General features: G+C 41.9%; 1 protein-coding gene across 2 annotated transcripts; it reads left to right on the top strand.

The window, feature by feature from the left end:
• Positions 1-35,605: 35,605 nt before the first annotated feature.
• On the top strand, positions 35,606-106,545 carry LOC134601517 (uncharacterized). Of its 2 annotated transcripts, XM_063446024.1 has the most exons (9): positions 35,606-35,700; positions 41,537-41,917; positions 60,438-60,773; positions 62,650-63,012; positions 78,186-78,278; positions 87,251-87,278; positions 90,698-90,738; positions 102,975-103,021; positions 106,197-106,544. In XM_063446024.1, exons 1-9 carry the CDS (start codon positions 35,664-35,666, stop codon positions 106,305-106,307), a joined length of 1,437 nt encoding a protein of 478 aa, XP_063302094.1. In that variant the 5' UTR covers positions 35,606-35,663; the 3' UTR covers positions 106,308-106,544. The 2 variants fall into 2 exon arrangements, with proteins under 2 accessions (XP_063302094.1, XP_063302095.1); XM_063446025.1 differs by lacking the exon at positions 78,186-78,278 and having other exon boundaries at positions 106,197-106,545.
• The last annotated feature ends 30,899 nt before the right edge of the window (positions 106,546-137,444 follow it).

The raw sequence follows: 137,444 nt of genomic DNA, 5'->3' as shown, positions 1-137,444 counted from the left end.
ACCCTTCTTAAAAGAGCTGAACAAGCATGTCAATATTTTTACGTCCCTGAATAAGGCTCAGACATCCATGAAGCGAGTCTTCAGAGGTTACCCCAGTCGGGGTGTTTTTGGACGGGCTGGCCGCTACAGGGGCTGCGCAGCCAGCCGATTCTGGCCTTCTGGCCCCCGGTCATACAGACCACAGCCCTTCTACCCAGAAGTGGGCTCCAGACCTCCATTCTCCTATACCCGAGGAGCAGACCGAGGCAGAGGACCTCGTAGCCGTGGCAGAGCACGCTTCCCCACAGGTAAGCAACATCATGCCTCTTGTGTCACTTTCCCCTTATACTGCAGGCCGTATTGCTCTGTCTTTTCAGGAATGGATAACCATCTCCACAGACGCATGGATCCTCCAGACAGTTCGGGGCTACGTCATCGACTTCGTAGAACCCCCCTACCAACTCACTCCTCCGCACCCCATTCAATGCTCCCAGGAGGACCGCCGTCTGATCAACGACGAACTACGAGAGCTCCAAACGAAAGGGGCGATAGAACCGGCTCACGACGGACAGGGTTTCTTCAGCAACATTTTCCTAGTAAAGAAGAAATCTGGGGAGTTCCGTCCGGTTATAAATTTGAAGGGACTCAACGCTTTCGTGATGTACAGGCACTTCAAGATGGAGGGCATCCATCTTCTGAGAGATCTTCTACAAGACAGGGACTGGTTTACGAGGCTAGACCTCAAGGACGCTTACCTGTCGGTTCCCGTCCACACATCTTGCCGTCAATTCCTCAGATTCCTATGGCAAAACCAACCCTGGCAGTTCACATGCCTCCCTTTCGGCCTCAGCTCAGCACCGTGGTGCTTCACAAAGCTTCTCAAACCAGTTGTATCACGACTACGAACGCAAGGAATTCGGTGCATTATATACCTGGACGACCTGCTACTGTTCTCCTCAGACAGGTACAGTCTAAGGCAACACACACGATATACCATTCAACTCCTGACGTCCCTAGGCTTCGTGGTAAATTACCAAAAATCGGAACTATCCCCAACTCAGACGATTCAATTCCTGGGCTTCGAGATAGACTCCAGGACCAGCACCTTACGACTCCCAGGCTCGAAGATCACAGCCATCAAGAAGGAACTACGCAGGGTCATCCGCTGCCACACCATTCCCCTCCGCACCCTAGCTCGGATAGTGGGCCTACTGTCCGCTTCGATTCAGGCGATCTTCCCAGGCCCACTACACTACAGGGCGATGCAACATCTCAAGGCCTCCTTTCTTCGCCAGAACCCTTCCTACGACCAGAACATTCCGGTAACGGAAGAAATCAAGGAAGAACTCGGATGGTGGTTGGACAGCATGGAGGCTTGGAACGGCCGAGCCATCTTCGGGAATTCTCCCGACATCATTCTGGAATCAGACGCCAGCCTTTGGGGCTGGGGCGCCACAGGCGAGGGCGGATCGACAGGAGGCACTTGGACTTCACGAGAAACCAACCTCCACATAAACTGCTTAGAACTCCTGGCTGGGTCGTTTGCGATCCGCAGCTTGGCAAAAGACCGCACGGACTGCTGCATCCTCCTCCGGATGGACAACGTCTCAGCGGTCCGCTACATCAATCGCCTGGGAGGAGCACGATCCAGGCTCCTATCAAAAATCACGAAGGACATCTTCGAATTTTGCCTACCCCGGAGAATCTCCCTGGTGGCAGAATACCTCCCGGGAGACACGTACCTGACAGCGGACTGGTTCTCACGCCACTGGCGGGACAACAGCGACTGGAGACTGGACCCAGCGATCTTCCAACGTCTTTCGGCCAGGAGGGGTCCCCTCCACCTAGACCTCTTTGCTTCACGCAACAACAGGCAGACAGACGAGTACTTCAGCTGGCTCCCAGATCCAGGGAGCAAGGCAGTAGATGCGTTTCTACAACCCTGGCCACCCACGGGGGCGTATGCCTTTCCCCCATTCGCCATGGTGGCGAGGACGATGCAATACCTGAAGACCCAACGCGGGTCCCTGATCCTCATCTCACCACTATGGCCGGGCCAACCATGGTTTCCGGATCTTCTGGCAGCAGCCTACAAGGATCCTCTCCTCATACCGTCCTACCCGACACTCCTTACGGATCCCAAAGGGAACCAACACCCGCTCATCCTGGAAGGCCGTCTCACGCTGATGGCTTGGACACTTTCAGGGGAGCCTGGCAAGCCGAAGACTTATCGCAAACGTCTCGAGACCTCCTCTGGGACTCATGGGCACCAGGAACCAGACGATGTTACCTATCAGCATGGAACTCCTGGTCTACTTGGTGCAGTGAACGGAATTTCGATCCCTTTACGGCACCTATAACAGCCATTTTGAATTTCCTCTCGCACCTCTTCTCCACGGGCCGATCTTATCGATCCCTCAACGTCATACGATCCGCTATTTCGGCAGCCCACGTTCCGACCCAGGGGATCCCCGTTGGAAAAGACCCACTGGTATGCCGTCTTCTCAGAGGCATCAGACTACAGAGGCCTCCAAAACCTAAATACTCCCGACTATGGGATGTCGAGATCGTTCTACAATTCATTAGGGACTGGCCGGACAACAACAGACTTTCGCTCCGACAGCTATCAGCTAAACTGACACTTCTACTTTGTTTGGTCTCATTCCGCAGAGTCTCGGACGTACGAGCATTCGACATCGATGCCTTTTCGGTCTCCCCAGAGGGAGTTACCTTCCAAATTTCACGCCGTACGAAATCCGATTCCACATCGGTCTTCTACCCTTTTTTCCCTACAGAGCCGCTTCCCTGCGTGGTGTCCACCCTGCATCGATACGTGGAAGTCACATCCCGATTGCGGGTCTCACCTTCGGGCCAACTCTTGGTATCCTACGTTAGACCTCACGTACCAGTCTCTACCACCACCTTGGCCAGGTGGGTAAGATGGATTCTATCTCTGGCGGGCATAGAGGAGACCTTCGGAGCCCACTCCGTCCGGGGTGCGGCGGCCTCATCAGCCTTCACCGCAGGCGCGTCCCTGGCAGACATCCTACGAGCCGCAGATTGGTCACGAGAATCAACTTTTCGGACCTTCTATTTCCGCCCGAACCCGGGGGCAACCACGTCTCTCCTGTTTCAGCGTTAAAAATGCAAAATATGAAGCCTCCTGTCATGTGGTAAAATTGAAGATTATGCTAGCGCTAGTGTACCTATAATCTTAATTTTAATAATGACAGGAGGCGAGTATTTTCCCACCCTCCACACCCTCGAGGAAGGAGATCCTATGTAAGTATACCTATACTCTGAAGGATGTGATCTCATGTAAGTATACCTATACTCTGTATATTCCTTCCTTTTGCTCTGTCTCCTTACTCAGCTATCTTAATCAGATTTGTACCTTGTTTAGATACAGCTTTGTTTTCTAATCACCGTCATACTTAGACTAGTTTTAAAAAATTGTTAGTGGAATCTGTGTTGGGTTTATTACATCACTGCAACCAGTTACCAGACCGGTTCCTAACCTTCTTCACGCTCTTTTCCAGCATAACTTCAAGACGTTACAGCTTACGTTCAGGATGGACATGTTTGGACCTTCCTTCAACTGCCAGGAATTCGTATTTGGGAATGTCACCCGTTGTTACACGTTTGGACCATCCTCTAACTTCTAGGACTTCGCACTTTGGAAAGTCACCCGTTGGTGCATGTTTCAAGACTTTTCTCAGTTTCTTTGAATATTTTATGTGTCTTTGATGTCGCTTGGAAAGAGGGGGAGGAGCCTCATCACTGTGAATACTATACCTCCTACTATTTTTTGATTGGTTAATGTTTTCACTCCTTTTCTTTACTGCTATTTGGAATTAGTAAAGAGAGTTAATGCAAAATACTCGCCTCCTGTCATTATTAAAATTAAGATTATAGGTACACTAGCGCTAGCATAATCTTCAATTAGAAGCTTTTCTGGTATAAAGGGAAGTGTTACTATAGTTTAGATCATGTCTAAAAATAACAATAAACAGTAAACACCAGGAAGAAACTATAGATGGCCTGATATACTTTGGTCAAAAATATCAATAATATAGAAACATAGAAACATAGAATGTGACGGCAGATAAGAACCATTCGGCCCATCTAGTCTGCCCAGTTTTCTAAATACTTTCATTAGTCCCTGGCCTTATCTTATAGTTAGGATAGCCTTATGCCTATCCCACGCATGCTTAAACTCCTTCACTGTGTTAACCTCTACCACTTCAGCTGGAAGGCTATTCCATGCATCCACTACCCTCTCAGTAAAGTAATACTTCCTGATATTATTTTTAAACCTTTGTCCCTCTAATTGTAGACTATGTCCTCTTGTTGTGGTAGTTTTTCTTCTTTTAAATATAGTCTCCTCCTTTACTGTGTTGATTCCCTTTATGTATTTACATGTTTCTATCATATCCCCCCTGTCTCGTCTTTCCACCAAGCTATACATGTTAAGATCCTTTAACCTTTCCTGGTAAGTTTTATCCTGCAATCCATGAACCAGTTTAGTAGCCCTTCTTTGAACTCTCTCTAAGGTATCAATATCCTTCTGAAGATATGGTCTCCAGTACTGTGTACAGTACTCCAAGTGAGGTCTCACCAGTGTTCTGTACAATGGCATGAGCACTTCCCTCTTTCTACTGCTAATACCTCTCCCTATACAACCAAGCATTCTGCTAGCATTTCCTGCTGCTCTATTACATTGTCTGCCTACCTTTAAGTCCTCAGAAATAATCACCCCTAAATCCCTTTCCTCAGATGTTGAGGTTAGGACTCTATCAAATATTCTGTACTCTGCCCTTGGGTTTTTACGTCCAAGATGCATTATCTTGCACTTATCCACATTAAATGTCAGTTGCCACAACTCTGACCATTTTTCTAGTTTACCTAAATCATTTGCCATTTGGCTTATCCCTCCTGGAACATCAACCCTGTCACATATCTTAGTATCATCCGCAAAAAGACACACCTTACCATCAAGACCTTCTGCAATATCACTAATAAAAATATTAAAGAGAATGGGTCCAAGTACAGATCCCTGAGGTACCCCACTGGTGACAAGCCCAAGCTTCGAATATACTCCATTGACTACAACCCTCTGTTGCCTGTCACTCAGCCACTGCCTTACCCATTCAACAATATTGGAATCCAAACTCAAAGATTGCAGTTTATTGATAAGCCTTCTATGTGCAACAGTGTCAAAAGCCTTACTGAAATCTAGGTAAGCAATGTCTACTGCACCACCCTGATCTATAATTTTAGTTACCCAATCAAAAAAATCAATAAGATTAGTTTGGCATGATCTCCCTGAAGTAAACCCATGTTGTCTCTGATCTTGAAATCCATGTGTTTTTAGATGTTCAACAATCCTATCCTTTAACATGGTTTCCATCACTTTCCCCACTACTGAAGTAAGGCTTACTGGCCTATAGTTGCCCGACTCCTCCCTATTACCTTTCTTGTGAATGGGCACAACATTCACTAACTTCCAATCACACGAGAATAGGATATTATATGCCTAGGAGGAGGATCTAGCCAGCATTGACAGGGTTACTCAGTTAACTGTTAGCCAAGGTTTTATGGCTTCTCGCTGGAAGTTACTCTGTGAAGTACCCTCATAAATCTTGTCTTGATAGTTGATGCTGTAGCTTTGTACTGTGTATTGCCATTGTATTGCATACTTATGTTATACTAAATATTCACTGGTTATTATCATGCATGCTGCCTAATATATTATTTTATTTGTCACAATAAATAATATCTATTTTTATAACAAATTGTGATTTTATTTGTATGGAATACATTTCACTTACATGATAACGATCTCTAAGATTTAAGAGAATTGAAATAGTGGGCAATTCTTGACTGTTTAATATTATCATCCCATAAATATCCCCACAGTCTTAACCCCCTTAAGCCACCTGAGCACCACCACCCAGGAAAAAAAATAGGGCCTTAATGATACCCTCCTGATACCCAAGATTAAGGAGATCATACCCAACATCTGAGAGATGTACCCCATCTGCCCGATAATACCCAGGAAGAACTCCTTCCAGTTCCCGATGCCTAACCACTACCCTGCCCATCAGCTGTATGAAAACTGTTAACTTCCCCCTACACTGAGCAACCACGGAAAGTTCCTCAGCATGCCTCCAATGCTGCCGATAAATCATCTCTGACCACACCACGACCACTTCAGGAACTAGTTTCCAGATCTGATCCATGTCCCTCTTCATCAACCTCACTAACTCCCCAGCCACCGAATCAATTTTCAGGCCTAAGAAACTGAGACAAGTCACTGGGCCCACAGTCTTTTCAGCTGCCAAAAGAACCCCAAACTGCACTCCTCAGAACAGAAAGTCCTGACCAGTGATGTACTGAACTGTTCGCTGGTGAATAGTTCCTGGCGAACATAGCGTGTTCGCGTTGGCCACCGCGGGCGAACACATGCGCGGTTCGATCCGCCCCTATTCGGCATAATTGAGCAAACTTTGACCTTGTGCCTCACAGCAGACACATTCCAGCAAATTAGCAGCAGACCCTTCTTTCCAGACCCTCCCACCCCCCTCCCAGCATCCATTTTAGATTCATTCTGAAGCTGCATTCTTAGTGAGAGGAGGGAAAGTGTAGCTGCTGCTCATTAGATAGGGAAATTGATAGCTAGGCTAGGGTATTCAGTGTCCACTACAGTCCAGAAGGACTCATCTGATCTCTGCTGTAAGAACAGCACCCCAAAAAGCCCTTTTTAGGGCTAGAACATCAGTCTGCTTTTTTTGTGCAATGTAATTGCAGTTGCCTGCCTGCCAGCTTCTGTGTCAGGCTCACAGTGGATACTGTGCCCATTTGCCCCGTGCTACCACTCATATCTGGTGTCACAATAGCTTAAGCTTGACATTTAAAAAGAAAACATTTTTTTCACTGTAATAGATTGAAGAGCAGTTAGTTGCCTGCCAGCTTCTGTGTCAGGCTCACAGTGGATACTGTGCCCATTTGCCCAGTGCCACCACTCATATCTGGTGTCACAATAGCTTAAGCTTGACATTTAAAAAGAAAACGTTTTTTTCACTGTAATAGATTGAAGAGCAGTTAGTTGCCTTCCAGCTTCTGTGTCAGGCTCACAGTGGATACTGTGCCCATTTGCCCAGTGCCACCACTCATATGTGGTGTCACAATAGCTTAAGCTTGACATTTAAAAAGAAAACATTTTTTTTCACTATAATAGATTGAAGAGCAGTTAGTTGTCTGCAAGCGTCTGGGTGTCAGGCCTTCAGAGTCTACTCTGCCAATCTCTGCCAGTGTACTTTGCCACTCATATCTGGTGTCTCTATAGCGTGCCTTTACAAAGAAAAAAAGTTTTTCACTGTAAGCTAATAGCAGTTAGTTGTCTGCAAGCATCTGGGTGTCAGGCCTTCAGCGTGTACTCTGCCAACCTCAGCAAGTGCACTTTGCCACTCATATCTGGTGTGACTATAGTGTGCCTTTAAAAAGAAAAAAAGTTTTTCACTGTAAGCTAATAGCAGTCAGTGTCCTTAAAGCGGGTGTCAGGCCTTCAGCGTGTGCTCTGCCAACCTCAGCAAGTGCACTTTGCCACTCATATCTGGTGTGACTATAGCGTGCCCTTAAAAACAAAAAAAAGTTTTTCACTGTAAGCTAATAGCAGTTTGTTGTCTGCCAGCTTCTGTGTCAGGCTCAGTGGATACTGTGCCCATTTGCCCAGTGCCACCACTCATATCTGGTGTCACAATAGCTTAAGCTTGACATTTACAAAGAAAATATTTTTTTTCACTGTAATAGATTTAATAGCAGTTAGTTGTCTGCAAGCGTGTGGGTGTCAGGCCTTCAGCATGTACTCTGCCAATCTCTGCCAGTGTACTTTACCACTCATATCTGGTGTCTCTATAGCGTGCCTTTACAAAGAAAAAAAGTTTTTCACTGTATGCTAATAGCAGATAGTTTTCTGCAAGCGTCTGGGTGTCAGGCCTTCAGCATGTACTCTGCCAACCTCAGCAAGTGCACTTTGCCACTCATATCTGGTGTGACTATAGCGTGCCTTTAAAAAGAAAAAAAGTTTTTCACTGTAAGCTAATAGCAGTCAGTGTCCTTAAAGCGGGTGTCAGGCCTTCAGCTTGTGCTCTGCCAACCTCTGCCACTGTACTTTGCCACTCATATCTGGTGTCTCTATAGCGTGTCTTTACAAAGAAAAAAAGTTTTTCACTGTAAGCTAATAGCAGTTAGTTGTCTGCAAGCGTCTGGGTGTCAGGCCTTCAGCGTGTACTCTGCCAACCTCAGCAAGTGCACTTTGCCACTCATATCTGGTGTGACCATAGCGTGCCTTTAAAAAGAAAAACGGTTTTCACTGTAAGCTAATAGCAGTCAGTGTCCTTAAAGCGGGCGTCAGGCCTTCAGCGTGTGCTCTGCCAACCTCTGCCAGTGTACTTTGCCACTCATATCTGGTGTCTCTATAGCGTGCCTTTACAAAGAAATAAAGTTTTCACTGTAAGCTATTAGCAGTTAGTTGTCTGCAAGCGTCTGGGTGTCAGGCCTTCAGCGTGTACTCTGCCAACCTCTGCAAGTGCACTTTGCCACTCATATCTGGTGTGACTATAGCGTGCCTTTAAAAACAAAAAACTTTTTTTCACTGTTATAGATTGAATAGCAGTTAGTTGTCTTCAAGCGGGTGTGTCAGGCCTACAGCGTGTACTCTGCCAACCTCTGCCACGGCACAGTGCCACTCATATCTGGTCTATGTCTCAGGCAGGCAGCATTACACACATGGACGTACGGTGTGATGATGATGATCTTGTACCCGCTGCTGCTTCCTTTGCTGAGTTGTCATATACAAGTGAAGCGGTTGATGATGACAATGCGTCCATGGATGTCACGTGGGTGCCCGCTTGGCAAGAAGAAGAACAGGGCGAAAGTTCAGATGGGGAGACAGAGAGGAGGAGGAGGAGACGAGTTGGAAGCAGGGGGAGGTCGTCACAAGGAGCTAGTGGCACAGTCAGACAGCATGCATCGGCACCCGGGGTCAGCCCGACAGCACGCCAATCAACGCATGCTGTGTCCACCACCAGAATGCCATCATTGCAGAGCTCAGCAGTGTGGATTTTTTTTGTGTGTCTGCCTCTGACAACAGCGATGCCATTTGCAACCTGTGCCAAAAGAAACTGAGTTGCGGGAAGTCGAACACCCACCTAGGTACAACTGCTTTGCGTAGGCACATGATCTCACATCACAAACGCCTATGGGATCAACACATGAGTACAAGCAGCACGCCTACTCTAAGCCGCCATCCTCCTCCTGGTCCAGCATCTTCAGCCACGTAAACCACTGCTGTCCTCCTTGCCCCCTCTCAACCATCCGCCACTCCGTCTCCCGCCTTGAGCAGTTCCAGCTCATCTGCCCACAGTCATGTGTCTGTCAAGGACATGTTTGAGCGTAAGAAGCCAATGTCAGAAAGTCACCCCCTTGCCCAGCGTCTGACAGCTGGCTTGTCCGAACTATTAGCCCGCCAGCTTTTACCATACAAGCTGGTGGAGTCTGAGGCGTTCAAAAAATGTGTAGCTATTGGGACACCGCAGTGGAAGGTACCCGGCAGAAATTTCTTTTCACAAAAGGCAATCCACAACCTGTACTTGATTGTGCAAAAGGAAGTAATGGCATGTCTGGCACACAGTGTTGGGGCAAGGGTCCATCTGACCACTGATACCTGGTCTGCAAAGCATGGTCAGGGCAGGTATATCACCTACACTGCACATTGGGTAAACCTGCTGACTGCTGCCAAGCATGGAATGCATGGCTCTGCTGAGGATTTGGTGACACCGCCACGACTTGCAGGCAGTCCTGCTGCCACCTCCTCTACTCCTCCTACTCCATCCTCTTCCATAACCTCCTCGGCTGAGTCCTCTTCTGCTGCTGCGTCTTGCTCCACATCAACGGCACCCCCCCAGCTCCCCAGGTACTATTCTACATCCCGGATATGGCAGTGTCATGCCGTCTTGGTTTTGACTTGCTTGAAAGCAGAGAGTCACACCGGACAAGCACTCCTGTCTGCCCTGAACGCACAGGTGAAAAAGTTGCTGACTTCCCAGCAACTGGATATCGGCAAAGTGGTTTGTGACAACGGAAAAAATTTGTTAGCGGCATTGAAGTTGGGCAAGTTGACACATGTGCCGTGCATGGCACATGTGTGTAATCTGATCGTACAACGCTTTGTGCATAAGTACACAGGCTTACAGGACGTCCTGAAGCAGGCCAGGAAGGTGTGTGGCCATTTCAGGTGTTCCTACACGGCCATGGCTCACTTTGCCGATATCCAGCGGCGAAACAACATGCCAGTGAGGCGCTTGATTTGCGACAGCCCGACACGTTGGAATTCAACACTCCTAATGTTCGACCGCCTGCTCCAACAAGAAAAAGCTGTTCATGAATATTTGTATGACCGGGGTGCTAGGACAGCCTCTGGGGAGCTGGGATTTTTTTTGCCACGTTACTGGACGCTCATGCGCAATGCCTGTAGGCTCATGCGTCCTTTTGAGGAGGTGACAAACCAAGTCAGTCGCACCGAAGGCACCATCAGCGACATCATACCATTTGTTTTCTTCCTGGAGCGCGCCCTGCGAAGAGTGCTGGATCAGGCCGTAGATGAGCATGAAGAGGAACAGGAAGAGTTGTGGTCACCATCACCACTAGAAACAGCCTTATCAGCATCGCTTGCTGGACCTGCGGCAACGCTGGAAGAGGATTGTGAGGAAGAGGAGTCAGAGGAGGATTGTAGCTTTGAGGAGGAGGAGGAGGAGCAAGACCAAACACAACAGGCATCCCAGGGTGCTCGTTGTCACCTATCTGGTACCCGTGGTGTTGTACGTGGCTGGGGGGAAGAACATACCTTCATTGAAATCAGTGAGGAGGAGGAACGGGAAATGAGTAGCTCGGCATCCAACCTTGTGCAAATGGGGTCTTTCATGCTGTCGTGCCTGTTGAGGGACCCTCGTATAAAAAGGCTGAAGGAGAATGACCTGTACTGGGTGTCCACGCTACTAGACCCCCGGTATAAGCAGAAAGTGGCGGAAATGTTACCGAATTACAGCAAGTCGGAAAGGATGCAGCATTTGCAAACTAAATTAAAAAGTATGCTTTACACAGCGCATAAGGGTGATGTCACAGCACAACGGGAATCTAACAGGGGGAGAGGTGGAAGTCATCCTCCTCCTCCCACGACCACGCCGGCAAGGACAGGATGCTTTAAAGACGTGTTGTTGATGGAGGACATGCAGACCTTTTTAAGTCCTACGCATCGCCACAGCCCTTCGGGATCCACCCTCAGAGAGCGACTGGACCGACAGGTAGCAGACTACCTCACCTTAACTGCAGATATCGACACTCTGAGGAGCGATGAACCCCTTGACTACTGGGTGTGCAGGCTTGACCTGTGGCCTGAGCTATCCCAATTTGCGATAGAACTTCTGGCCTGCCCCGCTTCAAGTGTCCTGTCAGAAAGGACCTTCAGTGCCGCAGGAGGTATTGTCACTGAGAAGAGAAGTCGCCTAGGTCAAAAAAGTCTAGATTACCTCACCTTTATTAAGATGAATGAGGGATGGATCCCAAAGGGACTGACACTGGGTGATACATTCGATTAAAAAAGGCCTGATGAGATGAGCTGCCTTGGGCTAAAAATGGTCCACACGCTGCTGTATTTTAGCTCTGAATGCCAGTTGACTTGCGTGACTTATCCACCACCAACTAGGGTTCAAGCCGCCATGTTTTAGGGCACTTTCTGCCTGTGAAACAAACAAACTTCAATTTTTCTGGCCTCTGCTACAGCAGCGGCTGCAACAATACCAAATTTTTCAGGCATGTGTACATGCCTAATTTTTAGGCCCTCTGGTGCTGCACTGTGGCTTCAAAAACCAAACCAAAAAAAAGGCACATAGTGACCCTATGTAGGGGGAACAGTCCCTATTCTGCTCTGTGTCAGTGTGTATCAGGGGCTCTGTGTCAATGTGTATCATGGTCTCTGAGGATGGGGAACAGTCTCTATTCTACTCTGTGTGAGGAGGAGGAACGGGAAATGAGTAGCTCGGCATCCAACCTTGTGCAAATGTGGTCTTTCATGCTGTCGTGCCTGTTGAGGGACCCTTGTATAAAAAGGCTGAAGGAGAACGACCTGTGCTGGGTGTCCACGCTACTAGACCCCTGGTCTCTATTCTGCTCTGTGTCAGTGTGTATCATGGTCTCTGAGGACGGGGAACAGTCTCTATTCTGCTCTGTGTCAGTGTGTATCGGGGGCTTTGAGGACAGGTGTCAATCCATACCTGCCAAGTGACCCTATGTAGGGGGAACAGTCTCTATTCTGCTCTGTGTCATTGTGTATCATGGTCTCTGAGGACGGGGAACAGTCTCTATTCTGCTCTGTGTCAGTGTGTATCAGGGCTTTGAGAACAGGTGTTAATCCATACCTGCCAAGTGACCCTATGTAAGGGGAACAGTCCCTATTCTGCTCTGTGTCCGTGTGCATCAGGGGCTCTGAGGACAATCCATATGTCAAGGTGTCAATATGTCATATGTCAGGTGTCAATCCATATTCATTGCGATTTAGGAATGTTAGGTGATTTCTGCCCTTTATGGATTAAAACCAGACTCTGCATCAACTGTGTAATTTTCCATGGGAGCTTTGCCATGGATCCCCCTCCGGCATGCCACAGTCAAGGTGTTAGTCCCCTTCAAACAACTTTTTCATCACTTTTGTGGCCAGAAACAGTCCCTTTGGGTTTTAAAATTCGCCTGTCCATTTAAGTCAATGGCGGTTCGCGCGGTTCGCCGGTTCGCGAACGTTTGCGGAAGTTCCCGTTCGCCGTTCGCGAACCGAAAATGTCGTGTTCGCGACATCCCTTATTAAGATACACCCATAACCAATCAAAATTAATTAATCAGAAGCCAGATCTTAATCTCAGGTATGGCCCATTTACAAACAAGGGGGAGGAACTGATAAGGGGAAAATAATGGTGTGACAAACTGCCTTTTGCCCCTGGCTTTTGGAGGAGCCTGATTGCCAGCCTCCTATGGCCCTGGGGTGTATGGCCCTTTAAAAACATTATTTGGGCATATTGGATTGTAACACACTTTTTCTGCCCCTTTAATTCCATGAGAAAATGTGCCTCTTCCCCTCCCCCATTTTCCTGTCTAGTGTCCCTCCTCAATCTCTCTTTAGTCCTTGCTAAACTTTAACCACATGACGATTTTATTCTGTTCGCGGGATCGGAGATGGTGGATTGGAGAACTACACTCTGGGGATTACTATAATCACTATACTCCCCAGGGTATAATCACTAAGCTCTGGTAAGAGCTTGTTCCTGTTCCTGCTCTCTGGAATTCTAAAAGAGGTCAACCTACTGGAAGCTGGACCCTAGTCTTGGGTCCAGAGTGGGTGGAGATGGCGAGACCCCAACCAAGCTGTGGCGGTTCGTGGGGGTCTAGGTGTTTATGGTGTCAGGTGGAGTGCTTGGAGCCCTCGGAAAGCACTAAGAGCATCCGTCAGTGGAAGGTACCAGGTCGGGGGGCCAGCGGTTCCGTTACAAATGGTTCGATAGGGAGAAATATAAGAAATAGGGAGGATCAGGAATCTTTAGATCCTCATCAAAGATCAGATAGATAAGAAGGCAAAGAAAATAAGGTCCTGTAAGGCAGTGCTCCTCAACCCTCTCCTCAACTCACACCTAACAGTCTAGGATTTAGGGATTACCCGGGTGTGCCCTAGGTGTTTAAAAAAACAAAAACAACACACACCTGTTTTTTTTTTTCTAAACATTCTCGGAGTCTAAGGTATTTTAAAAAAACACACCTGTTTTTTTTTCTTTTTCTAAACAACTAAGGCACACCTGGGTAATCCCTAAATCCTGGACTGTTAGGTGTGCGTTAAGGAGCAGTGCTGTAAGGGACTAATTGATGGTAATAGACTGAGTTACAGACCAGAGCACCCAGAGAGGAGAATCCCAAACTGATTGGTTTCACCGTAAGAATTCTGGTAATGTATGAAGATTTCCTTTCATTTTAAATATAAATTGCATTCACTAATATAGTCTTATATATGTTGGGAACTAAACGTATCCCATTGGGGAGGTTATAATAAAATAGTTATATCTTATTCTAACTGCAGTATGAGTGCGATATATTTGACTAAAACCGGAATAATATTAATTCCTATTCTATATTTCATCAGTACAGTTGTAGCTAAACTTATTGGTACATACTTGGCAGGTTTGATTGATATTCTATTTGATTGATCAGCCAACATGTGATTTAGTAAATTAGGTATTATATCATATTGGTAGTTCTGTATGCTGGGCTCCACTGGAAGTTGGTATCTCTGTTTACTGTCCACTGATAAGATTGTAAATGCAAGAAGAACACACAGGCAGATGGATGGAGTACAGTAGACAATATTTGTCACAAGGTGACATTAATAATTGAAAATACACAGCATGCACATGTTGCTAGCCATTTGATTAAACTTAATACAATGCAATGGAATCCATGGGAAGTCTAGACTAGCTGGTGGTGGATCTGTCATTGCCACTTGAGGAAAATGATCCATTATTCTGACAGTGGGCTGATCTGTGACTGGTACCAAGCATACCATCTCAGGAGAACATTCAGAGTGCAGCCATGCTGATTAGAAATGGTGGTAATTGTGGTGACATTTTGTCATCAAACTAATATGGTGACCAGGGCATGTGACCAAACTCATGTAGTTTTCTTACAGTGGGATAAGCTTTACCCTTTGATATGGTAATTGGGTAATTCAATACCTTTACACGTCAATAACGAGATAACCACTTCCCCCTATTCCCATTCCTCCCTGTTCCTTCTTGGCTGTGCTACTGAACAGACATGGGCTAATTTTTATAATTGTGAACTGTGAGTGGGATCTGGTGACTTTATAAGATTTAGTTGATATTGTTAGTTAGATTGTTGTTGTTGTTGGTATAGTTAGTTAGATTGTGTGTCATTATTTGTATGATGTTGTTGTTTTGTCTCTGAATAAATATTTGTTAAAGTAGACGGACCAGAGTTTATGTGTACATAATTTATAAAGTTTGGTAAAATACCACAGTAACAATAATACAATTAGTGACACATCCCATCTATTTTCTAATACATTCTAATTGCAACACAAAAAGCATTTTCCTGAGAATTGTCAGAAATTCTAAATAAATTCCAAGTGAATTTTAAATAATAATAAGAAATCTCTCATTCTGATGAAACCCCTTCATTTACTTTTAAATTCTGAAAACAAAACATATAACATTGATAAAATTACTCTTTTTCAATGGCAGAGATTGTGTTTAAACAGAAAGGGTTATGGTGCAGAATTCAGGGGTTCCCAACCCAATCCTAAAGTACCCCCTGCCAGTCCAGAATTTAGGGATTACCCTGTTGTTTCCAAAGTGTTTTATTATTAATATTATTTTCTTTTAAATGCCTTAGACATAACTGGTTAATCACTAAATCCTGGATTGTTCGGGGATACTTGAGGAATCACTGTGCTACGGAATCTGTTGGCGCTATATAAATGTCAATAATAATAATATTATTAATAATAATAATAAAATTAAAAGCTGTGATAACTTTTAACCAAAATAATTTGGTTGCCTGTGTCTGTGTTTTATGGGAAAAGCATTTATGGGGTAAATTTAGGAATATGCTTTTTGGGACGACTATGCGAATGTCAGGATTAGGATGATTGCGAGATATGCACTCAATCACCTTATTTTTAACTTATTTTTCTCTTTATATTTTTGAGAAGTTCCAATCCATTTAGTAATTTGTTATTATTATTCTTATAATTATAGTGATATACTTTGAGTTTTCTATATACATCCATTAGTATTGTTAATACTTATGTGACAGATCTAAAGTCAGCATCGCATATTATGCCAGATATAGCTCCTTACTGGTATCTGGTGGGCATTTGTTTCTTTTCTTTTTTTTAGATATGACCTCAACTGTAGACAAATTTCTTTTTTTACCAGCTAATTACCTTTAACCTTTCACACTGAATTCAGAGCAATGCCGGTTTTGTAGAAAAAAGCAAACCCTGAATACATCAGTTCATCTCACCAAATTGTCCAAGGTATGTCTGAGGCATTTTCTCAGGGTTAGACAAATCACTTCTTACACTCAGACATTTGATAAAAGACTGGGAGTGATAAATAATGATGAATAGAACAAAGTAATGAAATAAAACAGAAAATGTGTCCACATGTATGTGCTTTAATATTTAAAAATACTTACAGCCAACTTGAAGGATATGATATCAACTTAATTTATGGTACATGTAAAAATTAAGAAAGCAGAACAGTGTAGTATATCCTTAAATATAAATGACTTTCATCTCATCAAAGATGCATGACCACTCATGTTTTCAAGAGCAAATTACCATTACTTGATAGTAGCGTTTATTGTACCAGTATCCTTAATGAGATGGTATGATACAGCGGTATGGAATCTGATGGCGCTATATAAATAATAAAATAATAATAAAAATAATACATATTGTAGGTCAACATGGTTTCTTAGCTGAGGCAGGTCTGCTTCTGATGATATTGTTAACCCATATGACCAGTCTCAATTTGCATATAAAAAGCCACCCTAATTACAATATGCCTTTCCTGTGTCAAGACACACCTACTCAGAATTAACTGTGTAACTGTTTCCTCTGAGATCAGGAAGAGTTTGTGAGCTTGAGACAAAAAAAAAAAAATCGCAAATTAGAGCCAATGTACTTTTATTTTTACTGTATCCATTCTGACAAATACAAAAAAAAAAAAAAAAACATTAGACTTCTAGCAGGGGTCCTTTGTGGTTTCTTTTGGGGACTCTGACATGTGTAGGTCAACAAAGGTTTCCAGATGGAGATTATTGGAGTCCATTATTCCATCAAGCAAGAATCTAGACCCCTCCTCTATTCTCTCTATTATATATTCAAAGTAAATAACCTACATCATATTAATGTGACCTTTTGTACATCAGTTTAAAGGAACACTGTAATAACCATAACCACTAAGGCCCCATTTTTGCTTGAAACATATTCTTGGATGCTATCTTCCATGGGTATATATTAATAATGGATATTGGACTTGTTTTAATGCTTCTTGCAATCATTTACCAAATGGTAAGTTATCGTTAAAATATCAATCTGTTCCATACTGCAATCCTAAAGTCAATGTTCCTATCATAAGTTTAATCTTACAAAGACACAGGCCATGGTAGTGAGGATGGAGGATGCCTACCTGTCGGAACTAAAAGCCAAATATTCCTACGATTGGAGGAATGATTATTTCACTTTTTTAGGTGTCAAACTCCCTGTCCATGTTGAACACTTTTGGATGGAATCATGGTGTATCAAACATGATGTGGATACCCTCTCACACAAGGCCAGGTCTGTGCAGCTGCCACCCTGCCTCACTAGCCATACCAATATCTGCATTGTCTGTTATAATTCCTGACTTCAACTTTAGTGTATGGAATAGATGTGGTGTTAAATACATGTACGAATTGCAACTAAATGGGAAATTAAAACCATTTTAACAACTAAATGATAAATGCACATGTACAATTACAATCTTGGTGGCACACCCATTTGAAGATGCCTTCTCTGTCAACGTGCAAAATGCTGACAGACTTTGAAAAACTCTACATGGCCCTTCCACCAGTGAAAAAAACGATATCTATCATTTATGCCCTACTTAACTCAGGAACAGATAAAAAAAACTATGCACTGCATGCAGGCATGGGAAAAAGACCTAGGCCGCAAGCTGCCAGAAACCACATGGCTGAGAGCTGTAAACACCTATAAGGGACTAATTCTATGTGCATCCCACATGGAACTTTCAAGGAAAATATTCTACTGCTGGTACATGGTACCGACCCATATAGCAAACATAAACCCATCCAAAACAAACATGTGTTGGAGATGCCACAAATACTCAGGCACGTTCATCCACATTTGATGGAGTTTCTCCCAAATACAACCCTACTGGAAAGACCTCATGACGCTAATACATAAATGCACAAAAGTGACCATACCCAGGGCCGGCGCTTCCTATAAGGTGAACTAGGCAGCCGCCTAGGGCGCCATATAGGAGGGGGCACCATATATGAGGGGGCGCCCTGCGCCTCCATCGCCGGCCCTTTAAATGCTGCAGCCGCCTGAGTGCTCTATAAAGAGCGCTCAGTCGGCTGCCGCACTGCCTCACCTCCCCTCCCCTGTAGCGTGGCCGAGCTCCTCTCCGGTCCGTGGTCCCGGCAGGACTGACAGGAAGTGCACACTGAGTGTGCACTTCCTATCAGTCCGGCCGGGTACAGGAAACAGAAGCTCCTGTACCGCGGACCGGAGAGGAGCTCGGCCACGCTACAGGAAGAGGAGGTGAGGAGGAGAACTGGGGGAGGGGGGTAAATAGAACTAGAGGGGATAAGAAGAATGAGGGGAGGGGGATAAGAAGAACTGAGGGGGGAGACGAAGAGGGAAGGTGGCGGAGTAAGAAGAAGACAAGTGGAGGGGGGAGTAAGAAGAAGAGGGGAGGGGGGAGTAAGAAGAACTAGGGGGGTAAGAAGAACAAGGGGAGGGGGGATAAGAAGAACTGAGGGGGGAGAAGAACTGGGGGAGGAGAGGGATGAAGAGGGAAGGTGGGGAGTAAGAAAAAAACAGGGGGGGAGTAAGAAGAATAGTGGTGGGGGAGTAAGAAGAAGAGGGGAGGGGGGAGTAAGAAGAACTAAGGGGGATAAGAAGAACAATGGGAGGGGGGATAAGAAGAACTGAGGGGGGAGAAGAACTGGGGGAGGAGAGGGACGAAGAGGGAAGGTGGGGAGTAAGAAAAAAACAAGGGGAGGGGGGAGTAAGAAGAAGACAAGTGGAGGGGGAGGAGGAGTAAGAAGAATAGGGGTGGGGGGAGTAAGAAGAAGAGGGGAGGAGGAGTAAGAAGAAAGGGGGAGTAAGAAGAAAGGGGGAGGGGGAGTAAGAAGAAGGGGGAGGGGGCATAAGAAGAATAGGGAAGGTGGGGGAGTAAGAAGAAAACAATGGGAGGGGGGAGTAAGAAGAAGACAAGTGGAGGGGGGAGTAAGAAGGGGAGGGGGAGTAAGAAGAGGGGTGGGGGAGTAAGAAGAAGAGGGGTGGGGGAGTAAGAAGAAAGGAGGGAGTAAGAAGAAAGGGGGGAGGGGGCGTAAGAAGAAGAGGGGGGGAGTAAGAAGAACACAGGGAGAGGGGATAGTGAGAAGAACACAGGGAGGGGGAGTGAGAAGAACACAGGGAGAGGGGAGTGAGAAGAACACAGGGAGAGGGGGTGAGGAGAAGGGGAGGTGAGGAGAACACGGGGGTGAGAAGACACGGGGGTGAGAAGACACGGGGGAGGTGAGAAGAACACAGGAGGGTGGGGGGAGGAGAAGGGGAGATGAGGAGAAGGGGAGGTGAGGAGAACACAGGGAGGGTGGGTGGGTGTGAGAAAAGACCCCTAGGGGAGGGTGGGGGGAGAGGAGAGACCACTAAGGGGCAGGGGAGAGCTCTAAGGGACAGAAGGGAGAGCTCTTTCACACTACGCGCACACACACAATGCATCCCTATACTTACACAGAAACACACAATGCATCCCTTACACACACACACTGCTTCTCTTACATACACACAGAAACACAATGCATTTCTTACACACACACAATGCACACACTTACAGACACACACCTTGCATCCTTTATGCATACAAACACAGATTCACACAATGGATCCCTTACACACAACGAGAAACACACAATACATCCCTTATACACAAACACACACTGCTTCCACTACACACAAACACACTACATCACCTACACAAACTGGTATGCCTATACACTACATTCCATAAGCACACACATTAGATCCTCTACAATAACACATAACACATCCCCTACACACTACACTCCCTGTGAGTGAATTTAATGGGTGGAACATATAGGTGGACTTATGGGTGTGCCTTATGGGCATACTCACCGTCAGGCCCTGGGGCCCAGACCTTGAGCTGTGTAAGGGGCCTCAAAAAATGGAGCTGCTTCCTGATCTCCCAGAACATTGAATTTTGTGACCGCAGTTACAAACAGCCTCCAAAGATCCGGTTCTACACCAGACCAGTGGAGTCAAACTGCAGCCAGTGCCCATCACCATCTTCATCTGGTTGTAAGTAGGCAATCTAGTATATTATTAGTGACACTAATCTCTCATTAACCTCTCATTAAAGGGACACTATAGTCCCCAGAACCACTGCAGCTTAATGAAGTGGTTCTGGTGTCTATAGCCTGTCCTTGCAGGCTTTTTAATGTAAACACAGTGTGCAGCACTGGCGTTAGTTCATATGGCAGATCATATGGGTGGGGCATTGTGATGTCACATGGGGGGGCGACAAATTTTTCTTTTGCCTAGGGCGGCAAAAATCCTTGAACTGGCCCTGACCATACCCAATACCTCCTCCTAATTACTCCTTCATTGTTGAGGACATATACTCTAAACCGATCAGGTATTTGATTTTTCATATTCTCATAACAGCTCTGTCGTATATAGCCAAGAACTGGTTCTCCCCAAATAACACTTCTATGTGTGAAATCATAGAAGACATATATCTCTTGTAGGAAAATATGAGGTAAACATACCCCAAATTCCACCAACAAGAGGAAGTATGGGAAAATTGGCCATTCAAACAGCCTAGTTAACCAACCAAATCTACACACAACACTTGGCTTCCTCTATGTCGGGAACGGAAGAAAATACACTCTGACACATTACCAGTACACGTTAGCTTAGGTACTCCTGCCTTCCTATCATGTGAACACTGGCTGGCTCCTCCTCCTCCCTTTTTAATTCCTTCTTCCCTAACATCCATCCCCTCAAGTTCTCAGTTACACCCTATATATTGAAGACAAAGCACAGATAAGATCATAAAAAGGCAAGGTGGAACTATGGTATTAATGTGAGGAATAAAGCCCACAAAAGAGGACACACTGGTCCAACCTATAGTAGACAATAGAAACCTCATGCGCTCACACCTAAAACCTAAGTTGACTACAACACCGAAGGTAATAAGGTTACTAGTAGACATGGGTTTGCAAGTGTATTAGATGCACACTCCCAACCAGTATTATACTACCTCTGTAATAGAAGAACCTAATCAGCAGAACAATATGAACACGATGTTTCAATATGTAGCCAGGAAAAATTCTGTAGACCCATGTTCGTTGCATGTATCACATTCTGATTTATCAGTTGTACACATCCTCTATCAATGATGTAATGTGACCAAACTGTGACATTGTACTACTTATATCTCATCCACTTTATTGATTCCCTCCCTTTTCTTTCTTCTATACCCCATAAAGTTTGAAAACAATAAAAAATTGTCAAATTGGAAAAAAAAAATATTCTATCAATCTGTTGTGGCAGGGACTCATCAAGATAATTTTTCTTATTTCACTCTTGCTGCTCATAGACAGAAAACATGTTATACATACACATTAGAACTCAGAAGCACAAATACAATGAATGACGCCTGTTCTTTATATTGAGATTTGCATTTGCCATATAGGAAGCAGAGGGAGGAAGCAATAGCATGTTTTTCAACTTGTGTTAATGAACATCTTAGCTTAGTCCATCAATACGGTCCAACAGGGGATAGGCAGCTAATAAAACCCCTAATATTTAACAGCAGAATATATAACGTCTGTTTCATGGCTTGGATGGTGGCATGATCGTCCAGGATCTACTTTGATCAAGTTCAGGTGTGCATAGAAAATATCCGCTTCAATCTTAAGAAAAGGAAAAAAAGAGCGTTATAGTCATGGTCAATAATACCTATTTATTACTGCAGTAATAATCAACATGTACCTCTGGAATCACATATTGTGCTCTGAACACCATGAAGATGTACTTAAAATGGGGCCTTCCTATTGTAAAAGAAAGACAACATTCCTCCAGTGAGGAGGCGAACAAGGGATACTCAGTGAATTACACTAAATAATGCTACCATCAGCCTTTTTATTTATTGACCTAGATTTTAAATTCTGTGCATTGCTTTGTTCACAAATCCATAGACAGACATACAAACAGAAAGATAGAAAGATAGACAAACAGACATTCAAGCACAGATTATTCTTTTTCTCATAATGACTACGCCTTATGGCTATTTTTAGTAGTTACTGCCCCTTACACAGGAAAACCAGTGCTATTATTAATGTGCTATGCTCAAATAGCAACCGCTGCCCACAGTTACTATTTTACAGGTACACTGACATAAACTAGTCTTCGACAAAGAGAGTAGTTTTACATATCAGAAATTAAAGGGACACTCTAAGCATTGCATGGGACAACATAGTGACTGGGTCCTCTGGAGTGATGGACCCAGTCAAATCTGTGATGTGGTGTGGCAGGCATGCTCTAGGATTCTCTGACACTAATGGGACCCATAATAAGCCATTTCTACAGGCACACATTTTCCTTAATACAGACAAGAGCACACTTATAGGACAATAAACTACAAGGATATTTTACTTCACCTGTTCATTTTGCATTCCATGTCTTGTTCCTTCATTGAGTAAATCACCTTAGAGTCAATATCAACATTAAAAGTGAGTGAGATCATACGATTTTAATAGTAAGCATGCAAGCATAGCATTGAATGTCTAGAGCAGGTGCATTCATATATACATTAGCAAAGAAGGGATTTAATGACTGATATTTCTAATACATGTACACTCAGAAGAAATAGACTAAAGGAAGTAGTAGTTTAGAGACTTGTGCATTGGGTGATTGGTTAATCTGGCTGAACAATGTTTTTTGAAATTTTGTTCAGGATATCCAGCGCTCAGAACTTTTATAACGATCCATTGTTTTTCCTTTATAAATCTTGTACTAATAAATAGGAGCATCTGCAGCAGGAGCCATTTGAAGTTGAAAAGTGAATATTAAAAAAAATGAAAAGTAAAGTTCAGTGGGCAGTATTTTTTTAAGTGCTCTACTTGGACAGGAGTTATTTAACAAGATCCTCCCGTGTAGATCTGGGCTGATTCCTCACCGTTCTCATGTTCATTGAAACTCCACAAGGTGAGATCTTGCATGTAGCACCAGTCCAAGGGAGACTGACCGTTATTTTGTGTTTCTTCCATTAATAATAATCGCACCAACTGTTGTCACCTTCTCACCAAGCTGCTTGGCAATAGTCTTGCCCATTCTAGCCTTGTGTAGGTCTACAATCTTGTCCCTGACATCCTTGGACAGCTCTTTGGTCTTGGCCATGGTGGCGAGTTTGGAATCTGATTGATTGATTGTTTCTGTGGACAGGGGAAATGGGACCATGGAGGAGTTACATAAAGGTCGATGCTGCAAGGACTGAGAGCGGCGCCTCTCCTATCTGGTGATTCACCAGGCTTCACAGGCACTCCAAAGAAATCTGATGACAGGCACTGCAAAGTACCAATCCAATGCACCCCACCTGGTACAGTCACTAAGTAGGATTATTTCAGTGCTGACTGAGAGTAGTAGGAGTTAGATAAATCGTAGATTATTAGCTCAGTAGTAGGAGCTCCAGCAAGATGTTTCCTGCGATGATGAGGCTCAAGCCCCCCCTCCGAGTCCCTCTATTTTGTGTGTTTATGTTAGGTAAGTTTGGACTTATACAACTTATGTTACAGTAAAATGTTCACATTTATCACATTGTATTTAAAATTAGTGTGCAACACTATTTTATGTGATCTTTTGTAGGCATTTGTATTTGACGAGAAGAAATTCATTTATATCTGAAAACTTACTACACAGTTGTTTTCTCTCTATTTATTTTTTACATGTACCATCAAAGAAGTCATCATATCCTTCAAGCTGTATATATGTATTCTTTCTATATACAAAGTCTTCTTTTATTCTAAAGCCACATCTTTTTGTTTATTTAATCAATTTGGAAGTTATGTCCTTCATTTTTTTTTTTATCTCTAACGGTCTATTATTAAACATCTGAGGACCAGAAAATGATCTGCTTAAACCTGAGAAAAAGCTCCTGGAAAGTACCTTCAATAGTATTGTGGGGTGAAATGATGAAAAGCAGAGATTTCAAGATTTCAAGGTTTTTTGTTTTTGTTTTTCCTGCATTCAGTGCGAAGGAGTAATACTAATTAGCAGCTTTACTGGTAAAAAGGGAAGTTTTACTATTGTTGAGATCATATCTAAAAAAAAATACCATAAATACTAGGAAGGATCTATAGGTGGCCTTAAATAATAATATGGTCAAAGACCTCAGTATTGATGGTAACTGTCTAGGTGTGACAAAAACATAAATTATATAATTGCATATATTTTAAAACATACTCTTCATAAAATTGTGGACATAAATACATTGCCAACAATAACACAAGCTTTCTAAAGAACCATTTAGCGGACATTCAATATAATGATTGCTAAATTCCCCTTTAATAATGTGCTCAATATTAAATAAACAATTTTCTAATTTGTGGTTATTTTTATATTAGATCAGGTGTTCCCTGCAGTAAACATGCCAAAACCAATTTTATTATTCTCTACTGTGTTTTTTTTTTCTTCTTCTCCTTTTTTCATGCCATCTTGTATTTTTGTAGGAACCCGACCTTCATTTTCTTTTTTTTTTTTTGTTTTCTATTGAGATCATACAAGAGGATGCTGAGGCTAAAATATAATCACTGTGGTAAAAATACGCAGAAAGTCTTATCAGTGTTGTTAGTTTATGTCTTCTAAGCTATATATATATATATATAAGAATATGAGCTGTGGTGTGATCAATATAATCATTTTTTTAACAAATGTAATGGCCTTACAAAATTATTCAGCTGAATCATCTATATTGTCCACATTTGTATTATGTTTGCCTTATTTATTTATTTCCCTACCAGAAGACAAGTTGTGTGTCTGTGTCAGACTGTGATCATTGCATCAGCAATGCCTTGCAAGTGCTCTAACATATTAACTACTAATATAGATTAGTCTATTAATCTTAAATTAAACCTTAACGTTAAATTTATATTCATTTCTTTATAGTCTAAATGTTGGTTATGGTTTGTGTGGCGAAACCGACCTCGCCACTGGGCATTGGAGAAGACTGATTGCCAGCCTCCTGCCATGTGACTATGGCCCCTGGAATGTATTGCCCTTTAACAACATTATTTGGGCTTATTGGATTTTGAAACACTTTTTCTGCCCCTTTGAATACATGAGGAAGTGTTCCCCTCTCCTGTTTCATGTCTATTGTTCTCCAGCAGGGCGTTGTCCCAGGGACACTATCAGACCAGTTGGAACTTGTTGCTATGGTTTAACCCCATAGCGATTTGACTGTGTTTGTGGCATTTGAGCGCTGTTCGGAAATAGTGAGTGCTCAGATCCAAGCTTTCTGGGAATAGGTTTAATGTGGGGGTTCTGTATAGTATGACAGGAATTATGTATTTTTATGTGTTTTTACTGTTGTTGTGAAAAGAGCTATTTTCTGTATGCTGGAGGTAATTGGCTTACCACACCCAAGCCATGCTTGCAGGTGGTCACAAAGGGATTTCCAACTAACTTTTGACCCACTGGACCAATTTGTATGATTTTGACGTATGTTTGTATTTGGAGTATGCTGATTTTGAAAATGTTAATTATGTGAATGTGATGTATACTTTTAGAGTTATGAATATTGTGTAAAACTGTATATTTTCCTGTCTGTGATAATTACATTAGACCATTGTGTTCAGTAATTATATCACAGGCAGAGGGGAGGATTTTGTGTGGGAGTGTCTGTGTGTATTGTACGTATTGATTGGTTGTTCTGCAAAGCCCTGTGGGCAGTACTATGTGTGTAAAATGTGCATAAAAGCAGAGTGTTTGATTAAAAGCTTCAGATCTACTTCCCCCTCAATCTGAGACCTGTCTCTTATTTGGGGAATCTGCTACAAGGGATTGCTATGCTTATCATACTCCCTTGCTAAATCACTACTAAGCTCTTGTAAGAGCTTGTTCCTGCCTTGCTCTCTGGAGGAGTCTACGGTGGTTATGGTGTCGGCTGCAGTGCTTGGAGTCCTCAGGAAGCGCTAGGAGCATCCTTCAACGGAGGTACCCAGTCGGGGTGCCCGTCGATCCGTTACAGTTTGTTTATGCATAGGAAATGCACACTGTAGTGATTATAATTAACGTCTTCATGACGTTAGGACACTTCCTGCCATCCTAAAAATAGTGAGCTTTAATTAGGGATCTGCATGATCCAAAAATTCGGTTCGGTTCAGCACTTCCGAAATTTGGTACTTTGAATTCTGAACATCTGTAGGGCTCCCTACCCCTAACCCTACCCTACGCCACCCTAACCTAACGCTACCCCTAACTCAACCTCTAACCCAGCCCTACCCCTACCCGAACCCTAACCCAAGTGCACTTCGGTACTTCTGAAATTCGGTACTTCGGCAATTCAGCTCTTCGGACATACGGAAGCATCCGAATGTCCGAATTGCCCGAAATTTGTCCGAATTCACATTCGGACCTAAACAAATTGCACATATCTAGCTTTAATGTCATTAAGATAACATGGAACAGTCTTGGATTTTGGTTTGAGTGTAGCGCCCTCACTGCTTGATGAGGGAAAAAAAGGTGTTTTTATTAACAATGGACAAACAATTGCTGCTGCACTGCAACAAAAATATCAGCTATGTCTTTAACAGTTTTTTTTTTTTCTTTTATATATGTTAAGTAATTGTAACAGATCCTTCCAACTTAGTCTTTTCTTTTGTTCGGTTCATGCCTCTGTTCGCCTGATTTCGTGCGAAGTCCGTATGTGAAATATAGGTGGCCGCCATTTCAGGACTTTACACGTGTTCGCGGCCATCTTGTGTGCGAACAGCGGTGTTTGCCTGTAACCGCATGGAACTAAAAACGGATACGCAAACAGGCGAACACCGCTGAGTCCTCCAGACCTCCACAAGTTCGCACAGAAACTACCGAACACCCCACCATTCGGTAGTTACACTCAGTCACCTATGGGGATTTCAGCGAACCCCACGATTCGGATGGATGACAAGATTTTCATACCGTTTTACCGTGCGAACAGAGACCGACCGCAAGGCCAAAACTCATGGAACTATTTTCGGCTAGTTGGTCTGTGCGGTCGGTCAAAACTTTGAAACTCTGTAACTCCCGAACCGTTCATCCAATCGGGCTGATTTTTGGACAGAGTGTTCCCCTAACGAAGATCTCTCAAGCGGTGCCGGATTTAAAGGTGTACCCCCTGTTTTTGGGGTACATCCAGAACTGGGGCAAAATATTGTATGTTCTAATTGTATTATGTGGTTATCTGAGGGGAGGAGACGTGGGGGTGTTACCCTGTGCATAATTGGTTGTTTTCATCCTCCCCCTGGGAGTGTCCTGTGTGTACCCTTTTCTAATAAAAAGCAGGCTGGGTGTCCCAGTCCTCAGTTCATCTTGACCCTTCATAACGTAGCCTCGTCTCGTTCTTGAAAGGGGATTGTTTGGGAAGGTTATTCTGTTCCTGTTGCAGCTGAACCTGATTTTCGCTCTGGATATCGTGGATGGGATTATATCAGCCTACTTCTCCACAGCAGCTTGCAGGGAAAAAGGACGTCTCCAACGGCAGAAACCCTCTCTCTATCTGGGTAGCCGTTACATTGGTGGCAAGCGGTGGGATGGTCCTTTTATCCAAGGAGCAAGTGCTGAATGGAGTCTCAGTATGCCAAACTGAAAAGACCCACACTAAAGGATTTATTGGAGAATCGTGGTAGGAGTGCCAGCAACAGACCACGGAAGGGAAAAAGAGAGGCTGTCCCCCTTCGCAGAAGCGCCAACTAGTGGTACCCAGAAAGTACCGGTTGGAGCTTCTCCGAATCGGCCACGACATTCCGTTGGCAGGGCATCTAGGGGGTAACCGTACCACCTTCCGGATCACCCAGACCTTCTTTTGGCCGGGGATCTCAAAGGATGTACGACGTTACTGCAGCACTTGTGACGTATGCCAACGGGTAGGGAAGAGAGGAGATCACCCTAAAGCTCGACTGTTACCTATGCCTGTGATCGAGGAACCATTTAGCAGGGTGGCAGTCGACCTAGTGGGACCCCTACCTAACCCCAGTCCCTCTGGTAAGAAATACATCCTTACCGTAGTGGACTATGCTACTCGCTACCCGGAAGCTGTCGCTCTGACGAATATCCAGGCTGACACTGTCGCCAGTGCTCTAGTCGGGATATTCACCCGAGTGGGATTTCCTCAGGAAATCTTGTCCGATAGAGGGACCCAGTTTACCGCAGACCTAACCCAGCAGCTATGGAAGGTTTGTAGTATTAAACCCCTACTTAGTTCCCCGTACCACCCTCAGACTAACGGTCTCTGTGAACGTTTTAACGGTACCCTAAAGCAATTGCTACGGACCTTTACAGCGGAATACAAAGATTGGGAACGATTCTTGCCGCACCTCCTGTTCGCTTATCGGGAGGTGCCACAGGAATCCACAGGGTTCTCTCCCTTTGAACTGCTCTATGGCCGGAGAGTACGAGGCCCTCTCGACCTCATCCGAGAGCACTGGGAGGGAGAGACAGAACATGAGGGTATCCCCATCGTGCCATATGTACTAGAAATGCGGGACCGCATGGAACAGTTAGCCCGGATGGCACGGGACCATCTCCATGCGGCCCAGGGCCGGCAGAAACGTTGGTACGATCAGGGCGCCCGCCAGCGAACGTTCCAAGTAGGCCAGAAGGTGCTGGTGCTTAGACCTGTCAAAGGGAATAAGCTCCAGACCTCCTGGCAGGGCCCTTACAAAGTGGTAGCACAGGTATGTGACACCACCTATGTAATTGCCAGCAGCAAAGATGAAAGGATCCAGAAGTCCTTTCACGTAAATTTATTAAAAGAATATCAAGAAAGGCCCGAGGATATAGCAGCCATATGTATACCAGCCACTGAAGACCCTGACAGCTTACCCATACCCGACCTTTTAGCTAACTCGGAACCTAAGACCCTGCTCAATACCATACAGCTAGGGGAGCGACTAACCCCCGCTGAAAAGGGACAGATCCGACAACTGCTGACTGAAAAGAGGTTGACATTTTCCCAAGAGCCCGGATACACCCCCTTAGCAACTCACTATGTAGAGACCCCAGGTCAACCCCCTCTCCAGCAAACTCCCTATAGGATCCCTGAGGCAGTAAAAGATGAGATGAGGAAGGAAATCCAGGAGATGCTAAGACTAGGAGTGATAGAGCCATCTGACAGCCCGTGGGCCTCACCGGTGGTCCTAGTCCCCAAAAAGGATGGGACTACCCGGTTCTGTGTCGATTATCGACGTCTCAATGACAAAACCCTGACAGACGCATATCCCATGCCCCGAGTAGACGAGCTATTAGATCGTATTGCCAGGGGACGTTATCTGACCACCATCGATTTGTGTAAAGGGTATTGGCAGATTCCCCTGGCCAAGGAGGCTATCCCTAAGTCGGCCTTTGTCACCCATTTGGCTTGTACCAATTTAAGGTCATGCCATTTGGGATGAAAAACGCCCCGGCTACATTTCAGCGCTTAGTGGACCGCCTCCTTGATGGCTTCCAGGATTTCGCCTGCGCGTACCTGGATGACATTGCGATTTATAGCGAAACCTGGGGAGAGCACTTAAGGCATGTAGAGGCCGTACTGGATCAGATTCGGGCCGCAGGGTTGACTCTGAAACCAGAAAAGTGTAACTTCGGCATGGCAGAAGTCCAGTACCTGGGACATCGAGTGGGATGTGGGAAGCAGCGCCCAGAACCCGCTAAAATTGAAGCTGTAGCTAACTGGCCCACACCCCACACCAAAACTCAAGTATTAGCATTTTTGGGGACCGCAGGATATTATAGGAGGTTTGTCCCTGACTATAGTACCATCGCAAAACCATTAACAGACCTAACCAAAAAGAACTTGCCTAGGATAGTCCTGTGGTCTCCCGCCTGTGAAACAGCCTTTCAGGCCCTAAAGAATGCTCTGATTCATGCACCTGTCCTGTCTGCCCCCGTCCCTAACAAAAGATTTGTCGTTCATACAGATGCATCCATGTATGGACTGGGGGCAGTTCTAAGCCAGGTCGGAGAAGATGGAGGCGAGCACCCTGTCGCGTATCTCAGTAGGAAACTGTTACCTAGAGAAGTGAGCTACGCGGCAGTGGAAAAGGAATGCTTAGCCCTGGTCTGGGCATTAAAGAAACTCACCCCATATTTGTACGGACAGGAATTTACACTAATCACCGACCATAACCCCCTGGTGTGGTTAAACAGAGTAGCTGGAGATAATGGACGCTTGTTGAGATGGAGCCTAGCACTGCAACCCTACAACTTTTCCATTCAATACCGCCCGGGCAGGTTTAACGGGAATGCCGATGGTCTGTCCAGACAAACAGAACTATTACCCTAACAAGGGACCGGACAGCCCCAAGTTGACCCGAAAAGGATCAATCCGGGTCTGCCGGAGTGTTCCACAAGAGGGGAGCAGTGTAACAGATCCTTCCAACTTAGTCTTTTCTTTTGTTCGGTTCATGCCTCTGTTCGCCTGATTTCGTGCGAAGTCCGTATGTGAAATATAGGTGGCCGCCATTTCAGGACTTTACACGTGTTCGCGGCCATCTTGTGTGCGAACAGCGGTGTTTGCCTGTAACCGCATGGAACTAAAAACGGATACGCAAACAGGCGAACACCGCTGAGTCCTCCAGACCTCCACAAGTTCGCACAGAAACTACCGAACACCCCACCATTCGGTAGTTACACTCAGTCACCTATGGGGATTTCAGCGAACCCCACGATTCGGATGGATGACAAGATTTTCATACCGTTTTACCGTGCGAACAGAGACCGACCGCAAGGCCAAAACTCATGGAACTATTTTCGGCTAGTTGGTCTGTGCGGTCGGTCAAAACTTTGAAACTCTGTAACTCCCGAACCGTTCATCCAATCGGGCTGATTTTTGGACAGAGTGTTCCCCTAACGAAGATCTCTCAAGCGGTGCCGGATTTAAAGGTGTACCCCCTGTTTTTGGGGTACATCCAGAACTGGGGCAAAATATTGTATGTTCTAATTGTATTATGTGGTTATCTGAGGGGAGGAGACGTGGGGGTGTTACCCTGTGCATAATTGGTTGTTTTCATCCTCCCCCTGGGAGTGTCCTGTGTGTACCCTTTTCTAATAAAAAGCAGGCTGGGTGTCCCAGTCCTCAGTTCATCTTGACCCTTCATAACGTAGCCTCGTCTCGTTCTTGAAAGGGGATTGTTTGGGAAGGTTATTCTGTTCCTGTTGCAGCTGAACCTGATTTTCGCTCTGGATATCGTGGATGGGATTATATCAGCCTACTTCTCCACAGCAGCTTGCAGGGAAAAAGGACGTCTCCAACGGCAGAAACCCTCTCTCTATCTGGGTAGCCGTTACAGTAATGAATTTAAGTGGTGAAACATTTTAAACAAAATCTACATTTTGTGGGATTACATTACATCCACCATTTTGTATATCTCTTAGAATGTTCTTAACTGATGGGAGAATAAAGGTTTTTATTAACAAAGGGAAAAACAAATTGTTCCTGAAACAATTCCAACAGACAGTAACAATCAACGGACAATAATCACAGTCAAATTACTGTATACCAATTTTTATTTTAGGACCACCACATGAGCAGGGTTAAATTCCTGCTCACACTAGGTTGTTCCTGCTTATCAATCAATACTGGCTGCCCTCTGTCAGCTTAGCAGATGGCAGATAAGCAGCATGCAACACTCAAGTGTTCTAATTCTATAGCCCATTAAATTCCTTTATATCACTGTGGCTGAGCTATCTTGCTCAGCCATAGTTAGTAACAGCCTGCCTCTAGACAGTTTAGGTTAGTGTTAGCAAAGGGTTAGGGTTAAGGATAGAGTATGGTTAAGGTTAGGGGAGGTGTACAGTAAGAGTTAAAATATGGTTAGGGTTACAGATAAGGTAGGATTGGTATAGGATTAGTGTTTACCATTAACAATTTGTATCCTAGACATATGTGGCATTGAACAATCATTACTGTCAACAAATATATGTTGAGTTTTTTTTTGTTTACTTGCACTTGAAGTGTAAAACCTATTATACACACACACAACTGTTATATATTTTTTTTATTTGCATCATTTTCGATCTACCACAGCTTGAGGCTGTGCTCCAAGTCCAGATCACAGAGGTAGAAAAGTGGATCGCAAAAACCAAACTCTTCCTAAACACTGACACAACTGTCACAATGATCTTTGGAACAGTACCTAAATTAAACAAATTACAAAATCCCCATCTATGCATCAAAACAAAATCAAATAGCACACTGACCGCAGTCCCCTCTTTCAAATACATGGGTATGTTGTTAGACCCCAATCTATATTTTGGCCTCCACATAGAAAAACTTGCATCTAAACTTTATCCAAAACTGCGTGCCCTGTACAGAAACAAATCCTGCCTAAACCCTACAGTAAAGGAAAAGATGGTACAGCAAATGCTAATGCCAATCATGGATTATGGGGATGTAGTGTATGCACCTGCACCTCAAACCCACCTTAATAAACTTAGTACATTGTATAGAAAAGGAATCGAAGTTGGATCAGCGCTAAAGTGCCACAAATATGAGGATATATAAAATATAAATAGGCAGCACACCTATAAAAAGGGAGTACCCACCAAACCCTTATAAATAGTTAGAATAAAAGAAAAATAAAATAGAGGGTGCGCCTTAATACAGAAGTATTTATGTAAATAGTAAGCATAAAATAATTACAAATAAAAGTCCAGAGTAATAGTCCACAATAAGAGAAGTTCCTGTAGGATAACGGTGTATCGTCTCGGATGTGGGTAGTATTTTTTCAGTGCGCCATATGGAAAAAATAACAAGAAGAGAGGAGATCCAATGGTACAGTACATAGATGTTAATGTAAGTATATTAAAGTATATAAATATTACTCACAATTTCCAGAGCTAAAATCCAGCTCTGGTATGGAATGCGTGAAGTGGAATGATCCCCACTCAAGGATATATGGAGTAACAGCTTGAAATTCAATGGTCCAACGTTGGTTTCAGCTGGAAATAAAATGATAAAATATATAGTGCTCTCTGCTTAACTTGAGTATGAATTAAAAGAAGATATAAAATATACTCACATTATATTGAGCAGGCTTATACTGCTCGGTGTATTGCGTTTGGGTGGTATAATCCCCACCTAAGGATTCTTTTGGCGTGGTCTTTAAAATGGTAAAATCGAAGAGGTCAGGTTAGGGTAAAAATAGATAACTAAAATAATGAAAATGGCAACTAAAATTTTTAGGCCAAAATTCCTTTATTTTAACAATAGTAAAATGTATAAAACAAACTCTAAACGCGTTTCACCAGCAAAGGCTTCTTCAAGTAGAGTATAAATGAAAGGACATAAACCTGACTTAACATGCTTTATATAGGGTACCATAATAGTATTGAAATGTAAAAATTCCCGCCAAAATTACATCATCTTAATCATAATTATAAACTGCATAACAAATTAGAATAGTATTAATACAGATGGTTTATACATATACCCATTCTCCAAAATAAGACCGGGTCTTATATTAATTTTAATCACAAAAAACACACTAGGGCTTATTTTCAGGGTAGGGCTTAGAGCCAGTCTGTCAGCCGGTGTCCGCGCTGTGTAACCCCCCCAGAGACCCTCACCTCCCCCTCCCTGTAATATTCTCCCCTCCCTCCCTCCCTGTAATATTCTCCCCCCTCCCTCCCTGTAATATTCTCCCCCCTCCCTCCCTGTAATATCCCCCCCTCCCTCCTTCCCTGTAATATTCCCCCCTCCCTCCTTCCCTGTAATATTATCCCCTCTCCCTCCCTCCCTGAAATATTACCCCCCCTCCCTCCCTCCCTGTAATACTCCCCCCCTCCCTCCCTCCCTGTAATACTCTCCCCCCTCCCTCCCTGTAATATTCTCCCCCTCCCTCCCTCCCTGTAATACTCCCCCCTCCTTGTAATACTCCCCCCTCCCTCCTTGTAATACTCCCCCCTCCCTCCTTGTAATACTCCCCCCTCCCTCCTTGTAATACTCCCCCCTCCCTCCTTGTAATACTCCCCCCTCCCTCCCTGTAATACTCCCCCCTCCCTCCCTGTAATACTACCCCCTCCCTCCTTGTAATACTCCCCCCTCCCTCCCTGTAATACTCCCCTCTCCCCTCCAATCTTCTCCTCACCTCCCCTGTAGCGTGGCCAAGCTCCTTTCCAGTCTGCGACCCGGCCGGACTGACAGGAAGTGCACACTCAGTGTGCACTTCCTGTCAGTCCGGGCGGGTCGCAGACCGGAGAGGAGCTCGGCCACGCTACAGGGAAGGGGAGGTGAGGCAGTGCGGCAGCCGTCTGAGCGCTCTCTATAGTGCGCTCAGGCGGCTGAGGCATTTAAAGGGCCGGCAGGCGCCGGCCCTGCTTAGGTCTTTTTTTCGGGGTAGGGTTTATATTGCAGCCACCCCGAAAATTCAGCTAAGGCTTATTTTTGGGGTAGGGCATATTTTCGGGGAAACAGGGTATGTACACACTAAATATATATATAAATATTAAAAACGAGGTGTTGGAATGATAAAAATCTATATTTAAAAAAGGTCACGTGACGTGCGGCTAAAATTACTTCCGCGTCACGTGACTTATGGAACGCATGCATCACCCTATGGTGAAACGCATGCGAGGCCGGCCGGGCAGGTCGCGTCACTGAAGGGGAGGAGAGAGAGCTCCTTTAATTACAGTGCTACAATAAACACAAGCACAAATTCTATTTTTCTTTTTTGGCCAGTAGATGTCCTTTAGAGGGTAATAATGCATTTTACTAAACCTTTCATGGTTCGCAATGTATTGAGAAGGTTTATCCTAATCAGTAGACTTGTACATTCAGTTTCAAGGATCAATAATGATCTTTTATCAATCCCACCAAACACATGAACAGAATTGATCCCCACTAGGGTGCAACAGGATGGGAATCCCCAATCCCCAAAGTACAATAGTAAAAGAGAAAATAGTAAACTGTTTACGTATGCATTCTCCTGTATGTGTGCACATTGACTTTTTCTCTTTTCGTAATGATCATTTATGTCCTAACTTTATTGATCTGCTGCTTCTCAGTGTGGACACTACTTGTCCATATCCAATATACACATCTCCTAGGGGGACATTGCAAAAACAAAAGAGACCCTTCAAGTGTCAAGTCATTCTACATTCACTCTGAGAACCTTACCCATTCAGTGACACTAGTGCTTGATACACCTGCTGACGATAACTGAGTCAGATGAGCCAGTCCAGTTAGTATAGTTTTGTCATTAGATGTTATTATGACATCAAGTAATGTCAGTGGTACTGCATTTCTATAGAACGTGTTATCCCCCTCCCCCCCCCACATTTCTTTTTAATTTATTTTTAACTTCTCTTTTCCTTCTTAAATTTTTGCTCAACAGCCTACAGTCAGCATTCAACCTACTTTCAAAATCTTTTGCCACTTCCTCTTTCTAAATGTAGTCAGTGTACAGCTATAATAAAACAATAAGCCTGACAAAGTTTTTCACACACATAAACAGATGGTACCTAGTTAACGGTGGGGTACGGTGACATACAGGACACCATGGAACTCACCTTGCTTCTCCTACTCTTCTTGCAAGGTAAGTCTCACTTTCTGTTGCTAAAACATGATGTAGAAACATGCTGGAAATGTATTTGTGAGAATGTCATTGACCACTCTGTGCTCATACGATATTGCCTATGGGCAATAAGTTAAATATAAATTGCTTGAGTTAAAAAAATATTATTCTTTTGATGAGCAAAAGGTGATTGAGTTGTAGAAACTATGAAAGTCATAAATTATAACATTGCTTTCATCATTTTATTATAAATACAAAAGTCTGTATTTGTGAACTGGGTCAGATGGTAGAAATACCTGCATATATTGGACAGAGATAAGGCTACCCAGGTGCCGACACGCAATTTTAAGCAATGCACAAATCTAATTCTGTGCAATGCACAAATCAAATCTAGTTTTTAAAAGAAGAAAAACTACCACAACAAGAGGACATAGTCTTAAATTAGAGGGACAAAGGTTTAAAAATAATATCAGGAAGTATTACTTTACTGAGAGGGTAGTGGATGCATGGAATAGCCTTCCAGCTGAAGTGGTAGAGGTTAACACAGTAAAGGAGTTTAAGCATGCGTGGGATAGGCATAAGGCTATCCTAACTATAAGATAAGCCATGGGACTAATGAAAGTATTTAGAAAACTGGGCAGACTAGATGGGCCGAATGGTTCTTATCTGCCGTCACATTCTATGTTTCTATGTTTCTATGTTTCCGGCAACACCATAAATAGCCAAAAGCAATGTGAATCACTCCCCAGCCCACCCCCAGTGTAGTGTTGAGATAGGGGCTTGCTTCCAGTATTGACCACCATATTGCAATCCTCTGACCTGAGAACACTGGTCACGTGGTGAGTCATCGTGCTTCATGGCGCCGGTTGCTAGAAGACTGGAAAATACAAGCTTAGTATTTTCCTTCTTAAATAAATAAGAAAGCCTTAACTGTCCCAAATAAAATTTAGACAAAGCCCTAAAAAGGAGCAAGTAAATAATAATATATATATATATAAATAATAAGAAACAGACAGAAAACACAATTCAGTTCTAATAAAGTTAAGTAGAGATAGCTTCTATTTCTTAATAAATGAAAAAGGCACATATAGGGCAGCTTCAAACCAGATAATGATAGCTTAGTGACAAACATTAGGTATAGAGAAATAAAGAGAAAAAAAGTAAACAAAAAAAAAAGGGGGAAGTTATACATCAAAAAATAAAGAAAAATAAGGAATACAAATAACATCAAGATGATTAGTCCAAAGAAACAATGTGCAACAGATAGAAGTTCAGTGTAGCTGTGAGATACAGCTAAATGTGTATTGAGCCAATCGCCACAACCACCATAACTACTGTACGTGAATAAATACAAAACTATATTGAGATATATACAGAAAACCAGCATCAAAAGGTTAGCCAATCACAGGCTGAAAAAAACGATTTCAACAGGAACTATATACTATAGAGCACTGACATGATAATAGAATGTAACCAAGGACGTTTTCTTAAAAGGTAATGCAAAATGGGACATAATCATCACTCTTAAAAATAGAGGCCCAGTGCAGGGACACATGTAGAAAAATAAATACATCAATGACCTGGCCAACCAGTGGGTCCAGGGTGGAGCATCTATAGAAAGCACTGCCACTCAAGCTTCTCATTGAGACCATGAGGTGACATGGTGTCTAAATGGTGTAGTAATGGTGGAGTAATACCTTTTCGCTATTGCCACCGTGGGTAAGGTGGGGCACATGTTCCAATATTTGATACCTTAGCTGCGAGATATTATGTCTCATAGCCCTGAAGTGTCTAGGTTGTCAGACTTAGTGTTAAGGATAGCGATTGTATGTTGCAAAATTATTTTCTTAAATTCATTAATAGTTTTTACGACATCCCAGGCCGCATGGGCACTTCAGGAAATATTCTTCAAAGTCTGTTTGCCATTTGGAGAATTCATTGAATTTAATGCTCTCGCCTCCCCCAGGGTATGCACATGTAGCTCCCTTTATTATACCACTACAATGGTTACAGGACAAGCATGTGTATGTGCCCTGTACCGGATTGATAAGGAACCTTTATTTATTGCATTTGTACCAAGTGAGTCCACCTTCACCACCATGTCTCTAATGGGTCTACCTCATTTGTGGGCAAACAAAGAGGGCTCCTTGAAAATGTGTTCCTTTTGTCCAGCTGTAACATATACCAAATGTTCCTGCTAACTTTTTTGGGGGGGGAAATGGAGTAATGCGCAACTGGTATTTAAAGTGCACACCCGGGTGCTACCATATTTATTGGAAGGACAAAATATAAGTTGCAAACATTTCGGGCGATTGCCCTTTATCAATGCTAATGTCCTTAGCATTGATAAAGGGCAATAGCCCGAAATGGTTGCAACTTATATTTTTGTATTTCCAGTAAATATCTATTTGTTATCATCCTGATTTCTTATTTTCCACTTAGTGTCATTTTATGGAGCCTTGGATTATTTTGCATCACTCGATTCTCCACTTCCCTAGCATTGTTTTCATTATTTTCTAAGGTCTCCCATTTCCTTGGCACTATATAGTTTTTATTTACAGAGACTCGCTGCTTTTCTATTTTATGGCCCCACCACGGCTCCTAGCAAGTCATGTGACTCAGAACTCAACGTCAGCACCATTTTTTTTAAATACCCTGTTCTTTTAACGTTCTAGTTTTTGCACAGCCCTTGTTTTTGTGTTATTTTTAATTCCTGCATCTCCCCAGCACTAATTATTTTAACTAATAGCTATGAGCTTTTACTGTAAACATTACTCACATTTCAGTCCTGCTGGTCACATGGCTTGAATCCCAGGGCCATTATGTGTTTTTAGTCATGTTTTTCTTTTACTTTTCTTTATTAATAAACTTTGTTATTATATTTCTACCTTGTTGAGCCCAACACCCCCTTATTTTTTTTAGCTCTTTAAATTAGGACAATGTATAATTGTATAACTAAGTTATTTAACATTAGGTCATGTGACTATGATGTCATATGACCGGGAAAATGTAAAATTGTGCTCCCCATTTAAACAGTGTGTATCCAGGTACCTCTGACACGTTCAAAAAACCTTGCCACAGGTGAAATGTGTTAGTGTAATTAATTTACTTGTTTTATTCACTTTTAATCTCATATCTTTTAATTTTGTATAAATGTCTATCAATAAATTAGTGAATTGTACAACATTCCTGGACCATTCTAACTTGCTTTTGGAGTTTGAATATCAACTTTCTTGGTGGGGAACATGCCGCCCAAGGCCTGAGGATTCAGCAAAACTGTAATTTGGCTCTACACCAGTGAATACCTATCCAATAATTTAATAATTCTTTGTATATGACAGTAGGCATTATACCCCAGCACTGTGTGCCTTCTCAATTCCCCCCCCCCCCCCCAGACCCAAACACACTGTGTGTCAGCGCTAATTAACACACAAAATATCAAAAGGCAGCAACCTTAAAAAGGAGATCCCTCAAGACCCTTAAAGGAAATATAAAACAAGACAAAACAAGGAAAAGGCTGCGCCAAAGATACAATATACACAGATAATATCAATAGTGGAGATAGTCCTAGTAAGAGATCCTCTTGTATAGGTGACTTAAAGTCATAGATGAGAGTAAATATAAAGTACTTGATAGAAAATGAAAGATCCTCAGTTAAAACGATGAGTCTATTAATACGAGCTCAAAGTGGAGGACAGCGGATAGTGCAATAAATGTTGTCAAAGATATAATATAGGTAGCAGCACACTCACATTTAAGCGAGCTATAGCCAGCTGGAGCGAAATAGGCGTACAGCGGTATAATCTCCACGTATAGGATATGCAGCATTTGTCCATCTCAGGAGTAGTATCCGAAACTCAGGAATGGGATAGAAAGACAGCTAATAGTGCTCTCAATATAAAAATGGCAGTAGATAGTAAAATGCCAGGCCGTAAAATTAGTGTAAGAGAAAAGAGATAATTGGCACAGGGTAGTGACCAAAAAACCTTTAATACACAATATTAAATTTTAATATTGCGTATTAATTAAAGGTTTTTAGTCACTACCCTGTGCCAATTATCTCTTTTCTTTTACTTTTTTTACGGCGTGGCATTTTACTTTTCCTGTACTCCAAGCAATCCTAGGTCGAGATCATATCACCAATGCTGATACCATAGAGCAGCTAGCCTGCTCTATTCTTGTAAGTAAATTTTTATTCATTTTATCTATTATTTTTATATTGAGATTAACTTTAGCTGTCTTTCTATCCATTTGCTGAGTTTCAGATACTACTCCTGAGGTGGACATTTGCTGCATATCCTATAAATAAAAAATAACATCAACGTTTTGGTTCACATCTGGAGATGTGAGTCGAAACGTTGATGTTATTTTTTATTTTTTGATGAATTAAAAGTTACATTTTATACTATACAAAGACCCTGGAGTGCTCTCCATTCATTTGGATTTCTACTAATTTTGCTGGATTAGCACCGGGCAATGTTTACAGTTTACCAGGAGTGCAAGCATATTGGACTTTTTCTGCATATCCTATAAGTTGGGTTTATTATATTCCGCTGCAGACCTTCTTTCAGGCCAGTATCCACCTAGTTGATTGCAAGCATTAACAAGACAGGAGAGCACACAAAACATGTAACCATACCCAACCACACCCTGCACCCACAATGGGCACGGGACGACCTTGATGAGGGAGGGACTTGATGCATTGACAAAGGGCTTACCCTGAAACGTTTGTGGTTTGTCCTTCTAATAAATACAAGTAGCACCACCTTGTTTTGTGCACACAGCAACTATTTGAGCAGCCATAATTTTTTCTACTTTGTTCTGTTGAATATAAAACTAGGAGTAGGGTGAGAATGGAGTTTATTGGGTTTAAGAAAATGCAGGTGTGTGCTGTTTATTGTTTGCAACTGTCATTTCTGCAGAGCTAAAGATGTGGTAAACTATCTATAAATGGGGAGATGAGCTGGGGTGGGAGGGCATCTGTTCCGATCTGAGTCAGGAGACATTTAACTCAGGATATGGGAAAGAGATATTATGGTTATATATGCCTGTAATAAAGCTACGGAATACGGAGATGCATCTATGAACAGATGAGAGAGGAATAAAACTGAATGAACAGTGTAATCGTATCCCTCCTTTTCCAGCAGGATATCTTAAGTAATTATAGAAGCTCACCCAAACATTAGCCTAGGCTTGATGAAGGTTGAAAACAAACAAATGTTTTTGGGTTCAAATGTACGTATTTATCCACAGACCCCTGGCAGTCTTTGTATCTCTGTTCTGGGCAAAAGAGCTTGGGTTTCCCGGTCACCCTATGCCCCAAAAAAGCGCAGTGCGGCTTAGACATAAGACGGGTCTGTGAAGCTTAGAAAGATAGTCTCCCATGAATCTGCCATGGCCCCCTCCCAAACTCAAACCTTCCCACATATGTCCCCATTCTCAGTGGGCCGTCATGACATACACAGATTAAAAACATTAAATCAGGAAGTTCGTGTTTCCAGCCCAGGGCAATTGCTGTCACAAATAGAATACATGATTGGACAATCAGAATATCAATGTATAATTTTGTTATATTACCTACCCAATAAACCCTCAGCTTTGGAAACTTAAAGTTCACAAAGAGATATGTTTGTTGTTTAAATATATAAAGAAAAATACAACTGGAAATAAACGTTTAACTTTTTCGCTCAAACTATTCCAGTTTCTCACTGGTGACTTTGTTCCACTTTATAGTAAGAGCTTAGACTAAAATTATTCTGCAAAAATGATTAATGATGAAGTTGATTAATTCACAAATCACTGGTACACATTCTCTCTTTATTTTACTCTGTGTGATTCAGTTTGTGTTTTTTTACAGACATTGTACAAAGCTCTGCACAGTATTACTGCGCTCTGCAGGAGAGAACGATCAGAGTGACAGAGGGAGGATCTGTTACCATCCCATGTACATTATCATACCGTGAACATGTGGGAGGGACAGCAGTGCAAATTTACTGTTATGATGACGAAGATGGGTATTGTCATAAAGTAAAGAATAATTATGTTTCCTGCACACCTGATAAATATAGAGGGAATATCTCCAGTGTGAGTAATACAGCTGGACACAGCACAGAGTCAATCAAAATCTATAACCTAAATAGCATGGATGGTACAGTGATTTGCTGCTGTGGGACTTTTAATTACCAACCTCAACCATATCATTCCCATGCGTCATATGGGACACATCTTCTATTCAATGGTATGAATTATATTCATCTCAAAAGAGAAACATCTACTGAGCAAGATTACTAGAGTATATATAACTAGATGATGCACTTTGCATAGTGTATATTATAACTCTCTGCACAGCACAGTTTTCAAACAGTATCACAGCCCATGGGTGCTGCATCTGAACCCAGATGGGAACATATGCACCCGCTCTTTATGTCTGCTGGGCAGATCCATTCCTTTATTCCCTTGTCTGTCTGCTCTATTAGAAACTAAAGGACCAATTCTATTAGGAATGACTAAATGGTCAATGCATGCAAAAATGTTTAGTATTTCACCAACTTTTTAAAAAAATGTTTGCATGGAAAACTTTATGGCATTTGAGTCTGTCACGCATGGTATCTACAGGTTTCATTCACTCTACAGCTTTCATCAGACTCTGTCAACCTTAATACTGGTAAAGCTTCATGGATATTGAGTACTAAATCAGTTAGAAGTCTGCTTACCAGTTCCAAGCCTGTCACTGCCATTTAAAGTACATTAGCAATACAGTCAAGGTTTTAACACAGATCTGCAGGGTCAGCTACTAGCACCATAGAAACTATTATGTGCTGAAGTGATTATAGTGCACCTTTAATTCTTGGAATCCTTAGGCTTTTGCTCTTGGAGCACACCCAGCGTGCAAATAGAAAAAGGAAAGTGATAATTTGCAAATGTGCATCCTGATAGATGCATTCAGTTTATCTTCAGCTATCAGTTACCATGCAGACATTGAAACATCTCCAATTCATGTGATTTATATTAGTCTGGATGTGGATTGGATATTAGAGACTTCCGAATGTTTCCAAACTAATGTTACAGAATTGGTCCGTCCTGACCGCATTTGGATTTAGTAAATCTGTAAATTGCCAATGCAGTCGGAATTTAGTCATTTACACTGGAGTTTGTCCATTTGAACTAAATCCTGTTTAGTGTATAACTGTAACGAAAATATACCCCAACACGCAGGATTCAACTAAACAGAGGACAACACAGAGGGGAGATATGTCTACCGGACCTTAGAGTGGCCGGATTCAACGTATATAGGAGAAGTACAGATTTAGGAGCGATCCGAGGTCAAGGGCACAAAGAGACAGCGTAAACTAGGACTAGCTGGGGTCTGGTACACAGTAAACAGCAAGCCGGCAAACAGAACAGATAAGGATAAAGAGATAACGTAGACAGAAAACAAAACCAAGGTCAAGTACGAAGGAACACAACTGAATACAACAAGCACTAAAGGGAACTGAAACAGAAACCACGATAGGGCAAGGAACTAAGGGAAAGAGGTGAGTATATATATCTTAACATCTATTTTGATTGGTCCCTGTCACATCCACGCCCCCAAAAGGTAAGTGTATGGGGAGTGTGGCATGACAGGGACCAATGGGAGGCCTTTGCCAATTTAGGCTCCCACTGTCCCTTTAAGAGTGCGCCCGAGACCCGCGGCGCGCTCGTAGAGTCAGGCGGGACACGTGACCGCTTCTCGCAGTCACTGCCCGCCTTCCTGTTGTAGCCGTCGGATAAGCCGCGCGCGGCTCGTGCAGCAGCAGGGCCGCGCGCGGCTTGAACAGAGGACCCCGGCCGGCCCCTGGAAAGGATAAGTACCGCTACAATAACCCTGCCAGTGAGCATGGCCTAATGGAGAAGAGGTAGTGAGGTCACATGCACCACGCATCATATAGACATTTTTGTTTTCTTTTATATTCTGTGATGCTTTGGCATTTTATAAAGCTATGCAGATTTAGCCTGGACTTATTATCCCATGCCTGGTTTTCATTTTATCCTTAATGTGCCCAATGTAGAGAGTATATAAGAGGTGATTGTATACTTGGACCTCTCTCTATGGGACAAAATGCGTGGACACAGGGCCCTCTCCATTTGGACACAGATCGAGGGCACTGTTCCTTTAAGCCAGTCATAGCTTTTTTTAAAGTTACCAGCCGCGGCTTATAATGCAATACTAGATTGTGGTCCTTCCCTGACCCAGCGCCTTGTTGCTTGGTGGTTCACATTTGAATATGTATCCATTGTGGAAGTAGGTATTTTGATGATCCGATTTCAGGGGTCGAGCTCTCTGGTCGCCTTGGACCACTTTTGGCTGCTTCCGACACACATGAAGTCTTCATAAACCGCTGGAAGCATGGAGGGGGCACCCCATGGATAGGTATCGTAACAAGACTGTTTATTTGTCATTGTTTTGAATGCAGGTCTGCAGTTCGACATTTATTGTGTAGGGTGGTTTTATATGTTTATTGCAGCAATTGTGGTGCATATGTAAACAGTTTTTTTTTTTTCTCTAAACATATCACATTTTATTTTTCACCATTTAGTTCATTAGCCTCTCTCAAGTGAGTGATACTATTGAGGGCTTTTGTTTAGAATTTGGTTATTTTGTAACTTCTGTGTGTGGCTGATACACGCTTTGGATATTTTCCAAGGCACTATATATAACAATAAGTATCTTTTATTGAGATGTGTCTGTACCCTTACTGTTTTATTGAGATTTAATGACATTTGTTTCTCCATCTGTGTATTTTATTTAGTAAAGTTTACATCTATGACATTAGTATTTTAATAATGGGAGCGCTCACACTCTATCTATAATTTTTCTGATATGTTCATATTCAAGCCCCTCTCTCTAGTGTGTAGCAGCCCTTAATAGTAGACATATATCTATTACCTACAGAATGCTATTTTAGACATTCCCCACCCACTACAAAGTCATCTCTCTAGGAGAAAACTGCAGAGATGGCATCACCAATCTGGCACATTGCCTGTCACTGCCTTGCCCTATACAACCAATGGTAGGGGGGATCTAAGGGCTTGGCCATGAGGTAGCATCTAACTTCGATACAGGACAAAACTCTTCTTTTGATCTCCCTGCCAGCTTAGTGAGAGCCTCTTCAAAGACATATGGTATCTCAAATTTTTGTATAGTATCTCACATTTATTAAATATTTTATTATTGTAACAAATTCATCCACTTATAGTATTGTGTTTGAAGGTATTTACTGTCCTGACAGGAATAGTTGTGCCCATCTACAGCCGTGCGCCTGGATACCTGTTAAACCCAGCATGTCTAGGGACGCCGGCCGCTGCGGATCTATGCCACTTTATAGACCCATGACCGCCCACGTTGAGGATGACGTCGGCGTGCACGTGACGTCACGCGCACGCACGTTTTGGGGTCAAAGGCCGATTACATCTAATCGTTATAACAGGAGGGTTATTTAAACTTATTTTGACATTCTCTCATTGCCCTGTCGTGGTTTCTGCCCTATGGTAATCCGAGAGTGCGTTGACTTTTGGCTTTTTCTTATCGTTGTGTCTGATTCTGTATCCCTGACATCGGCTAGTATTCTGACTATTCCTGTATACATTAAGTCTGGGCATTCTAAGGTCCGGTTAGACGTTATCCTTAGTCCTAGGTGTGACACAATTCTGCGTGCTGGATCAATTAGTAATTCTGACAATTATATCTTTTCATGTGACAACACTGAAGAAAAGACACTCTGCTACAATGTAAAGTAGTAAGTGTACAGCCTGTATAACAGTGTAAATTTGCTGTCCCCTCAAAATAACTCAACACACATAAGCATAAGCCAATAATGTCTAAACCTTTTTTTCAGTTTGACAATTTTTATAGTTTTTTTACACAGTGATCCATAAACATTCCAGAACCATTTAAATACATCAAATGTAGCAGACAATTTAACATTGTCCACTTTACCAGTCTCAGTTGAGTATTTGAGGTTATTCAAGTTTAAAAGCTTACTATGGTAAACCTGTCATCAGTGTGGTGATATGTTGGGCTTGTAGGCGGGGTCATCGATGGCTGGGTGTCATGGCTCAATGTGGAGGGATTCATTAGGAGGGGGGGAGGTGAGAGTTGGCTCGGCGGTTTTCTGGTGGCAATGACTATTGTACTTATAACAGAGCTCCCTATACCCATGGCTGGGTAACTCTGCCAAGGACCGCTTCCTTGCTGGAACAGGGGACAAACTGCAGCACTTCTGCTCACAGTCACAGTGGCTTGACTGGAGTCCTTGAACCACTCTCCTGGAGCCAAATGAGGAACTCGCTCTAGCCACCCCCAGGCACTGGATGACACTCAGTCCCGGGAGCTCTAGGCCTTACAAGGACTTTCCCCGTTGAATCCTACACTGGAACGGTGATTTGTGATTAGCACTTTTCCCTTCCAGTAACTAGACAACACATTCTGGGAGTACAAGCTGAAATATCTTTAATCTGGCCAGATGGCCTGCTTTTATACAATTTGGAGCCACAGTAAACATGCCCATGACATCCCCACACAAATAGGATAATCCCTCCGCTATGCCTGGAAGCCAATTGTGTCAGGAACTGTACAAAACTCAATTATCTCCATGCACAAAAAACACACATTTCACAGACACCCCAAAAAGTACCTTTAAGACATATAAAACCACCCTAAAACTTACATCTCCTGACAGCCATGATCTGGGTGACCAAGATATCAAAAAATCACCCAGATTGGTTCAGAGGTTCAGCATTTTCCTGGAAGTCATAATTTGACCGACCGCACGCATGTTCCTATGCCAAAAATAGTTCCATAAGATCAGGGCTAGCAGTCGGTCTAGTTCAGTAGTTTAAAACTGAACAAACTACCAAACAGAATTAATTGACATACCATGGAGCTTGTTCCCTTCATCCAGACAAACGATCCCACCAAACAGTGTTCTTCTAAGTTATATTAAAACCGAACCCAGGCTATCATGGAAGTCCAGCGGTGTTTGGGAGTTTCAGTGTCCGATTTTAATTCCATGACGACCAGACACCGCTGCCTGCGTTCATGCGAACAAGATGGCCACCTAATGGTCGTCCATAGGAAATGCGGCCACCCAGACGAACACTTAGAACACTCTGGATAGGATCATTACAATGTATCCATTAGGCTTAACAAGCTCCCGGGTGATCCATAGTTCATGCGGCTGTTCGGTTCCGGAGAGTCAAATAGTCTTTTACAAGTTTTCCTGCAGGACCATAGTCTGTGGGCAGGAGGCTGGCAAGCAGGCTTCTCCAGGAGCTTGTGGCAGTTTGTGGAGTTTGTTACAGTGGTCTTATCTTTGCGCCTGTCGGTTGCATGTCTTTCAATGTGTATTAATTGGGTTGATATGGCTGTTCCTGCCATTTTGCCTGGTTCTTGGTGGTGGTTCTTCATTATGAGGGAATACTTGCTTGTCCTTTGTTTATGGGGGGGGGGGGGGGGAAGGTATGTCTCTGGGGGGCGTCAGGCCCAATTTTGGGGCATGTTTGTTTATATTTCTTAGGGGATGTTTAGTGTGGTTCTGTGATTTTGCCATGTCGTCCAAGCTTCAGACCATCATTTGGTGTGTGATTAGGTGCATCTCGCCATCTTTTCGTATTGACTGTTGGTTTCCACCACCTGTATGCATTGATCAATTGTGGGGGAAGTTGTTGCTTTCCACTGCCTACTGATAACCATGATAGCTGCTATGATGATGTGATAGAGGAGACAGCGTTAATACTTTGTTTTTCGGTAGGAGAATAATGTCTCGGGTCTGTAAGGAAGTCATATTCCAGTAAACCTTTCTGCTAAATCAGCCACTTCTTGCCAGTATGTAGTGAGTAGAGGGCAGTGCCACCAGGTGTGGATCATCGATCCTTTGTCTGTTTGGCATCGCCAACATGTATCTGATGTATTGGGGAAGCTTTGTTTGAGGCGCGTGGGGACTAGGTACCATCGGTATAGGATTTTGCGTGATAGTTCAACATGGGACATGCATAGCATCATTGGCCTATGGGCTGAAAATATATCTTTCCATTGGGAGTCGGTTAAGTTGTGTGTTACATAGTTACATAGTTACATAGTTGTGTTGTGTGTTCTGTCCTTTTTCCATGCCTTTTTGAAATGGAAGGAATTTAGCATTGTGTTGAGTGTTCAGAGGCATATACTATTGAGATTAGGTTTTTTTAGGTGGCTTGAGCTGTAAACATATTTTATCCACTTCTGTTAATTGCGGTCTTGGTGGTTTTACAATCGTGGATGTTGGTTGCGTTTTCATCCAAGACTGAAGTTGCATGTAGGAGATGTAGGCTATATTAGGTAGTTTGAATTTTACCACATGACAGGAGGCTTCATATTTGCATATCTTTCTTTACTGAAAACTCCAGCAGCATAGAAACAGTAACAACCAATCAGAGAAAAGATATGGTGCCCATAAAAGGCCCTGTCTATGACATCACTTCCTCTTTCTTTGCTGCTCCAGCCATCAACAGGTCAGAGTAATCATTACCTCTCTATCTATATACCTGTCTTATCAATTATTCCATAATACTATTGTACTTTATTCTCACCCTGACTACCTATAACCTGTCCCTTTCCTATATCCAGTCCCCTGTTTTTCATCGAATTTGTCAGATTTATTGTTTTAGTGTATTTATATTTTGTCTCCGTTCGGCGGTCCGCGGGCGTCACGGCTGTCCGTGCCGCACTCGCCGCGCGGACCTGCTCTCTCTACATACAGGGGGCCGGGTGGGGACGGGTGGGGGGTAGCCGGGGTTAATTTTGCTGTTTGCCGCGTTTTTTCTTCCAGCCCGCTCGCGGCCGCGAGCGGGCAGTTCTTACACATGCGGCCGGCGGCCATCTTGGAACTCGCGGCTCGCGAGATCCGCGACGGCCGCCCTACCTCACACACGGCAGTTCGGAAATCACCCGACCGCCGCAAGGCACATAAAGGATTGCTCTTAAGGCATTTTTTTCTGCCCTAATTTCTCACTCACTTGCAGTTGTATACCAATATCCAATATATAAATATATACCAATATATAAATATCCTTCCACAAGCCATCTAAGGACCCTTTTTTCTATACGGAATCTATGTGAAGGATGTAAAGCATGCACTATTTATGATTTATGAAGGCTGTGAAGTGTATTGTTGTACACATACTATTTAAAGGATCCCTGCAGGGACATATAACACATTACACCTCCCCTCAGGGGATCTGGTATTACTATACCCTTCTGCACTGCGATTTTTTCCTCAATGAGTTCAACTCCCCTGTACAGCAAGAGTTCAATCTGCTGTGTAATTACACACTGGCTAGAGGATCCTGTGCTGATATTCCTTAACGTTTCCCTGTTGCGATTTTTTTGCCACAGTGCCTGCCAACAGTGTCTGCCAAACAAATATTTACATGCAGGCATTAAAGGAGACACAATGTTTTTCCTATACCCCAGGATCTTTATGCCTTTGTACCTTACTCAGGGTCATTCTATATTACTACACCCTGCACAGGGTTATACTATATTACTATACCCTACAGGAATCACCCGATCACCGCGCCCTGCATCTGGATTAACCCCTTCAGGGTTTCCCCTCTCTGGGCACTTTCATTTATGGATACAGTTATAATTATTTATTCTCATGGATATAGCTCTCATGGTGCCTTACAATGGATGATTATATGTTGAGCACACAATCTATGTATTATTGTGAAGCCATACAATATCACAGTTGTTATACAAAACATATACTGTACCTATAACAAGATCAACTATATCACTGTACCCCACAAAGGGCATTTTGTATTACTGTACCCTACAAAGGGCATATTATATTATATTATTGTACCCTACAAAGGGTCATATTATATTACTGTACCTGACGGTGCAAATCTATGTGGGTGTCCTCTGGGTATTTTTTCATGGCACACCACCTGGGGTGACCCCCCAGATATGCATGCAAGGTCATTCATAGACCATTACGTTGATGTGGGTGTCCTCTGGATTACCACGGCACGCCACCCGGGGTGAACCCCGATAGAGTGCACGAAGTCCTACGCCTCAACTTTATCACTGATTACTGCATACATATATGGATGCTCAAACACTGCCTGGCAGTTTTACATTAAAGCAACGGTACCACCTTGCTGGATACGATTTGCAGGCAGGATCATGAGTGTACTGAGTGTATTGCGGAGTACCCTTCACAGGGATACATATCTGTACATTTACTGTACCTGGCGTACATATTGAACGTGGGTGTCCTCTAAGCAAATTTTCATGGCACACCACCTGGGGTGACCCCCAGACATGCATGCAATACTTGTAAGGTGCCAACAACAACTATAATGTGGGTGTCCTCTGGGTTACCATGGCACACCACCTGGGATGACCCCAGTCGTATACACGTGGGCCCTGCGACTGCAGACCTTATGGAGAGAGGTCCCACGCGCTTCTATAATAAGCCTGTATAGTTACATGCGTGCTTACAGCTCTGGCGTGCATTTATGGTGCACCCGGCTAACCGGAACAGCACTACCGGTCAATCACGCCTACGCCACAGCTCCCAATAGCCGGATTAAACTAATGGAGGTGACCCCTCTACACTTGACACGAGTATTTCATACGTTCAGACAATCTGATGCAGGCAATTCAAGCCGCTTTACCTGGGTGACCCCAGTGCTACCAGGAGTCTAGCACCCCTACGGGCTGACCCTCAAACACTACTCCCACTGACTACTATCTCCCAACAGGATGAGAACGGGTCATGGAGAACACTCTCAACCCCCTAGGACTTCTAGGCATTGATAAACGACGCAGTAGCGGCCTCAATGGAGTAGGTTTTCTTGTTAGGAGCTCTGCCCCAAACTGCTTGCTGGAGACCTCAGCAGCAATGTAGCGTGGCCTGGCGGTCTAAGGCGCTGGATTTAGACTCCAGTCTCTCTGGAGGCGTGGGTTCGAATCCCAGACCCACGAGCCTTCATGTCCAAGTAGATGGAACACCGGGAATCCGCGACCCTGTCCACCACAATCTTCTGACAAAGAAGACTACTATCCACCACGCACGTTGGACATAATAGATCACTCACACGAAGACAACTCGCCATCTGAGGAAGTGGAACGTAAGATCTACTAGTATTTGGCCCAGAAGCACAAGACCTACTATTTGACGGTGGGAACTCACCCACCACACTAACTTTAGCCCACACCTCCCTGACGCAAATCCTCCACACCCCTTCGGGGAAAGGTGTCTTTTTTGGGAGGACTGGTCGGTAACGGAACCGAACCACCAACCGCTTCATCTACTAGTGAGTCAACCTATCATCAAGGGAACTCCTACGTGGTATGCAAACGCTTCAGGATAGAGAAAATCAACCTTCTACTAGACCTCCTGAACGATAGCGACTGGTTTACACATCGGGACCCCGAGGACACATACTTGTCAATATCCGCTACCCTAAACTATCTAGTTTTCCTCCGATCCCAGTGATGAGGACTAACACAGCAGTTTACGACGCTGTGGTACCCACAAAGCTACTGAAGCCGGTGAGGGCTCACATCCGCGAATTTGGACGTGCGATGTCTCGTGTACCTGGAAGACTTGCTGACCCCTTGCGAATCCAGACTATGTTTGCAGTCAAATTTGACGTTCACGTTCTGGACTCCACGGGTTTGGTAGTACGCAGACAAATCACTCCCCCATCTGTGTCGGGTCAGTTCCTCGGTTTCGACATCGGCTTGGAGAACTACGTTCCCCGTCGGTCCCCGACAAGATCACCCCTATACGGTTGAATGTCGGACACGCTCTAAGGTTGGATACTATTCCTCTCAGAATATTCACCGGATTGTGGGATTCCTCTCCTCCTCCATACAATCGATATCCCCTGGCCCACTACACTACAGGGCCATGCAACGACTGCTGGCTAGATACGTACACGCCGGTCACTCATGCGACCACTGGATCCCACTGTCGGCAGAAGTGAGGACGGAATTTCGATGGTGACTACTTCACTTGCAAACTTGGATCGGCAAATTGATCATTTACTCTTCCTCCGGATGCGTAGTGGTGGATGAACCCATTCAAACGGACCCAACCGCTCTCCACAATGGCAAGGGTTCTTTCGATACACACGCACACACAGGATATCGCTCCTGACACTCCTCGGACAATGCCAACCGTGGTTCCCGGATCACCTGGGGATGTCTCGCGAGGACCCTCTACCACTCCCTACCTTCCCTCTATTTTTGACAGGACCTCAAGGGGAAGCCAACTTCCTTGTCATGGAAGGACGACTGGCACTAGTGGACTGAACGTTTCAGGGCCTCCTGAAATGTCCACAACAACTAAAGACCTCTGATGGGACTCAGGCCCCCGGCACCAGGAATTGCTATATTTCTGTCTGTCCGGCCTGGAGTGTTTGTTGGGTGGAAAGGGATTCCTTAACTATCTGTCACACCTGGTCTCGTTGGGGTGGTCATATCGATCCCTCAACGTGATCGGATCCGCCATATCGGTGGCGCACGTACAGGGCGGACCAGTAGGTCAAGATCCACTGGTTTGTCGACTGATACGGGGTGCCGAATTATCGAGTCCCGGCACCCAAGTATTCACACCTCTGGCAGGTGGATGTGGTGCTGTTATTCCTTGGGGCAATAGCAGGACAATCCTGGTTTGTCACAAAAACAACTTTCAGCCAAACTAGCCCGCTTGTTATGCTTCGTCTTATTGACGGGTGACGGACGTTAGGGCTTTCGATATGGATGGTTTCCTCTATCACACCAGACGGGATTACCTTTACCATAGCGAGACGAACTAAGTCCAGTTCATCTTCGGTGTCATACCCATACTTTGTGTCAGACACCAAACTAGGTGTGGTCGGAACGCTAATGGGGTATACCGAAATCATTCCCCTTCGTATTCATGCGACGGGTCTACTCCTGACTTCTTACGTGGAACCTCATGGAGAGGTGCCTACCGCTGCACTGGCCAGATAGAGCCGCAGGCTATTGCATCTAGCGAGCGTCGAACCTTGTTTCAGGGGCCCACTCGGTCAAGGGAGCGGTGGCTCCACAAGTCCTTTTCGGCCGACGCTTCCCTAACCAACATTATACGATGCGCAGTTTGAGCGCGAGAGGGTACGTTTAGAACGCTCTATTTCGGCAAACATCTCATACTTCCTTCACACTGGTCAATTCTAAACTTTAAAAATGCAAATATGAAGCCTCCTGTCATGTGGTAAAATTGAAGATTATACTAGCTTTAGTGTACTAATAATCTTAATTTTAGTAATGACAGGAGGCGAATATTTCCCACCCTATAGGATCCCTCCCATGTTTTCTCGTGTTGAACTGAATTTACCCTTTATGTTCAGGAAGGTAAGTATGTTATGGTTGTATGTTTGCTACTTAGATATGTGGCTTGAGAGACTTGTATAGGTTGAATAATTAGACATGTACTTTGAATTATGTTGTGTTTATAGATTCTTAAATGTCATTGCTTTAGAATTAATATATATTGATATGTTACTCTTTCTAGTATCCATTGGTATATCAGATTCTTCATGTTTATTGTATGCGGACAAGTTACCACGCCAGAGTCCTTTCACCTTTTTCTTTTTCTTACAGCGTGAACGTCTTCTCATCAAGACAAAGACTCACCTTCCATAACTCTGCATCACGGAACTACTGGAGTTGATTATTCTAATATGTTGTGGAACTGTTGACGTAATATGATTATGTTTATTGTTGCTATTTATTGTTTCGCTTCAAAGAAAGAGGAAGTGATGTCATAGACAGGGCCTTTTATGGGCACCATATCTTTTCTCTGATTGGTTTTTACTGTTTCTATGCTGCTGGAGTTTTCAGTAAAGAAAGATATGCAAATATTCGCCTCCTGTCATTACTAAAATTAAGATTATTAGTACACTAAAGCTAGTATAATCTTCAATTCCGTTTGGAGTTCGTGAATGTTTTGAGGTTTGAATCTTGGAGGAGTTGGGACATAGTATGTACCTTGTGTCTGCTCCAGATCAAATAGTTAAAGTCCGGAATGAGGAGTGACAAGGCAGCTATTGGTAGGGCTGGAGAGATGTGCTGCGCTCTGCCCAGGTTATTTTGGTAATTGTCCCATAGGGTTATGGTAAGTTTTGCTGTGGGTAGCATGTTTCAGCTCATGGGTCGCCTATCTTTGGGTAGCCATATCAGCTGCGTTAGAACAAAGATTCACTGAAGGGATCCCCCTATCTCCATCCATGCTGGCAGGTATGTGTGGTGGAACGAGGATAGCAAGAGAGCGATGTGAGCAGCTCTGTAGTAGCCCGACAGGTCCGGCATTCCCACTCCACCATGGTTAAATATTTTGTGCATTGTTGATTTTGCAACTTGAGGTTTGATGTTCCCCCATACAAATGAGTTTAGGATCTTCTGCATGTCCTGGAGATACTTTGCTGGGAGTTGCAATGGAAGTGATCTAAATAGGTATTGAATTTTCAGTAAAATAACCATTTTGGCTGCCGCTATCCTGCCAGTAAACAAGTGATATTTTCCTCGCCACCCCTGGATGATATCTTTGAGTTCACTGAAGAGTTTTGAGTAGTTGGCTTTGTGTAGAGTGTCAATTGTGGGTGCAATGTGTACTTCCAAAAATTTTATGTGGTCACGTCTCCAATAGTATATGAAGTTTTGTTTGAAAGAATGCATGTCATGTTTAGGGATGTTTATGCCTAGAGCCTGTGTTTTGGTAACATTTAGTTTGTAATAGAAACATTTGCTGTATTGGGCTAGGATGTCGTGAAAATTGGGAAGAGATATTTGCGGTTGTTCTAGGGTAAGAAGAATGTCGTGCGCAAATAGAGATAGTTTGTGTTCGCGGCCTTGAAGTTTGATTCCATGAATATTCGGGTTATCTCTTATCATTTGGGTTAGAGGCTCCAATGCTAGGATATAAAGTAGGGGAGAGAGGGAGCATCCCTGTCTGTAACTTTTTCAAATAGAAAAGTGGCGACATATAAAGCCCCCACTGGCCACTCGAGCGGTTATTAGAGTTGTGAATTAGGGTGTGTAACGGATCGCCTGGCACCCCGACTGGGTACTTCCATTAATGGATGCTCCTAGCGTTTCCTGAGGACTCCAAGCACTGCAGCAGACACCACAACCACCGAATCAGAGAAGCGTATAAATCCTCTCAAGCATATGAATTCTGTAGACAGTTGAATAGGAAACCATACGAATAGGTTTACACTCCTAGCAGTCAAACTGGAACAGCATACAATAAATCCTCTCCCAATAATGAGACGACACTTCACTTTGAGGGTTAAGCAGGAGCTGAGGCTGGCACTCCCAGCCTGGTTTTTATTACAGTTGTTGAGAATACAGGTCCGCCCACAGGGAGGGAAAAAACAACCAATCAATCGGTACATTACACACAGATACTCGCACACAAAATCCTCCCCTCTGCCTGTAATAGGATTACTGAACACAATGGGTAATCTCATTATCACAGGCAGAGGAATACAGTTTTATAAAAAATATCACAGGGACCCCAAAACATGCAATAACCCCATATAAAGTGGGTGAACCACATATCCAAAATTCACCCAGATCCATTCAGTAGTTTGGAAGATACAGTTTAATACAGATTCCGCAGAACATATAACAGATTATATAAAAAAATAATTACTGTATAAAGTGTCCCCTGTTGTATAGTTTAAAACTACTGCACGATGTCTTTGTGTGCCAAATACCGGTGAGATGGCACCGTGTAGAGAAATCACAACAATGTCTGTGAGTTAAAATGGACGCCATCCATTGTTCTCACCATGTGCTTCATCCATTGTTCTCACCATGTGCCTCTGATACATGAAATGGTGGTCACCCAGTAACTCCACAGTATGTCCCCAGATGGTTCTTAAAGGGCCAGTAAGGTCATACATAATCCATTATGCCCAAATATTGTACTTGAAGGGCCATATCTCCCAGGGACCATAATCACAGGGCAGGAGGCGAGCAAGCAGTCCCCTCCAAGAAACTGGGGCAGACTCTGGTGCAGGGTCCAGTCCGCTACAGGGTGAAAATCCAAATTTTTGGAGAACTGCAAGACGGAAGGGCCAGTGCGGCCTATCAAAGGCTTTTTCAGTGTCTAATGAGAGCATGACACTAGGGGCCCCCTTACCCACGTCCCGTATAAGATGTCAAGCAGTTTCCTTGTGCCATCCGCCCTCTGTCTTCCCCCCACAAAGCCCACTTGGTCCTTGTGGATGGATCTTCACATCTGTATTTAACAGAGAGATAGGCCCGAGGTTCTGGCTTCTAGTTGGAGGTTTGCCTGGCAGGGTGGTAACATGTGCCATTAGCATGTCAGGAGGCATGGTTCCCTTGCTAATTATATGGTTGAATGTTTTTTCTAGGTGGGGTGCAAATAGGGATGTGAATTGTTTGTAATACGAGTTTGATAGTACATCTGGAACTGGGAATTTCCCAGAAGGGAGAGATTGAATGGTTTCTATTATTTCTTGTGTGGTTATTACATTTTGTATTGATGTCCTTTGTGTGTCTGTTATGGTCGGCAGGGTTGTTCATTGTAATAATTTTGTTGGTCGGTTGGTGTAGGGCCTTATCTTCCTTAAGGATATAAAGCGTATGGTAATACGCTGCCATTTCGTCATTTATATCTTGGGGGCTATGTAATTTTTTTGCCGGTATTAGTGATAAGGTATGGGATTTTGGAGTTGGCTGGTTTTTGGCAGAGCATATTAGCCAAAGTTTTCCCGACCCTATTACCTTGGAAGAATGTGCTCAGTTTTAGTTTAGTTAGCATATGTGTGGTTTTGGTTAAGGGCAATTCATTGATGCGGTTGGTGGTTGCTGCTATGACATCCGAGGGATGTAGAAAGTGTGCATTAGTGGTGTCCCTCAGTGTTTGTAACTAGGTGAGGTGTTGTTGCTATGATCTTCATTTGAGATATGAAGCATGACTAATTAGTAGGCCTCTTATTACTGGTTTGTGAGCCTGCTAGGTGGAGAGGGTATCGAGCTCCAGGATGGTGTTATGTTCAAAATATGTTCGAATATGGTCTGCTAAGTGTTGTACAAAGTGATTATCATGTAGGAGAGTGACGTTGAGGCGCCAGGGTGGTCTGCTTCTGTGCTGGTAGTGGTTCATGAGGGTTAGTGTCATTGGAGCATGGTCTGACTATGGATGTTAGAATGAGATCAATTCTGGAGTATGTTTTATGCACTGCGGGATAGTAAGAATATTCCCTATCAGAGGGTTTTTGTGTTCTCCAGGTATCATATTGACCATGCTCCATGAGTAATTTTATGAGTGCTTTGCAATTGGCTTTGCGGGAGACATGTCTGTATGGCTAAGATCCCCGCAGATTATCAGGGGGCTATTAGTGGTCGCCGGCAATTTTGCCAGGACTTTGTGCAAGAAGATTCTCTGTTGTTCGTTTGGGCTGTATAGGCCCACAATGGTGTATTGTAGATTGTTGATGACACATTGGAGTATCAAGTACTTTCCCTGACTTACTTTTTTGATGTTGAGAAGTTACACCGTTAATCAGCTGTGTAGGAGAATTGAGACTCCTCTGTATTTTATAGAATGAGTTGCATGGTATTGTGTGGGGTTGTCTCTGAGGCCAAATTTTGGAACCCTGTTTGTAACAAAGTGTGTCTCCTGCACACACTATATCTGCTTTGTTACATTTTACATCCTCCAGTGGCATTCGCCATTTGTGAAGTGTGTTTAGACCTGGTGTCGTGGGAGTATATCTTCATGTTCTGAAGGTAAGGTGTTATGGGTTTTTACTTGCGACATGCTTTAAGTTACCAGCTGAGGTTTGGGTTCAGGCGTTGGGAAGGGGAAGGACCGAGGGAAGGGTTATTGGATTAGATCTGGAGAAATATGTACAATTTGACTCCTGTTGGTCGAAGTGCTAATTAAAATTAGGTATATACAATTGACCTCTGGTGGTCGGGGTACGAGGGTCGTACCGTGGGGGTTAGGAGTAAAAACAGCGGGTGGCTTATGGGCTCCAGTGCGGGTTGAGAGGCTGGAGCAGAAACCTTGTTCATTACATTAAGTGTGAGTCCCAGTTTTGTAATGACATAATCTCTGCCAGCACGGTCAGTGATATCCACAAATTTGTCAGACCTGTGTTAGGTCGTATATGTGTTGTCTAATATGGCTGTCAGTTTGACATGTTGCCTTAATAATAAAACTTTAAAATGACCATTTGTCCATAAACCGAGCACTGTTAGCAACTATAGCTAGAGACATGGGGCTGAAAATAACACATGTAGATATGGAAAGGAATTAAGTTAGAAACAAGCTATCAATCCATGTTGAGCAGCCAATTATGCAGCTATACATATATGTCAGACAGTGTGAGTCCCAGAGTTATAATGGCAGGATCTCTGCCAACTAGTTCAGTGACTTTAACATTTTTATGAGACTAATACTAGGTCGTGATAAGTGTTATCTCCGAGGAGGAGGGGAGGATCCCGCGGGAGGGGAGGATCCCGCAGACGTAGGTTCGTCCTCTGTTGGCCATGCTGGTTTCCATAGTCTCCAGTTTATGTTCCAGGGCTTGTGTGAGGAGACCAGTTCTTTGCATTTTTTCTCCATGTGAGATTGTCTAGTGGTTAGGTCAAGGACCTCTTTCTTTTGTTGGTCTGCTATTGACTGCCATGAGTGTCTGAGCTTAGCAGACATAGCTTCCATGGCTCGCTCAATGAATTATTTTGTAAGGCTTTCGGTTGTTTTGAACTCGTCCGGAGCTGCCATGTGGTTGCTGGCATCTTAATCTTCAGCTCCATCTTGCAAGGTACCCTGGGTGGCCTCAGAGAGCGTTTTTTGGCCAAAAATTCAGCTTTTCAGCTTTAGAGGTAGATTTTTTGGTCTTGTGTTGAGACATGCTGAGATGGGGAGATTCTGAGGTTTCTGCGGTGTATATTAGCTTTAGATCTGGAGCCCATTGTCTTTGGGAAATAGACGCATAAGTGCTGCCAGCATTGCTGCAGAGGTTGAAGGGGTGGGAGGCCAGCCTGTCAGTACTCAGACCATATGCCGCACACTGCATCAAATTGGTCTGCATGGCTGTCGTCCCAGAAGCAAGCCTCTTCTAAAGATGATGCACAAGAGAGCCCATAAATAGTTTGCAGAAGACAATCAGACTAAGGACATGGATTACTGGAACCTTGTCCTGTGGTCTGATGAGACCAAGATAAACGTATTTGGTTCAGATGGTGTCAAGCGTGTGTGGCGGCAATCAGGCGAGGAGTACAGAGACAAGTGTGTCTTGCTTACAGTCAGGCATGGTGGTGGGAGTGTCATGGTCTGGGCCTGCATGAGTCCTGCCGGCACTGGAGAGTTACAGTTCATTGAGGGAACCATGAATGTCAACATGTACTGTGACATACTGAAGCAGAGCATGTTTCCCTCCCTTCAGAGACTGGGACACAGGGAAGTATTCCAACATGATAATGACCCCAAACACACCTCCAAAATGACCACTGCCTTGCTAAAGAAGCTGAAGGTAAAGATGATGGACTGGCCAAGCATGTCTCCAGACCTAATACCTATTGAGCATCTGTGTAGCATCCTCAAAAGGTAACATATACCAGTTCTGTGATGTCATCATGGAGGAGTAGAAGAAGACTCCAGTGGAACCTGTGAAGCTCTGTTGAACTCCATGCCCCTGGAAAATAATGGTGGCCACACCAAATATTGACACTTTGGGCCCAATTTGGACATTTCCACTAAGTGATGTATTCACTTTTGTTGCCAACAGTTTAGACATTAATGGCTGTGTGTTTAGTTATTTTGAGGGGACAGCAAATTTAAACTGTTATATGGGCTGTACACTTACTACTTTACATTGTTGCAGAGTGTCATTTCTTTAGTGTTGTCACATGAAAAGATATAATAAAATATTTACAAAAATGTGAGGGGTGTACTCACTTTTGTGAGATACTGTAGCTGGTACTCCAGGCTCAGATATGGGGCCATGCTGCCTTATGGGTAATCTGGCTCTGGAGATATGTGGTATGTTCCTTATATGTTGAACCAGAAAGAAAAGAGAGGATGGAGTGTTTTGCAATCAGGATTCCGGGGAGTTGAAGTATTTGTGAGATTGTTAAAACTTTTATTCAAAAAACCCTCCTAAAATATTAACAAACAGTGGTGAATATAAAGATAAAGAGAGAAGGGAGATAGGGCACAAGGACCTAAATATCAATAGAGAAGTGATAATGTATGGAGAAAAAGTGTAGATTCAAATGCAACCAATTAGAGAAAAAACAAAACAAAACAGGAAGTATATATCTAAAGCCAAATCCTCCAGACTAACTGCCTTAGAAAATTAAATACCCCAATACTTACTCTACACTGAAATCTCCCTTCCTCCTATTAATGAGACCAGTCCTGTATTTGACAGCACTATTAGACTTTAATAGATGGGACCATTTCTTTCAGTTTTTTGTTACTTAAGCTAGCATTTTAGACTAATTTGGTTCATTCTATTATCAGGGTTATTTCCTTAATAGGAGTGGTTTTTTTTTTTACTATATCTAGCTCACTTATTTTCTTTTTTGTTCATTATATGTTGTTTGACTTAGCACATTGGCAATTTTTGTCACATCACTGTTTCTATGTTACCTTCCATAGGAATGAACAAAGTCTATTTCTCTCCTGTCTGAATAAAGATGACTTTCTTCTCTCTAGATCAGTTCTGGGTGGATCAGTTGGAAGCTGTTACTGCTCTCAAAGGAGACAATATAACCATTCCCTGTCATATTAATTACCCAGCTGGAAGGAGCATTACTGTACAACAAGTCACGTGGAAAATGGGAGCAACTTGCAGCAGAGATAATTATATAATACCATTCCAATATGATGCCAGGATAAATACTGAGCATTTTTCTTTGTTGGATTTTCCTAATGAGGGTTCCCTGCATATTAATAATATACAGATGAATCATGGGCAGACTTACTGCTGTTCAGTGATAACCAGTGACGGAGAATTCAGTGCGAAACACGGCACAGAGCTGTTGATTAGAGGTAACTTTTATTTAATTATTTTCTTAGATATATAAATAATTAAATATTTTCATTCATTAAGGGTTTCTTAAAGGTACACACACAGTTATGTAATAAATACCCACCCTCTGTAGCATGTTCCTACAATTACAATTATTAATCACTGCCCTTCCAGCCTCATGTGACATTCTCCCACCCCATATGTAAGACCACCAGATGCTTCAGTCACCATTTGACCTGGCATTTAGTGATCATTTAGCGGCTCTAGAGCATAATCACATTTCCTGTTTTCAGGAATAATGTAAAAACATTTTGAAAACTAGCAAAAGCATGGTTAATAAGACACATGGCAAGGCTGGGGTGAGTGGCTGTGAGGATGAGATACATGAAGGGTCTGAGGGTAGGGAAAGAGACACATGGATGCACTTAGGGAATGAGACACAAGGAGGGTCTGGAAAGTAATTAGACACAAAGAGGTGCTGAGAGTAGGGTAATTAACACATGGAGGGGCAGGGGGGGAGACACAGAAAGGGGCTTGAGCGGAGAAAGAGAGGCTGGGGAGGAGAAAGAGACACAGAAGGCTGAAGAAAGCAAAAAAGGGGAACAAGAGACACACAAAAGGGCTGAAGAAAGAATAAAAGAGACACAGATGTGCTGTAATGGAAGAATAAGACACACAGAAGTGATGAGGAAGGACAAAAAGAGATAAAGAGGTTGGGGCTAAGAGACAAAGTGGCTTGGGAGAGACAGACACACAAAAGGGTCTCGGGAATAGAGATAAAGTCAACTGCTTTTAGAGACTCTTCTTTCATTTGGCCACTTCTAAAGAGTATAAACAAAGTAAGGCCATATTGTTACTAAATCCCCACATTTATTTGCTCTGATAGGTGATTTGAACCTGTATTTTGGTGTATACGCTGTTCCTGTAATATGCATTTTTAATACTATTTGGCTGCAGCAACACTATTATGAAAAGCATGCTCTGTTGCCCTTGTTTCCTCTATAAAACATCACCTCTGCTACACACAAGTGTAAAATGTATTAAGGTGCTCTCTCCTGTTACTTAGTAATTCAGTTACATCTTCACCGTGAGGGCATGGCTTAAAGGGGCACTAACCTGCCAAAAAACTAAATAAATACAAATCTCTCAATAGTAGATATACACCAAATGAAAACTTGCATTTATTTAATTATGCATTTTTTCATTGGGTCTATATACAAAGCAGCTTGCAATCCTTTGCAAGTCCTTTCCTTGCAACCCAGCCCATACTTACTGTGGCTGTCCAATCACAGACTTCCCAATGTAAATGAGAAGTTTTTGGAAGGCAGGAATACTGGACAATAACCTGTTGTATGCTTGAAAGTCAGGGGGTGTAACCAGCTTAATTTTTAAAAGTGTAAAATGTAAATAAGAGGACACACTCGTCATACATAAAGCTTTTCGGCAAGCAAAAAGGGGCTTTAGAAATCTGGCGTATCCCTTTAATCTTTCCGTAACAGGCATGTTCTGTTAGTTTATTCAAGGCTCTTCCTTTGAGATTTTCTGGAAATTTGATAATTGTGCATTTTCTTAGATCCATATTTTACACGGACCACCATTATTAAGTAAAACTTTAAAACAATATCAAAATAATCAAAATGTTTGGGAAGCTAGGGATGGATGAGGATGTTTTAGCAGTATGGTTCCAAAATTAGGCCAAATGTTTTTTATATGTTTCAAAACCTGGGACACATTTAAATTATACGACTCTCCATTTAATAACAGATGTCAGGTATTTCTCCTGACTTTACAAAAGGATTGTAAACTGTAATTGTTGTACTCATTTCCATATTATTCCAATGTGATTCTCTCTTACACACCACCCCATTGGGTCTTTGCAATATGTTCTGTTCACAGGTCAGCATGATTCAGAATTCACTATAAATCAGCCTGAGGAATCCTCCGCACCAATAGGAGGCTCAGCCAACATTGCCTGCTCATACAATACTCCCATAAATAAAACACCCTTGGATGCTGTGATTTACTGGAGAGCTGGCAGCCATGATGGACCTATAGCATATCACCCCTCCACATGGATGGTTCATTCCACTTACAGAGGAAGGACACATGTGACACGGCAAGCAGATCTACAGATAATGGGGGTACAAGACACAGACAGCTCTGTATATTACTGCTTTGTGACACTCAAATTCTGTGTTGGCAATGGTGTCATTAACAATCATATCAGCTATGGAAATGGAACCAGACTGAGCGTAACAGGTGAGCTCACACACAGAAAAAATGTGCAATATAATTATAATATATATAATTTGTAGTCAAGTCAAAAGTTTGTTTGTCTAGGATCTTTAAGTAGCCCCTGTCTTCTAGGGTAACCTGCAACACTGAACATACTCCAACTCTGGGTTTAAGTATTATTTTCTTTAACACTTCAGCAAAGGAACCTAAAACAAACAAAATGAATATAAGACTCTGAGTGAACTGACTCAGGCTGCTCTTACATACACTATTAAATAAGTAAGTAATTGGCAACTGCAGAGACTCCACTAATCAGTGCAATACCTTACCTGGATCCTTCCATGGGAATTTAACCCTTAGAAGGAAGAGGTAGAATTTCCCAAAGCATGTCTTATATCCCTTCCATCCAGAATTACAGCACATTTCCTTTCACATATCCTCTCCCCAGCTCATTACCTCTGGGATGAGAGACCATGGAAATCAAGCATTGACCCCTCGAAGTCCATTAGCATTTCCCTGTTTCAGACCTGCCCTATGTTCCACAGTACAATGAAAGCACCCGGCCACCCTAGAGATTTTTCTCTTTATTCTGACACATTCAAGAATGCAGAGCATGGTCTGTAATTGGCCTAAGCTTCCTTTCTAACAGGTATTACCAAAGAGTATCTAAAGCCCACTTAATTACCAGACACTCTTTCTCAACTATGGATTATTATCTTGTGGGCTTAACTTTCTGCTCAAAAAATAGATGTGATATTCTTGGGAAAGGGTAGACCCTAAGTCAACATGCAAAGCATCCATCTGTACAATAAATTCTCTAGAAAAATCTGGGATAGTTAGGATAGATTGGACACAGAGCTTCTTTCAATGTCATGAAAGCCTGTTCTGCTTCTGAAGACTATTTAACAGTAAGTGGGACTCTTGCTTTTGTGAGGTCTGTTAAAGCAATCATGGCAGCAATCATGGCAAAATTTGGGATGGACCATCTATAATAACCAGTTAGGAATAATAACTACAAAGGATAACTACAATTCAATGGAAACTTGGGCAACAACTTACATGTAATGAGCAACTAGATATCTGAAATACAAAAATTGGTATATGTATGTGCGCTCCACAAATAAAAGAATACAAAAAAATAGGTATAATAGTACACTCAATATAATAATGGTTGAATATTAGTAATCAACGCAGGACTAGAATTTTAACAATTAACAAAAGTGTATTGAAAGCTTTGTATCCCCTAACCCAAACTTAAATATATCAAGTAAAATATTACAATGTGTCAAAACCTCTCATAATTCTCTGATAAATGTCAGGCGCCAGGAATAAAAAAACTGCGCTTATCCTCTGGTACTCCTCCTGCAACCGCAATCAAACGGTAACGGCTGAAAGAGACACGCGTAGTAATGCAAGATACGTGCCGAGGCCGGAATCTTAAAAAAAAGCCATGGCTTTCTTAAAGATGTGGTTTTAGTGGCAGTCCGGGCACTGGGAGCCCGGACTGCCACCACAACCACTTACATCTATAGGGCTCCCAGTGGCAGGAATAAGCTTATTGGTCAACATTCCTGTTATCATTCATGTAATCTTAACTCTCTCTCTTGTTTTGCCACTTTTCAGAAATCCTAAGCACTTCAGCACTTCAGCAATTCAGACCAATGTCATTCGGTTCGGCACTTCCGAACTACCTAACTTTGGCATTTCAGACATTCATATGCATCCGAATTGCACAAAATTCGTCCGAATGTACATTTGGAACGAAACGAATTGCACATGTCTAGTAAAACCTGACGTTAATTTATAAACCAAAACAACCAAACCATATTAAAATATAGTGTACCTGAAAATATTGTAAAGAACAATACATTCATACATAATTATAGAACACACATATATTTATTAAGCACACAAATATGATAAAATAATTTCCCCTTAAAAAGGCCTTCTATATAGTCAACTTTTTCATGATTTTTTTTAAAGGAGTGGAGAATGGGAGAGCATCTAATGGAGGAGGGAAGTGAGTTACACAGGAATGGTGCAGCCCTCGTGAAGTCTTGAAGTCAAGCATCAGATGTGGGAATAGGGACAGAAGATAGACATAAGTCTTCAACAGAGCGTAAGGGCCTACACGGGACATACTTGTGTATTAGGGAGGATAGATAGGTGGGAGCAGTATTATGTAGAAGTAAGAACCAGAATTAAGTTAAGTCCTATATCTTACAGGAAGCAAATGTAGAGACTGACAGAAGGTGAGGTGTCGGAGGTGCTTGCGGACAGGAAGATGAGCCTCGCTCGCCGGGAAGTGGATAACATTAGTCAAGGTGAGAGAGGACAGTGGAATGGACCAGTACCTTAGTCGCATCTGGCGTTAAACAGGGTTGGATGCGCGCAATGTTTTTGAGATGGAAGATGGATAGACTGAAAATGAGGCATGAAGGAGAGGTCGGAGTCAAAAAGAACACCTTGGCCACGAGCCTGCGTGGTGGAGCTGATTATAGCACCGTTGGAGGTAGACAGACATAGGAGTAGCAACACTTGAGGGAGGAAAGACCAGAATTTCAGTTTTGGTCAAGTTGAGTTTAAGGAAGAGGGCAGCCATCCAGTTAGAAATAGCAGAGAAGCAGTAAGAGACACTAGTCAAGAGGGATGGGGAGAGATCAGGAGAGGACAGATAGATTTGCGTGTCATCCGCATAGAAATGATATTGGAAGCCAAATGAGCTAATTGTCAGGATTACAGTTGATCCAGCATGCAGAAATGTGTCACACCTAGGACTAAGGGTAATATCTAACTGGACCTTAGAATGCCTGGTCTCAACGTACCTAAGAATAGTCAATATACTAGCTGAGGTCAGGGACACAGAATGGGACAGAGCGATAAGGGAAAGCCAATAGTCAAGGATACCAGAAGTCAGGGAAGTCAAAACGAAGCAAAGGTCAATAACCAGAAACACACGATCAGGAACACACTCTTGGATAACCATCTAAGGTAAACCACAACCGGGCAATGAGAAAAAGTAAAAATGAGTTTAAATAAGCTTCCTGTAGATCCGACCGGCTGTAATCGGCCTTTGACCCCAAAACGTGCGTTTGCGTCTTTTGCGTGACGTCACGCGCACGTTGACATCATCATTACCGTGGACAGACGTGGCTATAATATGGCATAGATACACAGCAGCCGGCGTCCACCAACATGTTGCACGAGTTAGGTATACTGGCGCAGGGTTGCTGAGCAGCACTTCCATTATTGCCAGGAACAGAGACGTATTGGGCGGCATTTTGCAGGGGGTGGCAAAAAAGCCGCCCTCAAATGCCCAGGGCAAATGCCTTGTTAGCCTTGTGGCTAACTGACATGCTGGGCGGTCGGGCGGCGCTGGCAGGTGGGCTGCTGGCGGCTGGCGAGGGAGCACGTCCTCTGAGCTGTCTGCTCAGCTCCCTCACACGCCGCCCGCAGAGTGAGGCTGGGAGCCGGAATATGATGTCATATTCCGACTCCCAGCCTCACTCTGCGGCGTGCGAGGGAGCTGAGCAGACAGCTCAGAGGAAGTGCTCCCTCGCCAGCCACCCGCCCGACAGTCAGCCAGCCAGCCAGCGCACAGCAGCCTGCCCATCAGCACCCCCAGCACTCACACGGACATACTACATCCCCAGCACACTTCACCTCAGCACACACACACAGATACACACTTCACCACCGTCACCCATACACACATTTCACCCCCAGCACACACAAACACACTGGATCTCCAGCACACACAGACTCACAGTGTATCCTCAGCACACACAAACATACATATCACTCCCAGCACAGACACACACTTCATCCCCAGCACACATACAGACACACACTGCATCCCCAGCACACACACAAACGGCAAACTACATTCCTAGCATACGCACTGCATCCTAAAGCTCTCACATCAACACTGCATCACCAGGACATACACACAATACATTCCCTTCACACACACACTACATCCTGTTCACACACACACTACATCCCCTATCTCATTATACATCCCAAACACACACTACTTCATCAGCACACACACTCTATTCATTACATACACACTGCATCCCCAGCAAAAACACACTACCTCCCCTACACACACACACACACACAATACCTCCCATACAAATACAACATCCTCTATACACATAGTGATGGAATCTACACTGCACAAACATTTACACTACAGTAACACAAACCTATCATCAATAAACCTACAAACTCCAAATGGCAAAACATAAATGCTGGTCATCCAAAAACAGCATCCAGCGTTATTAAATCTCCATAGGAAAGCATTGAGACAATGCTTTCCTATGGGGAGGGTCTAATGCGCTTGCGGTGCTTGCTGGGCATGCGCATCATTTCTCCCCGATGACATCGTAAAGGCAGAGCACCGACTAGGGTGGGAGGGGGGGGCAGCATTTCATCCTTGTTCTATGCAGCACAATGTCTTTGGCAGGCCCTGAGTGGGGGCAGTGTGTATGGATGTGCAGTTGGGGCATTGTGTGTATGGGGGAGAAGTGTGTGTATGGGGGTGCAGTGGGGGCAGTGTGTGTGTAGATGGGGGCTGATTAAAACAAATTTTTAAATTAAAAAATATGCTTTAAATTCCCCCCCCTTCTTAACTTTGCCCAGGGAAGGGGGATATTGAGTTCGCTCACGCGAGAATGGAGCATTGCCATGGTAACCGAGGCAATGCTCCGTGCTCGCGAGACAAGACCCGGTGGAGCTGCAGGCTGAGTTCCCAGGTCCTCTCTCCCTCACCTGCCAGCTGTCAGCAATGTGCCTGTGGACTGGTGAGGTAGATCTCTGAACTCCCCTCCGGTTCGTGAAGGCACCCAGCAGGAGGGAGCATCGGCTCTTGGAGGGGGGGGGGGGAATTGCGGGGCCCCCCGGTAACCTATGGCTACGTGCCCACAGAGAGGTTCGCCATCGCTGTCAAAGAGTAAGTTTCACTAGAAGATTTTATTTCACACATTAATCACAAATTCATTATAAAAATATAATTTATTGTGATAATAATAATAATAATAATATGTAACATGCATGATCTATCAGTGAATATTAGGTATAACTTAAGTTTACAATATGGCAGTGGTTTCAACACAATATAGACAGCTAAATAAAACAGTTATCAACACATACGCGGTCTAAGATTTATGACAGGACACTACATTGAAATCAACTTAACACAGAACAGCATCTCACAGCACACAGTGTAAAGCAATAAAAACTTTGTCTGACAGTCAAATCGTACTGAATTAACTCTTTCACTGCTGGCTATAATTCTCAAAGGCCAGATATCCTATTATATTGCAATTTTACAACTACAATAATTCCCATACCAGATCATTGACCATTCCTCTGTCCATCCAATAAGAATAATTCTAACCAGATTTTACGTTTGCAGAATTTTAACTTTCCTAATTAATATTCACTATCCTTAATTTCAGAACAAGCCAATACCTCTGGATACAAATTTGGTATGCTAACATTTGGCAAATTTACCCTTAATATATCGTTATCTTTATTCCACCTGCAAGAATGGAATTGTTATAGCCATGTATTATAGAAACATAGAATGTGACGGCAGATAAGAACCATTCGGCCCATCTAGTCTGCCCAGTTTTCTAAATACTTTCATTAGTCCCTGGCCTTATCTTATAGTTAGGATAGCCTTATGCCTATCCCACGCATGCTTAAACTCCTTTACTGTGTTAACCTCTACCACTTCAGCTGGAAGGCTATTCCATGCATCCACTACCCTCTCAGTAAAGTAATACTTCCTGATATTATTTTTAAACCTTTGTCCCTCTAATTTAAGACTATGTCCTCTTGTTGTGGTAGTTTTTCTTCTTTTAAATATAGTCTCCTCCTTTACTGTGTTGATTCCCTTTATGTATTTAAATGTTTCTATCATATCCCCCCTGTCTCGTCTTTCCTCCAAGCTATACATGTTAAGATCCTTTAACCTTTCCTGGTAAGTTTTATCCTGCAATCCATGAACCAGTTTAGTAGCCCTTCTTTGAACTCTCTCTAAGGTATCAATATCCTTCTGAAGATAGGGTCTCCAGTACTGTGTACAGTACTCCAAGTGAGGTCTCACCAGTGTTCTGTACAATGGCATGAGCACTTCCCTCTTTCTACTGCTAATACCTCTCCCTATACAACCAAGCATTCTGCTAGCATTTCCTGCTGCTCTATTACATTGTCTGCCTACCTTTAAGTCATCAGAAATAATCACCCCTAAATCCCTTTCCTCAGATGTTGAGGTTAGGACTCTATCAAATATTTTGTACTCTACCCTTGGGTTTTTACGTCCAAGATGCATTATCTTGCACTTATCCACATTAAATGTCAGTTGCCACAACTCTGACCATTTTTCTAGTTTACCTAAATCATTTTCCATTTGGCTTATCCCTCCTGGAACATCAACCCTGTTACATATCTTAGTATCATCCGCAAAAAGACACACCTTACCATCAAGACCTTCTGCAATATCACTAATAAAAATATTAAAGAGAATGGGTCCAAGTACAGATCCCTGAGGTACCCCACTGGTGACAAGCCCAAGCTTCGAATATACTCCATTGACTACAACCCTCTGTTGCCTGTCACTCAGCCACTGCCTTACCCATTCAACAATATTCGAATCCAAACTCAAAGATTGTAGTTTATTGATAAGCCTTCTATGTGCAACAGTGTCAAAAGCCTTACTGAAATCTAGGTAAGCAATGTCTACTGCACCACCCTGATCTATAATTTTAGTTACCCAATCAAAAAAATCAATAAGATTAGTTTGGCATGATCTCCCTGAAGTAAACCCATGTTGTCTCTGGTCTTGAAATCCATGTGTTTTTAGATGTTCAACAATCCTATTCTTTAACATGGTTTCCATCACTTTCCCCACTACTGAAGTTAGGCTTACTGGCCTATAGTTGCCCGACTCCTCCCTATTACCTTTCTTGTGAATGGGCACAACATTCGCTAACTTCCAATCTTCTGGGACTACTCCTGTTATCAATGATTGGTTAAATAAATCTGTTAATGGTTTTGCTAGTACACCACTAAGCTCTTTTAATAGCTTTGGGTGTATTCCATCAGGTCCCATTGACTTATTTGTCTTTACTTTTGACAGTTGAAATAGAACCTCTTCCTCTGTAAACTCACGTGTAATAAATGACTCATTTATCCTTTTTCTTAACTGAGGTCCCTTTCCTTCATTTTCATCTGTAAATACCGAACAAAAATATTCATTGAGGCAGTCAGCTAGACCTTTATCCTCATCTACATACCTTCCTTCTTTTGTTTTTAATCTAACTAATCCTTGTTTTACTTTTCTTTTCTCATTTATGTATCTAAAAAAAGTTTTGTCCCCCTTTTTTACTGACTGTGCTATTTTCTCTTCTGTGTGGGATTTGGAAGCTCTTATAATTTGCTTAGCCTCTTTCTGCCTAATCTTATAGGTCATTCTGTCTTCCTCACTCTGGGTTTTTTTATAATTACTAAATGCTAACTTTTTGTTTTTTACTATTTTGGCCACATCTGCGGAGTACCACAGTGGTTTCTTGAATTTTTTGCTTTTACTGACAAGCCTAATGCAATTTTCTGTTGCCTTCAGTAGTGCAACTTTTAAATAATCCCATTTCTTTTGGACTCCATATAAATTGCTCCAGTCTGATAATGACTCCTTTACACATATTCTAATTTTAGAAAAGTCTGTTTTTCTAAAGTCTAAAACTTTTGTTTTTGTGTGGTGTGACTCAGTCACTGTTCTTATATTAAACCACACTGACTGATGATCACTGGATCCTAAACTTTCACCTACAGTAATATCTGATACCAAATCTCCATTTGTTAACACTAAATCTAGTATGGCCTCTTTACGAGTTGGCTCCTCAACGACTTGTTTTAGAGACAATCCCAGTAGGGAGTTTAGAATATGTGTGCTCCTGGCACAAGTAGCTATTTTTGTTTTCCAATTCACATCAGGAAGATTAAAGTCACCCATGATGATAACTTCCCCCTTCATTGTCATTTTAGCTATTTCTTCAACTAGTAGATTATCTAACTCTTCAATTTGTCCTGGGGGCCTATAAATCACACCTACACGAGTTACTGTGTGATTACCAAATTCTAACGTAACCCAAACGGACTCTATGTTCGCCTCACTAACCTTTATTAGGCTAGATTTTATGCTATCCTTTACATACAGGGCCACCCCTCACCCTTTCTTGCCTTCCCTGTCTTTTCTATATAAAGAGTACCCTGGTATTGCTATGTCCCAGTCATTTTTCTCATTATACCATGTCTCGGTAACAGCGACTAAATCTACACTATCAGTTGCCATTATTGCCACAAGTTCATGGATCTTATTCCCTAAACTGCGAGCATTTGTAGACATGACTCTAAGCTTATCATTTTTTAACACACTTGCTACAGGCACCTTCTGTCCTTGTTTTGGGGGACAATTGGATTGATGTTTTATCACCCTTTTGCCCCCCCCTCCTAGTTTAAAAACATCCTAGCAAAACCTCTGAACTGCTCACTGAGAACATTTGTTCCCTTTTGAGAAAGATGCAAACCATCTTTTTTGTACAGTTTATTTCCATTCCAAACAGAGCTACCATGAGCAATAAAGCCAAATCCTTGCTCCCGACACCATTCACCAAGCCACAAGTTAAAGTCCCTAATACGCATCCGCCTGTCGTTCTGAGTGTTATGCACAGGCAGAACTTCAGAGAATGACAGTGTGGAAGCAACCTGCCGTATATCATTGGCAAAAACACTAAAAACTTCCTTAACCTCTGAAACCTCATTGCAAGCCAAGTCATTTGTCCCTAAATGGACAAGTACATCCAATTCCCCTTCCTGCTTTGCTTGCTTAACAATATTACAGATACGTCTCCTGTCTCTGTGAGCAGTAGCTCCGGGAAGACACCTCACAAGACCACCATTGTCCATCTCCACACCTCTTATGATGGAATCCCCCAACAACAACTGCTTTCTATTAGGCCTCACCATAGTCTTCATGTATTCCTTAGCTAATTATGATTTCTAATAATTGAAATCTGACCAACATTTATCCAGATATATATTCCTGCTATTAGTAAAATTAATTAATTTAATTAATTAAATAAAACCAGCATAATTACCAGTTAGGTTGTAGATTTTCTATCAGATGTGTAGACATGTCCCAGGAATTTTGAATGCAAGTATGATGAGAGAATTGTATGAACATATATAAAGGTTTTTCAGTTCTGAAGTTGTGTTAGTTGGAAAAGATAATATAAAGAATTAGGAGTGTGCAGCTTTGTCTCCAGATGTCAGATCTGCGAACAACCAACAGCGAACTGTGGTTGTGTCTTCCGTACAGACCATCATCTAGATTTTGGTCATTAGATAGCGCTATTACATCACCGAGAATTATTGTCAGGAGGTCCATTTACCTTTTTGTATAGTGGGTCAACTGAATTTCGTGATGAGTTTGATGTCATCTGGTTATCTTTTTATGGCTTCTATTCGGCAAAGAAGCTGTCATCTTCAAAGGTTTTCTTTGGTTTCAGTCAGACTTGATGTCTACAATGGGATTTAGTTTTTTGATTTTTTAGAAAGTAAAATTAATTACGTAGTGTATTCTGTAATTTGGTGTCTGGTTTTCTTGTGTGAAACTGTAGTTAAGATTACACACATTCCACTAACCTTAGTAAATAATATGGCATTTCTTCATTGATATTATATTCATGAATATTATATATTATTAACATAGTACTGATTATAAATAATTAATATAATAATAGTAAGTTATATGTGGATTGTGTGTGTGTGTGTGTGTGTATATATATACAGTCTGCCACCTATAGGAAAAAGCAATACTTAATAAATTAGTGAAATGGATCCTTTAAATCTAACCTCATGCTCAAGATTTTAAGTTGAGACAACATAATTACTATGAATAATTTGTTGCATGAAACACCGTTTTTGAAAACATTGTCAGTATATTTATACTGGCAGACATTTTGTGTTAAGACAGAAATTAAAAGTGTATACTGTAAGTCACCATCAGAACAGAGGTGACTCCATTTTGTATTACAATGCTAAGGAAGACGCAAAATCTTTCTCTCTCTAACTCTCTATTCATTCAAATCTGAGCTAAGGAATGCGACTTATGTAAACATTTAGCAGAGATAAAACTTGAGATAATACATGATGTCTACAGTAGTGGGAGGGTTGAATACAACAACCCAAAGACAAGTGTGTGTATATAAGTGTATACTGTAAGTCATATATACACACATTTGTCTTTGAGTTGTTGTATTCAACCCTCCTCCTGCTGTAGACATCATGCCTTATCTCAGGTTTTATCTCTGCTAAATGTTTACATAAATCGCATTCCTTAGCTCAGATTTGAATGATTAGTTACAGAGTTACAGAGAGAGAAATGTTGTGTCTTCCTTCCTTCTAGATAACACCTGGCATGACAGTGAATACATTAGTGAGTGAGTGGATTCTCAGTTTGGGAATTTCTTTTACACTGTAGACTTAATGATTGTATCACGATATGTCTGCTAGACTTATGCACACAAAAAAATTTGTCTGAACCCTTTTTTCAGTTTGGCTCAGCAGAATTTTGGAACCAAGGTTTTTACTGCTCCTCCTTTATTTCCCTATGTTGGTCACATCTGTGGCAAAAGTAACTTCGCCACTGGTTCTTGGAGGGGCCTGTTTGCCAGTCTCCAGATAAACTCTGGCTAAAGACACTGTTCTTGCCTTTATGATTTATATGGTTCCGTATACGGAACTTACTGAATGGATTAGGAGTTTGGGTTTGAATGCCGAACAAACTGCCGAATGGCCGGACCACCCGTATAAGAAGTCTGCCACCTATTAACGTTATTCACTCAGTAACCCTTTGAACTCCTGAATGTTCGAAGCAATAACAATTCGAACTCCCGAATGTTCGAATCATTAGAAGATTTTCGAAGTGGTCGGCTGGCATTCGAAACACATGGCGGCAGCCATTTTAAGCCGCGAACACAATGAGCGGTGTTTGGTCATCGAGTGTATGGAACTCAAATTGGACACTCGACAGCATGAACACCGCTAAACACATACCTTGCACTGATGTTCGGCTATTCGAATGGGTTTGAATGCCGAACAAACTGCCGAATGGCCGGACCACCCGTATAAGTAGTCTGCCACCTATTAACGTTATTCACTCAGTAACCCTTTGAACTCCTGAATGTTCGCAGCAATAACAATTCGAACTCCCAAATGTTTGAATCATTAGAAGATTTTCGAAGTGGTCGGCTGGCATTCGAAACACATGGCGGCAGCCATTTTAAGCCGCGAACACAATGAGCGGTGTTTGGTCATCGAGTGTATGGAACTCAAACTGGACACTCGACAGCATGAACACCGCTAAACACATACCTTGCACTGATGTTCGGCTATTCGAATGGGAATCGAACGGCGTTCGGTGGGAATAAAGTCCAGAACGAGAGACATAAACTGAGCCTATTCCCAAACCTATACGTTGGATATTTTATATTCTACTTCAAATCCCCAAAGTAGACCGACCTTACATCCTGATTTCCTGGAACTCTTTTCTGACAGTGATTTTGTGTGCGGTTGGTTAAACTAATACCTCTATGAACCCCTAAACCGATCTGGGTGATTTTTGGATATGTTGTTCATCCAAATCGGAGATATAACTTTTTCCATTAATTTTAAGGGTACTTTTGGGGTTTTATAAAAATATGTGTTTTTTCTTCCTGGAGATAATTGAGTTAATACAGTATCTGACTTAATTATCTCCCAGGAAGAGGGGAGGGATTGTATATTTGTATATGGGAGTGGCATGCATTTAAACACTGTTGTCATTGGTCTGTGACTTTGTGCTGCAGTCTTCCTCAAGGTCCAGGTTGGAGTGCCCCTTGCATGGGGACTTGCAAAAAAGGCCAGCTGTGGCTCCCAATAAATTAGTTCCTGCTTAACCTCAACATAGAACCTTGTCTCGTGTGTGGGGGAAATGGCTGTATCTACCCTGTGGATTGCTATATCACTATACTCCCCTGGGATTATAATCACTAGCTCTTATAAGAGCTGTTCCTGCTATACTCTCTGGAGTAGGAGAGGTTCACCCACTGAAAACTGGATCCTGGTCTTGGGTCTAGGGTGGTTGGAGGACGGCTAGTTCCCAGCCAAGCTGTAACGCTGGACATGGGGACTGTGGTGCTGATAGTGTCTGGCGGAGTGCTTGAAGTCCGCAGTGAGCACTATGAGCATCAATTGGCGGAGGCACCTGGTTGGGCTGCCAGGCAGTCCATCACAACATCACACTTGATCGTTTAATAAAATCATCTAGAGGCTGTCCCCAAGCCATAAGTCATTTTTTCCCCATCGGTCATCAATTTCTTTTGACACCATTGGTAAATTTCAGAATCATGACAACAAACCAAACATGTTTGGCATTATGTATTTTGTTTAGTTTGTAATTTGGGTACATTTTGGCTTGGAATTCAGGAATTCGGCCAATCACCTGATCAGCTCAAATTTGGCTGAACTGAAGTTTGCCCCAAAATAAATCTACAAGTCTAATGTGCAGTTGTTGAACATATTATCAGTTGTCGGCTTAGCATCAGAAAGAATAATAAATGTGCGCTGAAATATCGGGCGTATTAAGTTTAGCCATGCCTGTGTATTTGCTAAAGGAAAACTATTTTATGTGCAGGGTACTTCATTTTTATTTTAGATTTAGGACCCCCTTAATGATATAAAAAAACAAAACAAGTAAACTTACCTGTAATCCATTGTTGTGACAGACTCTATACAGTCCAATGTGAAATCATCAATCATGCACATTTCTGTCCAATTAGATACATCTCATAGAGAAGCATTATGGACAATAAGAAATCATTTATCCACAAATCCAGTGCTTCTCTATTAGAAACAATTAATCCAAACATTCTCTAAAAATGAGAAGCATTAACCGTGTTTAGAGTCATTGTGCTGTGTGTGATGAACTTCAAAATATGAAGGAACTGGTTGACAACCTCTAGTTTTACACTGTCAAACAAAAGGAGCAGCATTTATACATCAAACCTTTTACATGAAGATGTAATAGTTTTTGTGCCCAGAGGGTCCCTTTATCTATATGTGAATAGATTAACCTCTTAAGGACCAAGGGTATTTTAAGTTGCAACGTGTTTGTGACCAAGGACTTTTTGGCACTTGTCACGAATCAATTACTACAATTTCACCCTTTCTGTTTAAGTATACCCATATATATTAAAACCCATTTTTTGCAGTTTTACATGCAATCATTTCTACACACCAAGTGGGATCTGATTGCATAGCTCACACTGTACAAAAGGCTCTGTGAGCACTCTGTACAGTATGATTGCAGCATGAGAGGAAGATCTCCCTCTCATGTTGCAGCTCCTACACACAGTAATTACTACTGGGTTGTTGGCATATCAGAGCACTGATTAAAGAGCAGGGAGCAATCAGAGATAACTCACCAGGGTCTTTTCAGATCCCAGTGGTCTCACTGATATGGGGAGGGGGGATGAGAACAGTGGCATATTTAAAATTACCACATATTAGCGCAATTGGGCTCAGGAGCGGTATTAAACAATTTTAACGGATATGTACCAAGCTCACTATCAGTCTGACCCTCAGGAATGAAAGCATACATGTGGATCTTTGTTTTTTTTTTGTTTTTTTTTGTGCAGTTGGCTTGGGGCACACTTAGAAATACAGCGCCTGAGTGAGGTTGTTAATCTGCGGTATTTAAAAGGATTTAAAGGGAAACTGTAGTGCCAGGAAAACAAACAAATGATTCTGGCACTATAGCTTCCCCCTTTGTAAAGCCCTCCCTCCCCCCCCCCCCCCCCCCGCGTGACACCTTCTGTCTCTTACCTGAGTCCAGCACCGAAGTTCCTTGTCACTGGCTCGGCTCCATGCAGGCTCCTCCATTGATGACATCAGCCAGCAGGTGAGACCTAATCCCTTGTTTGCTTCATTTTATGGGGCCAAAAATCTGGCCGGCTGCCCACCTTTAGCCCCACCTGGGGCAGGCAGCCAGTTGTTTCCTGGGCGGGCGGCGAGGGAGCACTTTTCCCTAAACTCTCCTGCCCAGCTCGAACTACAGTGATGCCGGGTGCCGGAATATGACGTCAGTCCGGCTCCCGGCATCACTCTGTGGCACGCGAGGGAGCTGAGCAGAGAGCTCAGAGCTCCCACGCTGACAACTTAGAGTGGTCGTCCACCCACCTGCCTGCACGTCTGCCCGCCTTCCTGTCCAGCAACCCGGCAACCCACTAGATCCCTGGTGAAAAATCCACCCAGGCTGGATGGATTTAATTTTTTATTTTTTTTAAATAATAATTGTGAGTGTTGAAAATGTGTGTGTTTGTCAGTGAATGTGAGTGTGTGTCAGGGAATGTGAGTGAGTGAGTATGTGTGTCAGTGAAGGTGAGTGTGTGTGTCTGAGTGTGGGTGCATCTGTCAGTGAGTGTATGCGTCTGTCAGTGTGTGTCTGAATGATTGTATGTGTGTCAGATTGTGTCAAATTAGTGAGTGTATGTGTGTGTATGTCAGTGTATCTGAGAGTGTGTGCTTGTCCATGAGTGTGTATCTGTCAGTCAAAATGTGTGTAAATTAACAGGAAGAGGTGTGGCCTTGGCAGGAAGGGGCGAGTAAAATTAAATTAGGGCCTGAGATCTGTCATGCCTAGGGCAGCACCATTTCAAAATACACCACTGCTTTGAGCACTGCACAAAGCTAATTTGTCAGTCTGGCAAACAGTACCCCTGTTCGTACTTTTACTAGATGGTCTATGACACCAACAAATGTTAAAAAAATTAAAAATATAATTTGCATTTATTACAACAAGGTGAAATTAAAAAAAACCAATACTTACAGATAACATTGTAAACATGTAGATGTTTAATAAAAGTTTTAGAAAATTTTGGACAAAAAGTGTAAATACTACACTTACTTTTAAAGTCCACAAGTTTTTTGTTATTTTTGCTTGTTTGCCTTTGTAATCTTTCAATGATATTATCTGTTTCCTTTTCTTCCCCTTGACTTCTACATCCTTTCTATTTCTGTAATGTGTATAATTATTTAAATAGTGATACTTTTCCATATCTTTTCTCCATGCAATCATTTTTCATCAGCTGCAAATGAAATACCAATATATCAAATTATCATTCCAATCATATTTGTGTTCCTTCTGATTGTCGTGGGTGGAATTCTAATCTTGAGAAAAGGTAAGAATCTTTGTTAACTGCTCCGATGGGTGAGTTAAATAGTGCTCTAAAGCTTGTATTTCAGAACCAGACATCTAGACAGGGCCATCATTTCCCCATGTGCTGCCTTGTCGTTGGGGTGGCACACAGGAGAAGTGTGACACGGTTGGAACCGTGTGTCATTGGTGCTATACCAGAAGTGCCCGGGAAAGAAGAAGAATAGCTCCTCTCCCACACATGCAGCTTAGGGAACTGCAGGAGAATGCATGAAGATGACATCAGAGTCATAACCACGCACAACCTCCTGGATCTCCAGTTGTCTGCAATTACAGTAGAACAAGTGATAACAATGAGAAGGCACAGAAGAGAACAAGTGAGCAAAGGGCAATAATTGGTGTGGAAAATAGGAGAACAATATTGTGAGGCAGAGGGACAGAAGAGCAGAATAGGTGATTGAAGGTGGGAGAGAAAAAAGAAACAAGGGAGGGACATAGAAATCAGAATAATGAAGATTGGTAAAACTAACAAGTGGGAATAAAGAAGAGGAATTCACATAACAAATCACTTAACAAATGAAGGATGGAGAAGAGAAGAGGGGTACAAGTGAGGGACAGGGGAAATATTAGGGGTACAAGTGAGGTATTAGGATAAAGAAGAGGTGTACAAGTGAGGGAAGAGGGAAATGAGAAGAGGGAAACAATTGGAGAAAGAGGGTTATGGTTTGAGGGGCATAATTGGGGAAAGGGAGAGAGGAACACATGTGAGCGAGAAATAAGTGAATAGAGTGGGGTGGAGAGGTGCAAATAGGAATTGGAAATTGGAAACACAGTACACAAACACACTTACACATGCACACTAAATACCCACACATGCACAAGAAAACTTCACACAAATATGATCCTGCATACACACACACACACACTGGAACTCTATGAAACACACTACTAAATTCACACACTAGCACTCTAAGCAAATGCACGCATTATTCACATGCAGTCACTATCATTTCACACAAATATGTTCCTACATCCAAATTGCCATTCAGACACCTAACCAGTCACATACTCTGAACCGGTCATATTCCCCTATCCACCCAGTCAGTCCTATCTCACCTCCCAGTTTTACATATGTCACATTCACACACTTGGCCAAATAGCATGTCACTTACTCTCCACCCACCTAGTCATAATTACCATACCACCATACTCCAAACTACTCACATTCATCCATCACATAACTCAAACTAGTCCCATTTATCCAACCAATCACAAAACCCAAACACCAAACTTCTTATATATGACATGCCAGGATGTATTGAGGAAACTGGCCTTGGGCAGCATAGAGGGTATAGGCAGCCCTGCATCCAGGTGCAAAAAGTAGACAAGTGGTAGGATTGTATCCAATCTTGCAAACGTTATAGGGTAATGGAGCTTTAGCTGCCTTCAGGATGTTTTTATTTACTTTTTTAGAAAGTGTTTTTTTATTTTTTTTTAACAGGAATAGAAAAGTCAAGCACAGGCAATACACATCCAGCATTATAAGTTGTTCATTTAGCATAAATATAACATAGATGACCATCATCAGTTTTTAAAGGAATAAGTCTAGATGTATTTCATTGGTTGGGTGCTTGAATTGTGTCACTATACACAAATGCCAGTAATAATAATAATACGAGTAAACAAATAGATATCTAGATTCATTCTCTACTCGCAGTCCCGTAGCAGTTTAATCTTGCTTCTATGGGGCTTTATTCTAAAAAACAGTTATGTGGACTCATTAAAAATGAATTTAGTATATCAATGTCAATGCAAGGAGCTAAGAGTGACATCTACTAAATTGCACGTATTGTCCTCATGGTAAAATAACCATTTGGCTTAACATTGCTGGATTTTTTGGAATGTACCTTTTATCGGACAGGAAGTCCACTCTTTAATATTCTATAATGGTGTGAAAACCATAGAGTATTCATACGGATACTAACAATACAATTGATATTAACACCTATAAGTTCCTTTTTAAAGAACACCCTAGAATCCCAACCTTCTACTTCCTCCCGAAAGTGCACAAGTCAAAAACAAATCCACCTGGAAGGCCAATAATAAGTGGAATCGACTCCCTCACATCTAAATTATCTCAATTTATAGACCATTCATTGCAAAAATATGCCCAAGCGGCTAAGTCTTATTTAAAGGACACAAAACATTTACTACAAGAACTAGACTCGATTGAATGGCATAAGGACTACATCTGGATTACGCTAGATGTAAGTTCCTTATATTCAGTGATAGACCACAATCAAGGGTTAGAAGCAGTGAGAAATAAACTTGAGGGAGATGAAACCTTAGATTCCAATTTTAGGTTATTTTTGCTTGATGCCATTGGTTCATTTTGACACATAATTTCTTTATGTTCAATGATGAGTTTTTTCTACAGATCAAGGGTACGGCTATGGGCACCAGATTTGCACCTAGTTACGCTAACATCTTTATGGACAGTTGGGAACAGACATTTGTCTGGGCAGACAATCCATTTGGGGCAAATCTGGTGCTCTGGCGTCGGTATATTGATGGCATCCTTGTAATCTGGAAAGGGTCTGATGAAAAACTGGAGGACTTCTTCCTAGGGCTGGGACCGCACATGAGGGGCTGGATAAAAGTACTCTGCTTCTTTTTTCTCCCTTTTTACAAGTACTCTGCTCCTTCTTTCTCCTATTCTACAAGTACTCTGCTAAATCTTTCTCCTAGTCTACAAGTACTTTGCTCCTTCTTTCTACTTTTTACAAGTACTCTGCTCATTCTTTCTCCTATTCTACAAGTACTTTGCTCCTTCTTTCTACTTTTTACAAGTACTCTGCTAATTCTTTTTTCCTATTCTACAAGTACTCTGTTCCGTTCTCCTTTTCTACAAGTACTCTGCTCCTTCTTTCTCCAATTCTACAAGTACTCTGTTCATTTCTCCTTTTTTACAAGTACTCTGCTCCTTCTTTCTCCTATTTTACAAGTACTCTGTTCCTTCTTTCTCCTATTCTGCAAGGCAGCCCAAGGCACATGTGATCATGAATGGCACCCTCACAGAGGAATTCTCTATCTACAATGGCACATGCCAGGGATGCCCCCTATCTCTGCTGCTCTTCATCCTTGCCCTTGAACCCCTCCTGACAGCACTAAGATGAAATCCGGACATCACAGTTGCAGAGAAGGGGACCATGCATTACAAAGCTTGCAGCATATGCGGATGACCTCCTCTTCTTTATCACAAACCCAGAAATTTAATTCCCAAACATCTTACAAGCATTTAAAGAATATGGAGTCTCCAATATGAAAATAAACTTCTCCAAGTCCTTTGTCCTGAATATGTCTATGCCCAGGGACCAAGCTGAATCGCTTCGAAACAGATTCTAATGGGCAGAATCTAATGGGCATAATCTAAAATACGCTACTTGGGCATATAGCTAACCAAGAATAGAATAGACCTATTAAAGATAATTTTGAGCCAATGCTAAGCACGCTTAAGAGGGACTTGCAGGAATGGTCTTACTCGCACACCACGTGACTGAGCCGTATCCAAATAGCTAAAATGAACTTCCTCCTGCGACTGCTATATCTCCTGCAGGCTTTCCCCATCTTGATTTCAAGGTCCTACTTTAATTCCCTACATATGGCACTAGAGAAATATGTATGTAAAGGAAAAAAAACCTAGACTAAAGTATGACTAACTAACGCAGCCCAAGGAAAGGGGAGGTCTGGCAATGCTGGATTTCTTTCTCTATTATGCCGCATGCCATCTCCTTCGGATAGTGGAATGGTCCAAAAGCAAAGTGAAAAAACTCTGGAAACAGTGGAGGAAGCAGATATAGGCACACTAGTAGCCCTGATTCAGTGGTTGACTACACTACACTACAGGTCTGGCACGGGCTAGGGGGAATGAGCGGCCTTACCTCATATCCATCACCACTACTCCCTTTAACACACACCACTTTCAAGATGGGCCTAGACCCTAGCGAATTTAAAGACTTCTCTACTGACTCACTGCCCAGCCTATGCCACCCACACCCTGTGACGGTGCTGAAATCCCTCCCTGACCTCTCAGGGTAATCGACCCCAACCTTTATACAACTATTCAAATACCAACAGCTGACAAGCTTTGTCAAAACATTACCACAGGGACAGGCACTGAAACGTGCACCCACACTATTTGAACAGACATGCATTGATCCAGAGCTTCTCTTGCATGGCATGTCTCTATACTCCATGCTGCAAATGCTCATTCCAATAGAATCACCAAAATTTATAGGGAAATGAGAAACATCCCTATACAACAGGTTTGGTAACGGGGATTGGGAAGAAATATGCTACCTAACACACAGATGTTCAGTCTTTAGCAAAACCCAAGAAACAGCCAACAAACTGCTAACCAACTGGTATTGCATTCCTGACATGCTTTTATTTTCAGTTTTACATCTATTTCTATTTTATAATATTTTTTAGCCAAATATTTTTATCCAATACTTGTTAAGTATTTTATCTCTCTCTACGTCAAGATTGGGTATTAGATCTATTGGTACGCTTGGGTCTTTGCACCTATAACTATTCATACATGAAGTCAGCTGACAAGACACAAAAATACCTGGACATTTGGGCAAACTGGTTGTTGACTACAGCAGGAACAGGATTTGCTAGCAAACTCAATCACTAAGATGGCACCTTACACTATGACATTTCATACATAAGGTATCATTCCCCAAACAAGGGATAAGTACCGCTAACGAGATACCCTAACTCGTCTCCCCCTTTTTTTTTCTCCTATCTTTTACTCTCCTTTACTCTTCTTTCATTCCCCTCCTTCCCCCACCCCACCATCCTTCTGTCATGATACTTTACCTTACTCCCGCGGACCCGCAATGAGGAGCTCCAGGTGCTGACTCTTACCAGTGACAGCAATCATGTCGGACTCCAGACCCTCCACGTACGCCCCCTTTTATGACGCGGCGCATGAAAATTATAAATATTCCACATTCCCGGACATTTTGGGGGCATGAATTTAAAGCAAAAGATGCTCCATTATAAAAGAGCACCTTGTGCTTTTATTCGGTGCCCTATTGTGGTTCACTGGTTGTTCCCTATAGTGCTATATTGATTTCTGTCTGTGTATTTTGGTATTTGACTTGGCTAGTGTTATAGTGACTATTCTACTTTCTGGTATCCTGAATCTGCTTGTTTTCTCATTTATCCTGTTTTCTGGTTGCCTGACTAGGCTACTACTTATCATTATCCTGATCTCTGGTTTTCCTTGACTTTGGCTATAACTCGACTATTCTATCTACGTTAAACCCGGCCATTCTAAGGTCCGGTCAGGGCCGGACTGGGAAAAAAATTAGGCCCGGGCATTTTTTAATCAGAGCGGCCCACTAAGAAGGGGGCGGGGCCAGAGAGGGTGTGTTTTGTCATCACTAATGACAAGCACGCCCCCTCTCAAAGTGAGCATGTTAGTTCGATGCGCAGAGCCCAGCTGAAGAGCTCTGGCATTAGAAAAAGGCCCTGAATTTGTTCTACGCAGCGCAAGCAAATTTAATAACATGCTTGCGCTGTGTTTGCTTTTAAATTGTCTCTGGTGTCTCCACAAGTGGGATACCAGAGGACAAAAGGGCCAGGAAAGTGCATGGTGCATATGTTTGGAGCCTGCTTGTGGGATTGCGTGTGTGTAGAGTGTGGTGTGGTATTGTGTAAATAGGTCAATTTAATTTGTGTTTGTGGCTAGGGGCTGTAGAGAGTGTGTGTATAGGGGGCATAGTGTTATAGGGGATGAGGCGAGTGTGTGCATACGGGCTATAGTGTGTGTGTATATAGGTGACGTAGTGTGTGTAGGGGTTGTAGAGAGGGTGTGTTTAGAGAATGTTGTATGTGTTTGCTGACAAGGAATGTAGTGTGTGTGTGTGTGTGTAGGTGGTGCAGTGTGTGTGTGTGTGTGTAGGAGATCTACTGTGTAAAGGACCCAGAGTGTGTATAGGAGATTGTGTGTGTGTGTGTGTAGAGGATTAAGAGTGCATATAGGCAGAGGTGTATCCTGGTTTTGTGCTGCCCTAGGCAGGACAAAACTCAGGCGCCCCCCTCCCCCCCGCACCACCCCCACCCAACCCTTCCCCACGCCCCGCCTTCTAAGTACACACACACATTCACTGACAGATACGCATTCACTAACAGAAACACACACTCACTAACAGACACACACACACACACACACTAACAGACACACACTAACAGACACACACACACTAACAGACACACACACACACTAACAGACACACACTAACAGACACACACACTAACAGACACACACACACACACTCACTCACATCAACACTTTTTTACTTTAACCCCCCCAGCCTCCTTACCTTTGGGAATGCGGGGGGGGGTCACCTTTCTCCCTGGTGGTCCAGTGGCTGATGGGCGGTCCGGGGGCGCTGGCGACGGAGCACTTCCTCTGAGCACTCTGCTCAGCTCCCTCGCGCGCCGCAGTGAGGCTGGGAGCCGGAATATGACGTCATATTCCGGCTCCCAGCCTCACTCTGCGGCGCTCAAGGGGGCTGAGCAGACAGCTCAGAGGAAGTGCTCCCTCGCCAGCCGCCCGCGCCTCCCGACCACCCAGCAGCCCGCCGGCATGTCTGTTAGCCGCAGGGCTAACAAGACATTTGCCTTGGGCATTTGGGGGTGTCTTTTTTTGCCGCCCCCTGGAAAATGCCGCCTAAGGCAAATGCCTTATTTGCCTCGCGGCTAAAACGTCAACATATAGGGTAAGGGATCTAGCATGTGTCTGGAGCGTAATGTGTGTAGTGGTGCAGTGTGAGGGGTGCTGTAGTGTGTATGTATATATATATATATATTTATTTGGATGTATAGTATGTGTGAGGGGCGCAGTGTGTGTGTATGCAAGAGGGGTGCTGTGTGTGAGGGTGTTTTTATCTGCCGTCACATTCTATTCTAGGTTTCTAATTTTCTTTGTCTGTTAACTCACTGAGGGTTATTTTATACATTATATATATATATATATATATGTGTGTGTGTGCTGTGTGTGTGAGCGAGGGTGCTGTCTGTCTGAGGGTGCTGTCTGTCTGAGGGTGCTGTGTGTGAGTGAGGGTGCTGTCTGTCTGAGGGTGCTGTGTGTGAGTGAGGGTGCTGTGTGTGAGTGAGGATGTGCTGTGTGTGTTTGGGTGCTGCGATGTGTGTTTGTGTGCTGCGCGTGAGTGAGGATGTGCTGTGTGTGTTTGGGTGCTGCGATGTGTGTTTGTGTGCTGCGCTGTGTGTCTGGGGGTGCGCTGTGTGTGTTTGGGTGCGCTGTGTGTGTTTGGGTGCTGTGTGTGTTTGGGTGCGCTGTGTGTGTTTGGGTGCGCTGTGTGTCTGGGGATGCGCTGTGTGTCTGGGGATGCGCTGTGTGTCTGGGGGTGCTGTGTGTGTGTCTGGGGGTGCTGTGTGTGTGTCTGGGGGTGCTGTGTGTGTGTCTGAGGGTGCTGTGTGTGTGTCTGGGGGTGCTGTGTGTGTCTGGGGGTGCTGTGTGTGTCTGAGGGTGCTGTGTGTGTGTCTGGGGGTGCTGTGTGTGTGTCTGGGGGTGCTGTGTGTGTCTGAGGGTGCTGTGTGTGTGTCTGGGGGTGCTGTGTGTGTCTGGGGGTGCTGTGTGTGTCTGGGTGCTGTGTGTGTCTGAGGGTGCTGTGTGTGTGTCTGGGGGTGCTGTGTGTGTGTGAGTGTATTTTTTTATTTAAATTTAAAAATATTTTTTTATTAATAAAATGTTAAAAAAAAATAAGTTATATGACCCCCCCCTCCTTTCTTACCTTTATCCTGGGAGGGTGGGGGGGGGGGGCGTACTGTCATGAGGAGGGCCGTGCTGTAATGGAGGGTGCTGCCTTCCCTGGTGATCCAGTGGTGAGAGTGAACTCTAGCCCCTGCAGGCTAGAGTTCACTCTCGCGAGATCTGAGCGTTGCCGCGGTAACCGCGGCAACGCTCAGAATCCCGCAAGAGGATCCGGCGGAGCTGCTGGCTAGAGCTCCGCCGGTCGGTCCTCTCTCCTACCTCCCTCCCTCCCACACTCCCCAGGCGGCCGCATCTCAGTGCCTTTGGGCCGGTGGGGAGATCTTTGATCTCCCCACCGGCCCATGGAGACAAACAGCAGGGCCGGCGCTCGGGTAGCGCTGGCCCTGCAGGAGCCGGACGGGGAGATCCTGTGATCTCCCCTGCCGGCCTCGGCCCCACGGCCATCGCGGCCCACCGGGCATTTGCCCGGTATGCCCGATGGCCAGTCCGGGCCTGGGTCCGGTAATACATTTTCTATTTGGATTATATTCTGCGTGTTGGGGTCACTTGTCATGACACCTTCCCTCCACTACAAGACGGTCTCTAGATAGATTCACTGTACATACGCAAGGAGACAGATCGCAAACCCCTAATCTAAGAGACTCTTTGCAATGTTCCATGCATGGTTCTTTTAAATGTGACCTGTGCATCCTACTACAGTTATCTGCAAAAACCAAGACCTGCGCATCTCTCATTCTTGCTTACATACCGCTCATATGAGACCTGCGAGTCTCTCAAGTCTTCATTTAAAATCTTAAACTTATCGACTGTGAAAGGAGGGAACTGCGCGTCCCACCCTTACTTGATGCTACCTGCATCTCATGAAAATTAATATTTACAACAACAACAAAAAAATTACAAAGCAACAAAAAAAGTGCTTATTAAAAATAGCACATTATTATTATTATTATTATTGCCATTTATATAGCGCCAACAGATTCCGTAGAGCTTTACAATATTATAAGAGGGGGGATTTAACTATAACTAGGACAATTACAAATAAACTTACAGGAACAATAGGTTGAAGAGTACCCTGCTCAATCGAGCTTACATTCTATAGGAGGTGGGGTGTAAAACACATTAGGACACATCTGCCACGCCTTCTATAGTTATAGTAACTGAATTTAACTTATTATTTATATATTTAGGATTTCTTTGTAAGAAAGGACACAACACGTAAGTATATTTTAGCTTATATTTTAGTTAAGACATAATACACAGAGCTATCTCTCACTCTGCCGCTCTCTATATAATATACACAGCTATCTCCCACCCTGCTCCTCTCTATATAATATACACAGCTATCTCTCACTCTGCACCTCTCTATATAATATAACCTGCTATCTCTCACTCTGCTCCTCTCTTTATAATATACACAGCTATCTCTCACTCTGCCGCTCTCTATGTAATATACACAGCTATCTCTCACTCTGCCGCTCTCTATGTAATATACACAGCTATCTCTCACTCTGCTCCTCTCTATATAATATACACAGCTATCTCTCACTCTGCCACTCTCTATATAATATACACAGCTATCTCTCACTCTGCCACTCTCTATATAATATACACAGCTATCTCTCACTCTGCCACTCTCTATATAATATACACAGCTATCTCTCACTCTGCTCCGCTTTATATAATATACACAGCTATCTCTCACTCTGCCACTTTCTATATAATATACACAGCTATCTCTCACTCTGCTCCTCTCTATATAATATACACAGCTATCTCACACTCTGCTACTCTCTATATAATATACACAGCTATCTCTCACTCTGCTCCTCTCCATATAATATACACAGCTATCTCTCACTCTGTTCCTCTCTATATAATATACACAGCTATCTCTCACTCTGCTCCTCTCTATATAATATACACAGCTATCTCTCACTCTGCTCCTCTCTATATAATATACACAGCTATCTCCCACCCTGCTCCTCTACATATAATATACACAGCTATCTCTCACTATGTTCCTCTCTATATAATATACACAGCTATCTCTCACTCTGCTCCTCTCTATATAATATACACAGCTATCTCTCACTCTGCTCCTCTCTCTATAATATACACAGCTATCTCTCACTCTGCTCCTCTCTCTATAATATACACAGCTATCTCTCACTCTGCTCCTCTCTATATAATATACACAGCTATCTCTCGCTCTGCTCCTCTCTATATAATATACACAGCTATCTCTCACTCTGCTCCTCTCTATATAATATACACAGCTATCTCTCACTCTGCTCCTCTCTATATAATATACACAGCTATCTCTCACTCTGCTCCTCTCTCTATAATATACACAGCTATCTCTCACTCTTCTCCTCTCTATATAATATACACAGCTATCTCTCACTCTGCTCCTCTCTCTATAATATACACAGCTATCTCTCACTCTGCTCCTCTCTATATAATATACACAGCTATCTCTCGCTCTGCTCCTCTCTATATAATATACACAGCTATCTCTCACTCTGCTCCTCTCTATATAATATACACAGCTATCTCTCACTCTGCTCCTCTCTATATAATATACACAGCTATCTCTCACTCTGCTCCTCTCTCTATAATATACACAGCTATCTCTCACTCTTCTCCTCTCTCTATAATATACACAGCTATCTCTCGCTCTGCTCCTCTCTATATAATATACACAGCTATCTCTCGCTCTGCTCCTCTCTATATAATATACACAGCTATCTCTCGCTCTGCTCCTCTCTATATAATATATGCAGCTATCTCCCATTCTGCTCCTCTCTATATAATATACACAGCTATCTCTCACTCTGTTCCTCTCTATATAATATACACAGCTATCTCTCACTCTGCTCCTCTCTATATAATATACACAGCTATCTCTCACTCTGCTCCTCTCTATATAATATACACAGCTATCTCCCACCCTGCTCCTCTACATATAATATACACAGCTATCTCTCACTATGTTCCTCTCTATATAATATACACAGCTATCTCTCACTCTGCTCCTCTCTATATAATATACACAGCTATCTCTCACTCTGCTCCTCTCTATATAATATACACAGCTATCTCTCACTCTGCTCCTCTCTCTATAATATACACAGCTATCTCTCACTCTGCTCCTCTCTCTATAATATACACAGCTATCTCTCACTCTTCTCCTCTCTCTATAATATACACAGCTATCTCTCACTCTTCTCCTCTCTCTATAATATACACAGCTATCTCTCGCTCTGCTCCTCTCTATATAATATACACAGCTATCTCTCGCTCTGCTCCTCTCTATATAATATACACAGCTATCTCTCGCTCTGCTCCTCTCTATATAATATACACAGCTATCTCTCACTCTTCTCCTCTCTCTATAATATACACAGCTATCTCTCGCTCTGCTCCTCTCTATATAATATACACAGCTATCTCTCGCTCTGCTCCTCTCTATATAATATACACAGCTATCTCTCACTCTGCTCCGCTTTATATAATATACACAGCTATCTCTCACTCTGCCACTTTCTATATAATATACACAGCTATCTCTCACTCTGCTCCTCTCTATATAATATACACAGCTATCTCACACTCTGCTACTCTCTATATAATATACACAGCTATCTCTCACTCTGCTCCTCTCCATATAATATACACAGCTATCTCTCACTCTGTTCCTCTCTATATAATATACACAGCTATCTCTCACTCTGCTCCTCTCTATATAATATACACAGCTATCTCTCACTCTGCTCCTCTCTATATAATATACACAGCTATCTCCCACCCTGCTCCTCTACATATAATATACACAGCTATCTCTCACTATGTTCCTCTCTATATAATATACACAGCTATCTCTCACTCTGCTCCTCTCTATATAATATACACAGCTATCTCTCACTCTGCTCCTCTCTCTATAATATACACAGCTATCTCTCACTCTGCTCCTCTCTCTATAATATACACAGCTATCTCTCACTCTGCTCCTCTCTATATAATATACACAGCTATCTCTCGCTCTGCTCCTCTCTATATAATATACACAGCTATCTCTCACTCTGCTCCTCTTTATATAATATACACAGCTATCTCTCACTCTGCTCCTCTCTATATAATATACACAGCTATCTCTCACTCTGCTCCTCTCTATATAATATACACAGCTATCTCTCACTCTGCTCCTCTCTCTATAATATACACAGCTATCTCTCACTCTTCTCCTCTCTCTATAATATACACAGCTATCTCTCGCTCTGCTCCTCTCTATATAATATACACAGCTATCTCTCGCTCTGCTCCTCTCTATATAATATACACAGCTATCTCTCGCTCTGCTCCTCTCTATATAATATATGCAGCTATCTCTCATTCTGCTCCTCTCTATATAATATACACAGCTATCTCTCACTCTGCTCCTCTCTATATAATATACACCGCTATCTCTCACTCTGTTCCTCTCTATAAAATATACACAGCTATCTCTCGCTCTGCTCCTCTCTATATAATATACACAGCTATCTCTCACCTTCCTCCTCTCTATATAATATAAATGGCTATCTTTCATTTGATTTCTATTATTTGGATTCACATTGCGTTTTTTTTCTCTCTAGTACTGCCGTCCAGCAGATTGTTAATGAACCTGTGGTTGCCGGTAAGTTAGACATGTTAGTTAATTGGTAAACACACACAATGGGAAGTTAGTTTGTTTATTTTGTGGGATAACAAAGGCGCTAAGATTATAACTGTATCTGTCTCTCTGGTAAAGGGTAAGAGGATCTGTTCCAACTGTGCAGCTCCCTATCAGCAGATCCGTAGGTCAGCAGATTGCTTTCATACAGCCTGCATACTATGCAGGAAAATTACTCTTACATAGTAATCTAGGTTGAAAATAGACACAAGCCCATTGATATCAACTTTTAAAGACATCTTTTTATGTCATTGGTCCAAAAGAAGGCAGAACATTCAATTTGACTTTGCCAAACGTCAATTTGGACAATAATGCCACAAAAATGGGAGGGGATCTATTAAGGCAGTCAGATTTTTCCTTTCATCAATAATCTGTTCACATGCATATTGATTATATCATTGAATATTCAGCTTTCCCCCAAAAATATCCATGCCGTTTTAAAGATATCTTCAGAATCTGATAAGGCAACCTTTATGGATGGATAATTCCACATCTTTATTGTTGTTTCTGTAAAGAACCATTTCCTCTGTTTTAAGAGAAAACATCTTTCTTCCAGTCTCAAAGTATGACCTTATAACTCGGCAAAATGGCATTTTGTTCATGTCTCAATACCTCTTTTTATACATTACAGCTTCCTAGGCATTGTGTTGGCAGATCGAAATTGTAGATGGTTGCTTTGTCTATTGTCTAATTGTTCTCAATTTTCATTTAAAGGATCACTATAGTGTCAGGAAAACAAATAAAGTGCCCATCCTTTGTGTTCCCTATTAAGGGTTAATAAGCATGTAGGGATGTATATCAAAAATACCCCTTTCTGTCTCATTAGAGATATTTTTGCCAGAAGCTCAAGGAAGCAAGGCGAAAGGTTAGCGTTAGGAAATATAGAAACATAGAAACATAGAATGTGATGGTAGATAAGAACCATTCGGCCCATCTAGTCTGCCCAATTTTCTAAATATTTTCATTAGTCCCTGGCATTATCTTATAGTTAGGATAGCCTTATGCCTATCCCATGCATTCTTAAACTCCTTTACTGTGTTAACCTCTACCACTTCAGATGGAAGGATATTCCATGCATTCACTACTCTCTCAGTAAAGTAATACTTCCTGATATTATTTTTAAACCTTTGTCCCTCTAATTTAAGATTATGTCCTCTTGTTGTGGTAGTTTTTCTTCTTTTAAATATGGTCTCCTCCTTTACTGTATTGATTCTCTTTATGTATTTAAAGGTTTCTATCATAACCCCCCTGTCTCGTCTTTCCTCCAAGCTATACATGTTAAGTTCCTTTAACCTTTCCTTGTAAGTTTTATCCTGCAATCCATGAACCAGTTTAGTAGCCCTTCTCTGAACTCTCTCTAAAGTATCAATATCCTTCTGAAGATACGGTCTCCAGTACTGCGTACAATACTCCAAGTGAGGTCTCACCAGTGTTCTATACAATGGCATGAGCACTTCCCTCTTTCTACTGCTAGGACCCACCTAAGAGGTCTGCCTTGACGTGGCAGGTGGGCATACCCTCTCATGGCCATTGAAGGTAACTAGAAAACTCAATTTCAGTAAAAATAGGTGTATATATTAGGTTAAAAAGACAATATAAAACAGAGTGCTACAATCACCAAAGTGGGTCACTCCACACATAAATAAATAAATAAAATAGTAGAAGTAGTGAGAGCACACACAGAATTATTTATCAAATTAGTTACCCCTATGTTCAATTAAAATCCTGTAGGGACAAAATCAGGAAAAACAGACATAGGGTAATAACGAACAGATAATTAATAAATAAACAAATAAATGTGCAAACTCACATATTTCTGAGCCACTTAAAATAAAAGCTGGCTCAGACTAAGAACGTTGAATGGATTGATGTAGTGATAGCTGAAATCAAATGCTAACTGCTTGTTCGTCCTTTCTTTAAAAAAAAACAGGATGCAGGATCTTAGTAAAAGATTTATTATTCCTGAGTAAAAACTGCAGCAAAACTAGAGGTCAGCAATCTCACTCTCCACACACTGACGCGTTTCAGCCAAAGCTTTTATCAAAGTGCAAGTCCATTCAATCCATTCTTAGTTTAAATAGGAGCCTTTTTGCGCCTTTTTTCCATTTGGTAATAAGCTCCTCCCCTTCCATTCAGATGCAACCAACAGTTGGGCATCCTAGCGTCCATAGTAACCTTTGTTTACTTCCGCGTTCGTCAAAAATGACATGGGGACGGTCTCCTCGCTTGTGCTGATTAGTCTTTAATGTTGCAAAAAGAAACTCCTACTGCAACATACTGCATACATATTATCACAGTCAAACTTTAAAATTAATATTACAACAAGCTAAGTTTTCTAATACATAAAAATGTAATCTTTCCTTTTCCTACAGAAACACGCAGAAAATAGATTAATAGAAAAAAGGGGGATAATATCATGTTATTCTATTTAAAGACACAGAAATGCTGAGGGAATAGGTCAAGTACAGAATACAAACGAAAAACTAACATATTATCCAACAATCAGATAAATTAGGAAAATATTAAAAATACATTGAAAATATCAATGTTAATACAAAAAATTTACAAATTCATGCCTCAAATAAACCACATACATTTCCTAAAAATATTTAAATTGTATTGTATTAAAAACTATGTGATTTTTATTAGTTAAATATTTTTAGGAAATGTATGTGGTTTTATCTGAGGCATGAATTTGTACATTTTGTGTATTAACATTGATATTTTCAATGTATTTTTACTATTTTTCAAATTTATCTAATACAATAAAATTTATTGTATTAAAAACTATGTGATTTTTATTAGTTAAATATCTATAAATACTGACTTTGATAATATGTATGCAGTATGTTGCAGTAGGAGTTTCTTTTTGCAACATTAAAGACTAATCAGCACAAGCAAGAAGACCCTCCCCACGTCATTTTTGACGAACGCGGAAGTAAACTAAGGTTACTATGGACGCTAGGATGCCCAACTGTTGGTTGTGTCTGAATGGAAGGGGAGGAGCCTAATACTGAACAGAAAAAAGGCACGAAAAGGCTCCTATTTAAACTAAGAATGGACTGAATGGACTTGCACTTTGATAAAAGCTTTGGCTGAAACGCGTCAGTGTGTGGAGAGTGAGATTGCTGACCTCTATTTTTGCTGCTGTTTTTACTCTGGAATAATAAATCTTTTACTAAGATCCTGCATCCTGGATTTTTTAAAGAAAGGACGAGCAAGCAGTTGATTTCAGCTATCACTACATCAATCCATTCCACGTTCTTAGTCTGAGCCAGCTTTTATTTTAAGTGGCTCAGAAATATGTGAGTTTACACATTTATTTGTTTATTTATTAATTATCTGTACGTTATTACCCTATGTCTGTTTTTCCTGATTTTGTCTCTACAGGATTTTAATATAACATAGGGGTAACTAATTTGATAATTTATTCTGTGTCTGCTCTCACCACTTCTACTATTTTAAAAACCTCAATTTGTTTAAAAATACATAGGGATGTGGAAAGAGCGCAGGTACCTTTTTTTCCTTTGGTTTTTATGATATGCTAGATATGTCTGTTTACACCAGGGCTTAAAGTTGTCAGAACTCCATTACCCTAGGTGTAGTCAGATTGCTTAACCCCTTAACCCCTTAAGGACCAAACTTCTGGAATAAAATGGAATCATGACGTGTCACACATGTCATGTGTCCTTAAGGGGTTAAGGACACATGACATGTCTGACATGTCATGATTCCCTTTTATTCCAGAAGTTTGGTCCTTAAGGGGTTGAAGTATGTGGTTCCCTACTTACCTCCCTCTGTGTGACTGCTCCCTCCTCCCCCGTGCCCTAGCTTCCCCGCACTAGCCACCTCTGGCATCAAAGCCACATAGTGACAGGTACCACTACAATAGCAGGTGCCTATCACTAAAGCGGCCAGGCCACTGGACAGTCTGCTTATTTATTTTTAAGAACCAGTGGGGGTGGATAATTAGAGTGGGATAATATTCAACTCCCGTCTTTAATACATTTCTTTTTTTTTATTTTACATCTTACAGAAGGCTCATATTATTGCAAGTTTATATTGATAACAATCACACAAAATATTAAACAGCGGAAACATATTTACTGCGTTTACAATAAATGGTTTTAAAACTAAATTCCGATGCCAATTCTGCAGCTTTATCACGAATCTTTCTACTCTCATGATGGTGTTTGGTAAAAGAAGGGTTTCAAGGTAAAGTTACCTGAGAGAAGCCTGGAATGTTAGTGATCCTTTTGTCCTCTAGACTTCCATGATCCTTTGCATTGAGAGAGGAATGGCATGGTGGTACTGATTTCTTGGAAGGGCCTTTTTCTGTTTGATGGGAAAGGGCATCTTGAGTATTAGCCACTCTATGAAGACCAATTGTGAAAACAGCCCATACATTTTACAGTACTCTCAAAAATCTTAGGGTTAGTGGGGGGCGTGGCCTGCTGCTGGAGCTGAGCGGATGCATGTAAGATCAGCTCCGACTTATAGAGACCAAAAGAGCAAAAATAAACGGCACGCTGAGCGCAAAACCTGCTACAAACACATATACTAACCGGGGGAAGCAACCACCATGTCGCACAGACAGAAAAACAAAGCGGGAAAACCCGACAGAGCTTCATTCTTCTTGACGAAAACTGCGGCCTCCAGATTGAGGGAGAATCAGGAGCCTGCACAAGATGGCGATGCCCAAGAAAGGCGGGAAACTTCCCCCTCACCGCACGCATCACCTTCTCGCACACCAGACGAACAGCCCCTGACGATGGGAGGCATAAGGGAGATGATGGAAGAGTTCACAGCCAATATACAAAAGAATATGAAGAAGCAACTTCAGGAGCTGAAAGCTGAATTACATAAAGAGGTGCAGGAGATAGGTAACCGCACCGCATTAATCGAAACGAAACTGGACGAACATGCTGTGGCCCATAACAGCCTGGCGGACAAAATCCAAGAACTGGACAACATTGTGGAAGCACACAGACTCAAACTAGCAGATATGGAAGACAGAGCGAGGAGAAACAACCTCCGGTTCCGGGGCATCCCAGAATCTGTCCAGACGGCTGACCTCCATAACTATCTGTCCGACATGTTCCAAGCTCTTACCCCAGAAATCCACCCTGATCAACTTATAATCGATAGAGCGCACAGACTGCACAGGCCTAAACATCTACCGCCTACAGCAGCAAGGGATGTGATCGCTAGAATTCACTTCTTTCACGCCAAAGACAAAATCATGAAAGCCAGCAGAACTGCAGGCATGCCTGAAGAATATAAATTTATTAAAATCTTTGCGGACTTATCAGCAGAAACCCTGCACTTCAGGAAATCGATGTCGCCCATCACCACGACCCTGAGAGAACAAAATGTAAGCTATCGCTGGGGATATCCTGCTAAACTCCTCATCTCGCATCAAGGTGCGGTCCACATGGTTGCAGGTTTACCACAAGGCATCCGTAAGCTGAAGGACTGGGGACTGCCGCTGCCTCCCGGTGGACCTGAAAAATCGGCGAAAGTTCCAAGAATGTCACCAGAATGGTCCTCTCAGTGAAGAGCTCGAGATATACGTAAATATATTACACAAGCACACACACACTTAATCAACATGACAACCCTTAGATTCTGCTAAACTTCAACAGAACTTATTACCCTTAATGCACAGCACAAGTTCGAACTGTTTATGGTCGTATAGACGTAAAGCCCGGAACATTGGCAGCTATCACAGCTGGTTAGACTTTGACTCTGCCCTACACAAAACGGATTTCGCATAAGGGCATGAACTGTGCACAGTGACCTTGTCACTTATCTCAGTAACGGTGTCAAAATGTGTTGGCTCTTTTGCCTTTAAACTCAGTATATGTTTTGAGTAATAACTGTTTGGTTAAACTGTACAATCTACTGTTAAAACTGCTCTGAGGCCCCTAGGTGAATGACAAACATGTTAATAGGCACCACCTGCACCCCCTCCACTACCCGCACCTACTGGTTAGGTGGCGGACCGCGGCCCCGAATATGGGAGCCCGTCTGGGTACATCACCCATTGATTGTTCTGACCCCTCCCTACACCCCTCACTCTCGACATACTAGTAACTTGTTACACCCCAAGAAAACGCATTCCTCTATCCAAAACCAAAGTTGGGCACTCAAAAATGCCGCAAAACACATAGTACACTTAAAGAAGCCATGGAGGCACAAAATTAGCACAGAAACACCTTTACCCCAACATGAAACTGGTCACCTATAACGTAAAAGGGTTAAACACACCAGGCAAGAGACGCCTTTTATTGCAAGAACTTAGATCTAAAGAGATAGACATCGCTTGTATCCAGGAGACGCATCTCCAAAACACTAAGACACCCAAATTATACACCAAATACTTCCCCAATCAATACCATGCGCTGTCCGCGAACAAAACGAAGGGGACATCCATTTTAATACACAAGGATGTAGCATTTATTGAGCAAAGAACACTAATAGACCCACAGGGCAGGTTCATCGTGTTGGTGGGACTCTTCAATAACACTCAGTACACCCTGGTCTCAGCGTACTTCCCCAATAAAGGGGCAGAGACCTTCCTTCACCGTCTCATGCAAAAAATTGAACTGATCAAATTAGGGGGGCTGATCCTCTGCGGCGACTTCAATTTTATTACATCGCCAGAGGAAGACACGACAGCGCTCCCACAAGGAGTAAGGCGAGGACAGATGGTCTCCATATGTAAAACACTCTCTAAAAAAATCATACTACACAATATGTACGACAGTTGGAGGGTTCTTCATGCAGGGGAGCGTGACTACACGTTTCACTCGAAAGTTCACAACACTTACACAAGGATCGACACCTTCTACGTGGACCAACAAACATTAGCACAAGTCTCTAGCTGTAACATTGGGGAAATAACTTGGTCGGACCATAGCCCAGTTTATCTAACCCTGTTCGACTCTTTCCAATTTAAGGGGAGAGGAACTTGGCGGATGAATGAGTCGCTGTTGCACGACCGCACATTCACGTCGCAAGTACACAAAGACTTGGCGAATTACTTTAAAGAGAACTCTAATGGGGAGGTATCGGACCAACATGTATGGCTAGCACACAAAGCTGTCGTAAGAGGACTTTTCATTAGGCGCTCCTCTTACCTCAAAAAGAACAGACAGAAAACCCTATTAGAATGCCAAAAGCTACTGGCGATAGCGACGACCCAAAATAAACTTAACCCATCCCCAGCCCTACTGGAACAAATACAGACACTAAATAACCAACTCATAGAACTGAATGCAGCGAAAACTGCATACTGTTTGCAAAAACTGAGGGCAACATCTTACCACCATAGTGGGAAAGCATCTAAATACCTAGCCAATCGGCTAAAAGCGAAGCTAGCACACTCCAAGATACCCTACTTACACACCACAGACCATAAAAAAGATTCAAAATCCCCTAGATATATCTCAAGAGTTTGCAAAATACTATGCAGATCTTTATAACTTAGGACACCGTCCCGGAACAGCCCCTCGAGATGATAATTTGATTAAAACATACCTGGCAAAACTCCCTTTACCACAGCTAGACCATTCACAACTTTCGACATTACTTGAACCAATCACCGTAAATGAAATACTAAACACAATCCGACAGCTGCCAGTGGGGAAATCCCCCGGGGCGGATGGCCTACCTAACTCGTATTACAAAACATTCGCAGACATACTAGCTCCGTGGCTGGAGCGGACGTTTAGGACGGCAACGGACACGGGTCAACTCCCCCCTGAGATGCTTCTAGCCACAATAGTGACCCTACCTAAGCCAGGAAAACCCCCAGACCAATGCAAAAACTTCAGGCCCATATCATTGTTGAATTCTGATGCTAAGATCTACGCTAAGATACTGGCCACCAGGATGAACAAACTACTCTCAACACTGCTAAATGACGACCAAACTGGGTTCGTACTGGGGAGACAAGGGACAGACAATAACAGAAAACTGTCCCTAATTCTGGAAAGGATTAGGGGGGCTGGTCCCGGCGGTCTACTCCTAGCTCTAGATGCCGAAAAAGCCTTTGACCGCCTGGGCTGGCTCTTCCTCCGCCGGGTATTGGAAAGGTTTGGGTTCCCGCAGCAATTCATCAAGCAAATATTTGCCCTATACTCCCGCCCCACAGCCCAAGTCCTACAGGCTGGCTTCATGTCCGCACCATTTGATATTACCAACGGCACGAGACAGGGGTGCCCTCTGTCACCCCTGCTTTACGTGCTCGCCTTAGAGCCACTACTTACGGCAATTAGAACCCACCAAGAGATAGAGGGAGTGGACTGGCACGGACGGACGATTAAAATCAGTGCATTTGCAGACGATATCTTGCTGTACATTACAAATCCAATAAAATCACTACCCCACGTTATGCAACTCATTACAGAATACGGGGCGCTGTCCTACTACTCCCTCAATACTGCTAAAACACAAGCACTAGGCTTGAGACTAGACCCAAAAGTACAAGCGAAACTTAAGAGGGAATACATATTTGAATGGAGGACAGACAACATAAAATATTTGGGCCTGACATTTACCAAAAACCCACAAGATATGCTCCCCTCAAATTACATTAGGGTCTGGAGGGACTGCACCGAAACACTGAAGGGCTGGGGAAATCTCTTTCTGTCCTGGACAGAGCGTATCATAGCAATTAAAATGACGATATTGCCCAAGCTCCAGTACCTGTTCAGGAACCTCCCATGGCAGGTGCCAAACTCATATTTTAAAAATGTGCAAACCAAGTTGATACAATTTGTGTGGGGAGCGGGACGGGCGAGAATATCCCAAAAAATACTAATGGCACCCGCAAAAAAAGGGGGGATGGCGTTCCCCCACATTAAATCGTATTACCAAGCAGCAATATTGGCATCGCTATTAACGCACCTTAAGGGGACAGACCAGCCCCAATGGGTACATATGGAGAACCAAACCATGACCCCCTTCCCCCTTCCTCAGACCAGTAATCCCAACCATGCCGACACAACTCAGTTTAGCTCTTAAAACCTGGGATAAACATAGAATACACTTTGAATCGCACCACCCACTATCATTAGCTACCCCTATTGATGCAATCCCGTACTGCATCCCTACATTCCACGCAACACCATGGAGAGACAGGGGAGCCACTCACCTGACGCACTTATGCAAAGGTGGTAAACTATTGCCATTCTCGAAACTATGCAGCAAATACGAGATACCTCCCACATCCCACTACTCATATATCCAACTACAATCCTTTCTCCATAAACAAACTAAGGAACAACCACATAAGCAAACTCCAAAAGGGAAAATAACGACCTGGGAACACACGGGAATCACAGGGGTACTCCCTCAAAACCTCAAACCACTATCTGAATGTTACAAAAGTATTCAGCCCTACCAGCCGTTCCACAGCTCCACTCAGGCACAACAATGGGCTGCAGACACGAACAATAACATTACAGAAGATACATGGTCACATTTAGTGACATCGGTAAAGAAGCTGGTGAAGTCAGCCCCACTGATTGAACAATAGTTAAAAACAATGTATAGGTGGTATATGGTGCCAACCCGCTTGCACAGACTGTTCCCCAATACATCCCCGACTTGCTGGAGATGCACCAGAGACGTAGGTTCAGTCCTTCATATCTGGTGGCGATGCCCTAAACTGGAAAGGTACTGGGCAGAAATAAAACAAATCATAAAGCAATCCACCAAGATCGAATTAGCCTTAGACCCATTGACCTTTTTGCTACTAGACATACCAACCGACTTACCTACCGCAGTTAAAAAACTGATATATCACATCTTACTGACAGCACAGAGGGTTATAGCGAGATCCTGGAAATCTCCTGCAGCACCGAAAACCCTTCAGCTAATACAAGACATAGACAAGCAACTCATATATGAAACCCACTACTCTGTGACACAAATGAACCAACATAAACACACAGACGCATGGGAAATGTGGAGGTCATGGAGGACGGACACACGATCCACCTCGAGTTAATATTCCTTTTGCAAGGACACATAATAGACAAAGACGTTCAGTAGACATAGGTTGGACACTAGAAAGCTATCCAATAGATATATAACAAAATACGCCAGGTAGCAACGAGACAGACAATGCGGAACCAGCAGATAGCAATTAATTCACCGTACTCCCAATGGGTACGTAATCGACCGCAAGGTGCCACAACATACCAGGGCAAATGGTTTGAAATATTATGCTGGGAATGTAACCACTAACTGTAAAATGTAAAATGTACAATGTAAAGTGAACGTATGCCTTCCCCTTCCCCCCCCCTCCCCTCTTCTCTTCTGTATCCCTCCCCCGTTACCATGACTTGTGGAAAACTCAATAAACTTCAAGTTTAAAAAAAAAAAAAATCTTAGGTTTAAAAATGTTTTTGTGCCACCGTATTTTATAAAAAGCGGGTGGCTTTTAAAAAACTTTTATTCCTGTCTTGGTGCTGTTTAAAAAGGTTACTTTTACAGTGTACATTTGGCGATAGTCATACAGTGTACGTATTGTGAAGGAGTCTTTACAGAAAACAGACACAGAGGTTTGATATAAGCACAGAGAGCCTCATTTGCAGTTTTGAACCCAGAATCCGTAGTAACAGTTCACTGAGAACAAATATGTGAGAACAAGCCTACTGACTTGATATTTGTCCTCAGCAGTACCAATTTAGTGTTTAAGGTAACATTTTACTCACTGCTAAACATTAATGTTATATTACTATTTAGTGATTACCCCTGGAAGCTCCAATCAAGTTGCTGCATACTTCATAGAGTTGCATTGGCTAGGTTGAATCAACTGGGAGTGTTACTTTGTGGATATAGAAGTTAGCAAAAATGTCATGTGCTGCACATGGAAAAAGAAGGTGATGAGGAAAAATAAAGAACACTCGTTGACATGCACTCATTAAGAGTTTACATCACATTCATCCATAAATCAAACTGGAGGGGAATGTCGTGAGTGGAATATACTTTGCTACTTCCTTCAGTTTTATAGGGCCACATTGTCTTAGTTATGTAAATAAACAACAACACCATTGTTTGCTCACATTAGATGGGGGCATTAATGAGCAAACGCGTTTACACTAGAGCTTGGTAGTGTCATTGTTTTTAATGAGCCACTTCCATCATAGTACTCTAGAAACCAATCAGATAGATTGTAGTGATGGAAAGTGATTATTACCATGGCAACCTCTGTGACTTTATGACACATCCTTTCTACACTACTCTGGATGATGATAATTGGCATCACTAGTACCATGTAGCCATTTGGTATTGACTGTAATTCCAGACTGCATGAGACTACCATTCTCACTGGGTGGTTTCTCTGAGGTGATGGCATGGAAGTCCCCCTTCTACACCCCGCCTTTATTCTCAAATTCTAAACTAAGCATTGGGAACATTTGCATTATATAAGGTTAAGAATAAGCAATGAGCAATGAATAATCAAATGGTTTCCAGTGCAGAGCAAAGTACACACATGGATCTCAAAAAGTTAGACCTTGTTAATGCGAGTTCCTGCAGGAATACAATGTGCAGTCCTGCTAAGCCTTGACTGTCACGGTTGCTCCGTCTTTGCCAGTGTTTATGGTCTTACTTTCTAATGCACTGGATACAGCTGGGATGGAGGTGCTTCTGATATTGACAACTCCAGTCCATCCCTATTCTGAGCCATTTTCTTAGAACGTCTGGTATACTGCAATATCTATAAAAAAGCTGCATGCTGCACAAGAGTGGGCTCTGTTAGCTAGTAGCCAATCACAGTACCCCCAAAAGGTGATCAATTAGTTAATAAGGTGATCAATTAATTAATTACAGACACTAAGCACATGCACCTATTTAAACCTCAATTTGCATTCCATTATACTGTGTATTACCATAGTTCTTTCTTACAATTTAATTATTATTTTCTCTGGTTTCCACATTCAGCTGTAATTAAGTGTTATTAAGCTATTCTATATTCTCTCTAATATGGTTTGTTCCATGTCTATTTACGTGATGTGGCAGGTATTTCTCAAAATCTCCTTTTATAAGATGGTTATGCCTCTTAATATAACTGCCTCGTTTTGCACAACTCGTCTATTTACAAAAACAGAAGAATAAAGTTTAAACCCTTTCAAGAAATTCTGTGCTCATCTGCTTTAGGTGTTCAATGCTACTTTCTTTTTAAGGTGATCCGTCCAATGAAGGGACAAGAGAAGAAATGCCATATGAAGAGGTAAAGAAAAGACAATGTACCTCATCTCTTCATCCTTTTAATTATATATTAAGCAACATATAATATTATATATCTTTATAAAAGAGTAAGGTAATTAAATTGCAAATGCACAAGCAAAATGTCCAAAAAATGGATGCACCATTTAAGCAAAAACATAACACTGTGTCTATTTCTATATAGAATAATATAACATTCTCCTTTTACCCTAAGTTCCTTTTAATGCTATGTGTTTTTTTTAAATGTTTGACTTTGTCATTAGTAGACTACAATTAAATAAATGTCATGTACTCAAGGCCCACAGTGGTATATATTAGGGCATTTTCCTTGAAAGGGTTGGTGGTCCAAAGTCCAAATATTATGAAATGTCAAACTTATTCTAGATACATGTGCAGTTTTAAAAAATATGCTCACAAAATTTAAAAACAATTCCCCCCCACCCAAGTAAATGCATAACCCTCAACCGTTAAACTCATCTTACAAGTATACTGTTGCTGGGCATCCATTTGGCGAAAATCATTGAGGATAATGTATTTTTCTAAAATATTTCTTTTTGTGTATAAAGAACCAGTCAGTGATCTTTACTGTCTACAAGGTATGGGGTTGTGTAATGTCTGATCTGGCTGGTATTACAAATTATTGTAGTGGTTATGATTAGAGATGTCCCGAACAGTTCAGCGGTAACTGTTCGCCGGCGAACTTAGCTTGTTCGCTGTCGCCGCGGTGGGCGAACATATGCGATGTTCGGTCCGCCCCCTATTCGTCATCATTGAGTAAACTTTGACCCTGTACCTCACAGTCAGCCGACACATTTCAGCCAATTAGCAGCAGACCCTCCCTCCCAGACCCTCCCACCTCCATGACGAATAGGGAGCGGACCGAACATCGCATATGTTCGCCCGCCGCGGCGACCGCGAACAAGCTATGTTCGCAGGCGAACTGTTTGTGACATCTCTAGTTATGATACTCAGAATCTACGGGCTCCATCACCCATTAAAAAAAAAAAAAAAAGAAAACAATTGTGAGATGGTTTTCTCTCTGTGCTACCTGGCCCATGTGTTTACAGCTTCTCATTGCAATCCACGTTGGAAGGATTTTCACATAAAAAGGCAGAAGGTGTTATTTCTACATTATCAGTGTAGTTACGGAATGCGTGGGCCATAGGTGCCAGGAAGAAATCTTTTTTTTTTTTTTTCAAACCATTTAAAAGTATTTTGATAAAAAAAAAAAAGAAGAATTCTCAATTAATCAAATCCCCTTAAGCAGCACAATGAGCTTTAAACATGCCACAAAGGTGCTGGTTATTGACAGCTTATAATTGATTTAAAGATTAAGTGGAGGCAGATGTTGTTATACGCACATGGCACATTCAAAATACCAATGGTTTTCCTGTGTTAGACTTAAAACTCACTAGAGATATCTTAAATATAGTCATTCTGAAAAAAAGAAAACTACTTGAAAAGAGAGCGCAATATGAAAATAAATAAAGGACCTGTATAAAAAGTCAAAATATAGCTTAAATAATACAATGCATATGGTACCTTCTGGTACTCAGACAATGATCGCTGCTAAAACGAAAAGAATTCTCCCAGATTCTAAAAAACAAATTGGCATATGAGTTTCAGCGCTAAGTAGATATTCCCCTTCAAAAATAAAAAGGGTGCATAAATATGTGAAAAAATATATAAAAAATCATATAGATCAGAAAAAGGAAAAAAGAAAAAAAAAATGTGTCCAAAAGTTCTGTCTATAACAAAGTCCTGAACAAGAGTCCAAATTTCGTGATGGTTTGCAGGGACTCGGTAATGAGTGGAGATACCTTAGAAAAACGGAAACAGGGAAAGATACATAGCGTGATACTGTATCAAAAAAATATATATATATTATTTATTGTCCAAAATACAGGAACAAAATAGAAAGGATCCCCCCCAACATAAAACTCTTACATAGAATAAAATATAGTACTCATCGTGATATGTAATGCAGAAAAAAGATCTGTCCCAGCGGCTCGTGTATTTCCCTGTGACAGCTTCTCTCCGGTGCACTCGGGTAGGCTGTCGGTAATGAGTTCAGAGGGAAAACGCTAGCTTGAAAATCCGGCTTCTGGTAGGCGCTGGTACAGTCTGCTGCAGATGGTTGTTGCCAATGAATAAAAAAGCACCCTATCAACGCGTTTCGCCCTTCTCTTGAAAAAGCCCTCTGTAGAAGGGCGAAACGCGTTGATAGGGTGCTTTTTTATTCATTGGCAACAACCATCTGCAGCAGACTGTACCAGCGCCTACCAGAAGCCGGATTTTCCAGCCAGCATTTTCCCTCTGAACACATTACCGACAGCCTACCCGAGTGCACCGGAGAGAAGCTGTCACAGGGAAATACACGAGCCGCTGGGACAGATCTTTTTTCTGCATTACATATCACGATGAGTACTATATTTTATTCTATGTAAGAGTTTTATGTTGGGGGGGGATCCTTTCTATTTTGTTCCTGTATTTTGGACAATAAATAATATATATATATTTTTTTGATACAGTATCACGCTATGTATCTTTCCCTGTTTCCGTTTTTCTAAGGTATCTCCACTCATTACCGAGTCCCTGCAAACCATCACGAAATTTGGACTCTTGTTCAGGACTTTGTTATAGACAGAACTTTTGGACACATTTTTTATTTTTTTATTTTTTCCTTTTTCTGATCTATATGATTTTTTATATATTTTTTTTACATATTTATGCACCCTTTTTATTTTTGAAGGGGAATATCTACTTAGCGCTGAAAAAAAGAATAATGAGCACCAAAATATCTTATTATCAATGTATTTACATACCTCGTAATTGAACAAGCCATGGGGAACAGCCCACACATGTCTGTTAGATCAAGCCATGGTAAAATGTGAAATCTACAGATAAAGACAAGTAGAAAGTCTGATGAGAGCTAGAATTTATTTTCGGAAATGGCTGGGATCTTTAAAAGCTCACACTCCGCATCAGACTCTTTCTCATTGATGGATATTTTACCGACCATCCATTATTCTAACTGCCATACACAAACACACACAGTCTTTCATATATGTTTTCATATAGACATGTCCCATTTAGGCACATCTGATTGGTGCTCAGGGGACACTGCAAACTACAAATATTTTATTATAACTGTAAACTTGTTGTTTTGTTTTATTTAGATTAAGGGAGGCATTGTCTATGCAGACTTGAAAATGACCGAGTTGGAACCTGGACAATCACGTTCTCAACCAAATCAGAAAACAGAAATTATATATTCGTATGTGAAATGATTTATTGTATTGTCCATTTCCCCCTTCTCTTATGGAGTCCTTTTTTGTTTAAATATTAATGGAATAGTATCTTGATATTCATTCCAAACATGAAATAAAAAGCTATTTACACAAAAAACAATCTATTTAAATATCTCTATTATTAAGTATCAAAACTATATATTGAACACATAATTGTTGCAGATATTTCTCACATATGTAGGATCAGCTGCCAGCATCCACAATGATTTTGAAAAAACACCAAAACATATGCAATGGTAAGGATCTGAGAAGGAAAAACAGTGAATAAATCATGTATTTAAAAAAATAAGGTATTCAATCTTTTTTAAAGCTCTTTTTGGGGCCTAGACGGGACATATTTGTGTATTAGTGAGCATAAGTAGGTCGGATACAGCATTGTGTAGAGATTTGTAGGCAAGTATCAGGATTTTAAATTGAGTCCTATATCTTACGGGAAGCTAGGGACTAACAGAGGGGGAGGTGTAGGAGGTGCGGACAGACAGAAAGATTAACCTCACAACTGCATTCATTATAGACTGTAGCGGGGCGAGTTGGGAACACGTAAGACCACTTAGAAGTGGATTACAGTTGTCAATGAGAAAGAGGACAGCAGCATGGAAAAGTACCCTAGCTGCATCAGCGTTCTTTAGGGGTGGATGCACACTATGTTTTTAAGATGGAAGTGGCAGGATTTGGCGATTGATTGAACATGAAGGGTGAAGGAAAGGTCAGAGTCAAAGAGAACACCTAGGCAGCGAGCCTGTGACGTAGAGCTGATGGTAACACCATTGATTTGGAGGGAAACAGACAAGGGAGTAGCAACATTTGAGGGAGGGAAGACCAGAAGTTCTATTTTGGACAGGTTGAGTTTAACCCCTTAAGGACACATGACATGTGTGACATGTCACGATTTCCTTTTATTCCAGAAGTTTGGTCCTTAAGGGGTTAAAGGGACACTCCAGGCACCCAGACCACTTCTGCTCATTGGAGTGGTCTGGGTGCCAACTCCCACTACTCCTAACCCTGCAAGTGTAATTATTGCAGTTGTTTAAAAACTGCAATAATTACCTTGCAGGGTTAATTCCACCTCTAGTGGCTGTCTACTAGATAGCCACTAGAGGTCACTTCCTGGTTTGTAGCAAGGATTTTCCTTGCTAGAGCGTCGCTGGACATCCTCACGCTGTGTGAGGACCTAAAGCGTCGCTCAAATCCCCATAGGAAAGCATTGAAATTTTTTTCAATGCTTTCCTATGGGGAGCGCTAATGCGCATGCGCGGCATGCGCATTAGGTCTTCTCGGCCGGTGGGCGGGATCAGTCTTGCCCACCGGCCGACGTAATCACAGGGAGGAGCGGCGCGGAGGAGGAGACAGCGACGAGGGACATCGCCGCTGCCTCAGGTAAGTGACTGAAGGGGTTTTCACCCCTTCAGTAACCAGGGATTGGTGGGTGGGAGGGAGAGGGACCCTCCAGTGCCAGGAAAACGAATTGTTTTCCTGGCACTGGAGTTTTCCTTTAAGGAAGTGAGCTCCCATCCAGTTGGAAATATCAGAGAGGCAGTCAGAAACACGAGTCAAGAGGGGTGATGAGACATCAGAGGAAGACAGATACACTTGTGTGCCATCTGCAAAGAAATGATACTGGAAGCTGGAGGATCTGATGAGTTTACCAAGGTAGGCAGTATAGATTGGTACATATAGGTGGTAAGGCAGATTTAATTGGAAAACCATACAACAGTTTGGCTCCCAGAGTAGTCTATCAAGCTTCTGTGGGAGCCGAAACCCAGTCCAATTTCATCATGATTATTGTTATGGGACTGGTTTACCCTTGTCTGAGGGCACTACGGATGGAAAATGTTTAGTGAGTGCCACTCCACTTTATGCATATTGAACTGCATTGTAAGTATCTAACATTTTTTTAATGGTTTGACTTCTTACTTGGGGTCTGCCATGTGCCACTCCCTGACTCCCCTGTTAAAGCTGCGGAGCCAAAGATTTCTAGGCAGGAACTTCTGTTAGCTCTCCTGAGCTAATCCCTGCAGTGCAAGAGCTGAAGTAGTTACTGTGAGAGTTCCTTTGAAATGTGTAGATAATATACTTTGAGTTACATGTTCAGCCTTTCACACATTCTGCTGGCAAACATCCCAATTTCAAGTGATTGACAAATTTGCCACAAATAGTGTATTATCCTTCTTGACTTCAAAATGGACTTCTCTTTGGATCAACAAAGTTGTTACCCCAGCTAATATTATATCCCTGAATACCCTGGGATTGTTCTTCTGTTTTTTTTTTTTTTAAAGAACATCCAAAGTTTGTTTAGAGATATGTACAAAATCAGAGAAAACTATCTTGTTAAGCAGATATTTGTACCTCTAAGTGTAAAGAACCTTTGCTTTAGGTGAAATCTCTTTTTTTTCAAGTCTAAATGTCTGGCGTCTTAACTACATAAAATCTTATTTGCCCCTTGGCTGCCAGTACTCTATTTGATTCAGATCCCTCTACAGCAAACTAATATCTTTCACACTGTTTATTGCCTTCCCCATTATATAGTTGACCAATAGGTTTATAATTTCCAGGCAAAGATTTTGATGACTCTTCCGAGATATATTTCCATTTCTGAGTGACCTTTTGTGACCTTTCCACATTGTTTGAAATGTAGAAAATGTTGCAATTTTTAGACATTTTCTTTTATATCTGCATTCCCTTTTGAATCAAGTATCAGAATATCAGAACGTCTTTTCTAGATCTGTCTTCTAGAAATGGTCTTCTGGAAAGTGTCTTCAACAGGTTTATAGAGAAAACTAAGTAAATAGTCTTCAACTTTGTTATACTGCAATGCAGACACTGCACTGCATTTGTACGCCAAGCAACATAACCACTACAGTGTGCTGTAGTTGTTGTGGTGCCAGAATTGCCTTTAGTGCACCCGCAGGGTAAGTGTTCAAAGCTTTTGAACTAAGGTTCGCCAGATGATGGGCACAATCTCCTCTGAGCTAAGCCCTGCAATGCAGGGTCAGTCCATTGGCTGAGAGTTTCAGCTGAGAGCTCCCAGCCCCCTGCACCTTAACAGGCCTGTTCACAAACAATTTGACAATTTACCATGGGAAAGTGCCAGTGCACACCTGGCACCATTACCACTAAAGCATTAGATAGATTGTAAGCTCACTTGAGCAGGGCTTTCTTCACCTCTTGTGTCTGTTATCTGTATGTATATGTATGTTGGTAAATTACTTACTGTCAAATATCCCCATTTCATATATGGAATATGTCAGCACTATGTAAATGATAATAATAACCATAATATTTGCTGCACTTGGAGTTTTATATTAAACCCAATAAGCAGCTTTGGTTAAAAAAAAAAAAGTTTTTCTCCGTGGATATGGAGACTCGAGTTTAAAATATATATTCTGGCTAAAATGTGCAGAACATTTTGCCCATGCTGTGTAGGATATATGGACCTTACTAGAATTATGACTGCCATTTATGTCAGTGCAATTCCTAATAAATGTAATAAAACGTTGTCAATACACCCATCTTGTCCACTTGTACATAAGTATTCATTCTTATCAATTCACTTCACTGCCAAAAAACAATACTGTGTCTTTGAGTCAGACTGTAAATTATGCCTCCTCATTTATTTGCAAGTATTCTTCCCCCTTGACCATTTTCATATATTGTAGTGTAACTTGATAGATTTTACTGGGATTTTTACATTCATTTTGTATTATGTTACATATCTAATATGTTGAACTTGCAAAATATATTTTATTAAAGAACAAGTACGTGCATTCAGAAGTAAACATGTACATTTTATAACAGGTGTTCTTGCCTTGTGTTTTTCTAAATGAAAATCCATCAAGAGGTAAGTCATTTTTGGAAGCGACAACATTTTATTTTTCTAAACCACAAATCAGAAGTTGAAGAGAAATAATTTGACTGCGCTACTGGGGTCATGGCTGTCATTAAAGGAACACAGGAAAGACTACTCAATCATTTTCTTTAAAATGTATAGTGTCCTACTGGGCATTCTACTTTTGGTCCTCCTTTGACCCGAAAATTGCCCTAAAATAAAGTTATAACTTACCTGGAATCCAGCATGGCTAAGCCTCCAGCACTGCTTTCCACGCCTCTTTTGGGTATTAGGGCAGCCGCATGACGTCCAATCACAGACTTCTCATAGGGGATGGGATTAAAAAATTAAAACCCTAATTTGGCAATGGAGGGAGGTGGTAGGGATTACATACATGGTGGGAGAGAGGGAGAGCTAGTTTTCCCTAGTTTTCTGGTATTCTTAAAACACCCTGTTATTGTTCTGTGTTTGCCAGATCAATTCGGGACTTGGCATTCTTCCAGAACTTCTCTTAGTTAACTTTTCCAGCTCCTTACACTTAACTTCTTCAACGTTAAACATTTAAAACCATCTTCATACACTTACTGGATCACATCTCCAGAGCAAGAAAGTCCTACTACAGCAGACTGGTAAATATAATTGGTTTATTTACATTTTTCCTAAAAACAAATATACCTGAATAATCGCGGAATCAGATTCCAATATTATGGAATCATATCTAACCAAAAGGGAATAAGATAATAAAGGATTTCAGACTGCAGACTTACCCCATAAATCGCGTAGACGTTCTGGTCCATTTATTTTGAGCTCCCCCCGCCATGGATACGTACTCTTATATATCTATCTATGCCTGATATGCAATTTTTACACAGGTTGATTTCATAGTCTGAGATCTGTAGGATCCCATATTATAACTGGGATTTTATGCATGTTTTTTATCTGTCTTTTTTGCACTATTTAGTAGATTGATACAATTTTTTTTATGAGGGATTTCTACCAAAAGCAGTCTTAGCTTAACCCCTTAATGCCGTTACGGCGTTCTATGCCGTCCCGGCTTTAAAGGGCTTAAAAAGCCATTGCGGCGGCATAGAACGCCGTAACGGCTTTAGCCCCCAGGAGGTCCGGCGTACTCACCTCCGCCGCGATCCTCTTCTGGAGGGCTGCCTCACAGCCCAGGAAGCCCTCCCCCGGCAAATGAGGCCCCAGGGGCCATGTGATTGCTCTCAAAGAGCGATCACATGGCCCACTATAGCTGGCTGTGGATCTGCCAGCAGGGGGACTGTTTGAAATATCAGACAGTCCCCCTGCTGGTGGGAAGTATAAAAAAAATAAAAAAAATAAACATGTTTAGAATTAAATTAAAAGTATTTTTATATATAATATATATATATATATATATATATATATATATATATTAGATATATAATATATATACATATTATATATATGTAACATCATACAAAGTGTATTTTAATATTAATATTAGTTTATATATTAATATTAAAATACACTTAGAATGACGTTACATTTATATAATATGTATATATATTATATATATAGTAGATATATACTCATATATTATATATATATATATATATATATATATATACGTATAATTGCAATAATAAATAAATGAAATAATAAAATAAATAAATAAAATATTGAAACAAAATTTAATATAAATTATATATTCATATGTAATTTCATTCTAACTCAAAGAGCGATCACATGGCCCACTATAGCTGGCTGTGGGTCTGCCAGCAGGGGGGCTGTCTAAAATATCAGACAGTCCCCCTGCTGGTAGGTAGTGTAAAAAAAAAATTAAACATGTTTAGAATTAAATTAAAAGTATTTTATATATATAATATATGTATATATATATATATATTATATATATATAATATATATATATATATATATACATATTTTTTATATATATATATATATATATATATATATATGTAACGTCATACAAAGTGTATTTTAATATTAATATTAGTATATATATTAATATTAAAATACACTTAGAATGACGTTACATATATATAATATGTATATATATTATATATATAATAGATATATACACATATATTATATATATATATATATATATATATATATATATATATATATATATATATATATATTTATTTCCTGGCTAATCATGGCAGCATATACACATGGGTTAGCTCCTCCCCTTACAGCCGATAGGACAGGAAAACCACCAAGGTTTTAAAAGGAGGCTCCATCCCTAATGTCCTCAGTCTTTTTCCAGTCCCACAGCCCTTAGGACGTGAGCAATTTGCTCCCTTTACTTACGGACATGTATGTTTTTTTTAATCTTCATTACTTTATTTGCCTGTTTTACTGTAGTACATTATGCAGTTGTGCTTTTATGCTGTGATGCATTTAAGCTTTGATATCTTTAAACTAGTGCATTATACAGCTGTACCTTATTTTTAAGATTGTGGTACATTATGTGGTTGTGCTTTTGCTAGGAAGCATTTAAGCTGTGTTGCATTTAAGCTGTGTGGCATTTAAAACTGTTTCATTTAAATTTGCATTTAATACTTTTGCATGTAATACCGCAAGTCATATGAAACTGCAGTACATTTGGAAAACTGCAGTGCATTTGAAGACTGATATATTTTAAAACTGTGATACATTTTGAAAACTGTGTTACCTTTTATATCTTGAGGCCTTTAGACTGTGGTGCCTTTAAACTTTGACCTTTTGCACGTGGTTGCCTTTTCAACTCCCTTGCAGGCACTTTTGTTATCTATTTTGCTTCCCCTCGGTCCCAGTGATTTATTTAATCAGTTATGATTACAACTGACTTCTTCACAGAAACTTCCCTAGATGTAACTAGGATATTCTCTGGATCAAATGGCTTTGTCTATAGCAGCTAAGAAAGCATTATGGTTCTATTTCTGGGATGATGACTCATCCTCCAAGTCTGCCCTCTACACCATTCTATTTGAAGGGGTGGTGCTGTTTGGGGAAACTTTGGATAATTCCATTGAAAAGGCGAATGAGGGCTGCAAGATATTGGTACCTTAGGATGTAAGTTTCAAGGATCCCAGCTCCTCATAGTCTGACCGGAGAACCTCCAGTGACCAGTATTTCTGAGATACATGGAGCTACTGGCCCTGCAGGGAATACTCTAGAGGTGACTCATGTTGGTAAACCTGACTTTCAAGGTTCTAATGGAGCTATAACGCAGTTGTTTTGCTCTTCAGCAATGAACATATCTCCTCCAGTACTAGGAGCCTCATTTTTCTGATCACACATACCTGGGCTCATCATACTCTGAAGGCTTGAGTGGTATCCATGGTCCAGATTGATATAGACTGGAGTTTTTTCTTAACGGGCACAGGAATCTCCATACCAACAGGAGTATTAAGACCAATGAATCAAAAGGTAAAGCACTGAAGGAAGAAGCCTTCTGGACGAAGAGGTGATTATTTTATTTTTTAGGTCCCAGAACAAGAGCAGTTCCAGGGACAAGTTTCGCCTCTCTTCTGGTGCTAAGAGGAAAAGCACATGAAAGCCTACACTGGACATAAGAGGGGCCAACAAGAGGCTGAATGTCAAAGTCTTCGGGATGGAGTCAATCAGATCCATATCTCAAGCCATCTGGAAGGATAATTTCCTTATCTCTATATATCTCAATGATGCTTACTTTCAGTCCAATCTGCAGAGATCTTCGGCATTAGCTCAGAAGAGAACCTACCATTTGGCCTCAATGTGGCCCCAAGAATCTTTATATGTGCTTATAGTGTTATTGAGAGTCCAGAACTCCACCTGGTTCCATTATCTGGAGGATCTACTTCTGATAGCCTTAGACCCTCAGAAGGCAGGCACACAGAGGTATATAGTTATTTCATAACTCCTAAAGTTTGGCTGCTTGATGAATATCAAGAAAAGCAGTTTCAGACCAGCTCAGTGGTTGACATTCCCAAGTGGAAAATTCTATGCTCTGCTTTTCCCTATCTCGGGAACAGTTCCACAGATTGTAAAGGTTTTCTCTCCCAGTTTCTTCATTTCTGCTTGGTAACAGCAAGAAAATAGATGCAACTACTAGGAATCCTGGCTTCCACCAGCAGACTTGTCAGATGGGCCCAATGGCATATCTGGATTCCTTACAGATCCTTCCTATCTTGATCTAACAAGAGAAAGATTATTGGAGTCAGCCACTTACTATGTCCCCATCAGTGTAGTTACACCTTACCCTGGCAGCTGAAAGAGGGATTAGATCTCTGAGTTTCCAGGGAACAGAACCTCATTGGTCGATTATTAGCTCGAATTCCAGTTTTTATAAGATTGGTTGCACAGTGTTTGGACCATGTTGCACAATATTTCCATTCATTTGTATGGAACTAAGAGTCATTTTCAAGGTTCTTATTCACTTCAGAGGCTTGCTGAAGAATGAGTGGGTCCAAATTTGCTCAAATATCAATGCAACTGTATCCTATATTTACCAAGATGGGTCTCACAGATACGTATTGATGGAATTCCATAATGATCAGGGCACAGAAGAACAACCAGTGGCTCAGAATACAATGGCTGTTTGCTGGAGCTGAATAACTGTGAATAACTGTGGACATGGTGGATTGGCAACCATGTCCTGACGTATCCTCAGGGTTGACACAGATTGTCTGATTCCCTACATAGATCTGATGGCCATTTCTTTGACCTACCAGGTCCAGAAGTATTTTTTACATGCTAGGACCAGAATGCTCAGGTTCAGGATACACTGACTCAAATTTAGAATTTTAGTCTGATGTACATATTTTCCCGTTTTCGACTTTCCTAAAAAGGCAATGCAAAAGGTGACAGTGGAAGACCGTGTCAACTCTAATTCCTATGATGAATAAGATGATTCTGGAACCTCCAAGGGAAATTCCTGTACGTCCAGACCTATTACAAGGCCCCATGACACACCAGGATCCTCAAGTTCTGGTGTTGATGCGGGAGTCCATATTAGTATAGGCATCCCTGAGATGGTCATTGAGATCCTCTTACAATCCTATACAGGCTTTACTAAGCTTGACATGCTTTTGTCTGTTGTAATTACTCCTCGTTCAGGCCTTGAAAGGTTCTGTGTTATAACACTCTAGAGGAGCACTTAGCTGCACTTTGCTTAATATAGGCATTGATTGAAATCATGCCTCCACTGAGTGTGGTGAAGCCAATATGTGACGTACCACTGGTCTCACGCGCCATGATTGAACCATTATTCGAACCTCTAGAAAGAGCTTCCATGATGGTAGCACAGAAAGTGCTGGTGGCTGGTACCCCAGCAAGGAAAATGGGTGAACTCCAGGCTTGATCCTGTGAACCCCCTTTCACTACTTTTCAACAGGTATGGTCATCTTGCATTTGGCACCTGAAGATCCTGCCTATGGTGAATGCTTATCTATATAATTCTCTACCTGTACTGAAGGGTACCGATTGAGCGTTGATATCCCTGGTGCTTTGCTTCATGTAAGCAACAATTGAACTCAAACCTCCGCTGAGGGTGTTGAAACCAATATGTGACATACCACTGGTCTCACAGACTCTGACTGAACTTCTAGCAGGAGCTTTCATGATGTTAGCCTAGACGTTGCTGTTGCTGGTGACTGGTACTTCAGCAAGGTGAATGTGTGCATGAAATCATGCCTCCACTGAGTGTGGTGAAGCCAATATGTGACGTACCACTGCTCTCACGGGCCCTGACTGAACAATTATTTGAACCTCTAGAAGGTGCTTCCATGGTGGTAGCACAGAAAGTGCTGGTGGCTAGTACCCCAGCAAGGAAAATGGGTGAACTCCAGGCTTGATCCTGTTTACCCCCATTCACTGAATTTCAACAGGATATGGTTGTCTTGCATGTAGCACCAGAGATCCTGCCTAAAGTGAGAGCCTTTCAATGCCATTCTCTACCCGTACCAAAGGATTTGGGGCATTCTCCACTAGTACTGTTACAGCATCTCGTGGGCTTCCATGGCAATGGTCTCTGCTGAAACTTCGTAAAGTTGGCATTTTGATCTCTTTGAACTAGTTTGTCCTGCATTACATATTGGACATTTAAGCAATTAATGAGGCACAATTTGGACGTCACATCCGTTCTCTACCTGTGCTGGAGGGTATCAGGGCACTCTCCTCTCATGCTGTTGCAGCATCATGGGTTGCCATGGCAATGGTTTCTGCTGACACTTTTTGTAAGCTAGCATTTGAACCTCTTTAGACACGTTTGTCTGGCATTTCATACTGTTCGTTAAAACAGTCTATGATGCACAATTTGGTACTCAAGTACTTAACTCAGTTCATTCATCTATCTATGTTGAATTATTCTGATTATTTGATTGGCTATTCTGTCCCTCCCTTTGTAAGCTTGGGTATTCCCCATGTGTATATGCTGCCATGATTAGCCAGGAAAGTGGAAAATGTATTCATACTTACCGTAATTTTCTTTTACTGGCTATTATTCATGGCAGCATATACTTCCCACCCATTAATGTCTCTATTTATGTACTGTAGAGCTTGTAAACTGACTGAGGACCTTAGGGATGGAGCCTCCTTTTAAAACCTTGGTGGTTTTCCTGTCCTATCGAGCTAACCCATGTGTATATGCTGCTATTAATAATAGCCAGGAAAAGAAAATTATGGTAAGTATGAATACATTTTCCACTATATATATATATATATATATATATGGAACATGGGGGGGTGGTTGCACTCACCTGAACATGCTTAAATGGGGTGCTGCTGGGGGCCATATTATACAATAAACAATACACAAGATCCAGCGCACTCTCCTATCTACTAAACAGCAACTTCAATGTTGACAGATTGTATTAGTTTTTAAAAGGTTTTTTTAAAAAACACCTTATCTAGGCAAAAAATAATGGGGATTTAGTTACATTATATGATCATACATTGCATAAGCCTGCTTATTGGTTATGTTGCCTTTGAGAGCGTATGGTAGCCCAGGAATGAGAATTACACCCATGATAGCATACCATTTGCAAAAGTAGACAACCCGAGGTATTACAAGTGGGGTATGTCCAGTCTTTCTTATTAGCCACTTAGTCACAAACACTGGCCAAATATTAGTTTTTTACTTTTTTCACACAAAAACAAATATGAACGCTAATTTTGGCCAGTGTTTGTGACTAAGTGGCTACTAAAAAATACTAAACATATCCCACTTTCAATACCTTGGCTTGTCTACTTTTTCAAATGGTATGCCATTATGAGGGTAATTCTCATTCCTGGGCTACCACACCGTCTCAAAGGTAACATTACTAATCTGGCAAATTTCAATTTGAAAATGGAACATTCTATATTTAACCCTGTAACTTTCCAAAACACCATAAAACCTGTGAATGGGGGGCACTGTTGTACTCGTGAGACATCGCTGATTACAAATATGTGCATTTTTTGCAGTAAAACCTAACAGTATTATGACATTTACAGCTAAAACGTGAGGTGGAAAATATAAGAATAAAAAGGTATAAACAATATACCAGCGAGTGAAACGCTATAATGAATATTAATATAAATAATGAGGGGGTATACTCACCCCTCCAACATAGTGATACAATGTGTCCAAATGTACATATAAAGTAAAACGAGCAGATGGTTTACAAAAATAAAAAATGAATAATAGTAGCAATTGGTTGAAACCACTCACGTGGGTTGGAGCCTATAAGCTATTGGCTCCGTAAGTGACTCCTTTTTGCTCTTGAGGCAGCAACACACCCCTTTATCCCAAACGATGTTCTCCCGAAGATATGGAACAAGCAGAGAGAGAGAACCTCATAGGTGGTATTGTACAGATAGTGTATACAAAATAGTGAGATAGTAATGGTTATGCTCACCTTAGACAGAGCCTTGAATTCCTGGCTCTGAGGTTTGTTGGCAATATGCTAATTTATTGGGATAGCATTCCCCACATAGTGTTCCTGGAGGCTAGAAAGGACTATATGGACTGATATAAAAAATAACGATTTATTGTAGAGATAAAAAATAATAAAAACAATATTAATACTTCTCAAAAGCATATAAGCTAAATGGTAGAAAGTCCAAGTATAAAAGTCCAAACTCCAGCTAAACGTGTTTCACTCTTGTATGAGCTTCCTCAGTAGCTGTGAAGTAGCCTCAGGAATCTTCCACTTTATAAGTGTTCAATCAATTAAAAAACTTGATTAGAACAAATTCTATTGGTGGTTGGATGGGGCTGTCATGCATAGCACCCATTATGGGCAGTGGTTGGCGGAAGTGACATCACTTCCGCCCTCCAACATCTTCCCAAATGTCATTGTTAATAAAATAAAAAATAAAAAAACATTATGGGCAGTGGTTGGCGGAAGTGACATCACTTCCGCCCTCCAACATCTTCCCAAATGTCATTGTTAATAAAAAAAAAAAAAAAAAAACACATTATGGGCAGTGGTTGGCGGAAGTGACATCACTTCCGCCCTCCAACATCTTCCCAAATGTCATTGTTAATAAAAAACAAACAAAAAAAAACCGGAATGAATATTAACAAAGTAAAATAAATAGATGGGTACAATAACAGAGAGGTATCCCTCAAATATAAAATAAAATAAAAGGGATTACCAAAATGGGGGTCGATTAAAAACTTACTAGATGAGAGAGTGCAATCAAAACAAACTCCTCCCATTGGAATTCAAGACTTCATTTTTTAAAAGGACATAAAACCAAATGGCATAAATTTGCAGATGGTGCAGATATAATATGATAGTGTTAAATATATGTTAAGGATAATTAAAGGAAATGACAGAGTTCAAAATCTATATTTAGACCTTTGGGTTGTAAAGTCCCAAGGCTAAAAATCCACCTCATTTCATTTTGAGCTAAAATTTTGTTAAAATCACCGCCTCTCCAATTTCCTAAAGTTTTGTGTATGCCCATAAATATGAGCCTCTGAGGATTGCTGTTGTGTGTAATCTTGAAATGATTGGATACACTGTGTCCTTCATATCCCTTCTTAATGTTCCTTATATGCTCTTCTATCCTAATATGCAAATGTGGTATAGTACTGGAATTCTTGGGAAATCAATTTTTAAGTAATTAAACTCTTTTTGGTTCAAGATCCCATTTGTAAGTCCTTCATTTAGGTAATTATGGAATTTGTCCTTGAGATTCTTTGTGGGGTCTGCTCCTAGTTTTATATAGGTATTGGTGTCCTCCAGTAATTTGTATGATTCCTTATTATAGTCATCTAATGTCATTAAAACTACACCTCCCCCCTTATCGGCTGGTTTTATAATTATTTAATTATCTTTCTGGAATTTCTTCAGGGCCATACACTCTTTCCTGGTGAGGTTCTGTTGATGTTTATTTGGTTCTTTAATTTTATTTATATCTCTCATCACTAATTTTTCAAATGTTACCATTTCACCTGATATTAAGTTTTTGGGATAGAACTTTGATTTTTCTTTCAAGTTAGTATGTTTATAGACATCATGTTGTGGATCTTCGGAATTATTTAAAATGGGGTTCTTGTGGAAAAATTTCTTTAGAGATAATGTCCTCTTAAATTTATTTAAATCAACATATGTCTCGAATTTATTTACCGTATATACTCGAGTATAAGCCGAGTTTTTCAGCCTATTTTTTGGGCTGAAAAACCCCAACTCGGCTTATACTCGAGTCAGAGTCTGTATTATGGCAATTTGCATTGCCATAATACAGACTGGGGGGAGAGGGGGGCTGGCAGAGCTGTAACTTACCTTTCCTGCAGCTCCTGTCAGCTCTCTCCTCCTCCGCGCCGTCCGTTCAGCACCTCGGTCAGCTCCCAGTGTAAGTCTCGCGAGAGCCGCGGCTCTCGCGAGATTTACACTGGGAGCTGACAGAAGAGCAGAACGGACGGCGCAGAGGAGGAGAGAGCTGACAGGAGCTGCAGGACAGGTAAGTTACAGCTCTGCCAGCCCCCCTCTCCCCCCCACTGAACTGCCACTGGACCACCAGGGAAGGAGAACCCCCCTCCCTGCCATATATCAAGCAGGGAGGGGGGACGAAAAATAAATAAATAAATAAAATAAGAAATAAAATAATAAAAAAAAATTAATAATAAAAAAAGGGGTATAAGGACCACTATGGGAGGGGGGGGGGTATAAGGACCACTATGGGAGGGAGGGGGTGGGTTAAGGACCACTATGGGAGGGAGGGGGGTATAAGGACCGCTATGGGAGGGAGGGCGGGTATAAGGACCACTATGGGAGGGAGGGGGGGGTAAGGACCACTATGGGAGGGGGGGGGGGTAAGGACCACTATGGGAGGGAGGGGGGGGATAAGGACCACTATGGGAGGGAGGGGGGTATAAGGACCACTATGGGAGGGAGGGGGGTATAAGGACCACTATGGGAGGGAGGGGGGTATAAGGACCACTATGGGAGGGAGGGGGGGATAAGGACCACTATGGGAGGGAGGGAGGGGGGATAAGGACCACTATTGGAGGGAGGGGGGTATAAGGACCACTATGGGAGGGAGGGGGGGTATAAGGACCACTATGGGAGGGAGGGGGGGTATAAGGACCACTATGGGAGGGGGTGGGATAAGGACCACTATGGGAGGGAGGGGGGGTATAAGGACCATTATGGGAGGAAGGGGGGGGGGTATATGGACCACTATGGGAGGGATGGGGGGATAAGGAACACTATGGGAGGGAGAAGGGGGATAAGGACCACTATGAGAGGGAGGGGGTGGGATAAGGACCACTATGGGAGGGGAGGGGGAAGTAAGGACCACTAGGGGAGGGGAGGGTAAGGACCACTAGGGGAGGGGTGAGTCAGGACCACTGGGGGGGCAGTGAAGGAACACGGGGGTGGGGAGGTAAGGACCACTGAGGGAGGAGGAGGGGAAGTCAGGACATATGGGGGGGAGGGGGCGGCAAAAAATGTTTTGCCTACGGCGGCAAATATCCTTGCACCGGCCCTGCACACACTGCATTCACACACTGCATTCATGCACACACACACTGCACTCATACACACGCTGCACTCATACACACACACATACGCACACACTGCATTCATTATACACACACTGTAAATAAATATTCAATTAATATATTTTTTTTAGGATCTAATTTTATTTAGAAATTTACCAGTAGCTGCTGCATTTCCCACCCTAGTCTTATACTCGAGTCAATAAGTTTTCCCAGTTTTTTGGGATAAAATTAGGGGCCTCGGCTTATATTCGGGTCGGCTTATACTCGAGTATATACGGTAGCTTTTTAGTTGGTGCGAATTTCAAACCCTTCTGTAACAATTTGATTTGAGGAGAATTCAAGACATATGGCGTTAGGTTCGCGCCCAGCTATGCCAATCTTTATATGGCATATTGGGAGCTCCAGTTTATCCATCATGGGGCAGGCTGGGCGATGGGCCTCGTTACCTATCGCCGTTACATAGATGACCTGTTTTTTATCTGGGAAGGCACAGAAGAATCACTAACCAACTTCCTTAATACATTGAACAATAATGATTGGGGCATAGCCCTCACTACGGATTTTAACAAAACGAGAGTGAACTTTTTAGATCTTGACATTTTTATTGAAGATAATAAAATCAAAACTAGCACTCATTTTAAAAAAGTAGATGTAAATAGTTTTATTCACACCACGAGCTGTCATTTTACACCTTGGCTTATGGGAATCCCCAAATCCCAATTTATCCGGATAAAAAGAAACTGCACTGAGGAGACTAAATTTATTGAACAGTCGCATAAATTAGAAGGTAAAATGTTGGAAAAAGGATATAAACAAGATGATCTAACCAAAGATCTTAATCAAGTAATGGCAATTAAGAGAGAAACCCTATTAACAGATAAAGGGATTAATGAGAATAAAGAAAGATTTAATGATAATGACAACATACCTATTTTCTGTAATTACAGTCATGGTAACCGTCATTTTAAAAAAAATATTAATAGACACTGGTCAATCCTAAAGGAAGACCCAGTCCTGTCCACCATTCTACCAGACAAACCCAAGGTGATCTTTAGAGGGGCACCTAACATGAAAAAATTACTAGTAAGGAACCACATTAGAAAACCATGCAGCATAAAGCCAATTGATACTAGGAAAGGTTTCTTTGGTTGTGGAATATGTTTGGCGTGCAGGAACACTGGAAGCAAAAAAAGACATGTAGGGAAATTCAAAAGTACTAAAGAAAATGAAGAGTTCAACATAAACAATCTCATCACTTGCCATTCAACCAATGTAGTGTACCTATTGGAATGTCCATGCGGCCTCAAGTATGTGGGCCGCACAAAACGTAATCTACATATTAGGATAGAAGAGCATATAAGGAACATTAAGAAGGGATATGAAGGACACAGTGTATCCAATCATTTCAAGATTACACACAACAGCAATCCTCAGGGGCTCATATTTATGGGCATACACAAAACTTTAGGAAATTGGAGAGGCGGTGATTTAAAATTTTTTTTAGCTCAAAATGAAATGAGGTGGATTTTTAGCCTTGGGACTTTACAACCCAAAGGTCTAAATATAGATTTTGAACTCTGTCATTTCCTTTAATTATCCTTAACATATATTTAACACTATCATATTATATCTGCACCATCTGCAAATTTATGCCATTTGGTTTTATGTCCTTTTAAAAAATGAAGTCTTGAATTCCAATGGGAGGAGTTTGTTTTGATTGCACTCTCTCATCCAGTAAGTTTTTAATCGACCCCCATTTTGGTAATCCCTTTTATTTTATTTTATATTTGAGGGATACCTCTCTGTTATTGTACCCATCTATTTATTTTACTTTGTTAATATTCATTCCGTTTTTTTTTTTGTTTTTTTTTATTAACAATGACATTTGGGAAGATGTTGGAGGGCGGAAGTGATGTCACTTCCGCCAACCACTGCCCATAATGTTTTTTTTTTTTTTTATATTAACAATGACATTTGGGAAGATGTTGGAGGACGGAAGTGATGTCACTTCCAGCAACCACTGCCCATAATGGGTGCTATGCATGACAGCCCCATCCAACCACCAATAGAATTTGTTCTAATCAAGTTTTTTAATTGATTGACAAGCAATTCAGCCAATGCAAGCTTTTTTACCACAGGTGATCAATATAAGAAATTTGAAAAAGTAAGCCCCATCCAACCACCAATAGAATTCGTTCTAATCAAGTTTTTTAATTGATTGACAGGCAATTCAGCCAATGTAAGCTTTTTTACTACAGGTGATCAGTATAAGAAATTTGAAAGAGACTCTGACCTTATGATTGGATAATCACACTTCCTGTGACCCCAAAGGGAGGATCCGAATTAACTTTAGAACACTTATAAAGTGGAAGATTCCTGAGGCTACTTCACAGCTACTGAGGAAGCTCATACAAGAGTGAAACGCGTTTAGCTGGAGTTTGGACTTTTATACTTGGACTTTCTACCATTTAGCTTATATGCTTTTGAGAAGTCTTAATATTGTTTTTATTATTTTTTATCTCTACAATAAATCGTTATTTTTTATATCAGTCCATATAGTCCTTTCTAGCCTCCAGGAACACTATGTGGGGAATGCTATCCCAATAAATTAGCATATTGCCAACAAACCTCAGAGCCAGGAATTCAAGGCTCTGTCTAAGGTGAGCATAACCATTACTATCTCACTATTTTGTATACACTATCTGTACAATACCACCTATGAGGTTCTCTCTCTCTGCTTGTTCCATATCTTCGGGAGCACATCGTTTGGGATAAAGGGGTGTGTTGCTGCCTCAAGAGCAAAAAGGAGTCACTTACGGAGCCAATAGCTTATAGGCTCCAACCCACGTGAGTGGTTTCAACCAATTGCTACTATTATTCATTTTTTATTTTTGTAAACCATCTGCACTATATTCTCTTTTTGTTGTTTTACTTTGTATGTACATTTGGACACATTGTATCACTATGTTGGAGGGGTGAGTATACCCCCTCATTATTTATATTAATATTCATTATAGCGCTCCACTCGCTGGTATATTGTTTATACCTTTTTATTCTTATATTTTGCACTTTATTGTGGATTAAGGTATTCCACTTTTTGTGTTGAGCTGCTTTTATTCAGGCACTTTAGTATATCACTCACTATCTCAGTAAGGGATAGTTATTGTTTTCTCTGTGTGTCAAAACGTGAGGTGGAACTACACATTTTTTTAAAAAAAATTAAAATTTATCACAGTTTTTTTCTTTTTATTCATAATAAATTATGTTTCATATATAAATATTTGATATTAAATGAAAGCCCTGTTTCTCCTGAACAAAATGATATATAATAAGTGTGGGTGCATTTAATATGAAAGAGGTGAATTACGGTTGAACAGACATATAGCGCAAATTCCAGTTTTTGTTTATGTTTTGTTTTGATCAGAACGTGTACTATTGACTCCGTCCTGAAGGGGTTAATATAGTGTGGAGCTTGTATCTGTGTTTACTTTTCATGTTTAGATACAATCTCTACCCTTTTGTTACTTCTCTACATTAGTTACATTGTGACTGTAGTTGTTATTCACGGCATTACAGTCACATAGGCTTTATGTAGCTCTGTATTTAATTCATACAGTAATATATCGTCTTTTAGGAGTTTAATTGTATCTAGTCCATGTTTTTATACATTAAAGTTTTATTTACTACTCTGTTTGTATATATATTATGTGTTTATAATAGGAGCGCTCTCCACTTGTTCATATGATTTATCCATTTCAAGTCGCTCACTTTATGGTGTTGGGCAGCCCATATTAACTATACCATTATCAACCATCCACTTGGATTTATATCTTACCCCATCAATATCCTCACAGGATATGCACAAAATAAGGCATGATTATAAATCTGTGGGTTATTTTTAAAGGGACACTATAATCACTAAAACAACTTTGTCTTAATGTAGCAGTATTAGTATATAGATCATGTCCCTGCAGTCTCACTGCTCAATTCTCAGCCATTTAAGAGTTAACTTAATGTGTTTATTCAGCCATAATCATACCTCCCAGCATGTGACTTACACAGCCTTCCAAAACACTTCCTGTAAAGAGTTATCTAATTTTTACACTTCCTGTTCAATTTAGAATTTCTTATCTCCTGCCCTGTTAATAGCTTGCTAGACCCTGCAGTAGTCTCCTGTTTGTGTCTACAGTTTAATTTTCAGAGAAGAGTTTTTTTAGAGTAAGCTATATCTGAATATATATGAAACAATTTTGCTTTCATGCTGGCCGTGTCAGTCACTGCCAAGGGAGGTGTGGTTAAGATTGCATGAACAGAAACAAAAGTGATTTAACTTTAAATGACAGAGAATTGAGCATTGAGACTGCAGGGACATGAACTATACACTAAAACGTCTTCATCAAGCTAAAGTTCTTTAGGTGACTTTAAAGTTTCTTTTAGATATGACACTGGAAGACAATAGCCTCCTGAATGCTTATGGCCCCTTAGCATAGCAAAAGAACCCACTATTTATGAGGGGATACAGGCTTTTGGTAGATTAGTAACTTAGTTTACATTGAAGCTAGACATATAGGCAGCTCATTTGTACTATTTCACACCTTGTAGAGGCACTCTGGTGTCACAGCTTCAAAAGTGGACTTCATGTTGCAAACCTTCTGACACCTATCACATTCCTATACAATCTAATTAACCCCTCTCAAGCTGAAATTGTCCATACCATCTCTACCAGGTAGCTCATTCATGTATGCACTACACAAATCACATTAAAAAGCAATATTCGGTAGTGCAACAATGAATTATGCACCCTTGCCGTGACAGTATTTTGTTCTTTTCAATATGCCCTCTATGTTCCTCTTTCTTTCAAACACATCTACCACAAGAACTATTTTAGCTACCTACATCATTCTTCAGCTTATCTTGTTAAGAGAAAAAAAAATATGTATATAACACTTTTTTTTTGTTTACAACTAGTATTGTCAGTCTCACGCAGAGACACATGAGTTATCAACTTATTAGGCAAATTATTATGGGGCTGATCCACATTTTACTGTTCTTTTTTCATGGTAAGCACATTGCATTATACTACTTCTTCCTTGTTAAGGTGACATCAAAATGTACAAAGCTATATTACTTTAATAATTTACACCAATGAGATACTGCCAATAGCATCCTTCTTTTCTTCCTTCATTTTTATTATTTAAATGTTTCAAAGACTTTGAGAGCTGAATGGTGCTGTTCCCAATATTTCCACCTAAGTATTATTCCTGATTAACTGCATAATGCTAAGCACCTTCTTTCTACACTCTTATCAAAGCTTTGTATCAATGTTCATTTGCAATATGCATATGGATTTCTAAGCATCGGTTTACCAAGTTCTTTCGCTGTCCCTTTGCTCCAAGAGATCTCCCCCGTGCCTTTCTCCGTATTGTACCAATTTAATGCCCTATGTGGATACCATACTTAGTACAATCATGTTAATTATATTTTAAAATGTATTATCTTTGCAAAGACAATATATTTTGTTAGGATTTCAAACTCAAATTCCATCTGAAGAGCTTATAATAATGACTCGGTTAAAGGGAGTTTATGTATATAAGCCACAATTGCAAAATATTTTATGGTAAAACAGTCTTTTCCAGTAAATACCCCAGACATACCCTGGCATTACCTGTGGAGTCACTTTCTGGATCATGTGCTTCTGTCGAACCCCAGTATTTGTGATGGTACTCCTTAAAATCTCATAAGGTACCCCCATTATAAGAACTTCAGCTCACATCATGGCTCATTATTTGATGTAGAACATCCCAACACTTATATGGATCCACTATATTTAAGACAGCACATATCATACAGGCAAGAATAAGCTTGCCATAGCCACCAACTGTGTAAGAAGCATTTTATTAAAATCCGGACACGTTCAATAAACTTTATTCAGAATAACAAACAGTGACATTGGACACTGTCAGGTATTACACAGTAATGTTCTACTGTTACAATATCAGAATGGGTGGTAGCTGGTAACCGAGAGTTGGCACCCAAAGAGAGCTTCTTTATTGGTTTTTGTTACCCTTAATGTATTCCTCAGTTTTCGGCTTACACTGATTTTTGTTTATTGTTTTTTTTTTTTTTTTATTACTTTGTTAGAGAATACCAAACTCCTGGCAACTGGCTCGTGTAAGCTTACAGCTTGCTATATTTTTTTATTATTGGAATAAAAACAGTGTTTAATGACATATTTCTAAACTGTCTTTTGAGACACATTGGCTCCTGGAAAATCCAAAAGTTTTCTTGCAGAGATCAGTGTTGATTAGTAACGTGATAGGACAGATACACACAGGCAACTTTGTTTTTATGGTTTTTGCAAGCGTCACTTTATTTTATTGATTGTTCAGTTACATTGAGTCTGTTTTTCAATTTTTTTCTTTTTACAGAATAGAAGAGCTGAATTGCGCTTCTAGTTGGACCCCCAGATACATATATATGATGTTTGTTTATGGTTTAATTACTTTTGTTGTGCTCATTGACTTTGTTTTGTTATTTCTTCTTGAAATAAGATAAAACATCGATTTGATTGACATTTCAAACATATATTTTGTATAGGCATTTACAGAAAATCATTTATATCTCTCTTATATATCACACGTATTGTGCTTTTTACTGGTGAGTGTTTTTTGTTTAGTTTTTTGTAATTATTAAAGGATTTAAAATATCTGTAGCTGTCTATATTATCTGTTTGTTTTCTTTTTACAGGATAATATTCAAACACAATGTTTACATTTAAGATTTTAGGCAATAATTTGCTGCTTGGGGCCAATTAAAACAACATACAAAATCCTGCGCACTCATTCACCAAACACCAACTTCAAAGCTCACAAAATGTAATAGTTTTATATAAAAACACGTAACGTAGGCAAGAATAATGACGATTTAGTTACAATATATGATCATGCATTGCATAAACCTTCCACGGTGCCAATGTACCCCATTCTTGGCAGGTCTTATCTTAGCAAACCAATGCCTGCTCTTATGAGATTAATCCTTCCAGTTGGGACTCCCTGTAGTGCTAGGTTAAACAGGGCCCTGGAATGACAGGGAGGGGTGCAAACTAGACTCCGAAAAATATTCACATACAAGAGGCTGCACTTACTAGAACATTCATACATTACAAGAGTGTGCTGGGGCCAAATAATACAATATATAAAACCCAGCTTACTAACTCACTTGAGAGCGCATTAGGTTTGATAGGTTTTCATTTTCAAAGGGGACGAAGGTAGATGTGTGTGTGCGTTTTGCTTTTGGAAAATAAAATGAAAACATTTTACATATTTCTGGTATTAAACCACGTTGACAATATCAGAAACACAAAGAATAAAATAATTTGTGTTTACACCAAAAAAAATATATAAAACTTAACTTAATGACAGCTTCCCTCGGCAACCTTCCCACACGGATGCCCAATCAAACAGGACTATACAAAAAATAGGGGGATACAGCTGTTGGGACCTAAAAAACAATTAACAACACATAGTGTAATAAAGTATTAGGCATATATAGAAATACGCTACTGGAAGCACTCACAGAATGGAATAGGTCCCCTAGTCCATAGGGCAGTTCAACAGGAATCCACCTCGCTTCTTGGGAACATAGGAACCAGAAGGAAGCAGGAATCAATATATAAAAATAATTTATTGGTAAAAAGACAACGGTCCGACGCGTTTCGTTCTAGGTAAAGAACTTCCTCAGGGACCTCTTCAATTATAAAACAAATTACTTGTGCAATACAAATATGCAGTTTGAAAAAAACAGCTTAAATCCCTCCCTCCCACAGTCCCAATATATAGGGCTCCTCTCCTCCGTCATTGGTGGTATGGTGGGTGTGTTCCTAATCAGTTCCGTAATTAGAATTACCATCATGGTCCTCAGCTGTTTGATGCCGCTCGTCCCACTCAGCTGTTCACTCTCTCCGTTCCCGGATGTGACGTTTGCATTGCACGGAACACTTCCGTGTGTTCCAAAGACGTCGCTTCCCCTCTATGTGTAATGAATAGTTGCGCATGTGTCGTGAAGATATTTTCTCACTTAGTCTCATAGCGGTGTGTTAAGAGTCCTCATTAATAGAGAAATCAAATGATGTCATTAGGGAAAGGAACACTACTAGGAGAGATATTTATTAGAACCTATCATTGGTATAAAAAATATACATGTTGGTGGAAACAATGGAAAAATAATAAATACAAAATTATCAAACTGGACAACAGCTTAATTCTTATTCTCAAAGAAATCCAAATTTGTCTGTGTGCTTTGGCGATTTTAAAATACATATTCACAAAATGTGTGTTAAACAACACCATAGATTGTTTACAATAAATGTATTAAATAATAATACCTCATCTCAAAAATAAATAATAGAACAGTTTTTTTTTTTTTTTCAATATATAGATTTTTATTGATATTTAGGTGAGTAACAAACATATAAATCATACAGCGTACATACATATTACATCACATAGAAAACTTTCCTGTTACATTCATGTCAGGTTTTGATCGTTACGTTACAACCTTCTCATACAATACCGTGCAACCGTGCACATAAAGTAGTAAGATATTGGAGAAGATTATGATTGGTGCAGTCTTACAATATATATTCCAGTGAGGACTTTAACTCTGTTGCATAGGTGTAGAACCCACATAAATTACAGTAACCGGACAGTTGCTGACTTGTACAAGGCACCGGGCGGTGATCGTATGATGTACTATCGTGTTTAGTGGTGGATAGGGTGTAAAGGGTGTAAAGCGGCTTGCCCAGCGGACTATCATTACTGCTACTGCCACTGTTGTCTTTATATGTGCATGATGGTGCATTCATTTTTTACTATTGCATTGACGCTCAACCATGTGTTTGGGGTGGTATGCTATTCGAGGTAGGTTTAGCGATGGACCTAGTGGGGAGTACATGATATATTACTCCTGAATTTCCATTTGCCGTTTTGTATGTCCACATCTGCTATGACCTTTATTTCGCTCATTGTCAGGATTGTATGGAGAGTGTGGAGATGTTACGGAGCAACTTTTGTGTGCCCACAATTTGGGTGTTGAATCATGCCATTCCACACCTTCCCAGTGCCCTGTAGTGTGTGGTTTTACATTGACCACAAAGTCACCGTAAAGAGAAGGATACGTAACAAAATGTAAACATGCATACATATGTACCAAGCAATTAGATTTATAACACAATATAACATAATATAACATAAAGGGATAAGGAGGGGGAAAAGTGGGTTGGGGACTTGATGATCATCTGAGCAAGTAGGAAGACTACTTTCGACATAGGAACTCAGGTTAGTTCAGGTCTACTGAGCTAGATACTCTCCGGGTGTGATGGTGTTATACATGCCACTTTATGGCTCGCGTGATTTGTAGGATGTATGCGTTAAATTATGAACAATGGGTAAAGAATAGTGGACAGTGAATAATGAATAATGAATAATGAATAATTCCTACCCCGTTGCAGAGTAGGAGTCCATAAGTGAAGTCCAGTTCTGCCACCGGATCAGGAAAACCTCTAGGTTTCCACCTTTCGCCCATTCGAATTCATGGTGGTATGTCAAGTCCACTCTGCGCAAAACCTCTATTAAAGAGGGGATTGTAGTGCTTTTCCAATGAGAAGCTATACTTAATTTTGCTGCTATCAGGATATTTAGTAATGCATCTCTGGATGGTAACTCACGTAAATCTGGGATGATGTGGAGAAGATAGATTTCCGGGCGTATCGGTAATGTAGTCTTACAAAGCTCCTGGATGCATTTCTGGATATGTTGCCAAAAATTTGTTAGGTTAGGACAGTACCAGAATATATGCTCCAAGGAGCCCACTTCTGCTTTACATCTCCAACACATAGGGGAGGAAGCTAGGTATATTTTGTGAATTCTGCTAGGTACTAAATACCATCTTGCTATCATCTTAAAGTAAGCTTCCCATAGCGTGACACATTTTGAAGACTTTTTAGTATACCTGAGGGAAACTTCCCAATCCTCCAGAGACGGGGATATCCCTAACGAATTTTCCCATTTCAACATATACGGTAATTTGGAGGGTTCCTGATAGTCCAACAATTTCGAATAACAGAAGGATAGAGATTTACATGAGGGACTAAGTAGCTTCGCAGAATACCATTGCGTGCCTAGATAACTAAAAGATAACGGGTTCATGTACTTAACTTCCTGAGTGTGTAGAATGTGTTTGATGCGTAGGTACAAGAACACATCCCTAGGGGGCAAATCGTATTCTTTCTGCAATATAGGAAACGGGAGTATGCCATCCCTATTAAATAGTTTGTGGACATGAGTTACTCCCCTGGACGCCCAGTGGGATGTTTGGAGATTAGGAGATATGGTGGAGAGGGCTGATACGGGGGCGAGATATAACGCTTCCGGCCCTGACCACAAAACCTTGCTCCAGGACGCCCATGATTTCGTTAGGAACCTGGAAGTTGGGAGAGTGGAAGGCAAGGTTAAGGTGAGGGACGCCCAAAGGGTTCCTGACAGAGATTGCGTACCTCCACAGGCTGATTCTAGGTCAGCCCAGACCGGTTTGTGTGGTCCTGCCAGGAGATTCAAGCTCTGCGACAGTAGGGTGGCCCTATAATAGAAGAGAATATTGGGAACACTGAGACCCCCTCTTTTGAATGGTTGCCATAAGGTGCAAAAGGAAACTCTTGGAGGTTTTTTTTTCCAGATATGGGCGTTAATGAGTCTCTGAAAACGATTGAGGAGAGAAATCGGTAATTCAATAGGTAGTGTTCTGAACAGATAGAGTATATGCGGCAAAATCATCATCTTAATTGTGCTGATACGGCCAAACCAAGATGTAAAGAGTTTGTCCCATGTCTCCATCTGCCGAGAAAGTTTGGATAAAACTGCTATATGATTGGCTTTAATGGTTTGGGGTTTTGAAAGCGTCAGTTTGATCCCTAGATAAGAGATTGCTTTCCTTTGCCATGCAAATGGGTATGTCTTTTCCAAGTCCTGTATTAGTTTCTTATTGAGCCGTATGGGGAGGATCTGGGTTTTACTTATATTATTCCTGTAATAGGAGACCTTTCCATACGTAGTTAATGTGTGTAAGAGGTGAGGAATGGATCTGGAAGGATCTGCTAAAAAGAGGATAACGTCATCGGCAAAGAGAGCTATCTTTTTTTCTCCCGCCGGAGTAATTAGACCAGGTAATTGTGTATCCATTTTTATCGTCCTAACTAGAGGCTCTAAACATAAAATAAAGATCAAGGGTGACAAGGGGCACCCTTGCCTTGTTCCATTAGTGATGCTGAAGCTCCTAGAAGTGAAACCCGAGTTGAACACTTTGGCTGAGGGGGCGGAGTATAGGGCTAAGATGCTAGTTATAAAGGTTTTTGTGAAACCAAAGGCCGATAGGGTACCAGACATATATTCCCAGTTCAGGCGATCAAAGGCCTTTTCCGCGTCTAACGCCACCAGGACGCCCGATTTGTCGTTCGTTTTCGCCCAATCAATCATATCCATACAATATCTGGTGTTATCCCCAACTTGTTTGCCGGGAACGAAACCCGCCTGTTCTTCCGAGACCAGGTCAGCCAACAGGGGAAGGAGTCTATTAGCAAGTAATTTGGCGTATAATTTGACATCGGCATTGAGTAATGATATCGGCCTTAGGTTTCCACAAAGTGTTGGTGCTTTATTTGGTTTTGGCAATGTTATAATATACGCTTCTAGCATTTCTCGAGGGAATTTACCAGTTATTTTAATCTTATTAAACAGTTTTGTGAGATGTGGGATTAGACGTGGAGCCATCTTTATATAGTAGTAATTTGATAGGCCATCAGGCCCAGGCGCTTTATGTTTGGGCAGGGAGTTGATCGTAGAGGCTACTTCTTGTTCTGTGAAAGGAGCGTCTAAAAGGTTGTTATTATGAGCCGAAATTTGGGGAAGCGAAATTTGAGAAAGATATTGGTCTATATCAGAATGAGTTGGATTGGTCGTGTGTACATTATCGCGGAGGTTATACAGTCCTTCATAAAAGTGGGCTAATTCATCCACTATGTTAGTCGGATTAAAAATTTTGACATTGTCCTTGGAGTATATATATGGAATTTTGGTTTGTAAATATTTTGTTCTGAGCTGAGCTGCCAATAACTTGCCAGCCTTGTTTCCCGAGATGTAGTAGGTCTGTCGGGTATTGCGAGCTTGGAGAGTGTATTTTTGCATATGGATCATATGAATGTCATTTTGTATCTTGGTGATCTGTCGGGAGAGTGATTTGGACGGGGAGTGTTTGTTTGAGTCTTCTAATGTTTTGAGTTTAGCCTGAAGTGAGGATTCTTTAGAGGTAAAATTTTGTTTCGCTATTGAACCTAATTTAATAAATTGGCCCCTAAGCACTGCTTTATGTGCTAACCATTGAGTTTCTACTGTGGTGTCGTCCGTCATGTTGGTATTAAAATAATTGTCGATCTCCGTAGATATATGTTGAATGTTAGAAGAATTCTCCAGAAGAGATTCATTCAGACGCCATTTGCCCCTCCCAGTTGTGGGATAGGGTACGGTAAGCGTGATTATAATAGGGGCATGATCGGACCAAGTTCGGAGACCAATAGATTGGTCTTTGAGGTGAGGAAGGGTTTTTTTGTCAACCAAGCAAAGGTCAATGCGCGAGTATGTCATGTGGACATGTGAGAAGTAGGTATAGTCTTGTGCTTTAGGGAATAAGTTCCTCCATGTGTCATAAAGGTCTTGTTCATGAAGGAGCTTGGAAAACATTTTGCCATTGTGAATGGAGAGTTTGCTGGGATATTTATTACTAGCTCGCTTGATGTCCAAAGATGGTGTAAGAGTGCAATTACAATCTCCGCAAATTATTACATGACCTTTTTTGATGGAATTTATTTTTTTGATCGATTTGTTGAGAAAAGAGAATTGAGCTTCATTAGGTGCATAGAGTGACACTATTGTCATTTGTATGCCATTTAGATCACCCACTAGTATGAGTAACCTACCAGCCGAATCGGCATATCGCGTCACTACCGTGAAAACCCAATCTTTGTGAAAGAAAATTGCAACACCTCTAGATTTATTTGGGGAGTATGCGTGGTATGCAACTGGGTACTTTAAAGAACGAATCTGAGGAGGGTTGTGTGTCGCAAAATGGGTCTCCTGCACACATACAATAGCGGCTTCCGCTTTATGCATATCTTTCAGTAACTGCCTACGTTTGTAGGGACTATTGAGGCCCTTAACGTTTAGAGAAAGGATTTGTAGTGTGTGAGGTGTCATTAAGCCAATTTAGTGGGATAGCTGTGTAAGCATTGCAATGTTAAGTACAATGCTTAGGTTTTGTACTTCTGGACGTATATTGTCTCGAGCCTGAGCTCGTGTCTGAAAGGGCTCTCTAGTGTACCGTACTAGCACCTGTGTGGCAGGAAGCAACGAACCTACTGGGCATTTTTGTGGATTGATATCCTTGAGTACCATGAGTATATGTGAGAGGGGAACGAGATCATCAGGGGGAGAGGTACAAGGGAACATAAAGGATAAATGAAAACAATAACAGTAACAGGTATATACAAAAGGAACCTTGGCCAAGGTTCACATAAACAGCCATCCTAGGGGTAGGGAAACACATAACCCTAGACGACTTAGGGGGGATTGTGGGGCTCCTCCCGACCTTTGTCCCAACAACGTAATATCATAGTAAGCCTAAGGGGGGCGACTAGATATATTTTTGGAGCTTCCTAAGGGCATTAGATTGATGTGACCTGTATAGTCATTAATGGAGGCCTACTGGGTCGGTCATGCATGCCTCGTGTTAAACGGGACGATCATGTGAGATCTCTTAAAAAAGATGAAAAACACAAAAAAAAAAACAACAAAAAAAATAAAAATGTACGTCAGCGGGAAAGCGCTGCTAAAACAAGGTTAATTCAATTGGGAACGCAAACACCGCGTTTCATGCCTAGCCATTATTAGTACATGCATCTTAAATGCCGGATGGCGAGGGGTGGAAAGGCATAATATGGTCGCTAGTGACAGCTATACACTCTGTATGTCCCATGGGTATACCGTGTATCCCGTTCCCTGCGGAAGGGAGTGCAAACTCCAAGATGAACCCATGGAAATACACGTGTCATACATTCTGCAACGGTGGTATTTGGAACTAGGGTGCTCCCTAGTGTGGGTATTATACAGTGCATTCGGCCAATTGGGTGAGCCTCTAGAGGTGATACAGAGCCTTTTACCAGGCAAAAACGTGTCTGGATGGGAAATTACCAGTGGAAATACATTTCTTATGCACATGACACTACATTGAGTACAATGCTTAATATGAAAGGGATAGAGCGCAGCCGTTAACATGTCGGGGTAGGGAGTTACACACCCAAATGGCCACACCGAGCCCATTGTTTACCCACCTACTCCCGAGTGCCCTTTATACAACACATATATGGGGCTCTTAAACAATATCACCCAGTAAAAGTAAAGTGGAGCCAATTCGCCTGTGCCGTCCATACTACGAGCACACGTCTCCAAGTGTATGGGTCCCTCCCTCCGCTTGCACCGCCTCTGTTATGATTTAAGCCTCCTATGTAATGGGGTGCTATCCAACGGTGATGCTATGGTTAGGACTAAAGTAGATTAATCAAAGGAAGGGGCATGCGTAAAGGGTAACCCTCTCCATGCTAACATTATATAATATATGTGGTTACGATGAATTATTTACAATTACAGTAATGATATTTCTGTATACACGACATAATACACCAGTATCTCATATCAAGGTAGGTTAAGTAGTATAGTTAGCTAATATTAGGGCGCTCGGAGAGGTAGGGTCTGCGGCCCTGCTACAACCCCCATTTATACATAATACTTATCACATTCAAATTGTCCCATGGGTGAAAAGATATATCCAGGGGGAATCACGGATGTCCAGTTGGTGAGTTCGCCATTTGCCATTCCACCTGTAGTCGTTTCGGGGACTCGTTTGTTGATGTCGTGTGGTGGTTGGGCGCTCCGGTCCACAGGCCCCAAGCGGAGATCAGCTTCATGCCTTCTGATGGATTCGTAGCAATATAATTCCGGCCCTGCCGCCAAATGATGAGTTTAGTAGGGTAGCCCCATTTGTATGCTACGTTGTGGTTCCGCAAAGTTTTGGTTATTGAAATAAAACTTCTTCTCTTCTCCATTGTAGCCGCCGACAGGTCTGCAAAAAGCGCGACCTTTTGATGGGGTTCCGGGATCGATTGGACTTTCCTCGCTGCTGCCATCAGGGTTTCTTTATGTGCAAAGTAGTGGAATCGCACTATAACGTCCTTAGGGACATCAGCCGCCAGGCGAGCAGGCCGCGGAAGCCTGTGCATGCGGTCATAGGCCCAAGCGGAGTCTGGTAGGTCTGGGACCAGGGCTTTACATATAGATAGGATATGGGCCGGTAGTGCCTCTCGGGTGATCTCGTCCGGTATCCCTCTAAAACGCACATTCGGCCTACGAGATCTATCCTCCATATCAGCAAGTTTATCTTTTAGTATAGCGTTGTCTTCTGATAGCTTCTGAACTTTGTCTACCATTTCGTTGTGCGCCACACAAAGTTCGTCGGTCTTATTTTCCAGAAGGTTGGTCCTGTCGCCGATATCAGACAGTTCTTTCCTTAATTCACCATCTATCTTGTGAAAGTCGGCCGTTATTGTTGCCCTCAACTCCTGTAGCATTCTATGGAGGCTACGTTCAGTAACCGGCAAGTCGGAGTATTTTGCCGAACCTGATTCCGGATCAGACACTCCGTCGGACAGATGAGACATTTCGTCGCCATCTTGAAGATCTCTACGACGCTCCGATTTTTTTGTTCTCGGCATGTCTGACAGTTTCAATTGTTTGGGCGCAGGCATAATATGTTCCCTTAGCACTTTGGGAGTAAAAGGTATCATATATTTTCGATCAGTTGCTAAAATAGTCGCTCGCGGTCGGGATTACAGCGGAGCTCCTACTCCATGCGACTGCACTCGCCGGAAGCCAGACACGCCCCAATAGAACAGTTTTAATGAAACATATTTAAAATAATACAAACCAAATCTATATCCACATTTAACCTCTTCGGCTCCAGTGTCTGTAGCCTATGCATCCAATAAGTTTCTCTTTGGGATAGCTTTTTCACTCTATCTCCTCCTTTCCAATGGTGAAGAACTATATATATTGCTTTGTTTTATTCAAAATATATATTGCTTTGTTTTATTCAAAATATGTTTCATTAATAACTGTTTTATTTTGTGTGCAGTACTGCATATTGCCAAAGTACTGCACACTGCCAA

The sequence above is a fragment of the Pelobates fuscus genome, chromosome 3, assembly GCF_036172605.1.
Source record: "Pelobates fuscus isolate aPelFus1 chromosome 3, aPelFus1.pri, whole genome shotgun sequence".
NCBI lineage: Eukaryota > Metazoa > Chordata > Amphibia > Anura > Pelobatidae > Pelobates > Pelobates fuscus.
This window is presented reverse-complemented; position numbering and strand designations above follow the sequence as displayed.

Coding starts and splice junctions, on each gene's coding strand:
- LOC134601517 (XM_063446024.1), top strand. CDS start 35,664: ATGGAACTCACCTTGCTTCTCCTACTCTTCTTGCAAG. Junction 41,918..60,437: donor GACACATCTTCTATTCAATG/GTATGAATTATA, acceptor TCTTCTCTCTAG/ATCAGTTCTGGGTGGATCAG. Junction 87,279..90,697: donor TGTAAGAAAGGACACAACAC/GTAAGTATATTT, acceptor TTTTCTCTCTAG/TACTGCCGTCCAGCAGATTG.